The sequence below is a fragment of the Polypterus senegalus genome, chromosome 18, assembly GCF_016835505.1.
Source record: "Polypterus senegalus isolate Bchr_013 chromosome 18, ASM1683550v1, whole genome shotgun sequence".
NCBI lineage: Eukaryota > Metazoa > Chordata > Cladistia > Polypteriformes > Polypteridae > Polypterus > Polypterus senegalus.
Genome location: NC_053171.1, coordinates 74890168 through 75034346, shown reverse-complemented (window position 1 = coordinate 75034346; position 144179 = coordinate 74890168). Strand labels below are relative to the sequence as shown.

The window sequence follows — 144179 nt, the reverse complement described above, 5'->3', positions numbered from 1 at the left end:
TCAACTCACCTAAGGCTTCAGACTTAAAACAATAGGTTAATAAATGTATGTAATAGTATATTACACATACAATTATTTTGACGTTTGTGTTTCTGAAATAATTGCAAAGAAAAGCCAAGCAAAATGACACCTTTTATTGGCTAACTAAAAAGATTACAATATGCAAGCTTTTGAGGCAACTCAGGCCCCTTCTTCAGGCAAGATGAAATAATTGTAAAATGCATTTATACACAAGATGAAATGGTTCAATCTAATATTTAAGCTCATACAAACGTAATTGTTTACTGCATTCATTTTCCTGCCATTAGCAGTTGAGAGGTCTCTGCTTGTGACTGTTTTCAGATGGCAGCTCAGCTAGTAAACTGTTAAAATGTAGCAGCATTACCTGAGAGGGACTGCAATTCCCAGCATGCTGTAGGATGGATCACTGCAGCAGAAGACTGTTGGGTTTTTGAACTGAAGGTCCACCTCTCTACCTCAGTCATTGGTCAAGAATCCTCTCTTCAGCTCAAAACGTTAGTTCTGTGTGATTTGCATTTCCAGTTAATTATGCATTAATTATGCATTATTGATTTTCCCAGAAGCGTTTATTTAATAATTTTAGCAAAAATACATGTGCTTTGCATATTGTGAGCAATCAGGTTGATATCTGGCATGTGGATTATGCAACACAAAAAACTTAAATAATTTTTTTATATATTGTTTGTGGTTGGTCACTGTTGGCTTCTATTATAACATAAACTTTTTATCTTTGTTCTCCAAGAGTAGGTGAAATTAAAAACTACACTATTAAACATGTGGATAAGTAACATAAAGCATACACAATTTTTGGGTATTCGTTTTAGGTGCTCTATATAAAAGGATGCAGTTTTAAACTTAGAGGACAAAAACAACATTTATTTATATAGCGCATTTTTAAGCAAACAATGTAGCTCAAAGTGTTTTACCTAATGTCAAACAGATTATAAACAGATTGTAAAAGATGCAATAGGAGACAACAAAAAGGTTTGGGGTTTTCCGGCCCCTTATATTGTCGACACTCCAGACTTTTTCAACAAAATAATGCAGGGTCAAAACACAAATAAACAACATTCATGCACGACGCCATACTAGGCGCCGGCGGCCATTTTTATATGGGAGGAGCCAGAAGTGCAGGAATGCTGGGAAGGAGGCGTGATGGATGATGGGACTGCTGATGTCAGGGAAGACGGCGGAGGAAGGGCGGAAGTGAACGTATTCGCGGGCAAGGTCTTATGGCGGAGCCGCTTTGTCCTGGAAAACAAAGAAACAAGGTTAGTACCCCGCCATTCCCTGCCGGCGAACGTCCTTCGATGTGTTTTAAGATCCATCCGCGGTCTCCTAGTCGCGCATGCGTGACAAGATATATAACTAGTAGTAGAAGAGCAGTGTCCTTATATACAATATCATAATGCAAGATCACGATAAGGTCAGATGGCCACAGAGACAGAAAAAACAAAACAAAAAAAAGTCCAGTTAAGCTGGAGAAAAAAAAAATCTGTAGGGGTTCCATAGCCACTCATCCCGCACTGAGCATTCTGCTCAACTTAAACGTTCTTAGGTCAGTCCTCTCTGTTTCCAGTGTAAATGGTTGGACGGGCATCCTGGCCAGAGAAGGGGATAGTTCCCCAAGGCTGCGAGCAAACAAAAGGACATCCCGACCAAGAGAAAGGAAGGATCTAGACCTGGAAGTGATGGCCGGAGTAGATGAATGTCGTTGGGGACTCTTTATTCCCCCAGGATGCTAGATGGTAGTGGCCCTGGATAAACAGTTTAGTTTGTTTTTGATTATCAGCTCTGTAGTTATCATTCCATTCATCTTTATAGAATAACCTTATTAATACTCACAAGGATTACAGTTCTCTGCATTGGACTGGTGCCCTGCCTAGGGTTTGTTTCCTGCCTTGCACCCTGTGTTGGCTGGGATTGGCTCCTGCAGACCCCCGTGACCCTGTAGTTAGGATATAGAGGGTTGGATAATGGATGGATGGATGGACTGCAGTTCTTTCTTGAATGTTTGGTCTTTGTTCATCGCCCACTTGATTCATGTGATTTGTGCTTTTAGGGTTGTCATCACACATAGAGGGCTCCATCCATTACAGATCATCATTGCACATTCAAGATATGGTAGGATAAGGCTAACATTTTTCTGAATGTCTGTTTCACTTGGGCATATTTCCAGATGTCATCACCAACTCCATCTGGTAAATGGATTGCCTCTTTTGAACTGTGCTTGCATTGATTGGTTGTTTATTGCTTTTTAGTCACATACAGTAAGTTAATTAGGGTGGCTTTTGTGAACAGTTACACTCACCTAAAGGATTATTAGAAACACCACACTAATACGGTGTTTGACCCCCTTTCGCCTTCAGAACTGCCTTAATTCTACGTGGCATTGATTCAACAAGGTGCTGAAAGCATTCTTTAGAAATGTTGGCCCATATTGATAGGATAGCATCTTGCAGTTGATGGAGATTTGTGGGATGCACATCCAGGGCTCAAGCTCCGTTCCACCACATCCCAAAGATGCTCTATTGGGTTGAGATCTGGTGACTGTGGGGGCCATTTTAGTACAGTGAACTCATTGTCATATTCAAGAAACCAATTTGAAATGATTCAAGCTTTGTGACATGGTGCATTATCCTGCTGGAAGTAGCCATCAGAGGATGGGTACATGGTGGTCATGAAGGGATGGACATGGTCAGAAACAATGCTCAGGTAGCCCGTGGCATCTAAACGATGCCCAATTGGCACTAAGGGGCCTAAAGTGTGCCAAGAAAACATCCCCCACACCATTACACCACCACCACCAGCCTGCACAGTGGTAACAAGGCATGATGGATCCATGTTCTCATTCTGTTTACGCCAAATTCTGACTCTACCATTTGAATGTCTCAGCAGAAATCGAGACTCATCAGACCAGGCAACATTTTTCCAGTCTTCAACTGTCCAATTTTGGTGAGCTCGTGCAAATTGTAGCCTCGTTTTCCTATTTGTAGTGGAGATGAGTGGTACCTGATGGGGTCTTCTGCTGTTGTAGCCCATCCGCCTCAAGGTTGTGCGTGTTGTGGCTTCACAAATGCTTTGCTGCATACCTCGGTTGTAACGAGTGGTTATTTTAGTCAAAGTTGCTCTTCTATCAGCTTGAATCAGTCGGCCCATTCTCCTCTGACCTCTAGCATCAACAAGGCATTTTCGCCCACAGGACTGCCGCATACTGGATGTTTTTCCCTTTTCACACCATTCTTTGTAAACCCTAGAAATGGTTTTGTGTGAAAATCCCAGTAACCCGGCCCGTCTGGCACCAACAACCATGCCACGCTCAAAATTGCTTAAATCACCTTTCTTTGCCATTCTGACATTCAGTTTGGAGTTCAGGAGATTGTCTTGACCAGGACCACACCCCTAAATGCATTGAAGCAACTGCCATGTGATTGGTTGATTAGATAATTGCATTAATGACAAATTGAACAGGTGTTCCTAATAATCCTTTAGGTGAGCGTATACATTTGTGTTAGTAAACAGTTTCTGGATACACTTTTTGTACTATGACCTCAGCGTGATGTGTCTCTGTGGGAGTCTTGTGTATGTTGGGTGAGGCTGGGTGGTGGCCTGGCATTCCTAGTGAAAACAAACCAAGCACTGCTTAAAATATGAATCTTAGTACCCAAGCGCTGCTACAAAATTATGATCATTTTTTTTAGATTTTTCTTTATTTTGTTCTTTTCTTTTTTCTTGTCTTTACTTATACGTGAAAATGAGCCAAGCATACACAGATCTCTGACTGCTTATATTCCAAACTGTGCCTATAATGTCACACACATGCATGCTGTACGCATGGCAACAAGATCGTTTGTATGTTATATTTATGTTTTGTGCTTTTTAAGTAATTCTTCCAAGTTTTTCTTACTTGATACCTAATTCTGTTCATTGTTTCCTTATTTTTGCTACTTCATTAATTACTTCAGTCTGTTTTGCAAAGATGCTTTCACATTCTAGTGTCATCAGTTCATATGTGTCAGTTGAAGCAGTGTCTGAAGAGGAAATACTTAAGTGCTGGAACCTTCTGGTTGAGATTGATCGATCGCACCAATGAAGAGGTGAGCAGTGATCCACTTCACATGGACTGAAGGTGTAACAGGGGCCAAAACCCATAGAAGGCTTTCTGCACAATATGGGAGACAGTGTTTTACCACGGCAGAGTGTTTACAAATGGATTGACAAGTTCAAAAATGGTTGGACAAGAGTTCAGTACAGAGAGAGAGAGAGAGAGACAGAGACCCCCATCCAAGTGTACTACTGCCCACAACACTGAACAAGTCCATACATGATTCTAACAAACCAGCTTTACCACTCATCCCCATGTGTGGGGAAAGCTGTACATTCAGCCTAAACAAAACGATCATGAAAGTGCAGATAGTTTTTGACTTTCCTTTGTATGTTCAAAGGTTCAAGTGAAATCGTCATCCATGTGCAAAGCTACAGTTTTTAAATGGAGCAGTAATGCCACTGAAGGAAAGAAATAAGAAGAGATGGCTAACTTGAGGATGTAGTCCAGCATATCATCAGGTGAGCGCACACCAACTGAGCATTTCCTTGCTTGAAGTTAGACTGTTTGGTGCCAAAGGGGTATACGTCCAGAACAGGCTATCTTCAAATAATCTGTATAAAGAGGAAGACTGATCTCCACCTGGTGGTCTTTGTTCATGAGTTTTCCTCTTTAAAAGTTTATGGAGGAAACTCTTATTGGGCATACAGCTCTTGTCACACTGACCCTATAATATGTCATCTGTCATCTAGTAGTTCTGTGTAGAATGTAAATGTTTATATTTCCTTCACTTTGAAAATGTTGTTTTTGTGTGTAAATGATTATTGTTAAATGCCTGCTCCATATCCTTTATATAGAAACTGCTGCTGTTAACATCTAAGAGGACGTTTTTCCTTCCTATCTGAAACCATTGTTTTCCAGCTTTTTAAAGCAGAAAGATGAAGCAACAGCCTTCTGTCTACATTTTGTCATAAAGCTAAGCATTTTGGTTCCTTTGCTGTCTTTCTCTCTCTCCAACTATTTTTGCAGTCTCCACATCCTCCTCCTGCCCATTGAACTCTGTCATCATCAGACTGATACAAGCGGCCATGATCTCATCGCTCAATTCTGATTTTTTTGCTCAGGTCTAATTTGCCTTTTTTGATGGTTCACATTTATAAGTACAAGTGACTGGTATCTAATGCTGCATTCGACTAAAACTAGGAACTCATAATTTCTGACTCCAACACAGAAAATGAAAAGAAAACACACCCAAACTTAAAACTCATAGTTGCAAACTCGGGCCTGGTCTCTTAGGTCTGAGATTGTCCGACTTCATATTATGACGTTTTTGTGGCATGAAATTTTGAATACAAGTTGCTAAATATTTTGTATGTCTTTATTTGTAACTTAGACAAAGCAATGTAATTTTATTGTTATATCATTGATAAGAACAGTGATTGTTTGATGTTTAAGAACCCTACCCCAGTCTTTCTTTTTTATTTATCCTTTTTTCCATCCATTTTCCAACCCGTTGAATCCGAACACAGGGTCACGGGGGTCTGCTGGAACCAATCCCAGCCAACACAGGGCGCAAGGCAGGAACCAATCCAACCTATTGTTGTTTTTTTATTTCTGCCTGTTTCTTTAGTTATTTGTAGGTCATCACACATCTGTTTTGGAACAGGTTTATAGGACATTATTTGTTGTCGTGTGGCCTTTATGAGTGCATGTGATGTCCAATATAACTGACTTTTGACCGCCAGAGGTTTATTTTCTATAGGGATGCTGTCAACTGGCCATAGTTCAATTAACAATTAATTAATGGCAGTGGAGTGTTGTACCATGTTAGCCATAGATTGATACAGGAGAAAGTAGGGTGAAATGACACCCTTTATTGATACTTTCTCCTGCATCAATTAATTAATGGACAGACACTGCTGGGCACCATTTAGGTTAATCAGTTTTAAACCACTTTGTGTCCTGTGTGTTTAAACAAGTGTATGTCTTTACTAGCGACTGGGAGCCCGATCGAATAGGGCTACAAATTCTACGTTTGTGAAATCCATACTTTCTCTGCAAATAATTTTTTTTTAAGTCTATGAAATGATTTTGTTATCATGGCACTGATTTGTGCTTAAAATAGACCTTTTCGGCCGATGTAATGAAGATCTTCCTGTTTAAACGGGGCTGTGAGACGTGAACTCACCTCTTCGCTGCACCTCATTTGATTTTTTCCGGCAAACAAATTTTCAAAACAAACCGTATTTTACGACTCTAATCAGAGTCGGAATAATAATTATGTTGGCGTGGTCATTTTAGATCTGAGATCGGCTAAAATTTAAACAATGACAGTTGTTAATCCCAGCTGTCATTACTCAGTTTGCCAATAGATGTCAGAAGGACAGATGCTAAAACCAAACTTCCCAAAGATAGATTTCGACGTACCAAGCAAATGGTGATACGTTCTAAATTACTTACGGTTGCGGAGCTGTCGAAGGGTTTAAGTCAGTTGATGATGTTAGTCCTGGAAAGTACAAACCAGATTCCAAAAAATTTGGGACACTATACAAATCGTGAATAAAAACTGAATGCAATGATGTGGAGGTGCCAACTTCTAATATTTTATTCAGAATAGAACATAAATCACGGAACAAAAGTTTAAACTGAGAAAATGTATCATTTTAAGGGAAAAATATGTTGATTCAGAATTTCATGGTCAACAAATCCCAAAAAAGTTGGGACAAGGCCATTTTCACCACTGTGTGGCATCTCCCCTTCTTCTTACAACACTCAACAGACGTCTGGGGACCGAGGAGACCAGTTTCTCAAATTTAGAAATAGGAATGCTCTCCCATTCTTGTCTAATACAGGCCTCTAACTGTTCAATCGTCTTGGGCCTTCTTTGTCGCACCTTCCTCTTTATGATGCCAAATGTTCTCTGTAGGTGAAAGATCTGGACTGCAGACTGGCCATTTCAGTACCCAGATCCTTCTCCTACGCAGCCATGATGTTGTGATTGATGCAGAATGTGGTCTGGCATTATCTTGTTGAAAAATGCAGGGTCTTCCCTGAAAGAGATGACGTCTAGATGGGAGCATATGTTGTTCTAGAACCTGAATATATTTTTCTGCATTGATGGTGCCTTTCCAGACATGCAAGCTGCCCATGCCACACGCATTCATGCAACCCCATACCATCAGAGATGCAGGCTTCTGAACTGAGCGTTGATAACAACTTGGGTTGTCCTTGTCCTCTTTGGTCCGGATGACATGGCGTCCCAGATTTCCAAAAAGAACTTCGAATCGTGACTCGTCTGACCACAGAACAGTCTTCCATTTTGCCACACTCCATTTTAAATGATCCCTGGCCCAGTGACAACGCCTGAGCTTGTGGATCATGCTTAGAAATGGCTTCTTCTTTGCACTGTAGAGTTTCAGCTGGCAACGGCGGATGGCACGGTGGATTGTGTTCACTGACAATGGTTTCTGGAAGTATTCCTGAGCCCATTCTGTGATTTCCTTTACAGTAGCATTCCTGTTTGTGGTGCAGTGTCGTTTAAGGGCCCGGAGATCACGGGCATCCAGTATGGTTTTACGGCCTTGACCCTTACACACAGAGATTGTTCCAGATTCTCTGTGCATTGTGGGAATTGGTGATCCTCTACCCATCTTGGCTTCTGAGAGACACTGCCACTCTGAGAAGCTCTTTTTATACCCAATCATGTTGCCAATTGACCTAATTAGTGTTTATTGGTCTTCCAGCTCTTCGTTATGCTCAAATTTACTTTTTCCAGCCTCTTATTGCTACTTGTCCCAACTTTTTTGGGATTTGTTGACACCGTGAAATTTTAAATCAACATATTTTTCCTTTAAAATGATACATTTACTCAGATTAAACGTTTGATCTGTCATCTACGTTCTATTACAAATAAAATATTGACATTTGCCATCTCCACATCATTGCATTCAGTTTTTATTCACAATTTGTTTAGTGTCCCAACTTTTTTGGAATCTGGTTTGTACTCCCCACCAAACCAATGTTCCAAAAACCATCCGAACTTACTGTTATCTGCTCGAACCAACACTGACTTACTATACTCGGCCATCCAGCGGCGTCACGGAAGCATTCGAACATTCTTAGCCAATCATGTAATACTGTGTCGCTTTGCCACGCTATGTTCTAACTACAGAGGCAGAGTCCCATTGCATGGTTCTAACTTGTATTGAGTCGAGGTATTGACGCGAAAACCATACATACGGATAGTATCAAATTATATATAAGAATGTGTACTCAATTAGTAATTTGTAAAGTTTGTGTTTGTATCTTCGTGTAAACTTGTCACAGCGCACTATACCTCCATTCAGTGAAGAGCACTAAAGAAAAATAAACTGATTTAAATTAAACTAAATTGAATGTCACAGAGCACTCTCACATAGTCAAGGTTGGCATCTTCAAACAAGCAGAAAGTGTCTACCATCTGGAACTAAAGAAATATGCTTCTTTTTTGTTATGCCTGAGTAAATTCATTACACAAGGTGAGATCATCAGTCCAAAAAGTTTAGAAAAAGAGTGGCACTCATAAATATTTTTTAGCGAAAACAACAGAGAAAGTTAAGTCACTGCAGAGAATCATTACTGTTGGCAAAATCGGTCACCATAACCAAAAGGCCCAAAAAAAAAAATCAAAACAGAAAGCAGACTCAACCAAAAAAAGAAACTGAGCTAGAACTCTTCAACTAGGTTGCTCCTTTATTGAAAGACTTTGGCCTTATGAAGATGCCCACAATGATTCCTGCACATACTGCCATGCCTTCATGCATGTGGCAATGTCAGACTGGAAGCCTGCATGAAAAATGTTTTGAATAAAAGGATCAGGAGATAAAAAAATGCAAAAATCATTTTCATAAAATTTGAAACAGGTGTCAGAAATAAAACAGTAAATTCGATTAGAGGGGCAAAAGAGAATTGTTGTCAACACAGATGTTCCATAACCAAAATGCAAGCATGAGGTCATACAAAGAAGACTTGCTTTTGGAATCCTGAAGCTAGCAGTTGTTTTATTTTAACATTTTATTATACTTTTGAAAACCAGCATATTTACTACAGCATTATACTCAATCAGATATGTAAAACCGAATAAAAGATACAAACTAAGGAAAAATAAAAATGCAAAGCAAAAAAACAAAGCAAAACAAGATTTAACCCTCACCAAAAAGAAAGGACAAAGAAGTGAGACACAGGCAAAAAGAAAAAAAAATCTTTTTTATAATCATTAAATAATTAATAACATAAGATAGTCCATCACAGTCCTGGCATTCTTATTCTAAAATAGTATTAATAAAATTGTTTCCATATTTTAGAAGGTTTTAGACATATCCTGTAAGAGAGATTTTTTTTTCTAATTTAAGATAATGTTGCTTACCCACTGAGTTATCAAAGGTGTGCTGGGATTCTTCCACATGAGCAAAAGAAGGCTCTGGGCTAGTAGTGTGGTAAGGGCTATTACAGTGAACTCATCCCTAGGCACTTGAATGCCATCTGGGAGTATACCAAATGGATTAGTGATTGTGATTATGACATTAAGGCTGTCTAAGAAGTAAACTACCAGTCTGAAGTTTTAGAACACCTCTGTTTTTCCAGTTTTAGTTTAACCTAATCAGCTGAAATGCAATGAATGACTTAAAATGGTGAAAGGCCATCTGTAAACTGCCAGAGGTATCAATTTAAAGTTTAAGTTACCAAAAACTGAAAAAAAGAAAATTTCAGAATGTTACAAATGGGTCTTCGTCAGGGTACAACTAATAGGTTAAAACCTACAGATGTTCTGTTGCAATTAAAGGAAATTGAGCCTTGCAGGTTGCAGCAAACAATTTGTACAGGTGTTCCAATATCTGCTGATTACTTAAAACCCCTCTGTCTGTCCTAAAGCAGGTTTGGAACAGAAGGTGTTACTACATCCTCTACACCTTAGAAAGTCGCAAAATCCAGTGATAATGGCAAGAAACCCTTAATTTAATAAATGACATAAGACTAAGTGTTATTACCCTTTATAAATGTAGGCATTTAATTTAGAGAAATGAAAAATCCAAATGTCAGTGAGTACAGTGGTGTCCTACACAATCCAAAGGCAATTGGAAACTGGAAAGAACTTTGATAGGAAGAGATCTGGCAGACCCAATGTCACATCCCAATCAGAAGAGGAGTTTCTAAGGTTCACCAGCTTGCGTGATAAACACCTCACAGCACAGCAGATTCAAGCACTGCTTAACGGTTCAGGTCGAAAAAAGCAAGTCTCAGTTTCTACTGTGAAGAGGAGGCTTTGTGCTGAAGGTTTGACAGGGCAAGTGACAGTAAGAAACCCATTCCAAGTTGATTCCAGTTCCACCCATCCTCATTGACCACCTCACACAGAATTTGTTTGAGTGTCTCGCAAAACCATCAGTTTGAGGGCGGCGTACTGTGGTTTTTAAGTGCTGAATTTGAAGTAACTTGGCAACTTCCCTGGCTGAACGTCACTAAAGTGACAGGCATCCCTTGGTTTGTTAGGACATTTTTAGGGATGCTGACATGTGAAAAGACCCCTACCAGTTTCTCTGTGATGTTTTTGGAACTGACTTGTCTCAGAGGAATAGCCTCTGGATAGTGTATAACATAATCTACCATGACCAATATATACTTGACTACTATAACTATACTATACACTTAACTAAATACTCAACTATACTATACTATATCTATACTATACTCTATCTACCCCTATGCACTCAAATGGGATGTCATTGAGCAGGACGTGGACCAAAAGAGCATGGTACTTCCGAGGAATCTGTCATAATTAATACTCCATACAGGAAGCACAAAAGTGGCAGACCTCCTCATTAATGCCGGCCAGTAAAAGCAGAGTTTAATCCACTCCACAGTCTTCTTGGTACCCAAATGAGTGCCTAGGAAGTGGACCTGTGCTAATTCACAAGCCTTCCAGTAGGTTCGCTGAACTAGCAACAAAGACCTCAACTTACCCTCATGTTTGGCTACATAATTCAACAAGTCATTATTAAACACAAAGAGCGAGCCACTTGACATTGGATAAGTGATATGTTGTCTATCAATCAGAACAACTACATCCTTTGCAAATTTTAAGGAATCATTGTTCCACTGTTCTGTTTTAAAACAGGCCAGAGTTTCTCCTAAATTGAAAATGTAAATCTGAGAGTGGATCTCTGGTGACCTCAGGGGTTGGAGCGGCGGCATATGATGACTCACTGTCCATCTCCATGGAGACATCAGTGCAAGCCGGTGTAATGTCACCCATGTTATACTGGGTACCCACGGGTTTCTATTCAGCAGGCCGTATAGACAGGTTGAGTCTGGTGTTCACCATCTACAACAAGGCCCAGTCCTTTATGTGAGGTGGTTCATTCTTCTTGGTTTTAACTTCGTGATCAGTCCCACCTTTCTATCATTGGATAAGGTGGACTGTACATAACAGCCATGCTGATCCCTTGGTATATGACTGTACAGGAGGCAGACCTTTACCATTGAGTTTCCCGTAAATATAATTTAGACTGTTTGATCTGGATTCCCACTGTTGTTGAAGCAAGTAATGGTGTGCAACAATAGAAATGTTTCTGCTGGAGTCTATAAGTACTGTTGATTGCAACCACTCTAGTGTATGGGAGGCATAAGGGATTGTTGAGGTCGTGATAAGGCTGCTATACATTCCCTTTGAAAATAGGCAACACTATGCTCAAACACTAGAAAATAAGTGTCAGTATCTTTATCTGCATATAATGACAATAGTACCTGAGACGGGCCCATCAGTCTTTCCTTTTGGAGGGTGATAAGCACCTGATTATATACCTCCATGTCAGCAAGCTGCGTCCGTTGATCCCCAAATTGGACTTTGGGCGCTTGGATTTCCATCATCATGGCCTGAATGACTGCCGCCAACAGAAAATCCTGCAGACTATGCCACTTTAACAAAAGACAAGAGATAATAAAGAGTTGGGGCACCAAATGACGCACCCTGTATAATTGTTAACAAAATAACAAACATAAATTCAAAATAATCGTGAGAACATCTTCTCAAATGCAAATCCAGGTAAGAACTGATTCAAGATGGCAGATCTTCCAGTTTTAATTTCTTCCATCACAAATAGGCAAGGCCATGTGGATGGACACCAGAAGTGATGTCAGTGGTGTTAGAGTCGTCAGTCTTCCGGTCTGTAGAGAGTTTTTCCTTACACATTGCAACCTGCAAAGGCAACAAGAGCATTTTATATACCCAGACAATGATAAAAAAAGCTTTATCTCAACACCTGAGGTCAGTTACCTAATCAGTTTAACAGTTAACTCATCGCAGTGGGGAAGTACAAACAGTAACAAAAAGGAAATGACAGAAATACAAGTTACAAATACAAGTTAAAAAAACAATTCAGCATAAACAGGAAAAAAAAGTTCAATAAAAACAAAAAACAAATCCATAGGGAGATCCTCATAACATAAATAACTTTAAGAATGTCAAAACTTGCAAAAACAGATATGTCAAAACATCCCACTGGGGGACTGTTCTTTCCTGCTGCCAACAAGTAAGCCACACACCCCTTTTACTCTTGATGAAGTTAGAGCAGTAGTGGAAAGAGCTCGAGCATGATCTGCTTTGGTTCTATTGGGTACCACTTATAAGATCTATAGGAATTATCCAAAGCTATACTACACTAGCTGAGGGCTGCTTTGCTCCTAAAAAACTAAATTCATGAAGACTTGACCAGTTCTGTGAGATTTTCTTGTTGGATGTTGAAGGGAAAATATTCAGTGTATCTTTGCAAAAAGACTAACATCTTATCTTCCTGACCACGAGTATACAGGTATTGACCCAAGTGTCCAAAAAGAAGGAGTCCCAGTGTAGTCTGGGTATTTGGAGCATAGAGCAATGTTGAATCAGATCATCAAGGAAGCCAAGAGCAATAAGAGCACACTCTCCGTTATATGGTTAGATCTCGCCAAAGCTTACCCAAACGTTCCTCACTAGCTGATTCAGGTCATACTGAAGGACTACCAAGCACAGTCAGAAGTAGTTAGACTCGTGATGTCATGCATGGATTTGTTGAAAATGAGGTTCACTCTGGGTAACTTTATCACCTAATGGCTGATGCTTGAGAAAGGCATTATGACAGGATGCACAATATCGGTGATCCTATTTGTAGCTGTCATGTATTTATTATTGGAGGCAGGAGGAACACAATGTAGAGTGCCTAAAGCAGATGATGGTACAAGACATCCTGCCTGCAGAGCCTTCATGGATGATGTAATAGTGTTGATTCCATCTATTCAAGGAACGCGATGGATACTAAGCACACTGGAAAAAATGGCTGCATGGTCACAGATGCAATTAACCCAACAAAATCTAGGAGCCTATGCATTCTGAAAGGGATGCTGTTGAAGTGCATCGTCAGCATTCAAGGAGCTGAGATTCCAATAATTCAAGAACAAGGGATACAATGTTTAGGAAAGAACTATAACAGCACCTTGAGGGACAGTGACAATCTCAATGACACTATGGCCCAATTACACATTTGGCTCAAGGCAATTTATGACAACCAACTGCTAGGGAGGTTTAAGGTCTGGTGCTTTCAGTATGGCATCATACCCAGACTTCAATGGGCATTTCTGTAGCATGACATACCCATGTTTCAAGTGGAAGCAATGGAAAGACTGTGCAGTAAGTTTGTGTGGCAATGGATGGGTGTTCCCCCAACTTTAAGCTTGATGAACCTGTACAGTAAGACCTCTAAGATCTGCTTACCTGTCTCATTTGTGGTGGAGGAATTCAAAGCCACCAAGGCAAGGGCAGTCATCTCACTGCTTCCGTCAGAGGATGAGAAAGTCTGACATGCCAAAAAGACCATCAAGTGTGGCAGGAAGTGGAAACCTCAGAAAGCAGTAAGGGAAGCCAAAATATACTGGAAACATCAGGAGATTGTTGGGGTGGTTTGCCACTTGGTAATTATAACACTAAGAAATGGAGCATGGCTAGTGCCAAAGCCAAGAGAGAACTGTTGGTACAGAGGGTCAGCAGAAGAAAAAGTGGTTGAGCTTGCATGTCAGGTACAGTGGGATCAGGCACTTGAGCGATCGTTATCCTGGAAGGAACTATGGCGTACTGACTAGGGCAAGCTGGCTTTCTTTCTTTGTGCATTAGCTGACCTCTTGTTAACCCCAAGCAACCTAAAGATCTGGGGCAAAGAAGAAGACCCATCCTGCAAGCAGTATGGAGCAACTCTTTGTACCCTGAATTACACTTTGACTGCCACAAAGCAGTGGGAGAAGGCCAGGACAGGTGGAGGCATGACAGAGTTCTTACAGAGATCACTAAGTGGATGAATCTTCAATGGATCAAGCCCAATAAACAACAGGCAGCACCACCTGAATGTATCCATTTTCAAAGACAAGCACATAAGGTCCCAAAGACAAGGACAGCTGCAAACAGCCCACCCTCCCTCTTGCATCAAGCTTCAGACTGGGAAATGCAGGTCAACTTATTTTTCCAGATGAGGTGACAGTAACCTCACTCCGACCAGACATGGTTCTTCTATCCAGGAGTATGAAAACTATTGTGGTGGTTGATCTAACAGCACCCTGGGAGGACAGGCTAGCCATTTCTCCCACATTCAGGAAGGCCAAGTAACTGGGTTTCATCAAGAAGCTTTAGTTAAAAGATGGCATGCAATCTTATTCCCCAACAAAGTCAGCTGCCATGGCTTCCCAGCAACATCAGTGTGGTATTTCTTACAGAAGATCAATTTGGAACCTAAATCTATGAAGAAAGCCACAGAGGAGGCAGCCATTGCAGCTTAGACCATCTCAAAATTTTATGTGGCTGACAAGAGTTTGCAGTTGAAACCAGTTTTCAAGCATGGGCTAACTTAGCCATTGTTGCCCCACTCAGGCGAAGCGTACAGGTTAAGGGGTGAAACGCTTGCTGAGATACCTGCTGAAGATGCACAGGGTTTCCAACAATGCGTATGCTCTGATTAGCCACCAGGGAATACCATCAAGAAGATGAATGCGTGGTTCACGATTTCAAGTAGTTCCTGCAGTTTGTGCTTGTAGCAAAGCATCTTTGATGTTTACTTCACCCATTACAACAAAATAAGGTCAAACAAGTACATAAATATCAAACAAATTAAAGTAATAGGGGATCCTTATTGTCTCTCCAGGTCTTTTTGGACCCTAGTTAACATGTAGGTCAGCTCACCCACTTACCCACCTCTGAAGTCCTCCCTTTTTCTTATCTCTCTGTGTAAACTCTGCTTTATTTTTTTGCCTCATTTTGCACTCCTGATTAATTAAACCCTGGACTAAAGGCAACTTTTTAACTCATCCATGGGTCATTTCCAACCATCTAATTGAGTCACTTGAGGGATCATGACCGACTTCAATTTGCTATAGGAATGCTATTCTGACTAGTAGCTCCTGAAGTGTCTGCACTGGACCCTGACACATCATTAACACATAAAGGGTCATTTTGTCTTTTACTGGGTGGGGTGTTAGGCTTTACTGTACCCCCGGGAGGGGGGAGTATAACATTTTTCCCATTCTTCCTATCTGTCCATCATAGTGTGCCATCCTGAAGTCCTACCAAGATATCCTCAACACCCATAAAACAAATGAATCCATGATTACACTGGCCTCATAACTTGTTTTGTAATCACCATCAAATGCATTACTCAGGTCTTCTATGGCCCTTAACCTCTTAGTACAAATCGAAGGGCAGGTTTGAATTAAAACACTTATTTTGCATATATTATTGGGGTAGTTATCAGCATATGAAAAAAAAAAAAACGTGGTGAGTGACTGGCGCTAGGTTCATGGGAAACTGAAGTTGTCTCAGGAGCATGTAATGTTCCATTAATGCAGCCAGCATATGGCTCATTAACCCTTTACAGGCCTACTCACCCCCAGCTGGGTAATGCTGGGCTGGGTTAGACTTTAGGCTTCAATTGCACCTAATCCTCACCTAACGTATCAACCATTAGTGGGACTCTGCTAATGGCAGCTTGGGACATTCTACCTTCATGCACATTTCACTTGTGACAGTACTGTTACCAAAGCTTGGTGGCCAAATATGAATTCCACTAACAAACCTAATGGCTTCATTTCATTACTGCTACTTGCTTACTGCTGCCCCCCAGGATAATGGAAAAGTCAAGCAAGGCGGGACATAGTGGTCCTATTGTGTCCTTAGTGACTAAATGGGAAGGGGAGGTCAAATGATAACAGGAGTGAAGCTCCTGTTGCTATTTTGGATTTTGGGTGGCCCTAGTACAACAGTGCTCTAATCAAAGGCATCATTGTATTACTGTGCTTATTATTAAAACAATGACTGAAATAGGTGGAGCCCCAAACAATACATACATATCTGCCACTAAAAATAGCCAGTCTGAAAGATGTGAGGAAGACAGGGCGGTCCTCTCCCTAGACATAATTGGGATAATGGAAGATCATTGAAATGGGTATAAATGGGAGAGGGAGAACCAGAAGCGTGGAGTCACACCGACAAGAAACAAACAGTAGACTGGGAGACCGCAGTCGGAAATGAGTACAAGATGGGAGTATCCAGGAGGAGTGCATCAAATGTTTTAATATTCAAAAATGGATTGTAATACAGGCTAAGCAAGAATAATGAGTCACTAGAAAGGGTGGGCTCCAAAATGGGAGACCTGAGTCAGACATTCGACAAGGCAGGAGTCACTCCGGCTCCTTGAGTTGAAGTACTTCTTCTTCAATGGCCCCTGTGGTCCATTGATGTTTCAGTCCTGCTGTTCAGATTTGCACATTTTACTGTCTTAGGGGTTGTGAACTACTTCAATTTCTTTTCCCGCCTGATGGAGCTCATGCAGTTAGAGGGGTATACGTGTTAAAGCAGCAGGGTGGACATGGCCTGCTTACCTGCCCTGCCTCTCTGTACCGTCTCCCAGTTATCAGCAGGAAGCACCAAGGCCTGGGGAGGTTATCATAACAAACAGTGTGAAATGGCAGCTGTTGTCCAGTTGCTTTTGTACACAGTACTCAAATGAATATGACATAACTCATTCACTGCAATTACAAGTCCGTGCTGCCTGAAGCGGTGTATCCTGTTCCTGCCGCTTTTATCTGCCTCATTCATCTTTCATTCTTCTTTTTTCATCACCATCCCAGTGGACAGCTTTCTGAAAAGAAAAATAAATGCACGACTGCACACTAGTAATGCATTCATATACCACTAGGGAGTGTTACCAAAATGCAAGTTGTTTTTTTCAATAACTTCATTATGCTGAATAAAAATAATATTGTAAACTTAGAAACCCCTAATAAAAAACAGAATAATTAAGTCAATTTCCTTTATAGCATTATCTTCATGCAAGCAGAAACACCCAGAGCAATTGAACAGCTGTGGGAATAGTGGGCAGTGCTACTTGGACTGTACTACTGCAACTGGATCCTGAGTTTTCTGACAGAGAGACCCCAGGCACCATCTTCAGCATCAGGACTGTGCATTCAGCCCACTTTTGTACACTCTGCTGACTCACAACTGTACAGTTGTGTAGAGCTCTAATGCCATCATTAAGTTTGCAGATGCCACAAAGGTGGTGGATCTCATCAGCAATGGGGATGAGCCAGCTTACAGAATAAAAACACACTGATTGGCGGACTTGTACAAGTACAACAAACAGTACCTTAACATGAATACTATGAAGGAGATGATTGCCGACTTTAGGAAGGCCCATGTCGTCCACACACCACTGCATGTTGAGGGCTCAGCGGTGGTAGTGGTCAGGTTAGGTCAGGTCAGGTTGGGGAGCATGCACAGGCTTGGTGTGTTGCTGCATCTACCACATGACTAAACAGCTTGGTATCCTGGTTGGCAACCCCCCAGGCAGACACATGGTCCAGTCCCACCTTCCGAAAATGACTATCTATCTGCTGCAGCCAGGTGTTACATAGGCGTCCCCTTGGTCTGGTCCAGCCACTCAGGTCCTCAACAATGAGGATACTGAGAGCCCTCTGGGAATCGTGTTACATGGCCGTAGTGCCATAACTGACATCACCTCACAATGCAGGTAATGTGCCTCATTTGGGACTCCACGTCAAACCAGCGGTACCCAAGGATTCTCCGAAGAGACGCACAGTACCAAAGGAGTCCACTCTTCATCTCAGGTCACTGGATAGCATCCATGTCTCACAACCGTATAGCAAAAAGGAAGCACCAGGACTCTAAAGACTTGGAAATTCATCCTTTTGCAAAAATAGCACCACACACTCCTTTCCAGCGACCCCATGACCCCCATGTTCTCCTAGTCCTTCTACTGACTTCATAGGGAGAGTCACCAGAGACGAGAATGTCGCTGCTGAGGTAAGTAAACCTCTCAACAAGGTCAACAATCTCAGCAACCAACATTGCTGATGTCTGTGCCTCAGAGGACATTAAAGACCTGAATCTTGATTTTTATCCAGGACACTCGCAAGCCCAGACACTCAGACTCCTCACTGACTCTCTCGAGATCAGATCCTCCATTGTATCAAATGATCCATTAACTATCTTCCTCTTCTAACTTCTTTTCAACTGAAAAACAATCTCACAGCATGATGCTGCCACCACCACGCTTCACTGTTGCAATAGTATGGCACAGGTGGTGACTGGTGCCTAGTTTCCTCCAGACATGAAGATTAGAACTGAGACCCAACAGTTTAATCTTGATTTCATCAGCCCCTCAGGTGCCATTTTGTAAACTCCAAGCAGGCTTTCATGTGTTATCTATGTCACTCTGCCCTAACATCCACATTAGTGGAGTGTTACAGTAATGTTTTTGCTTCTAGATGTTTCTCCAGTCTTCACACATCTTCTCTGAAGCTCAGACAAAATGATCATCAGGTTCTTGGTCACCACTCTTATCATGGCTCTTTCTCTTATGATTGCTCAGTTTGGCCCAGTCATTAACTCTATGAAGAGTTGTGGTTATTACAAATTTCTTCCATTTAGGAATTATGGAGGTCACTGTGTTCTTGGGAACCTTTAATGCTGTAAACATTTTATGCAAGCTTGCCAAGAACGGTGTCTCAACCCAATCCTCTTTCTAAGCTCTGCAGGAAGCTCCTTCAATGTCATGGCTTGTTTTTTGTTCTGATACACATTGTGAAATGTGGGACATTGTGTAGAGAGGTGTGTGTCTTTCCTAATCATGTGCAATCAGTTGAACTGACCACAGGTGGACTCCAAAGAAGCTGTAGAAATATTTCAATGGTGATCAATAAAATGGGATGCACCCAAGCTAGATTTCAAGTGTCAGGAATACTGGCTTGATGGTGATAGTTCTGCTTTTTTAACTTTGAATAAATATGCAAAAATCCCTAAAATTCTGTTTTCGCTATGTCATTTTGAGGTATTGAGTGCTGTTTGGTGAGGGGAAAAAATTAATTTAAATGATTTAGCATAAGGCTGCAACATAAAAACACTTCTGAGAAAGTAAAGGTGCCTGAATGCTTTCTGACGGTGCTCCAAATTTGACTTTGTTTCTCTCAACAAGCAAATTTTCACTTTGTAGGTGGTAAAGGCAAATTCCTCTCTGTGAACCAAACGGCTGATCTGGGTTTAAGGGACTGTCATTTTTTTATCAAATTAAACTTTTTTCTTGTAATTCCTTTTCTGAACAGACGTAAAAGAATTGTAAATATAGTCCAAGGCACAATAAGTTAATGATGGGGAATGAAGTAGCATCCTTGAACTATGTCCCCTGAAAGCAAACTGTCTGGCGGTCTCAACCTGTAAGTTAGCTGGACTGTTCAAATTCTGCCATTTCTTTCCTTCTCTGTGTCTGTCTGCCAGCTCACAACTCAGATGTCTGTTTGTCAATTCTTGTCATTTTATATTGATAAGACCAGGGCCATCTTAACAGCATTATAGGCCCCCAGGTAAAGCAGTGCACTGAGGGCCCCTACCTACACAACCACTCAGAGGAGTAAAAATGTAAATGGTTAATACAATTAAACATATATTTATTGTATTAGTACTTCCAACAAAATCAGTGCTTAAACATCAAAAGAATAATCAACACAAACATTTGAGCAATATAACGTGAGCCTTGAAAAACACTCAAATCTCAACATATCATCCATAACCCACTATATCCTAACTACAGGGTCACGGGGGTCTGCTGGAGCCAATCCCAGCGTGCAAGGCAGGAAACAAACCCCGGGCAGGGTGCCAGCCCACCACAGGCTGCACACACACACCAAGCATACACTAGAGACAATTTAGAATCGCCCATGCAACCTGCATGTCTTTGGACTGTGGGAGGAAACTGGAGTACCGGGAGGAAACCCACGCAGACACGAGGATAACATACAAACTCCACGCAGGGAGGACCCGGGAAGCGAACCTGGGTCTCCTAACTGTGAGGCAGCAGCGCTACCCACTGTGCCACCCCTCTTAACATATCAATGATACCCAATTGGTATGTGGCCCCTATGCTCATGGGGCACCCGGGCAACTGCCCAGCATGCCCATACAATAAGAAGACAGCCCTGATTAAGACGGCTGTCTGTTGGTCCATTCCGGCTGTCTCATTTTTGTTTTTTACTTTAGGCTATTAAGACAGCAGAATTAAGGAAATAATAGCTGGCTTTCCAAATGTAAAAAATTAATTCAAACCCAAAGATGCAATACTGTAACATACCTGAACCGCACTTGTTGATTTATTTTTTGTGTAGAAATTGTAATTGCTAAAAATAAGAACTCGTTTTTTTCACTTCTGTCCTCCTGTGATTTCAGGCGTCCGCTTAAAGTGTGTAAGTGTGGGGCCATTTGAAGGTGGGGGGGCTGCTGAGCACATCCCTCAGGAGGCCTTTTCTGTCTTTTATACTCTTCTGACAGTCTCTTTTACAAGTTCCTGCCATAAACAATGAGTAGAAAAGGAGGCAATTAGAGTCTGAGATGAAATAGGGGGGGCTCTTGGCGTAATGAATTGTTGGCCATTTTAATAGCTGGAAGGAAATGGGGTCAAGTAGTGTGCCATTCCAGTTTCCTGCTTCCAGTTTGAAAAAAAATATTATGACAGAAGTGGACTGCTTCCAAGGAGATTGCCTCCATTCTAGACTTTTTTGTTTTATTATTTTTTTCTTGAATAAAATGAGTAAAATATTGTCAAGACCCCAAATCCATGTGCCTCCATAACATTGAATGACCCACCAGCTCGCACTATGCATGGGGTGTCTTCATTTAAATCTTGTCACTTATGTCAGTAAATCCTTTAATTAGATTATAAATGTTTACAACACTCAAGGATATTGAATAGGTAGGTTTACTGATAAAGACTATCATGTCCAAGGAAAGAGTCATCTTCTTAACTCTGACAGAAGTTTATGGCAATGACACCAAGCCTGACCAACATGGCATTCAGATTTGCCCTTTTCCTGCTAATAGAAGTCAGAGTGCATTTTTGTCCCATGCACAGCTTCAAGCTGTATGCGTGACTAACAACAATCTCATCTCTGGGCGAATTTCACCTGCTGCCCCCCTTAAATCAGTCACAGTTAAGGTGTTTATAATAAATCCTAATAATGAGAGATTGTTTTGAATATTCCTAATTGCCTAACACTTGGCAACTTAAATTACTGTTTGTTACGTCCACTGGACTCTAAACTTAAGTCTTGCTTGGGTGCGGAATATCCTCGTAATTTATCAATCTCAGTAACTTCACTGTTAGTAGGAAGGAAGCGGTTTGATGGAGGAAACTCACATCTGAATGTTCTCTCAAAGAAAATGACAAAGTTCTGTGGCTTCCCACTGCAAGGACACATGAGTTCACGTTGAAGCAACAGGTCAGCTTTTATTTACAGCTTTGCAAAGTGACTCTGCTCCATTGGACCCTTGAGCAAGGCCCTTAATCTTCAATTGCTTCATCTTGGGTATAACGTTAAACTGCTTCTAGTCTTGCAAGCAGGTCCTCTAACTTACAGGGAAAATTTAGGGGTTACATGCCAGGGTTGGCACTCCAGCCACCATAAAAAATCCCCACACTGTTCCAGGGTGGTGCTGAGGTGTCATCCGCTGGATTCCGGTTTGTCATGTGTTGTGTGCAGCTAACGTGCCAACGGCTATCAGTGCTCCAGACCAACCAACAAAAGTTTTCATTGTGTTCCACTTCTCAAAGTTGTCGCTAGGAGCAGGCCCTTAAGAGGTGTTTCATCTCCCAGCACTCCTTACACAGTGGTCCAGTTGTTTTCACCCCTCTCTAATTATAATAATGCCACTTTAAGTTCGATATATAGGGTGATTCAAAAAAGATTAATCCGATTTCAAAATACCGTATTTTTACCTCCGTCAGGCGCCTAGGAACCAATCACACACCAATTGAAAGAGGGGGTCATAGAGTTTCTGACTGTCACTGGCATTTCTCATCACTGGATTGACCATAAAGGAACCCACGATTTGGCACTCCACTTCTGGCCCCCAACATCGCCAGGGGCCCCATGTATAAACAGTGCGTACACACAAAAATGTTGCGTATGAACGCCTCCACGTTCAAATCGCGATGTATAAAACCTAAACCTGGCATAAAGCCATGCACATTTTCATGGTAGCTCCAATCCTGGCATACGCAAGTTCTCTGCTCGGTTTTGCAAACTGGCGGCACCCAGCATCAAAGCAGTGCTGCTGTTCCAGTGTGGTTTCCATTTCTTTTTTTGGATCCACAACCCTGACGCAGCTTTATAAATACGCTGAAACTAACCGCATATTGTTTATTAGTTTAATGCATATGATTGTAATTAACCTGTGTCAGGGATGCCAGGGGCCATGACCCAGCCGGGACGACATGAAGGACCGGATGTGGGTCTGCACCCACCCTGGATCACGTGGGGGTCACCTTCCTGGTTGCTCTGGGGGCCACGGGTACAGGGCATGGAAGCCCTACCCTGTAGGGGCCCGTGGTCACCGCCAGGAGGCGCCCCAATGCCTTGGGGACCTGTTACCCCAGTACTTCCGCCACACCAGGAAGTGCTGAGGGGAAGAGTTAGGACGGCGCCCGGAGAGCTGCCGGGAGGACAGCCGGCACTTCCACCACGCTGGGGCGTGGCCAGAGGAGGCATGCTGGGAACACTTGGAGCTCATCCGGGGACTGTTTAAAAGGGGCCGTCTCCATTCATTCAGGGCTAGAGTCAGGTGGAAGAAGGACAAGGCAGAAGAGAGTGGAGGCTGCCTGAAGAAAGGCATTTGAGTGGCCAGGACTATGTTGGGGTTTGTGCACTTATGGACTGTGGGTCTTAGTGACCATATTAGTTGTAAATATATTTTTAAATAAACGTGTGGTGGTGATTTACAACATGTCCGCCTGTCTGTCTCCAGGCCGGCTCCACACCTGTAACAATATAATGGTCCACAGAATGGTCAAACTATTCCAAATACCATAGCTGCTTTAGCGTTGTTACTCTCACTGCTGCTTCTTCTTCTTTCAGCTGCTCCCATTAGGGGTTGCCACAGCAGATCATCTCTTTCCATATTACTCTCACTGCACCACTCGGAGTATTTATATCACTGTATCTGAGTGGGGAATCACAGCTGTACAGTAGCTGATTGGAAAAAGAATCATCGGTATACAGCATCAAACACATGCTGCCTCAGCCATGCTGTCTATTGAACTGCTCTCATACGACAAACGCTTCAGAGCCTTTCCTGTACGGACCTCGCGGTTCAGAAACAGTTTCATCCCAAGAACTATAAACGCACTTAATCAGTCCATCAAGTGCTCCTTGTAGAACTGTTTGTACTTATAAGTACAATTACCTCACTGTAGAGTTGCACTACAGTTACGATATTGTACAACCTGCGCCACTTTATAAAGCGCGGATTTACATATGATGACGATATCATTTTTAAGATGAAATGCAGCAAAATATGTTTATTATATTATACAGATAAAACTTTAACTTCATTTAAATAATCTATATTGTTAATAGTTAAACATGTGAGGACATTGTGCCACAGCACTAGCGAGCAGCTGGCGCTTCGTTCACGGATTGTTCCTGCCTCGTGATGTGTTCTTGCTCGGGCTGGCGAGACAAGGGAAGGATAGATGGATGGAATAATTAAACACGTACTACGAAGATATTTCAATGTTCCTTAAACGTTTTGAAGGATTGGCGTTCTAAGCTTACAGATAGCTTAACGTCTATTACAGAGCTGATTGTGTGGTGATTGGGTATTTGACGAAAGAAAAGTAAGGACAGAAATTGGGGGTTATTACATTTGAAAGAGACAGTACTGCTGCAATAAATTATTTTATTGAAGGTCGCGCACGGCGCAGCAAACATCTTGCGTGAGGCATTAACAACCATTGCACCACCGTGTTCCCATGTTTAATAACATGCTTTAACTCCTATCATCATGAAAATGATATCACGTATACATCTCAGTATTTTAATTATTCAGACAGCTGTAATACAGTCGATTCCGGTTAATTGGACCATCGGTTAATCGGACCAGCCACTTATTCGGACCGAATCCTAAAGAACCGAAATAGATCATATTACATAAGCCTAATATTGTTCGCTTATTTGGACCAAAATTCCGTTTAATCGGACCAAAGAATGTGACAGAGAATAAGAAAAAGAAGCCACAAGTCGCCCGCGGAAAGCGGATGTAAAACGGGTCAGCGACATCAGGAGAATCCCTGGGCTCCCCAGGAGAATTTATGCTTTTATCAAAGGTCAGGAAGTCGGAAAATTTGTACCAAATGCAAACCAGTGGGAGTGAACATGCCTGTTCTTTCTTTCCTATAACGGACCACCCAGTAGCCTGCGGCATGAAGTCGAGCGTAAACAAGTGCAGTGCGTAAACAGAATGTGTCAGATCACACTAGACAAGTTCTTCAAACGTTGACTGGAATTTGGTAATGTAATCTTTTTTATTGTGCTTCGCATGCTGAGTGTCGTGTAGATCATTTCGAAGAATTTGTAGATTTCTTTTTCAATAAACAAAGTTGTAAGCAACCGTACATGTACATGTACGTAGTTCTTGTTTGTACGTTCACCATACGCGTGTGCAGAACAATAAAAGTCATAATGACATTTTAATATGTTACTTATAGCACGTCCCGTCTTGGTTGCACATGTATAGGGCATGTTCGTGTAATCGGACCAGCCAGTTATTAGGACCAAAATGATCGCGTCCCGATGTGGTCCGATTAACAGGAATCAACTGTATCATGAATGTAATGGATTCTGTGTCCTGTTAGAGGAAGAGAAAGCCCGTTTAAGAAGCACGTAGTGATTCACACCCATAGAGCACATAGAAGATCAAATACAAAACAAAGGATTTAACGTGCTACTTTAGTTATGATGGGATTTGAGAAATTAGTAAATTAAACGATTTTAAGATGAAGTTTATGATGTTCTACTTTAATGACAAAATACACTACGTGATTAAAGTGGAAATTTAGAGATTAAAGTTGACATTTTGTGCTTTTTTCCCCACTGTGTGCCTATTTCTATGGTTTATTAGAAATCATACCACTATTTGCAACCTAATTTATCTCACTGGGTGCGCATTCAAATTTTATTCTCTGACATTTTCTCACTTGTAAATGAAAAATAGTGAAAACAAATAAAAAGTAAAACAAAAAATTCCAAATCATTCACGGTACTATTATTTTTGTGAATTCCACAATAATTCAGGATATTTTCATTTAAACTAACTTTTTCAAGCTGTTTTGCTAACTGCAGGCTTTAAAATCTCCAACATCCTACAGTCCGATATGCGTGACCCACTTAGAAAATGGAGGGATACTCAGACAATAACTGTAGGTGAAGAACCAGAGAACAAATGCAAAGCCTTGTTTCCTTTCTTAAACAGTGTAGGACACGATATTGTAAATCGACTCATCTCACCATCTACAAGTTAAACGATTATAACTCATGTGCTCTCAAAGCATACATCATTTTCATATGTAGCTTTTACTCATGCTTTTCATCACATACTGTATTATTGTTTCTTCTGAAGTAATACATCTACTTGCGGTCAGTCATCAGTGTGGTACCAACTTTTTGGCTTTGATACTGAGAAACAGCTAGTAGCGCTACATTCTAAGCTTTTTTTGTCTGGAATTCACACCAAAATACCGCTTTTTGTGACATCCCTACTGACACACACACACACCTTATGGGAGTGTGTTGGAGGCTCTACAATGAAGGAAGAATGGGGGACAGGTTTTGGTAACCCTAACCTTAAACCTAAGCCTAACCCTCCTCTCTGCTATCTCCGCCACAGTGTCCGGTTTCACCCCAAGGACTGAACTGGCCTTCCTGATGATCTTGTTCAGTCTGGCTTTAATGATACTGCTGCCCCAACACACCACAGCATACAAGATGGCACTCAATACTACAGACTCACAGAACGTTCTCAGCAGCAGGCGTTTGACACCAAATGACGTCAGCCTACCCAAAAAATAGAGTTGTCTTTTGCCCTATTTGTACAAAAGGTCCACATTCTACTCCCATCCCGCCTTATCAAAATGGTAGCTGCTAGGTCCTGTTCCTCAATCTTTCTTCTTTGAAGACCGATTCATGATGTTTCCTAGCAAAAATATCATATAGTGTATGTTCTCTTGCCACAACTGTACCAGTTTTGTCCTCTTTCCCATGTCTCCAAAAATGTTTCACAGTCATGCTTGAAAAAGACAGAGTAGCATCTCGATTGGTCAATGGGAACGGAAACAAAAGACCCCTCACAATCGACTAATTCAAGCTGACAGTACACAATCTTTTTGAAGTGTCAAAAAACCACCAGGGGTCTGTAAGTCACTCGAATCGGATCAGAATATATTGAAGCTTGTAAGTAATGTAGGAAAAGGTGTATGGTCACTCAGTGAACTAATTACTTTCTAGTAATTAATTAAAAAGCCAGTAATTATTTTTTTAAAAATCAACAAGTTGCCCCCCAAGGGACAAGTGAGGGACCTCTGTATCACTTCCCTGTTAGGACACCCAAAATATACAACAACAACAACATTTTTATTTATATAGCACATTTTCATACAAACAGTAGCTCAAAGTGCTTTACATATTAAAGAATAGAAAAATGAAAGACACAATTATAAAACAAAATAAATCAACATTAACATCGAATAAGAGTAAGGTTCAATGGCCAGGGGGGACAGAAAAACAAAAAAACTCCAGACGGCTGGAGAAAAAATAAAATCTGTAGGGATTCCAGACCATGAGACCGCCCAGTCCCCTCTGGGCATTCTACCTAACATAAATGAAACAGTCCTCTTTGGATTTAGGGTTCTCACGGAAGGGCTTGATGATGATGATGGTCACGTAGACTTCTGCCTTTTAATCCGTCCATCATTGTTGGAGCATCATGAAGCTTTGAGTAGGTGGAGGTGGCGCAGGCCACCACCACAAAGAAACCGGAAAAAGAAACAGAAAAGAGAGTAGGGGTCAGTAACGATTTTAGAGCCACCATGAATAGTTATTATGATGAATTGAACATACAGAGTATCAGGATTAAGTTAAATTAAGATTAAAATGAAGTTATAAAAGGCCATGTTAAAGTAATGTGTTTTCAGCAGTGTTTTAAAGTGCTCTACTGTATCAGCCTGGCGAATTCCTATTGGCAGGCTATTCCAGATTTTAGGTGCATAGCAGCAGAAGGCCGCCTCACCACTTCTTTTAAGTTTTGTTCTTGGAATTCTAAGGAGACACTCATTTGAGGATCTGAGGTTACGATTTGGAATATAAGGTGTCAGACATTCCGATATATAAGATGGGGCGAGATTATTTAAGGCTTTATAAACCATAAGCAGAATTTTAAAGTCAATTCTGAATGACACAGGTAACCAGTGTAGTGACATCAAAACTGGAGAAATGTGTTCTGATTTTCTTTTCCTAGTTAGGATTCTAGCAGCTGCATTCTGCACTAGTTGCAAACGATTTATATCTTTTTTGGGTAGTCCTGAGAGGAGTGCGTTACAGTAATCTAGTCGACTGAAAACAAACCTTACGTGAACTAATTTCTCAGCATCTTTCAGTGATATAAGAGTCTAACTTTACTTATGTTTCTTAAGTGAAAAATGCTGTCCTAATGATCTGATTAATATGTGATTTAAAATTCAGATTACAGTCAACAATCACCCCTAAGCTTTTTACCTCCGTCTTGACTTTTAATCCTAATGTATCCAGTTTATTTCTAATAGCCTCATTGTATCCATTATTGCTGATCACTAAAATTTCAGTTTTCTCTTTATTTAACTTGAGAAAATTACTATTCATCCATTCTGAGATACAGTCAGACATTGTGTTAGTGAATCAATAGAATCGGGTCATCAGGTGCTATTGATAAGTACAGCTGTGTGTCATCAGCATAGCTGTGGTAGCTCACGTTGTGCCCTGAGATAATCTGACCTAACGGAAGCATGTAGATTGAGAATAACAGCGGACCCAGGATAGAGCCTTGTGGAACACCATATTGGATATCATGTGTCTTCGAGTTGTAATTCCCACAACTAACAAAATATTTTCTCCCTGTCAGGTAGGATTCAAACCAATTTAAGACACTGCCAGAGAGGCCCACCCATTGACTAAGGCGATTTCTAAGAATGTTGTGATCAATGGTGTCAAATGCAGCACTCAGATCTAAGAGGATGAGAACAGATAAATGGCCTCTGTCTGCATTTACCGCAAGTCATTTACTACTTTAACGAGTGCAGTTTCTGTGCTGTGATTTGTTCTAAAACCTGACTGACATTTATCAAGAATAGCATGTTTATTTAGGTGGTCATTTAACTGCATAATGACTGCCTTCTCTAGAACTTTACTTAAGAAGGCAGGTTAGAGATGGGTCTAAAATTTTCAAGAGCCCAGGGGTCAAGATTATGTTTCTTAAGTAGGGGTTTAACTACAGCAGTCTTAAGACAGTCTGGGAAGACCCCAGTATCTAGTGACGAATTTACTATGTCAAGAACATTATCAATTAGCACGCCTGATACTTCTTTGAAAAACCTTGTTGGTATCGGGTCAAGGACGAGGTGGAGGGTTTTAATTGAGATATTATTTTTTAAATCAGGTAAATCTATCCTAGTGAAAGAGTTTAATTTGTTTATAACAGGATGTTGGGGTTTAGGAGGATCCTTAGTGTTGGGGAGATATACTATGTTATTTCTAATATCATTAATTTTTGATTGAAAATACAGCGACAGCCTCACAGGTTTCACTGGAAGCACTTAGGAGGCATTCCTTTGAGCTACCTGGGTTTAGTAGGCGATCAATTGTTGAAAATAAGACTCTGGGATTACTAGCATTGTTATTTATAATCTTGAGAAATAGCAGCGCTCTCAAGACGGACAGTGTTATTGTATTCTGTTATTTTGACTTTTAATATTTCGTGGTGGATAGTAAGTTTAGTCTTCCTCCATTGACGCTCAGCTCTACGCATGTTCTCTTTAAATCAGACACTCTTTGGGTCTTCCATGGTATAACAATGCTAGAAGATTTTTTCACTGTCTTTTCAGGTGCAACTATGTCAACAGCAGCTCTCACTTTAGAATTAAATCTTTCCACCTTACTATTTACATTGTCCTCGCTATTATAGCTGGCACTATAAACGGACTGATTGCTTAAAATGTTTGTAAGTTTTAAAGCTGCTGCGAATCAAAGAAGCGTTTTTAACAATATGCTTCTCATGAGTGTTTTTATCATTATTTCTATATTAAAAGTAGAAGAAAATGGTCTGATAGACCAATATCAATGATCTGTTTTATATCAACTTTCAGTCCTTTAGTAATCACTAAGTCTAATGTATGACCTGCTTTATGTGTAGGCTGATTTATGAGTTGTCTCAAATCAAAAGAATCCAGGAGGTTCATAAATTCTTTTACTTTTAGATCACACTGATTATCTATATGAAAATTAAAGTCGCCAACTATTAGGAGTGTGTCATAGTTAGTAATTAAAATTGACATTAAGTCAGAGAATTCCTCAAAAACACGCGTTATATTTAGGAGGTCTATACACGGATAGTACTAGAACTTGAGAATCTCCATGAATAACAACGGCGAGATACTCAAAGGACTTGAACTTACCAAAACTGACATCTTTACATTTTAATCGCTCGAGTAAATGTTAGCCAATCCGCCCCTTTTCCCTGGCGGTTTGCATGAGTAAAACTGTAATCCGGAGGCAGATTCGATTAAAACTGCGCGCATCTGAATTAAGCCATGTTTCATTTAGTGCAATAAGATCTATTTTTTATCACTAATAAGATCGTTGATAAAAAACGTTTTGTTAGTTAAAGCTCTAACATTTAATAGTGCCATATTTAATGTTTCGGAGGTGCAGAGATGAGTACTATGTGCGTTATTGTTATTTGGAATAGGAACTAAATTATTATTATTAGCGCGCTCTGTGTATTTTTGTTTAATCTGTGATCTGTTTTATAGTTTTAATACATTGTTCCTCTAAAATAGTGATTTTAATTAGATTATTGGAGTTTATGCCGTATTTCCTAGGTTTTCTACGTGCATTGAGATTGCTTATTACAGTATTAATGGTGTGCACTTTAACGGAAGACTCTATTAAACATTCATCATGTCCTGGCACAGCAGTATTATTTCGGAAGGGGTTAAGAGCAGAGATAGATAGTCAAGAAAACGAATTACCTTCGATATGTTTTCGGAGAGGACCCGGGCGCCACAACTGTTCGGATGCAGGCCATCATGCTTGAAGAGACGCGCCTTTCCAAAAGAGATTCCAATTGTTGATGAAACCGACATCCTTCTTCTTGCAGAAACCCTGTAGCCAGTTGTTCAACCCTAGCAGACGACTGTAGTACTCGTTGGATCATTTGACGAGAGGTAGTGGACCCGAAACGAAGATCTTTGCCGATGGGGTCCTCTCCTTCGTGTCTTTAATCAAAGCTGCGAAGTCAGCCTTCAGGATTTCTGATTGTCGGTGCCTTATATCGTTTACGCCGGCATGCAAGACGATTGATCCAACTGCCCTCTCCTTGTGTTTCTCGTAGACTGCTGGCGCACGTTTCATTACATCTCGGACACGAGCACCGGGAAAACAAGAAACAAACGATTTTGCATTAGGGCATGCGACATTAAGGTTTCTAACGATAGAATCACCTACCACTAATACATCACCAGGTGCTGAAGGCGAAATGGGGACGCGGAGAGGGTCAAATATGAGGAGATTTGAACAGTTTATGAAAGAGGGTCACAAATCTGAAACAGTCTACATTAACACTTACAATTTTGTCGCTGAGGTTTGACGTGGCCATAGACTTACTTTCACAAATAATCTAGAAATGCTTGTTGCAAAAAGCACAATATTATGATGCATTTATAAAATAAGGACAATAAAAGATGGATATATGCAAGTGTATGTATAGATAAGTATGTATATATATATATATATATATATATATATATATATATATATATATATATATATATATATATATATATATATATATATATATATATATATATGCAAAAGATAATACCAAACTGCACAAATGATTAATTGAACTTTTTCTCTCTTCTAGAACATGGCACATAACATATGAATTCTGATTTTTCAATCCATGTGTTCAAGAGGAATAACTTCTTTAGCTAATTATTAAGCTTCTCATGCCGGCTTGCAACCCCTTCACAACAGTTTTTGAGTTTGAGATGCTGTTTTGCACTTTCTTACTGGATTATGGATGATAAATTCATAATCACTAGAACTTATCTTTCTCAAGGTTATTGCCTTTCTGTTACAATGACACCAATACCATAATACATTAGCTGTTTATTAAATGGCAATTAATAGTTCTTAGAGTCAAAGTAGGGGTACTTATGGTTCAGTGTAAGTGATGCTTTGTTCCTTTCCTGGTTGGCTTTCTCCAGACAGAATCTAGAGCTTGTCTCCTTCTTTACCTTGGTCGCACCTTTTGGTTGTGAGTGGTACTGCAGTTTCACTTTGAGGTTTTAACACACATGGTGTCTTCAGTTGCTAGCAAAATTATGCCTGCTGGGTCAGTTGGTAATTATTCAACTCTCATTTCAGTAAGACGAATATGTGGCTTTATGTATATGATCTCTCTCTCAGCTTGTTGTTCAGCAAGGTTTGGACTAGTGGCAACCTCATCTAATTCCATCATACACAGATCTTCTACCATTTCAGTTCAGCACAGTTGCCGTTTACAGTAAATGGATCGCTCCAACTTCTGTTATAGTCACACCCTATAAACACTGGGTCTAGCTAGGTAGAGAGCTTGACGAGAGAAGAGCCCAGAGCTGGGTTTAATAGAAGGAATTAAGGTCTTATCATTGGTTTCTTGGGTTCATATAAGCCCATCTTATTGGATCATAATCTGAGTCCAGTTTTGTTCATCAATGTTACTAATCCTTGAGCTACAGTCCTTTGTTCAAACTTGGGTATCCAGCTAGTGCCTCTAAGAACTAACTGTCTCTGAGAGTTACTTGGTCTGTGATCAATCATCTTATCAGATAATGCATGGTGCCTTCATGGAAACTGAGAATTTTAGCTGACTTAAGAGTGTTATGATTTCCAGCAGGACCCTCAGTGCCCCAACGGCAGACACGACTCAACCGCAATAATCAAATGGCACACCGATAGCTTCTGCCTCCTTCCTGTCCTCCTCCTTGTGGTATAGCGGGTCTGTGGCTCAGAAAGTAGGCAATTTTTAAAAATAAATAATGAATTGTCCATCTCATTCTCCGTGGGTGTGCACGCTCATGCAGCTGTGGGGAGTTGGTGGAGTAATTGGGGGCGAGATGCACCATCATGCAAAGGAGTGGATTTAGTCAGTTGTTTCATTGGCTCCCTTTGGTGCACCATTCAGACTCTGTGTCCAAAGAGCCTTATAAGAACAAGCTAGCACAAGAAAGGGAGGAATGAAAAAAAGAATAACAGCGTTCGGAAGAAAAGATGGAGGTTAGAGGAGGGAGAGCAGAAAGGCAGGAATGGGAGATAGCCACTGTGAGCAGACAAGAGAGAAGACAGACAGCCATTAGGAAGTCCCAAGCAGAGCATGTGAATGGCGCTTGGGGGCTGATGGCCACTATAGCTGAGTGACCTGGGAGTTGTAGTGGCTGAAATGCTTCTCAGTTGTAGTGACTCGCTGGAGAGAGGCAGTGTGGCTGTAAGGGAGTGAGAGGCTGAGAGAGATGTTCTACAGGTGGTGCCATGGACCACAGGGACTTAAGCCTGGCAGCATGAGTCCGAGACTCGATGGGGTGCCCTGCTTGGAGCCACAGAGATCTATAAGTGGCCTAGAAGTAGCACTGAAGGTGGGCTGAACTGCCGAACTGCAAGAGCCTGTATTGGGTTAAGCCAAAGAGACAGCAAGTATTAAAGGACTGCACCAGGGCTCATGTTTTAAGGGACAGTTTCCTGCCTGTTTTAACCTCGTTTTTGAGGGATTATTTATTGATTGATTTTAACCTCCACTTTCACTTTTATGGATTATTTATTTAATAAGCACTGCACGATTTGAACCCTGTTTGTTTGGATGTGTTGTAATAAAACCACTGAACACTTTACACCTCCCCTTGCTTTGTGTGAGTGTCCTTATTTGCTGGCTCATCCTCGGATTTATCGGCGGTGGCGAGTTCAAGAGGCTCTTGGTGGCATCCTGTAGCGTGGAGCAGATCTTCATTATTACACTCCTCTGAAGGCAGAGTGGCTTCTGTTTTGTGGGAACCACAAGTACTTCCAGTGCTATGGGATTGCACCCCAAATGCACTTCCGGGCCACATGGAAGCTGAATGAAGCAGCACCCCTGGCAGCATGCAAGGACCCCGACAGGGTCACCCTTCTGCAGTGCAATTCCCATATAAACCTGTGGGTGCCAAGGTTGGGAGCCAGCCAGAGGAATACTGCTACCTCTCATGCTGGGAGATGAATTGTTAATAATATTCAACGTTAGTTCATCCATTATTCACTCATCCTGACTGGGGTAGGAATTGACGTTCCTCCCAGGAGACTCCTGAATCTACTCTTGTGGCCTTCCCATTACAGCTTTCTGCCTGACTAGGGTATTATCCTCAGTCCCAATCAGGATGCCAGTCTATCCACACCAGTACTTACAGTGTCTATCACTGGCTTTTCATCCAGGACCTGTGTTCTAGCCATAGCAAAAATGGATAATGTCAGTCTGTCCTACATTAGCAACATTATGACCTTACATGAATTTCTTATCATTTTGTACTGATTTGAAAAATTAACTTGCTCTAAAATTACAAACTGAAAAACCAAAATATATTTTTGCTCATTGTGCTGACACTGACTTTATATGTCCTAGGCCCAGTGCAAGAATTTCTCCAGGCCAGGGTTTCCTTTCTGTTATCTCTACTCTCTAACTTCTTCTTCAATGGTTGATTCAAAGGGTGATTCAGTCAGTGGTGCTGTTGACACGTAACTCTTTTTAAGCGATATACTGTACAGTAGTGAGTTCTTGTCTATCCAATTTAGCTCTATCCTCTATATACCAGTTCCACTCAATTTTGTGCAGTTCAGCTCCTCTGAGTCACTGTGCCATCCCTCACCCACATAACTATTGCCAAATAACTTCCGACCATTACAAGTATTTCTGGTGTAATACACTCTGCATTATGCAAAGCCGAGTAAGTGGGCAACATTCGCTTTTCAAGCATGTTGTATTTGGTCTGTGCTTCATTCAGCTCACTAGACCAGTTAGAACACCTCTGCCTTGGACTCCAGCTTGCAACATTATTCTGTTCATGTTATGATATGGTTTTAAATTAAATGTATTGTAATCTTTCTAATATGTTTTGGGGAACATTTTGCTTCCTGTATTAGGCTTTGGAATGCTGGGATTTTGAATTACTCATCAGTTTCTTTATAGAAAAATGAATTAACTATAGCTAAATTATTTTTGCATTGTTTCGACAACATGTTTGTGTACTGCAGGCAAAGTCATTTTCTTGACTGGTTTCTACCACATGATTAAACAAATGTGTGTGGTTAGTAACGTCAAGATGTTTTAAAGGTAATGCAATGCCCTTCCTAATCCTTCAGGTTTATGGAGACAGAAAGAATTTCTGTGCCAGTGTATTTTGATAACATTTCTTGCAAAAGACTTGAACTTTGCTTTCTCTGGCAGATTTTCAGTTTTGTTTTAGGCTTTGTCAAAAAATTGGCTTGACCTCCAGTCAACAAACTTGGCTTGAATCTTGACTTACTCCTGATCCTTCCTCAAAAACATACTGTCTTTCTCCTTCGAGAGAGTTCAGTTCTGAAATTCAAAGTCTAGTTGTACTTTTACTGGGCAGAAGTCTTCAGAATGCTATAATGCTTGTTTAGTTCTTTAAAATACTTTTTGACAATATGAAGAATAAAATTCCACCAGTATTCTAAAAAGCTTACAATCTTCTTTTCTGTGGAACAGTCCGCTACTTTCTGAGGAGTCCTGTGGTTTGGAAATAATCCATCCATCCAGTATCCAACCCGCTGAATCCTAACACAGGGGGGTCTGCTGGAGCCAATCCCAGCCAACACAGGGCACAAGGCAGGGACCAATCCTGGGCAGGGAACCAACCCACCACAGGACACACACAAACACACCCAGCGGCAAATTTAGAGTTGCCAATCCACCTAACCTGTATGTCTTTGGATTGCGGGAGGAAACTGGAGCGCCCGGAGGAAACCCACACAGACACGGGGAGAACATGCAAACTCCATGCAGGGAGGACCCAGGAAGCGAACCCAGGTCTCCTAACTGCGAGGCAGCAGCGCTACCACTGCGCCACCATGCCGCTGTTTGGAAATAATAATAATAATAATAATAATAATAATAAATAATAATAATAATAATAATAATAATAGTAATAATAATGCATTTTATTTATTCATGAGGGTGGCATGGTGGCGCAGTGGTAGCACTGCTCCCTCACAGTTATGAGACCCGGGTTTGCTTCCCGGGTCCTCCCTGAGTCGAGTTTGCATGTTCTCCACGTGTCTGCGTGGATTTCTTCAGGGTCCTATGGTTTCCTTCCATAGACATGCAGGTTAGGTGCATTGGCAGTTCTAAAGTGTCCCGAGTGTGTGCTTGGTGTGTGGGTGTGTGTGTGTCTGTACATGCCCTGCAGTGGGCTGGCTCCCTGCCTGGGGTTTGTTTCCTGTTGGCTAGGATTGGCTCCAGGTGACCCCCGTGACCCTGTAGTTAGGATATAGCGGGTTGGATAATGGATGGATTTATTCATAAGGGCCTTTCTAAACATTCAAGGTCACCGAACAATAGATAAGAATCACATTATAAACAAAACTAAAAATACAAAGAAATATAACAAAAGCTAAAAGCTTGGACTGTACCCTGCACTTTTCCCTAGTTTAAGATCCATCCTCTGCTCTGCATTTAATACTTCACTTTTGGAAGTATTTTGGTCTTTTTACTATCAATAACTATAATATCAATACGTAATAAAAATACTTTTTATCTTTCAGTGCATTACAAGTAACCAAATCCCTGGCTGCTAGACTATGATAGAGAGCAGGGCCACTTCTGCTCCAACATCAATAAATCCCAACACTCATGGTAACCTATCCCAGTTCCAAACTATTGTTAATGGGATCTATAGCCATTAGTGTTAAGGTTGACATTGAAATGCTACCACAATTCATAGGATGAATATGAGAAGAGTTGTAAAACAACCAAGAAGAGGTTTGGGTCTCAAGGAGAGAAAGAGGGCAAATTATTTCATATTTATCCTTTTACTTCCACAGTTGTAAGTGCTAACACAGCAATAGGTTCTTTATCCATACTACCTGTCAATAACAACAACATTTATTTATATAGCATATTTTAATACAAACAATGTAGCTCAAAGTGCTTTACAAGATAAAATAACAAGGAATTTAATATATAAAACATAAACAAACAAGTTTAAGTAATAATATTATACAGTATGTAACAAAGAAAAGGGTAAGGTCGGATGGCCAGGAGAACGGAAAAAAAAAAAAACAGTCAGGCCGGAGAAAAACAATAAAATCTGCAGGACCTCCCAGAAAACACTGGACATTCTGCCTAACATTGATGTTCTAAATTAGTCTTTATGGTTTTCACGCTTCACATGGAAGAAACTGATGATGATGGTCATGTGGACATCTGGGACACCAGCCATTCAATCCATAAGCACAGGGGGCATCATGGTTCCTGATCAGGTGGTGGTTGGCACAGATAGCCAACACAAAACAACTGGAAAAGAGAGCAAAGAATAGTACAGATTACCAGGGAATTGCAGAGCCCCGCAGAAAATGATAATTCAGTGCCCATATAGTGTGATAGAAATACAACTAAAATGTAGCTATGAAAAGGCCATTTTAAAATAATGGGTTTTAGCAATTTTTTTAAATTTTCCTACGGTATTTGCCTGGTGAATTTCTATTGGTAAAGTAACCCACATTTTAGATGCATAACAGCAAAAAGCTGTCTCACCAATTCTTTTCAGGCTGGAATTATTAGCAGACCTTCATTTGAAGATCTGAGGTTACAACTTGGAGTGTAAGGGGACAAACATTCCAAAATATGGGATAGAGCAAGATTATTTAAGGCTTTGTAAACTATTAGTAGTATTTTAAAATCAATTCTAGATAACACGAGTAACCAGTTTAACAATGCTAAAACTGGTTAAATGTGTTCAGATTTTCTATTTGTACTTAACATTCTTGCTGCTGCATTCTGCACTAACTATAACTGATTGATGTATTTCTTATATAGTCTAGTAAGGTGTGCATTACAGTAATCTAGTCAACTGAAAACAAAGCGTGAACTAATTTTTCAGAGGTCTAACTTTAGCTATATTGCAGTTCTAGCAGTCTGATTAATATGTGATTGAATATTTAGGTCAGAGTCTATAGTTACCCCTAAATTCTTTACCTCCGACTTGACTTTTAAACCTAAAGGATCAGGTTTATTTCTAACACCCTCACTATATCAATTTTTGCCAATCACTAAGCTTCTGTTTCTCCTTATTTAATTTGTAAAAGTTACTGCTCCTCCATATAGAAATCCAAGTAAACACAAGATCGGAGAGCCAAGAGCATCAGGGTCATCAGGCGCCATCGATAAATACAGCTGTTTGTAATGTGAAATCAAGGTTAAAGCTAATTTATGAAACAATGAACTACCTTTACTTAAGATTACAAAGCATCCCTAAAAGTTCAGAAGCAGTTTCTCTTATGTGTGTTTGGATAGAGTTTTTTTTTTTTTGAGTCTCTGCAAAATTTTCTATCTATCTATGGCCAAACAGTGCTTTGTAAGCTGGAATGTCAAAGGTCTCAATCACGTTCTAAAGAGCAAAAAAGTATTTGCTTACCTATCAGACCTAAATGCTAAGGTAGTATATTTACAGGAATCTCACCTTATATATAAGGACCAGTTTCGATTGCAAAGAAATTGGATCAGCTAAATTTTTCACTCCAGCTATATAAAGAAAAGAGTGGTGTGGGAATCTTAATACATAAAACAATTTCATTTGTATCATCAGATGCAGTATATGATCCTGAAGGGTGTTTTGTCATTGTGATGGGTAATTTATTCAAGTCTAAAATAATTTTGGTAAATATTAATGCACATAATGTGTATGATACAGATTTCATCCAAACATAATTACATCAATTCCCAATATGAACACTCATAAAATTATAATGGTTGGAGACTTTAATTTTGTTTTAAATCCTGACCTGGACAGATCATCAACTAAAGAGGTAATAGCATCTCATAACGCAAAGACAATTACACAGTTTGTAATGGATCATAACTTATCAGACCTATGGAGATCCTTAAATCCAAACTCTTTTAACTAGTACATCATAGTTACACATTAATTGATTGTTTCTTTATCAATAATAATGTATTGCCCACTATCAAATCTTGTAAGTACAACATTATTGTTATCTCTGATCATGCCCTTCTGGACTTGGAGTTTGAAACATTATGCCCTACACACTCCTTTCATAACTGGCATCTTAACTCCCTGTTATTAACAGAATTCATCTCTGAGCAAATTGATTCTTTTTTAGAGACAAATGCACCTAAGAGGCCCCTGCCAGAACACTATTTGAAACTCTGATTGCTTTTTTACTCAGGAAGGTTGCAATGCAATAACAGAAATGGAAATAAAATCATTGAGCATAGAAATATAACACACACATCCAGGGAGTACTATAAATTCTTATATTCTACTCAGTTTAAAGAACACAAGACATAATCTAAGGAATTGGGTTGATGCAATACTAATACCATAGCTAGATACTGTTAGTGACATACAGATCAAGTTTACTTCTGAATAATGATGTTAAGATACTCTCCAAAGTTTGAGAAAGTGCTTCCTTCTGTAATATCACAAGACCAAACTGGATTTATTAAAGGCAGACACTTAACTTTAAACCTTCAGTGTCTGCTTAATGTAATATAATCACCCATACAATCTAACACACTAGAGATCTAATTATCTTTGGACACAGAAAAAGCCTTTGACAGATTTGAATGGGACTACCTATTCACCAAATTGCACACATTTGGATTTGGCCAAAATATAGTATGTGAATGGATGAAACTACTTTATACCAGTCCAAAAGCCTCTGTCTCAACAAGTGTGCCCTCTACCACCATTGTTTTTGTAATCACTATTGAGCCACTGGTCATTTACTTTTCCATTAGAGATAAAGGGGATTAAATAGAAAATATCACTATACCATCGCACTGATGACTTAATTCACAAAACTTTCAGGACTCTGCTTCGTGGCAACTACAGAAGCAAGACAGCTACTGCTTCACAAAATGTTGTCAAATGGAAGTATACAGAATTAACGAAGATTACCTGTGTGTAAGTAAGTCCCTCCATCAAGAAGCACAACACAGGAGGTATAGGCCTTAAAATCAATAGTCAGACCAGACGTTCAGCTTGGCCTGGGTCTCCAGATTCAGCCTCACCACTGTCAGCCAAGCTCCAAATGCGTCTCAGGTCAGAGTCAGGCTGGCCAAAATGTGGCAAAGGCATTTAACAATCACATAGCTAGTCCTCTAGCACTTTGACTGCAGTCTTGCCTTCTTTGTTGTGTATGTCAGGTCTGTTCTGTGCAGAACGTCTTCTCAATTAATCATTTGTGGCTAGGTTGTTGTTTCTTAGAAGAAGGCAATTCTATACAGGACACACAGATTTGAATGTTTTCTAAAGGAAAATTGCAATGTTCTCTGACCTTACACTGAAACACACTGTCACACACGTGCGCATGGGAGGCAGTTAAAGGGCTTGAGTAAGGGCAGTTCCGAGTCAGACCGGGATGTGGCAGAGTGCATTGACTCTTTTTCTTCCTTTCCTGCAGACCACTCACGGGAGATTCCACCTGGCCCTCTTGACGTCACTTCTGGGACCGAGCCTTGTGATGTCACGTCCGTGCTCGAACCTATGGCTGAAGACCTTCATGAGCCCAACCCCTTTGATCTCACTTCCTGTCTTTCCCTTTAAAAGCCTCCACTTCTTCCCTATTCCCTCAGTTCTGTTTTGAACTCGGTTTTGTGTACAGCAGTGCTATCATTTCAAACTTCAGTTTGGAGCCAGGAAACCAAATATACGGGCGGCTGCCCCAAACCTTGCTATGGCTTTTTGTGGCTTTTGTGACACACACACAAACACACAACCAAAAGGCCATGCTGAAATCAAAAAGCTGATCATGCTTCACAATTTTTTAACTCTCATTCCAGCATTAGACCTCCTTGAAAGCCTTTTGTTAAGATTTTGATATAAATTTCAATTCATTTCACAAAGATATAAAACAATGCATGTAAAAAGTACATAGGCAAAATAAACATATTATAAGAGCAGCGACATGAAAACAATAAAGAGTTGGGGTACCAGCCTGGTAAACCAATATAATTAAATTGCAAAATAAAGAAAAAACACTCAGTAATTGTGGAGACTTCTTTTTAGATGTGAGTTCAGGATTGAACTGCCAAAGATGGCAAACCTTCCAGTTGGGTCCCAGTGGACAGACACTGGCAGTGATGTCAGAGGTGTTATAGCCAACAATCATCCAGTCTGTACAGGGAGGAAGAGAGCTGGGCATTAGGAGACAGCACCAATGTCTGGTGCGGTGGTAGAATTACAGACACCAGTGCCCATCAATATATTCAGTATCTGTGGACTTCTGATATAGTTAGCTCCTTAATGTGCCTTAGAAGGGATAGAATACACCAAACCTCTGTGTAGGCCCTTGGCTAAATGGTCATCTAAATAGGTCTGATCTGGTTACGTCATAAGGATGGGCTGTATGTGTGCAAAAGCTGTCAACCAATATCCATACAATTCATATGATGCAGCTCTGAGGAGTAAGCAACACAGGTATTTTGGATAGAATGGAAAAAAAAGACTCACCCTACCAGTAAAACCTTCTCACCTGCACATGCTCTGTTAAGCAGAACATTATTGGCTGTCAGAAAAATGGGTAAGCTTGCTGGAAACTGTGCTGGAAAGTCATCAGAGAGGCACATAATCGGTCAATCCCACCAATATCTACACATGTAATCTGACTTACTCTAGCAACGAGATCAGCACCTGCACTCATCACGTTTGACATCCCATTCAACTAGAAGTTGTGTAATGTGATATAAGCTTTGGTAAATATTTTCAAGCTAAAACTGTAGAACGTCTTGTGGAAACTTTCAAACAGGCAGCACCCGTTCCAGTTCTCTGGAAGTCTCCAAGGGCATTAATCTGACATTTCTATATATACAGGAAGTACAGCTAAGGAGGTTATCTTGCATTTGCCACAGAATGCATTCTTACTAGATGGGAAAAAAATGGTCATTACACTATTTTTGAGAATATAAGGAAAAATTACAGGGGTTGGGCTAGGGATTCATACAGTATTCCTCCATTTATTATCTGAGTGTATCAAGAAAAACAAAGATATGCATTGCATCCTTCCTCCTGTTTTCCAACATTCCCTGTTCCATTATTTTGTTGTAGTTTCCATTCATTCATTCATTTATTTTTATTTTCTGCATTTTACTATGGGGAGCCAGAGCCACAGGACCCAAATACACATCACTACAGTCACTGACAGACCACCAACTGACCAAACAGCACTTTGGAATGTGGCACAAAACCCATGTGAACACGAGGAGAACATGCACACCAACTCCACACATGCCTGAACCCTAGGGCTGTGTAGATTGTGAGTCAGTAGAGCGAACCAGTGTACCACTATGGCGGAGGCCGTCAGACTCATACCAGCAATAAACTCAATTTTGCTTTTTGTGACTTAATCTTCCTTTAATGTTTCTTCCTCCGCTTTTCAATTTTGTTTCTGTTTTTAACTTTTAGCTGGCTTTCAACTCCATTATTTAACCACATGTTCCTATCTTCCTGTGTCCACATTTCAGATGGTGTCCATGTGCCCTTCGTCTTCATAAGTGGCTTCTAAGAGACCCCTAAGTTATGGTCCTGTGCAAAAAAAAAAGACACACAGTACAAGCAACACTTGAGGTGGCACAAATTTATGTGCAACTTAACCTACTAAAGTGAAAAGATGCTTTGACTCGGCAGTGTTTGGTCTTGATGATGTTTTAGTTCAAGTTCCTAACATCTTACTTTTTTGTTTGTTTACTGGTTTTATGACCCCACAGTTCACTTTTTTCCTTGAACATATATACTGTGACTTCAGCCTTAACCACACGCAACCATACTACCTTAATATGACATCATCTGCTGCCAACTCTTTTGTCCTTTAGACTCGCCTTTCATAGAAAGCTGTAGTAAGTTGCCTGGCAACATCCATTAAGATGTCAATCACGTGATGCCAAGGTGGCCTAGTAACAAGTCCTTTATCTTCTTTCATTCTCTTGCCTCTGAGGGCTACTTTTGTTGTCCCAACGCCTTGCTGTTTGACCATGTCTTGGTATTTTATAGCTACTGTACATTTCAAGTCTCATCTTTAGCTATGTTGTGGTCTAATTGGACAGAATTAGTAAGCCATTTTTGGCGGCACGGTGGCGCAGTGGTAGCGCTGCTGCCTCGCAGTTAGGAGACCTGGGTTCGCTTCCCGGGTCCTCCCTGCGTGGAGTTTGCATGTTCTCCCCGTGTCTGCGTGGGTTTCCTCCCACAATCCAAAGACATGCAGGTTAGGTGGATTGGCGATTCTAAATTGGCCCTATTGTGTGCTTGGTGTGTGGGTGTGTTCATGTGTGTCCTGCGGTGGGTTGGCACCCTGCCCGGGATTGGTTCCTGCCTTGTGCCCTGTGTTGGCTGGGATTGGCTCCAGCAGACCCCCGTGACCCTGTATTCGGATTCAGCGGGTTAGAAAATGGATGGATGGAATATCAAAGCAAGGCCTGAATCTTAATCTTTGGAAAATGTTCAGTTCAAGCTGTGATGATGTCGGTTCACCGACAAAATCGCCATAGACATATGTGCCCCGACAAAACTGCGATGGACAAATGAGCGCCGACAAACCCGCTAACTGGTTTTCGACAAATGCGCGCCAACAAAATCGCCACGACAAAATCGTGAGAGAGGCCAAGAGAGTGGGACATGTACGTGCACAATATGTACACATTATGTGCTAGGTTATAACTGTTATAACTGCTGATGGCATGCCGCGAACAAATAACTCAGTCGAGGGTTGGCATAACGCGTCATATACAAAGCGAAATTACCAGCAGTCAGGCAGCCAGCAAGTCTACATACGCTCAACTATTAAGACGTCTTGCTGCAATTCTTCCTACATATGCAGGGCGTGATCTTAAGAATATCTGCGTGTCTCATAATATTGACTTCTAAAATAAACATTATTATATATACTTTAATCTAGTAATTCACATTTAATTAAACTTTTGTGATTTTGTCTGCGCGATTTTGTCAGCGCTCATATGTCTATCGCGCAAATGGAGGATCACAGATGATGTCATGCAACCATGTAGCATCACAGAGACAAAACAAAAAAAAATGGCACCCCTGAAAAATAATCATATATCAACTCATGTCAAAATGACTGCACCAAATAATGACAACATATTTTTGAAACAAAAATAAAACTGGAATACATTGAAGACATGAAACAAAATGCATTAAGCAACTGTCACGTGTGTTCTTGACAGGATACAGATTTGGGTTCATCATCTCCTGCCTGAACTTCATTGACAGCTTCGCCCAATTTTTAACTGAGTCTACTTGTGTTTGACTCCTGCTTCTGGTCACAGCTACATCTCCTCATTCGTGTTATTGTCAGAGATGCTTATTGGTGTCCTAGGATCAATTGTAAGATATGTTGACCAGGTGGGATAAGTGCTAAGTAGGAAGAGCAGCAAAAGACAAAACTGAGAAGACAAACTAAATGAGGCAAACAGGATCAAAGGACAAGACAAGCACTCCTAGTCAGGGATGGAAGAAAGTCGCAACCAGGAAGGAGATTCTACCACTAGGGCTGACTGAAAAGCAGCTAACTAAAATTAAGAGTTGCAATTTGCATTTTTTATCCACCATGGGCTGAGAAGGGTAGGCTCATAGCCATATTTACAGTATATCATCAAGCCTAGATGTCACAGTCTCAAGACTGAAAAAGGTAAGGATTTGTCCTTAATACATAGAAATATTATGAGTAAAAAAATTACAGGAACTGATTCCTGAACATCCAAAATTTTACATAAAAACGACATAAATCATAATGGTTATGATTTTTCTTGTTTATGTCATTATTATGTTTTTTTTATTAATTTTTCAGAATTGTTTCATGGTGTGTTTCTATCTTCATAAGAACACAGGCAAAAAGATTCAATTCTCCTTCCACCTCCAAGAGAGCATTGCCCACTGCCTCCAGACTGATTTGTTTAAGTGTGGCGCTGGATTCTCTTTTAAAGTTGACCCGGGAACTGCTTGTGGTCTCCTGCCCAAGTTGCCCAGAGCAGTCCTTCCCCGGCAGCGTCCTCTGTGTTTCTGGACTCCAACTCCCATACAACCCTGTGGGTGTCCTAATCATGTTCAGCCCTGAGGGACACTGCCATCTGTCCATCCATTATGACATCCTGACCAGGCATGAATCCTTCTTTTATCCCAGCCAGGATGCCTGTCTTTCCTTCCTGTCACCTACAATATATAAGGTTTCAGAACTGGCATGCCTCCATATAATGAGGAACGTTCAGACACCAGCTTAAACTTCTGATTTTAAATGCTATTTTAATGTTAGACAAGTTCATCTGATATTGAAAGGCAGAAGGAGGACTGGAAATGAATGTGAATGAGCAATGCTAAAGAAGTGTCAAATTTCAGGGGGCAGAAACTCAGGAACAGCCACCAATGACAGCAAACCAGTCAGTCTGAGGTGCCAATATATTCAGTTCAAATTATATTTGTTACATCTGTACAATTAGGGCAAGAACATGCATTACAAATAAATGCCAATTCCACATATTCAGACTGATGAGAAGTGAAGTCTGACTCAGCAAGGCTGGAAATGGTGTCTCAAAATAAAAATGAATGGCCTTTTAGCTAATTTCCAGTCTGGCTGAGATGGGCTGAAAAAGGTTTTAGCTCAGAGAGATTTTCAGTATTACAGGATTCCAGACTCGACCCCACTGCAGATTTTCATTGTCTGCCATTATTAATTACTAACAGCACTTGTCTCTTGGCCTTGGGGCTCACTTTCTCACGACTTTGTGTCATTTTTAAATCCATATTTTAGGATGGAAGCCGATCATTGATCACTATTGTAGAACTTTCGGCAGATCCCTTGACTTAAAGCAATTTGATGGACTGGGAAGTGTTACAGTTACTGTTGTAAGAGGTTAGCCCGGCCACAGACAGACACGGCAATGCAGTGTCCACAACACACATGTTTATTTACACACTATTTACAACTATTATTTACAGTTCAGTCAGTCCTTGGTTCCTTTGGCTATCTCCATCTCGCAAGCTCCGTCCTTCTTCCACCCGACTCCGGCTTCCCGAATGGAATGAGATGGCCCCTTTTATCTTGTCCTGGAAGTGCTCCAGGTGCCTGACGATGAACTTCCAGCAGCACTCCCCAGTGTAGCGGAAGTGCTGACCTTGCACCCGGAAGCACTCCTGGCATAAACCATCCTTGGTTTGTCAGCACTTCCTGTTGACCTGGAAGCGATGTCCCCCAGGGATCAAGGACCGTCTGGGTACCCAGGGAAATGAAGTGCCACTCTCCCGGTTCCTCCTTCCTCCAGGCGTCCCGTCGGGGCAGGGTTCCTGGCCGTCTATCACACTGTATATACTCGCGTTTAAGTTCACCCGCAGATAAGTTGGGTCTTGATTTTACCGTATATTTTCTGGTATTTTATAATGTCGGATAAGTCGAACGCAGAAAACTCATGCTATTGGTCCAAGAGATTATGATATGCTAACACCCACCTGGGAGATTAACCACGGAGCACACTGCCTTTTCTTCTATGCATTGTGCCTACATGACCACATGGTAATACCCAAACTATTCTGAAGTGACATTTGCACTGTTTTGTGTATCTCACACCCTCATACACCTTTATCGTAAGAACATCCCTTATCTACAATGGAGCGTTTGATTGTCGTGGCGAAAAATTGTCACCAGAAGGCTTTTTACCTGAAAATGAAGGCTGTTAGGACTCAGGATAGACAAACAGAGTTTTAAAGCTTTGTTGCAATACAACAACACAAATAATAACACGGTGTGAACCCGGCCCAGACACAGACAGGCGGACATGTTATTAAAACACCACCACACGTTTATTTACACAGACTATTTACAATACTGGTCACAAAGACCCCAGTCCATTGGTCACTCAGACCCCAGTAACGTGCACAATTACCCCAACCACACACAGTCCTGGCCACAATGCCTTTTCTTCGGGCCGCCTCCACAGCTCTCCTGAGCTTCGTCCTTCCTCCTCCCGACTCCAGCCTCGAATGATGGCCCCTTTTATAGAGTCCCCGGATGAGCCCCAGGTGTTCCCGGCATTCCTCTTCTGAGCCCCGTGCGAGTGCTGTGTCCTCCCGGCAGCTCTCCGGGCGCCGTCCTAATTCTTCCCCCCAGCACTTCCTGGTGTGGTGGAAGTGCTGGGGTAACAGGTCCCCAAGGCATTCAGGCGCCTCCTGGCGGTGACCACGGCCCCTACAGGGTGGAGCTTCCATGCCCTGTACCCGTGGCCCCCAAAACAACCAGGAAGGCGACCCCCACATGATCCAGGGTGGGCACAGACCCACATCCGGTCCCTCATGACGTCCTGGCCGGGTCATGGCCCCTGGCATCCCTGACAACGGACTCAACCCAATACGGCCAAATTGAGCTGAGCCCGAACAATTCAAAACACAAAACTTATATATCATTTCTTATCACTTTAATCTCCTTCAATTAGCTCATTCTGCACCTGTTCTTACTGTCCATTGTTCATCTCTAGGTTCTTCTTTGCTTATTTCTGATTGGTCTTTGGCCGGGCAGATGTTTTCCTTTTTCCATCTTTGGACTTTTATGGTGTAATTTCCTTTTCTAAGCCTTTCAAACTATGTTATAATGGTGGCCTGAAGCTAAGCTTTAATTAAACAGATATATGGTATATGCTTTTATTTAATCATTTGCTTGGCATGCTTGATTTGCCTTAATTTCTACGCTAAAGTTAATTTCTAATATATTCTTCTATATTTATTTGCTAGTGCCTGAATATACTAATTTTACTTTTATGCATTACATCATTGTGACCTTGTTTATAGCAAAAGCCTTTTGCTGTCTTTTTGATGATTCACCAATCCAACTGGTTTCTTACGTGCCTACCAGAGCCATTTTTTATATATTAAGTCTGTGGTATCGTTCCTCAGCTTCCTAGCCTGGAACACAGGTCCTCGGGTAGATTGTATACGTCATTCTTGTCCTGTTCTATCTTTCCTTTCTAAATACTGGTAATTTTCCTTTTTTACTAGAAAATGCAATATGCCAGATTTTTTAGTTAACCATTTGCTTGACGTATCTTATTTGCTTAACATTCGAATTTATGCTTAACCCAGTGTTTTAGAAGCTTTTAATTACTTTTTATGGCTATTTATGTTAATATTATTTATGTTAATATGTTATTTATGCTAATATAGAAATTTTTCTCTTCTATAGGATCAGAAGAAATTACGAAGCTGGTTTTAAATTAAACATCATTCAAGTAGCCAAAGAAATTGGTAACTGCGCTGCTGCAACAAAATTCGATGTCTCTGAGAAACTGGTGCGAGATTGGAGGAAGCAAGAAGGTGTTGTGGTCCCCGGCTGGGGCTGGAGCCCGGCTGGGACGCCCAGGAGGACGAGAGGAGGGCTTGTGCCTCCTCCAGACCGCGAGGGGGCATCCGTCCTGGTTATACTAGAGGCCTCGGGTAAAGGGCTTGGAAGCCCAGCCCTGTAGGGGCCCCAGTGCCTTATTATCCCGGGAGCCCGGCACTTCCGCCACACTAGGAAGTGCCGGGGGAAAGACGACAGGGGACACCCGGACGGCTTCCAGGTGCGCAGCCGGCACTTCCGCCACACGGGGGTGTGTCCGCGGGAGATTGCCGGGAAGCAGCTGAAGCCCATCCGGGTTCCTATAAAAGGGGCCGCCTCCCTCCAGTCATTAGTGGAAGTTGGGTGGAAGAGGACGAAGCTGGAGTGAGGACTGGAGGCGGCCAGGAGAAAGAGAGGCACAGGACTGTGTGGCCTGGACTTGGGTGAATCGGTGCTGGAGGCACTGGGGTTGTGAGTGCACGTATTTATTGTAAATAACTTGTAAATAAACAGTGTGTTGGGTGGAACTATGTTGTCCATCTGTCTGAGTCCGGGTCCAAGTTCACAGTGTAAAAAAAAAAATTAAGTGTCGTATTTTTGAATAAGTGTATAAGTCGGGGTCTGATTTTATGATCGATTATTTGGGTTTCAAGACCCGACTTATACGTCAGGTATCTGCAAGTGTATTGTTGGCAAATGAAGCCCAGGCCGGTTAAATGAGTCATTTAGCAGGGTGTGTATAGCCTTAAAGTGTAGAGTCAGAGCCAGTGCCCCACATGGCTTGACTAAGGCAATATCACATCCTGAAACTGGCCAGGGAAAACCTGTTGCTGAGTTAGTATTGTGGACTAATCTACACAATGAAAACAAAAGAACACTCCAAGGAACTCCATGAAAATGCAAGTTAGGGGCTGGAGACAACAAAATATCCATGTTACTGAATATCCCTTGGAGTCCAGTTAAGAGATGTAAAGAGAGTGGCACAAAACACTGAGTGGTTATGCACGAAAAAACTAGGGAGGAAGGCCACCAAGGTCAAGGAGATACAGGCGTGTATGAATCTGAAATCCTGGCTAGTGTTTGCCAAAGGCACATGGGAGACTGAAGGTTCTATGATCAATTAACATTGAGCTTTCTGGGTGTTTAGACTAAATGCCACATTTCATGTAAGCCAAGCAGTGTCAATTATCTAAAACACAGAATCTCTTCAGTGAGGCATTGTGGGTGGTGGCATCATGCATGTTGGGAGGATGCTTCCCTGCAGCAGGTGGTGTCTGAAAAATGAATGCAGTAAAACACAGAGAAATCCTGAAGGAAAATGTGCACCTTGTTTTCCAGCAAAACAACAACCCCAAGCAAGCTTCAGAACAACAATATTAATGTCCTGGAGTGACCAAGTCAGAGTATATGCCTTGCATAGAATCCATCCATCCATTCATTATTCAACACACTGAATCTGAACACAGGGTCACCTGGAGCCAATCCCAGGGCACAAACCAATCCTGGGCAGGGTGCCAACCCACCACAGGACACGCACAAACACACCCAAGGGCCAATTTAGAATCACCAATCCACCTAACCTGCATGTCTTTGGACTGTGGGAGGAAACCCATGCAGACACAGGGAGAATATGCAAACTCCACACAGAGAGGATCTGGGAAGTGAACCTGGGTCTCCTAAATGTGAGGCAGCAGCGCTACCACTGTGCCACCGTGCCGCCCCTTGCATAGAATTCACACTAAAATATGGCATACGGACAAAACTAGAAATGCCTGTACACACAAAAAATTCAGATGCATAGAACTGTGTGTAAGCAAAGTTCAACGCACTTCCCCTTTATAATCCCAATCAGCATGAATTTTAATGCGCATGCCTGCAGCTCCTCCTGAGAATTTTGTTTAATTGAATATGCAAATGAATATAAATAGCCCCTCCTGTTCATTGTTTTGTTAAAAGATACTGGCAAAAGCACGTGTTAAAAAGAAGAATTTTAGTGAATCCGAAGTGGAGGTCCTACTCCGTGAAGTGGAGGCAAGGTGAAACAAACTATTTGGTGGCTAAAGCAGCGGTATAAACAGCAAAAGGAAATTGATGGAGTGACAGAGCATGGCAGAGCCACTCAAAAGTTCAAGTTCAGAAAGTTGCACATTGTCTGAAATAAAAAAGAAGTGGTCAAAGTGAAAAGATGAGTTACAGCCCACTGTCTGATTGTGCCATTGGAGGAGGTAGAGGAATTCTGGGGCTCACACTGTTTAAACAGCAAGCTGCTGCCATTATCGGCGAGACACTAATGTCCAGCATTTTTCGTTGCTCACTCAGTGTGTTGACGAGTGGGGTGAGAAGCCACGTTTTCAGCAGGTACCCGCTATCACCAAAGTAATCGTGTTATATGGTTACATCACACGGAAAACTTACAATTTTGACCAAAGGGATAATATTAAATGTCTTATCTTACCAAATTTGTAAATGATATGCAATTAATTTCAGTGTATTTGATTAATCCAGCATCATGAATGTGAATCTAAAAAATAAAAGGGAAAACACACAGAAACAGCAGCACTGCTTTAACGCTGGGTGCCACCCAGGCTGCCATGAAAATCTGTATCTGTAGAGTTTAATGTTTATACATCTCGATGCGAGAGTGGAAACGGTTGTATGCGACATTTTTCTGTCTATGCAGCGTTTACACATGAGGCCCCTGGTCTCAATGCAATTAAGAATTTGTGGATGAACATAAAAATGCTGTTCACTCACGATCATCATGACACCTGACTGAGCTGGAGGAGTTTTATAAAGAAGAATAGAGAAAAACTGCAGCGTCCAGATGTGCCAAGTCTGAAGGCTGTCATGGCTGCCTAAAGAGCTTTGACTAAAGACAGGGGCGAATACTTATATCAATTATTTTGTGTTTTATATATTTGTAATAAATTTAGACTATTGTGCAAAGCTTTCTCATTTTTCTTTTAAACAAGCTATATCTGTTGATCAGTGTCAGAAAAAGCAAATTAAATCTATTGTGTTTCAGTGTTGTACAATATAACAATAAATTGTAAAAACTTCCAAGGGAGTGATTTTTTTTATAGGCACTCAGTTTGGTCTTGTTGAACCTGCAGTAATGTAGCGCAGACTTTTTGTGCAAAAAATTACTAGAGATCTGTTTTGCAACTAAAATTCATTTTTACCTCTGAATGGCAGGCTGTCATTCCAGTTGTTTGGACTTTGATAAATAATAGGAAATCAAACAGAAAGCAAATAACATCAAACAGCTTCATAAATAAGGAATTCCTCTGATTAAATCATTAGCTCATTTTCCTGTTTCTTCAAGCCGAAAAAAAGAATAAAACAGGGTGGGCACTTGGGAATTGTGCCTAGGTGGGCAAAGGACATCCAGCAGAATTGGACAATATCCTGGGAGGAGCCTCAGAGTTGTGTGCAGTCAGTGCTCCCCTCACAGCCCTTGTGTTTTTGTGGGACTGGCCCAGAATTAGGCTGCATAGTGATCAGTGCTGGACGTCAGGAGGGGCGTGGGGCAGGAAAGAGTAAACACTGTGTGCCCAGGGGCGTGCAAGTGCACATCTGTGAGAGTCTTCAGTGGGGCGGGGACCCAAATGTTAAGAGCTCTGCGACTGAAATCTCCCAGCTTAGCACCACTACTGCGTCTTCCCATCAGCCAGATGAAGACAGCCAGGGTGTACTTCATCACCGGTAAGTGGCTTGCTTAGAAACTTTGAGATCAATTTCTTTTTCAATAACCAAATTGAACTTTATGTAAATATAAAGATAAACGGTATGAGTAAACAATGCATTAACGGAAGACGAGTTTGTATTGGGAAAGTAGTTGTGCACAATAGAATACTTCTGCTAAGAAATCTCTACTAATAATCACAATAAACAGAATAATGATATTTCTCATTAACAAATTATCAATCATCCATTACTGTAGCCATCAAAACTACAAAGTAGTAGACTACCAAGAGGTTAATTATTAATATTGCATTAAGAAATATCTTCTTTTGGATGAGTTATATTCTCACAATGCCCAACTGCATGATTCGGAAACTTATCAATATCAGAGTAAACGATTAGTAACCAAACATACCTATCATGGCATGTGTCAGTCAGCTTATTAGTGCCTCGCTAGTTGTCTGTCTTGTACTGTCATGTCTGGCTCCTTATCTAAACTGTTGCCCTACATTTTTAGATTAAGTCTTATACTTGGAATGGGAAAGCTGACATCTTTAATTAATCTGTGACACCTAATTGGTTCAGCATTAACCTTGTCCTCCACAGTGCCATCTGCATGTGCTCTTCTGGGGCCTCCTCTTATTCTGTTTATGGATTTCACTGTATTGCCTGATTCTCTGCGGTCTATAATATATTCAACCTTGTGCACAGATACGATCTAAAACTAAATTTGATTTGAGATCGATTAGTCCTTTAATATTAAAGGACAGTTTTGCTCATTAGTCTTGCACACACACACACACACACACACACACATATGAGTTGTATTCTCAGATTTAATATTACAAATGCAACTCTTTTCCCTTCTTTTTTTAAATATTGATTTTTCGAAATGGTCAGAATTTAAAAGAACAGTGATTAAGGAAATCTGGGTCTTATAACGGTGGCATACTTTATTGTTTTACTTTTCTCTTTAAGTTTAAAGTAATATCTTACTGACTAGACTGGCAAATATATATATATATATATATATATATATATATATATATATATATATAATGTGTGTGTGTGTCTGTCGCCAAGGCAACCACAGGTTTGCAGCCTCCCCGCCTAACACGTCCGTCACCCGATGGGTGATGCGGGGAACGTTCTAACCCGGCTACTGACCTGGCCCTGTCCCTGCTCGTGTGCCATGTCTCTGTGTATTGAAGTGGTAGCTCCCGTTTGAATAAACACCCTGACTGTTCTTGTTTTGATTGGTATAAAGATGGTTCTCTTGAAACCTTTAGACTCAGCATCTTCTCTCAGGGACTCATGCGTCACAAAATATATACAGTATAAGCAAAGATCTGTGATGCGGTTTTCATATCCACAAAGGAAGAAAATGAGTCACATATCTTTTATTCCAGAGCTTTCAACACTCATCAGGTGTCATCATCTGAGGAAAATGACAAGACATACAGGAATCAAAGGCAATATATAGCAAATGGGAATGGGGGGGGATAGGTGGGTGTAAGAGGGGTGATTAGTAACCCCAGTCCAGCTCAGGAATAAAAGACTGCTTTAAAATAAGTCACTGTGGATTTCTAGTTACATATACAGTATATATATATATATATATATATATATTGTGATAGACGCTGGGTATCAGTGAGCCCCAAACCCCAACACGATCACCAAAACACGGTCCTTTATCAAAAATAAATGAAGGTTTTATTTAAATACCTCCAAAATAACACCAATTCTCACAAAACACTGGTCTTTTTCTCTCACCACCATACTACCCTCCTCCAGTCAAGTGTTGCCTCCCTACCACCCAGCTCCAAGTCGTCTAAGTAAGGGAGTGCGGTCCCTTTTATTACAGACCCGGGAATAACTCCAGTGCCAGTGTGATTGCCCGATGGAAGTACTTCCGGGTCACACAGAAGTCCATCATTTGAGGGAGCTTGTTTCCCTGGAACTCCCTCTTGCGGCACCCTGTGACCCCAGCAGGGCAACCCTGTCAGACTACATTTCCCAGCATGCCCTACTGGCTTCCCACTGGGTGGGGATATCTGGGACTGCTGCCATCTAGCATGCTGGGGGGATTTAACAGTTTCCTAGCAATCTCTCTGCTTCTATAGGGGCTGTCTGTCCATTTTCATCCTTCCGGGTTTGCTTCCTTTCCTGGCCAGGATGTCCATCCAGCCCGTGTGGCATCTACAATATATATATATATACACACATGTACTGTAAATACCTAAAGTTCTGTCTGAATTGTATCCTATTTCCCACCCTAAATAGTCCGGTGGTATTTCAAACAGTTCCTGCTCCTTTCCCGACATTGGTTCATTTTTATTGTGCCTTATCTTTTCCTTTTTACTTTTTCAAGTCCTTAAGTCCTTACACTTTTCCTAAAGAGTTTTGTGAGTTTGCCTCAATATCAGACTGATGACAGACCTCTAAGATCACACAAATAAACGGAGTGTTTTGTGCAGAGAGCTGTGGTGCTCGTGAGAGAAGGCCTACTCTTAAAGTGACTGACCCGGCCTGAGCGGACTTTATCCATCTGACCTGCTCCTCTTGTGTTTTTCAGTGCTGGCCATGATGACCGCTCTTGAAACAGCATCAGGTAAGCTACCGAAACTTCATAAATCTGGTACACCCTGATGTCTCATTAGTTGATATATAAACATTTGTTCACAATAGCTGAGAGTGCTAAATGTATTATTACGATCAAAATGGAGAGCACAGCTTCCATTTAGGATAGAAACACAAGCCACGGTCAGTCGACTAGTCGCAAAGCCTCTTAGTTCAGTTAAGAGTTGCAGGGGGCCTGAGGCTATCGTGGCAGTGCTGGGTGTAAGGCAGGGAACAGTGTAGGACGGGATGCCAGCCCATTGCAGTGCCCAGGCACCTCTACAGAAACTCTGTGTTTTGAAAATAATTTTACTTTTTGCATAATATTTTTTTTAATACATGTTTAATTCAACTGAGGATTATTGAAGCCCACCCCAGCAGCACAGCCAAAGCCAGTCCAGGGCACATCCACAATCTCACTCATGCCAGGCCAGTTAATCTAACATGCATGTCTTAGAGGATGTGAGATACACCTGGAGAAAAACCCACAATGACAATGACCAGGCAAGACCCCAGTCAAGTCCGGTGACAATTTGAAGTCAGGGTCCATTTTGAACCATATCCATGACTGGTTTATCAGCTGCACAAATCTCATCTTTTAATTCTAACCATGGCAGGTTCCTGCCTTGCACCAAGTCTGGCAGCAGTAGGCTTCTCACCCCGGGTATCCTGAACTGAAATAAACAAGTTGCTGAAAATGGAAAGTTTCTCATTTGACATCTGCATTAGGCTGCAGATAGAATAAGGCTGGCCGAGGTGCTTCACTGAATTTAGAGGCGTAAACCTCAGAGCTACTTAATCCAATTCAGGGTCACAGAGGGCAGGAGCCTAACCCAGCAGCATTGGGCACCTGGCAAGAATCAACCCTTGGCGGGGCAGGGCACACACATGCACACATCCACAGTCAGTCATCTTAGACTGGCCAGATAACCACACATATTTGTCTTTGGAGCAGACCCTGGGACATCCACGTGGATGAATGAGGGAGTAGTGCCAACCCCTGTGCCAATCTAAGGAAATGTCCTACCTAAAAAACAGATTGGCTTCCACAGCATCTGTCCATCCATTCATTTGTTTTCTACCCTTGTAGTTCACTGGGTATTCTGATGTGAGCCTATTCATTTGTAAAATTGATTGATCTGAATTAAATCCATCCTTTTAACCGTCAGTCTGTCCATTATGCCAAATGGCCCTGAACTTTGGGGTGCTGTAATAAAACACATAAATAAACAATTGTACTACAGCTTGGCACTCGTGAAGAGTTGTGGGGCAGTGATCATTAGAGAAAGATGCTATATAAAGTGAAGATTGCTTGTGCTTTCTTATCCATATACTGTAACCCAACAGTGCTGGGCACTCTGAGCTTGTTAATGGACAATGTGCTGACAGATTGATTTGAACTCAATCCATTCATCCATCCTTTCATTTTCTCCTCAGTCAAATTCCATACATGTAAGCTTACTGCTCGGCCATCGCCTGCCTTTTCATTGTTTATAGTCATCATGCAGTCATGGTGCCTTCTTTCTCCTCTTCAACCAGTTTTTGGCACTGGGGCAGTTTTCTCAAATCCACCATTCGCCAGCCCAGAAAACATGGCAAATTGTTTTAGCATTGAATCTGTTCTTCCTTTTAAACAAATTTTGAAATTTGAATTGGACAGTTTTAGGATTTGACCTCGGCATGTAAAAAATGGATGTGAACTCATGCCCACGTGGAGTTTAATTTGGCTATGCTGGTTTTTCTCTCCATCACTAAAGCCTTGCAGGCCATGTATGCAAGAGTGGGCTCTATGGTGTGCTGGCATCCTGTCCGAGAGTGGCACCCGACTTGTACATGGTGTTTTCCATCAGCAGATAAACTGGGCTCCCTTAAACCTGAATGTGGATTTAGTGAATTTCCCCTTGGGATTAATAAAGTATCTATCTATCTATCTATCTATCTATCTATCTATCTATCTATCTATCTATCTATCTATCTATCTATCTATCTATCTATCATATAGTGCCTTTACATCTATCTATCTATCTATCTATCTATCTATCTATCTATCTATCATATAGTGCCTTTCATCTATCTATCTATCTATCTATCTATCTATCTATCTATCTATCATATGGTGCCTTTCATATCTATCTATCTATCTATCTATCTATCTATCTATCTATCTATCTATCTATCTATCTATCTATCATATAGTGCCTTTCATATCTATCTATCTATCTATCTATCTATCTATCTATCTATCTATCTATCTATCATATAGTGCCTTCTATCTATCTATCTATCTATCTATCTATCTATCTATCTATCTATCTATCTATCTATCTATCTAGTGGGGTTGAGAATGTTAATGTTAGGTTGTATAATATGGTGACCCTGGAGTGCAATGCGCAAAAACTAATTAAATCATGCAAAAACAAATCAGAAACCGCAAACACAAACTGAATATGCAAAAATAAATCAAAATATGCAAAAACAAATTGAATATGCAAAAGCAAATCAGAAAATCAAATACAAATTGAATGTGCAAAAACAAATTAAATATCCATCCATTATCCAACCTGCTATATCCTAACTACAGGGTCACGGGGGTCTGCTGGAGCCAATCCCAGCCAACACAGGGCGCAAGGCAGGAAACAAACCCCAGGCAGGGCGCCAGCCCACCGCAGCAAAACACAAACGCAAATCAGAAAACACAAACAAATCAAAATATACAAAAACAAATTAAATATGCAAAAGCAAATCAGAACACGTAAAAACATATTGGATGCACAAAAATAAAATGAGAAAACATAAAAACAAATTGGAAACGCAAAATCAAATCAGAACCCACAAAAAGAACAACTTGAATACGCAAACAAAAATCAAAAACAACAATCGTAAATGGAGCCGCGTACAAATAAAACAAAGAACGCAAAGTGGGAAGCACGAAAACAAAAAGAGCGGCACACAACACAAATCGAAGCAGAAAAAGCCGTGAAAGCTAAACGAACATCGCAAGTCAATCCCAGCTTTTCAACGAGTGGTGTAGTGGAAGTGAGAACACTGAAAAGTAAAACAGATCGCTTAGCTTTTTTTAGTACGTTGGCAGAAAATAACCCGTTTGTCAAAATGAATATACACAAAATAAACCTGTTTTATGTACTTAATAAGATTATGTCACATATTTCCATTTAATTGAGCTAAGCATTTCTAGCAAGAACAAGTGAAGATCTTACATTGAAAACTAGTTATTACAAGATGTTATCAAGTGCAATAAGCTGTTGGACATTATATTATGTATTATTATTATGTACTGTATATGAATATTATTATTATTATGCAGCATATTTCCATTTCATTTATTTAAGTAGTTCTAATAAACAACAAACGTTGCCATTTCTTGTTCTTACAAGTTTACTGAATAAAATAAGCGGTTGTTTCTTCTTAATCTTTTTTCTCTCCCACCAGCTTTTCCGCATTGTAAAACCTCCCCGAACACGCCATCCCATGAGTCTGTTAGATTTTATATCAGGTTCAACTAATGTATTAAAAAACAACCCCGTGTCTTCAAATTGAGAAGACCTCCATGCTCTGATGTTGTAGGGGGTGCAGTGTGTTTTTTCTGTGGCAGTTAAAACGCTGTTGTTATGTTCAGGGACTTTTATCTTTTCCCTGATACCGCAGACATGGATTCAAATCCCCAAAACTCTCTTTGCTATAATTTTTAAAAATGATGTAAATGAACTAATCTTAGGAACATGACACATTTTGCCAAATAAAATAAAATAAAAATTTCACAAGCACTCTCGAAAATATCCCAAAATACAGTACTCCGCTCGAGCCTTTTTTTATTCCTTTTTTGGAAATTGTTAAAACAAATCACCGGAGTAGTGGGAAGCGGTCCGCTTAGTCCCGGGCTGTGTAACGGAGACCTTATGGCAATGAGGTGAATTTGCTTTGCTTAAATAGAAATGAATCGGGGTATTATGGCCACCAACAAAATGATGCATTAGAAACACAAAGGTAAACCGTACGATGCTTATTTTCATTTGAATCAGCTTGAAGCGTAATGATAAATATTCCACAAATATTTTTAAAGCTTAAAAGTATACAAGTTTTGAGTTACGTCGACCTAACGTAATCGGGTAATGGCACTATATTATTTTTGTGATTAGTGCTGTTAATTAAAGCAATGAGATTAATTTACGTGGTATGCTTATAAATTATACAGCATGTCTAACTATGATACAAAAGTAAATTAATTCAGTTGTTTTAAAAATAATATGCAAAGCTCAAAACATGAACAATTTAAATAAATCCCAGTTAATTTAGCTGTATAATAGCTTCATATACCGATAAACATTTTTTGAATGTACAATACGTAATGAAATTATCAACATAAAAATGACGTAACAATTAAACGTCACGTATTACGTTAACTACCTTGTTCCCGTGTGTCCCGAAGACAATGCAGTTGTTCGGCTGCTTTCCATAACCTTAGCAGAATAATAAAGAAGACGTCTGTCATTTAACCAACTTCGACAAGACCGTCACGCGACGCCCTGCAGCGGAGCTGAGACTCGCCTGCATTTATCTGAGATCGCCGGCCAGGAGGTCCAAAAGCGGCCGCCTGCTCTTGTCTGTGGAGACGGTGGCGCGCCGTGTCCGGTTAGCCAAAGTCAGACAGGCCTGCGGTGTATCGGAGGATCGGCGCACTTTGGGATCGCAGCTGCTCCGCACGGCACATCGAGCCTCGGTCCTCCTCTCAGCACGGACACTAGTGTCCGAGTGCGCTCTTTCAGGTGTCCACTTTTCTTTAGAATTGGAATGGACTTTGTTGTTCTAGTTTTAAAGTACCGGGGCTGGCAGTCTAAAGGTTGCTTTGTATTCCGACCAGGCACGACTTTGACAGTTGGCGATCAATGTATATCACATTGAGTCTTGCAAATATGATAAAATTACAAATAAATTAAGGCGAGCACACCCAGTTCACAAAACGGAGACTCCTTCTGCCACGGACCAAGGTCGATGGTCCACTGAGCCTCTTCATTACTTCACTGACCTTTGCGTCTCCTTCTCTTCCTCCTCCTTCACTCTCTCTGTTCACAGAGGCCTCCCAAATCATGCTGACCCAGGATCCGAGGCGGAATCTCTTCACAGTGGGTGAAACCATCAAATTTATTTGTCAAGTAAATTCTTCAGATGCATCCTGGCAGTATTCCTGGTCCAAAGTCATCAACAGCAAGAAGATTTCCCTGAAGACTGAAGAAGCGCAAAACAGCAGTGTCTACACCATCACACTGGTGACGTTGGCTGATGCGGGACAGTATGTCTGTGAAGCAGCTCAAAGTAATGAGATCCATTCAGCTAATGTCACAGTCCACGTCGCAGGTAAGTGTGGTGCCTGGAGGGGGCGCAATTAATAGTGTTAGGTGGTTAGGCCCATGGTGGCGCAGTGGTAGCGCTGCTGCCTCACAGTTAGGAGACCCAGGTTTACTTCCCAGGTCCTCCCTGTGTGGAGTCTGCATGTTCTCCCCGTGTCTGCGTGGGTTTCCTCCCACAGTCCAAAGACATACAAGTTAGGTGCATTGGTGATCCTAAATTGTCCCTAGTGTGTGTGCCCTGCGGTGGGCTGGCTCCCTGCCCGGGGTTTGTTTCCTGCCTTGCGCCCTGTGTTGGCTGGGATTTGCTACCAGAAGACCCCCATGATCCTGTAGTTGGGTTATATCAGGTTGGATAATGGATGGATTTATGGTTAGACCCCAAAGCCTAAGTGCAGAAGTTTTGCACAGTCCATAATGATGATGCCTGAATGAATCAGAGTGGCATTGTGGTAAGTATGGTAGCCCTTGTGTTTCCCCCATGTCTCCTTGAGTTTATTCTTTTACATCCTTAAAGCTTACTGGTATTCCTAAACTGGCCCAGTGTGAGTAAATACGACTGAGACTGTCCTTCAATGCACTGGAGCGTCATGTTATTATGCCTAGGTAGGCTCCATCTCCCTGCCATCCCATACATGGATGGAATCCCCCCCAACTGTCACGCACACGTGTGTACAAAGAGAAAGGATGAGCAGCACGTGAAGAGCTTCTTATTTCATGGAGACATTTTCCCAAGACCTTTCAGCCTGGATGTAGGTGGTCTCAGAGGTTCTTCAGTCCACTGGCAGACATTTCCAGCCAAGCCCGGTTTCGTAGCATAAAGAAACATTTAGCACCCCCTGCTGGTTGTTGCCAGGGTCTATTACTTTGCAGTGTGTCTCTTTCTATATGCATTTCATAAACGGTATATTCTCACGTTTAAGATCTCCAGCAGATAAGTCTTGACTTGAATTTACCGTATAATTTCCATTATTTTATAATGTTGGTCATATAAGTCGAATGTGGGAAACTCACGCTATTGGTACAAGAGATTATGATATGCTAACACCCACCTGAGAGAGTAACCATGGAGCACACGGCGTTTTTTTTCTGTGGGTGCGAGCAATGCGTCCCTTTCATGAAATACAAATGTGTGTTACAATGTGATTGGCATCAGTTGCAATTCCAAAGCAGTTAATGCCATTTAACGACTTTACTATTTCCGTAACAGTGTCAGGACCAATGCCATTGTTTAGAATTGCCTCCATTTGTGTCCCGGCACATATAATGTTTTTAGCAGTTTCGAAGTCACCAAACGGCCTACATATTACACCAGCAGTGCAATCCTTCAATTTATATGACTAATGATGAGCGACAGACAGTGTGAAATGCTAATGTTGCTTCAGCAGTACGTGTCTTCAAAGATTCTGCCGAATATTTCGGTTGAAAAAATGACGTGACTTTTGCAGACAAAGCAGACGTCTTTACCATGTTTCTGTGTATCTCACTGGTAACATGTCGTCCTAAATCAGTGGTACCCTTATTTTTCAACGGACACATAAGAATCACAAGCGAAATGGTAAGCTTCATTTTCAGGCCATCCTTCACCAAAGCACGGATAATTTGTTTTCATGTGGTCTGAGAATTTGCATTTCCTCTTGTTAGTGTTACTGCTGGACGACATTTTTAGACAAAAGACTACTGCATATTCGTATAACAAGTACGGGCAACACAAAATGGCGAAGTGGGTGTAGGTGCCGGTATTGTTTTCAATAAAACAGATGATTTGTGTAAAACCTAGAGATGATATTAGGAGATTTCGGCCAATAACACGGTCAAGTCAGTGACTGATGAAAGCTGGACATTTTCACCTTTTTAGGCAAAGCCTGCCGGACAGAAGACACAATGCCGAAGACATGTCCTCCTTTTTGCCAGACGTCTGGTAACTCTAATTGGTGACCAGTCAATACTGTTAATGGAGCAGACATATTTTGCTTTAATTGCATTTGTCTTGTGTCACACACGTGCGCATGGGAAACAGCTGAAGGGCCTAAACAATAGTAATTCTACGCCAGGCCGGGGGGCGGCGGAGTGTACAGATTGTCTCTCTCAGTCCCTTGCAGACCTTTCCCGGGAAATCCTGCCTGTTGTCGGTCCCGATGATGACGTCACTTCCGGCATGAAGACGCCGCCACGCCCAATTTCTGCACTGATGACATCATTTCCTCTCTTTAAACCTGCCATCTTGCCTCAGTACAGGTCGTTCTGTTTTAGACTCTGTTGTAGGCACATCATGCTACCATGAAAAGTGACTTTTGCAGCCGAGCAAAAGCCCAACTCTTTATGATGTCTCCGACTCATTCTTGTGACACTTGCTTTTCAAGATTTAGAGCCCTCTTCATGACGGGCTGACTCCGAGGTCTCACCATCAGTTCTTGCTTTGTCTCTCTTACTTGTTTTTTTTAATGGCAAGCTAGTTGTTGCTGTTAATGAAACACGTAATTCAACTCTGTGGCTTCTTAGTGCCGTCGTTCTGCCACACCACACATTTCCATAACTGTTGAATTTCTTTTTTTTTCTGCCATCAAACATTTTGTGCAGTAAAGTAGATCAATATTTCTCAGACATTCACTTTTTTTATGCTCATATAAGCAGGTATTACAGTGCTTTTTTAAATCTTTTCATGGTGGCATGTTAACATGGCTGCTCAACACTCCAGCATAGCAGACCTTTTCATTTGGATACATAGCTAGATTTGAGAAGGGAAGTAGAGGAAAAAAAAAATAAACACGTTCACATCTCGTACAAACACATTTTTAATAACACTGACTCACGTGCAGAACCGGTTCTAGGATTTTAGCTGCCCTAGGTGAAGTTATAAATGCGCCTTTGCTTTGAATCATCACCGCCATTGAGACCTGAAGACAGGACGGGGGGTCAGGGAAGAATTTAGAGCCTTGAATTCACGACTTGAGAATGCCGAGTTATACCAACGTCTGTTCACAACAATACGTTCTTGAGGAGTGCCATTTCAGAAATTAGGTAAGAAATCGGGTTGTAGTGATCTTTTTTTTTGTTGCTTTTAACGTTCCTCTAAAGAAAACTAAGTTAAGTTATTCCTATAACTATGGTTTATTTTTCTATAGTTATCTATCTGAACTACCAGCTAAACATGTGCCTTTTGATGGTGGTGACATTCTGCATTTTTTTTTTGTGTTGACACGGAGAGACCCTGCAGACGCTATGCAAACCTTTGGGCCCAGAGTCTTAGAGCTGTGAAGCAGCAGTGCTACCCAGACAGCCACTGTGCTGCCCTAAGGTTTCACATTAGCAGTATTTTTTAAATTTTATTAACCTTAAACAGGCAGTCTTTATTTGATCTTGTCTAGGTCATGGGATTGATGTTCGTTCCACTTCTGTAGATAACACTGGTGGGTTTCTTTCAACAGAAGCATTTAAAACAACTTTGAGCCGAGATGTCGACGGCCCAGTTCTGAGTGGAGAAGATGTTACCTTACAGTGTCTGGTCCATGCAGATGATTCCTCTGGAACCTATTTGTTTTACTATGGCCAGGACGGGCTAGAACACTTGATTCATAGCAGCAAAAGCTCAAACTACACCATCAAGTGTGCTGAGAAGGTTAATGAAGGCAAATACCAGTGCCGCTCCCAAAGACAAGACTATCCTTACTATTCAGGCATCAGCAATTACACTATGCTGAAAGTCGACGGTAAGTTAACACCCATGGTGGTTCAAACTCAAATACTTGAGTAGACCTAATATGTGTGATGTGTTGAGCCTGGATAACCCGAGATTTAATAGATAATGTGTTTCTAGCCGAGAAGGCCCCCTGTCTACATAACTGCTCCCACTGATCTGATTGTAGCCAGTAAAAAAAACAAGGGTGTGTGTGCAGAGGAGAAGCAGGGCAGCCGCAAAAAACAGCATGGCATCTGATCATCCAAGAAGGGTGACAGTCCTAGGGGTGTCCAGGGAGCCATCCTGGATTTGTTTGCTCTGTAAATGATAATTGGTGCTCCTCGGAGCCAGCAAAGAGAGTTTAGTATCAGAGACAGCAATTGTATAGTCTGAACCACACCAACTTGTGTAACATAAAGGATATACAGAAATAATATTAGTTGAAACATAGTGTAGTAGCCATTACAGATCAGGGTATAATCAAGGAAAGTATTGTGAATTTTGGAGTGCAAAGAGCTATAGGCGTAGTGATGTGTGCCCAGCAGGGGGTGCCAGATGGCAAAAAAAGGAACCTCCTGTATATCTGCTGAATGAGTCCTGCTTAGTAGTAGAGCAGCGCCAAAAACCTGGCATGCATGTCCGAGGGCCTTCCCTTAGCATGAGATAACTTTTTTATTGCATTAATCTGTCATTAAACCAACTTAATTCATCATCGCATCCTCTCTCAGCTGTACTGGGTTAAAGTTAAGAGTCTGGGAGAGGCTCAGGTCTTCAATGGCCCTGAGCTGGTCTGAGTGGATTTAAGAATATTATATATTTGCTGATGATGATGATGATGATGTTATCGTCAGTATAAGGAAGGAAATTCAACTTCCCAAGTTTTCAAAGAATATATGCTTTAACAGATAAAGACAGAGATGCTGGCTAATGATGGGTTGGGTAACACTTTATAATAACTGCACACTATTGGCGCTTTTCCACTGCATAGTACGGCACGACACGGTTCAGTTCAGCTCACTTTTGGGGGGTTTTCCACTGGGAACAGTACCTGGTACCTGGTACCAAAACGTGACGTGTAAACTCTGCTGGTCACTGATTGGCCGGAGAAAATCGTCATTACTGCGTCACTGAACTTGCGACACGAGACACAACAGACCCGCTAGATTTTTAGCACAGCCAGCGAAGGTTCGGATGCACCATTTTGTTTTAACCAAAAATGGCTGTTTCGTGGTCTATTGAGGAAGTACAGATGTTCCTCTCGTTGGTAGCCGAGGAGCGGATCCAGTGAGAGCTGGATGGGGCGACGCGGAATGAAAAAGTTTTTCAGGAGGTCGCTAAGCTATAACGACACGTGAATAATCCCGCCCACTCTAAAGCGGTACTAAACTGCAGTCGAAACGCAAACCGAGCCGAACTGAGCCGAACCAAGGTGAGCTGTACTGAACCGTGCTGTGCCGTACTATGCAGTGGAAAAGTGCCATTGGAAGCATTAGTTAAGCATGACTAAATACTTTGTTCATCATTTAGAAAGCATCGCTTCCACATTAATTGGCATTAGCAACCACTTTATAAATGCGGTAACACTTTATAATAACTGCACACTATGAAAAAGTGGTTGCTAATGCCAATTAATGTGGAAGCAATGCTTTCTAAATGATGAACAAAGTATTTAGTCATGCTTAACTAATGCTTCATAGTGTGCAGTTATTATAAAGTGTTACCGATGGGTTGTAAGCAAAACAAGTATAGCGTTAAGTTGCTTGTTACTTTAAAAAGTAATTTGACTACATAATGCACATTACCTTTAACGTGTTACCCCCCTGCACTGATGAGAGACTAGCACAGCAACTGAGAATGTAAATGGGACCACTGTAGTTCAAAAGTGTGCACAAGGTGGGTGTGCCTGTGAGCGTGAGAGCCTGCCAGGCTGAGAGCAGTTAACTGGAAGGCAATAGCCGCTCAGGGTGGGATGCCCAGTGTTGGCTTAGCAGTGATCTGAAAGATTTCAATGTCATTTGGTGACTGCATAGCTTCCAATATTGGACAGCTTTACCTCAAACTCCATTAGGACTGCATTCTTGAATTCACCCTATTGCTTGTATTCATGTGCTGTGGCACTTTTCAAAGCTGTGCCATCCACCTTTTCCTGTTTACATGAATTGCTGGGTTATGGCTAATTTGCTGCTCAGTGCGATCATTTACATTCACTTATTTGGCTGACGCCTTTACCCAAGGCGACTTACAACATTTATGTTACAATTGGCTCTGTTTTGTTTTTTTTTTGTTGGTTTTCCAATTGAAGCAGAGGCAGGTCAGGTGACTTGCTCAGGGACACAGAGTTTCAGCAGTGGGACAACCTCAGGGTTTGACGTCCAAAGCCTTAACGACTACACCACACTGCACTGACAAGTTTAGATGCTTTAAATGCACATAAAAGCAAATGGAGTGGATACAGCGTCACAAGATACGCATTGTGACCAGCAAGTACAATTCTCAGTCAGTTCTCTTATTTTATATAATGAAACATTGTGAGAGGTCTGTGCCTCCTAATTGTTCTAGAGCTGTCCTGTTTATATAATGAAGTATTGGTGAGATGTCAGTGATATGTCACAACTCTGCACCTCCCAGTAGTCCTATAGGGAGATTCTGCTTGGTAGGACGTTCACGTGAAATTTCCTACTAAGGAGGTCATATTTCCTCTGACACTTGGACTCAGCACTACGTTTAAAATTGCTCCTTCCTCCGGAAATCTGTTCAGGTCAAGCACAGGTCTCACTTTAAAAAGAGCAGAGTACTTGGGCACACTCCTCCTGAACCCTTTATCACACTAAGTCTGTGGCTTATTGGTAGTGAGGCTCAGTAGAAAATTAAAGACTAAACATAACAGCTCATCAGTGAGCGTGAAAGGCCATGCAGAAGGCGCCAAAAATTAATAACACATGTTAGCATGGACCAGTTTTAAATGACTGCTTACCTTGCAGAATAAAGTCAGTCTGTTAAACAGATGCAGGCAGCAATTCAAAACTGAGGTACACCAGTGAAATGGCAAGCTGAGCACCTCTTCAGATATCACAGTGATGTCAGCTTCAGATGTCTTTTAGTTTCCTTGTCTGCTCACTAGGTCTATGGAGTTTGCCTGTTTTGTCCTACGCGTTCTTCCCCAGTTGTACTGATTGGCAGATGACGGAGCCCTGTGATTGCTAGGCATCTTATCATGGCTACTTTTTGTCTTCTGTACTATCGAGATGGCGTCGTATCCTGTAACTAGCAGACACCTAAAGTGCAAGTAATGACCCAAAGTGGAAGAAATTGAATGAATTTGCCGGGTCTTACGAGATCCGAGAGCATGGGGACCTGGGCTGTCTCTGATCTAAGAGCCGGCTCTGCTGGAGCGAGAGGAGCCGTCTCATTGTTTTCCTGTCTGTCCGCACCCTGGCAGATCAGCAGTGGAGCCGAAATTACTGGGTGGAGGCGTAAAAAGCACAGGGCTGAGACAATGAGAATTCTCTAGGGATTCTGAGAGTTGGAGCTGGAGCTGTTGTACTTTTGCACTCCTTGCTTACTCTGTCCCTCGTAGATAGAGGTTACATTTCCCTTTCATTTCTTTTGAATAATTATTTCACATTTTATTTCCTTGAAAATGATTTTCTGTGCTGTTTTGTGACTTTGTTTTTGATGCCGCTTTGTTTTACATTTGTTTAGCTGTTGTACTGTGTTTGCTACACATGCATCAATTGATGACTTTAGGGCTGCAGAAACCAAATGTCTGCAACTCATGTGAAAAATAAAGGAAGGACTCCCTCTGTCTGAAAGAATAATACTTAATTATTTTGGCAAACTTTTATTTGTTTGCATCTTTGACTACAGTTGCTGGTTTCCCTGTCTTATGATTGGGAACACATAAAACCTCCATTGACACGCTTTGTTTTCATGGACATGGGTTCTCCCTGATCTCAAAATCCAAATGAATAACTAGATTTTAGCTGTAAATCGGGCTCCTTGTGACTCGTACATGCATAGGCTGCATCATTCATGTTTCAGATCCTTTTTATAAAAACATTAATGTGACAGACGTTGTCCAGCCAGTAACACTTTTCAGTTTGTCCAGACACCTCAACATAGACAAGCATGAGAGAGGGTGACACACACACATATGGCTCTGGAGCCCAAGGTTCTGATCTCAGCCTGGTCTCTCTGTTGGGTTTGCACTTGATGTTTTACGTGGATTTGGAGCAGCTACACGGGTCACTCCCATCCACATTTCTTATGGCTTCTCCTCCAGAGTGTAAATTCACATTGTATCCTTTGCACAGGTGATAAGCAGCCATGATAGCCATTTGTGGCCACTGTCTGAAGTGGTTATTTGGCTTTTTGTGTCACTTCACTTTAGCCCTTTCATAAACTCTCCCTGGTATAATCGATAATATTTAGTTTTCATTTTTGAGCTTTTTGCGTATTTGTGTTTGGTATGTGTCATTTACTTGTATTAGAAACTTTGCAAAGTCTTTTGGAATATGCATACAAAGGCCTCAAATGTACATTATACATACTGTATATTACATAGGACTAGGGTGTTGTACCGTGTTAGCCATCATGGATGCAAATGGCCGCTTTTATTGGCTAACTAAAAGATTACAATATGTAAGCTTTCAAGGCAGCCCAACTTACCTGAAGGGGCCTGAGTTGCCTCGAAAGCTTGCACATTGTAATCTGTTCAGTTAGCCAATAAAGGTGTCATTTTGCTTGACTTCTCATCACTTGTTACATAGAATGTTTCTGGTTTTGTTAAATTTAAGTATATAAGCAGTTGTATAAAGTGCTTGCCAGTGAGAAGTGTGCCATACAACATTCATCTGAAGTGAGTGTGTTCAGAGTCATTTAGGCCCTGAAGCCAGTTACTCATCCTTGGTCGAGACCAGCGTTTCTCAACCTTAAAGTATTTGTGACCCGAGTTTTCCCTAACCCTAACCCCCCTAACGGTTTTTTGAAAGGAGCCCACTAATACCAATTTGTTCTTTTTTAATTAATGATATATCATAGATGCATATTTTATTATACCTGCTTAACTTTTATCGACATTTATCTAACTCTATATTTATTTTTCTACTATCAGAATGTAGTTTAAGTTAATTTGTTTTGCTTTCAATAGATGTATTTTTCATATTTTCGATTCTTGTTTTTTTTTTTCACATCTTCCCGCCCCCCCTTTTTGTTACTTCGCGGCCCCCTAGGGGCCCACCCCACAGTTTGAGAACCACTGGTCTAGTGTGTGTTTCCAAATTATGCACAGTATGGTCAGCTTAGTATTTATGAATTTTAAAACTATAATGATTGTGTCCTGAGTTACCCTTTTTATCGCTGCAGAAAGACCACTTGTTACTTTCAATGTGACTACGACTGAAACTGGAAAGATCTATGAAACAGAAGATGTGACAATGAAATGCCAAATTGGACTAGAATATCCAAAACATAACTGGACGTACCGCATCTATAGAGCTGAGAAGGAACTCTACACTATTTCTACTTTGGACAATTTTGCGATGTACCGATTCCTAGCCAATGTGTCTAAATCTGGACATTATACATGTACAGTGGAGAGAACTAATCACAACACATGTGTTAAAGCTAACGCCCTACTGGACTTAGAAATACTCCGTAAGTATATTATTCATTTATTAAACAAAAGAATACTAACAGTAGGAATTATGAGCCATAAAGCAACATCTTTCTGGCCAACTCTTAAGGCCATTTCAGTCTTATTTATCAATCCATCTCTTTACCTGTGTATTGGCAGGATTTTTTAAGGCTTTCAATATTTCCTTTCATTTCCTATGTATAAAGTGCCCAGGGACTTTAATTTTAACTCTGTCTCCTCTATTGTAAGCCCCAAAGAGATTCTTCCCTGTAATCGGTCATATTCATATTCCATTCTAGAGTTCAATGTGCTAAAGTACCTTACAGTTGCGAGCGCTCATATTTTGTGAGCTGCACTGCCTCAGTGTGAATATTTTCACGTGAAGATGACATAATATATATACAGTATATATACTAAAGTAAGACCAGACAAAAAAAATAAACATATTTTCATAGAGAACGGAAAGAACAAACTTCCTGATATTATGGGCATTCATGGTGACCAACGCTGGGCCAGAGTAAACAGTTAAAAAAAAAATAAATAAACATTAAAAATTCTCTGGTTGCTTGTGTCATATAATCCATGCATCAAGCCATCCAGTCCTAAGAACACAACTGTCAAAACGCAGGCATTATTTTGAGAAATGTAATTCAAAGCATTTGTACTGAAGACAGGACTCTTGACCAATGAATGAGGGGAAATTCAAAAGTCTTTACAACACCTTTTCCACCTCTTGCACTGCTCTGATTTTCCCAAAGTATTTACGTAATAATATTTTCTCAAAAAAAATATTTTGGAATGATCCATCCAGTGTGTCCACTTCAGCGACACTGTAGGATATCACTCAACGGAAGATTTCACAATGCAGTACAATCGATTGCACTCTGCAATAATTTAAAATCAAGTACATTAACTTACGTAACATTTATTATGTACACAAAGATACTATGACCACCAAGGGGCACGCCAGCTCCCCAACACCTGACACAACGGACACCAGGCACAAGTGCGGCAAAACGCACGTTTTATTTACAGGTGGGAAACACTTTCCAAAACATTCCCATAAGCAGCACAGTACAACAAGTGCAGCACAATAAACATAGAACACAGCATTTCTTCCATCTATCCTTCCACCTCCACTTCTCCTCAGGCCAGCATTGTCGTCCTCTCCCTCCCAACTCTGGCTCCTGGAATGAAGGTAGTCATCTCCTTATATTCAAGACCGTGGGAATACTTCTGGTGTCACATAATTGTGTAAGGCAGGTTAAGGCGGAAGCCCTATATAAAAGGGCTCAGCAGTTCTTGCAACACCCCCTGGCAGGCCCCCCCAGAACCCTACAGGGCTGAGCTGACAAATACCAATTCCCATGCAGCCCTGTGGGAATCTGAGGCTCCCTTTGCACCCCAGAGGGGCCTGCCGTATAGCAGCTTGGGGGAGATAGCGCTCATTATAAGCCATCTCCCCCTGTCCTTGCATTAAAAAAGTATCCCGGCCAGGTAATGATCCCAGCCGTCCCTCACATTATGTAAAATAAAATAAAAAGGAAATGGAATCATGTGAACAAGTAATAACAAATAATATTTTATTAGAAACTAAACACAAGTAACGTGAGGTTTCTTTCATGGGAGTGATTATATTGTTTGCTGTGGTGCAGTTGGTCACCACAGATACCCAGTCTACCAGAAATTTTTTTATCTCCATTCATGAAAACATGAAATAACATTTTTTTCCCGTACAATTCTACACATTACACGAGGTATGTAGCAGATACAAAATATATCATTTCAGGGTGAAGTATTCATTTAATCAGTTTTTTACTGGTATAAACTCCTTCATAATGTTGTTTTTTTGTTTTGCTTTTTTTTGAAAAGAAGTACTTCATTTATGTGTTTCAAATTACAATTTGTTATGCTTATCGCTACATAATTTTTTTAACTAGTAGGGTTCAGATCTATTTGATGGCCACTGGTTTACTTTTGTGGCTCTTACCCAGCCGGGACGCTCTGACTGTGAAAGGACCGAGGGAGAAACTGTCCTGGAAATACTCTCCCCCGGTCCTTCCATAGTCAGGGAGTCCTGGCTGAGTAAGAGCCCTTATATATATATGTTGTGTCTAGTAGCGGGTGTTTGCTCCCTTGGAATGTATTCTTTTATAGAAATGCAGGACTTACTTCCACCTATATACCCCTTCAGTAACTGTGACGGAAATATTAAGACAAGAGAAATATGGTACAAAAGGATATATAAATGTAACTTGCTGTAAAATGCAGCTTTCATTTCCAATATATATTATAGTACAGTATAATCATTTAGACATACAAGTCTAGGCTGAAGAGAAGCTATCAGAAGAGTACAATCATTGTCCAGTTCTTCAGTGGGAATATGTTGATGACTGTAATGCTGATAACTGTTGTTCCAGTTTGGCAGAGCGCAGGAGGCATTCTTCTGGTTTCTGACTAGATGTTCACTGACACGTGATAAATACCCACACATTTTGCATATTTGGTGAGCTATTTGTGACCAATGCCATATGTGATTAGCTTCTCGAAGGCCCTAATAATAGCAGCACTTTCCTTATGTGCACACAGTGAACCAGTTCTGATCACTCATGGCCTGTGCCTGCTTTAATGACCTAAGGTCCCTGCCCCAATGAACTGCCCTTTCTTAAAAGGGAGCAGTGGAATCATTGGGTAGAAGGGTCCTTTCATCAGATTGGCTGGCCCAGCACTGACCGAGCTGTAGAGGGGAGGCTGTGTCTGGCTTGTCTGACAGTCTGGCAGTGGCTCTACAATTAGCTGATGGACAGATGTTGTTGTTTTTCATTTAAGCTAATTAGTTTCTACTTTGTTTTTATATATTTGAACAAATCTAAATCCTCTTATGTGATAGATTATACCACTCACTAAATACAGAACTATTCTTGCATTTTGCCTCGCAGCTTGTACTATAGTATTTCTGAGGTGGCAATGATAGATTGGCCATCTACCTCTGTGAAAAGAATTACTTGTGTTCTGTTTTGTTTGTTGTATTTATCCATTTTTGACACCCATATCACACCCAACCTCTTACTTAATTGCCTTTCCCAAGATTTCTTCCATTTTCTTTCCCTACAAGGAGTTTTTTTTTTTTTTGTCTTCTTAGGGAGTCAAGGCTGGGGGGCTGTCAAAAGTCAGGGTCTTTTAAAGCCCATTGAGGCACTCCTTGTGTGATTTGGGGCTGTACAAGTAAGATATTGTTGTTGCTGTTGCTTCACAATTCACAATATCAGATAGTTATTTCACAATTCTGGTTACATACACTCACCTAAAGGATTATTAGGAACACCTGTTCATTTTCTCATTAATGCAATTATCTAATCAACCAATCACATGGCAGTTGCTTCAATGCATTTAGGGGTGTGGTCCTGGTCAAGACAATCTCCTGAACTCCAAACTGAATGTCAGAATGGGAAAGAAAGGTGATTTAAGCAATTTTGAGCGTGGCATGGTTGTTGGTGCCAGACGGGCCGGTCTGAGTATTTCACAATCTGCTCAGTTACTGGGATTTTCACGCACAACCATTTCTAGGGTTTACAAAGAATGGTGTGAAAAGGGAAAAACATCCAGTATGCGGCAGTCCTGTGGGCGAAAATGCCTTGTTGATGCTAGAGGTCAGAGGAGAATGGGCTGACTGATTCAAGCTGATAGAAGAGCAACTTTGACTGAAATAACCACTCGTTACAACCAAGGTATGCAGCAAAGCATTTGTGAAGCCACAACACGCACAACCTTGAGGCGGATGGGCTACAACAGCAGAAGACCCACCGGGTACCACTCATCTCCACTACAAATAGGAAAAAGAGGCTACAATTTGCACGAGCTCACCAAAATTGGACAGTTGAAGACTGGAAAAATGTTGCCTGGTCTGATGAGTCTCGATTTCTGTTGAGACATTCAAATGGTAGAGTCAGAATTTGGCGTAAACAGAATGAGAACATGGATCCATCATGCCTTGTTACCACTGTGCAGGCTGGTGGTGGTGGTGTAATGGTGTGGGGGATGTTTTCTTGGCACACTTTAGGCCCCTTAGTGCCAATTGGGCATCGTTTAAATGCCACGGGCTACCTGAGCATTGTTTTTTACCATGACCACCATGTACCCATCCTCTGATGGCTACTTCCAGCAGGATAATGCACTATGTCACAAAGCTCGAATCATTTCAAATTGGTTTCTTGAACATGACAATGAGTTCACAGTACTAAAATGGCCCCCACAGTCACCAGATCTCAACCCAATAGAGCATCTTTGGGATGTGGTGGAACGGGAGCTTCATGCCCTGGATGTGCATCCCACAAATCTCCATCAACTGCAAGATGCTATCCTATCAATATGGGCCAACATTTCTAAAGAATGCTTTCAGCACCTTGTTGAATCAATGCCACGTAGAATTAAGGCAGTTCTGAAGGCGAAAGGGGGTCAAACACCGAATTAGTATGGTGTTCCTAATAATCCTTTAGGTGAGTGTATGTAAATGACTCTGATCTGAGAAGGTAATTAAGATTTCTCAGCCGAAACATGTAGTCATTCAAATGTGCCTGCAGACCCATCGCCCAAACTAAATCTTAAAGCAGGCACTTGCTACTCTGTGGGTAGGCACTTGTCAATATGACTTTCCTATGTAAAATCTAAATAATTCTTAATGAAGGATACAAAATTAAATCATGGATTAGCTATTAATAAGGCATTGATTTCAAATGAATTTATATTTAACAAACAGAAGTACCACTGATGCTGTAATCAATGTCATCCCAGACTGAAGAGATGGTTTGCAACAAGACGTCAATGCCACTAAGGACAGACACCCTACACGGACATCAGTGAAATAGATCTTTTATTCAGACGCCAAACTAGAGTTAACCCAGGATCAGCACACATCACAACCAGACAATAAATGTGTCAAATGTGTTTAACACATAGCAGGAGCTGCAAGCATAATATAAAAATAGATTAATCAAATAATATCGTAATCAAATACTATACTCTATAACGATCATGAACACCAGAATGGAGCATCACCAAGGCAGACGAAGCACAAACATAGTGAGTACTGAACATGCAGAGCAGAGAGAGATGAACATGAGAACTCGCCGCTCGAGGGGCTTCCTGTGTGTTTAGTACAACTTCCTGAGGATTGTCTGGGTCTTGTGATTTGGTCTGTCTCTGCTTGGTGCCCCCTTTGTGCCCCATTCCTAATAACTTGTTAACAGCATTCTGTCTCCAATCGACACCAATGGGGGAGTCGTCTGCAGTAATAATTGATTTGGGGTCAGAGTCCTTTCAAATCTTGCCTGTAATCAGAGCTGTGAGAATGATTTTATGCATTGTCTGATATCCATGCTGCAAATGTTGAAAAATGATGCTCTCTGTAATTATCATCAGTCAACATTAGCGCACAAGCACCCGCCTAACTTAACACTTAGTTACCACCAATCGTGGCTGCTATAAAGGCACCTTTCCTGCTTAAATTCTGTTGTGAATTCAATTTATACATTTTTACAGTACATATTAAATACAAAACAATTATTTTTTCCATATAAAAAAAAAAAATCATTACTGGATTTTCCTTGAATTTTGACAAGACACACACGATCCCCCTGAAGCCCACCCAGAACAGTAGGTCTGTACGTTTGAATTCAGATTGTAGATACATGAAAATTTCTGTGAGAGATCCATGACTAATACTAAGAAAGGGGACCGTTAACGTGCTGTGTTCACAATAAACTATACTGTATATATATACGCATGTAGTACTGTGAACACAGCTCCTTGGTAATGGTAGCATGTCATATTAGTTTAACCAACTGGGAAAAAAACATTTTCAAGATGATCTGCAACACCACCCTTTAAAAAGGGTCTTCCTAGCTTTTTTGTGTTTTGCTGCTTTTTTGCTGTTTAGACGCTACTTCACTTATCCTTTACAGCTGAGGTGTCAAACTCCAGTCCTGGAGGGCCGCAGTGGCTGCAGGTTTTTATTCTAACCATCACTAGTGGACAGTTTTGGCTGCTAATTAACTTCTTTTTATTTAGTTTTAATTAACTTGACTCAGGCCCCTTTGTTGTTTTTTCCCTTAATTAGCAGCCAAATAATAATGAGACACAAAACAAGCCGCTACATGATCAGCTCACCTGTGCCCGTCACACAACATCTGAACATAAAGAAAGGTGAAGGTCTCGGTAAGGGTGATCTCTCAAGTCACCAATACATTTTGATGGTGTTCTTATTAAAAACAGAAAATCAACAGTTTTGGAAATGTCTGCTGTGGCAGAATGAGAGCAGCAACAAGCCATTGAATTAAATAATGGGCTTAATTAACGGCAAAAATCAGCTTCTCATTCAGAAATTGGTTGTGGTGAAATTGATTGGAGTTTGAAATCCCAGTTTAGCTGGTCATCTGTTGTCTCGTTTCACATCCCATTTCTGTTTGGCTGTCATTTAAAGAAGAAAAGAATCAATTCAGAGGACAGAACTATTAAAATGAAGGGAAAAAAAGTTAATTAGCAGTGAAAACTACTCGCTGATTAGGAAAAGGGTTAGAATGAAAACCTGCACCACTGCGGCCCACCAAGCCTGGAGTTTGACACCCTACAGCCCTACAGGATCAAGAGTAGAAAGCCTCGAGTCTTACCTCGCTAGCCCATTCCTCCTCCTGTGAAATTTTGTCAAGGGCTGGAAACAATTAGGCTCTGCCATTTCCTTTTTACTAAAACAAAGTAGAAATTCTGTCAATAGTAAATGGATCCAAATAAGCCTCAAAGTCAGATGCTTTTGCTCCCAGGAGTCATTTACTTGAGTTTCTGGATTTACACAGCTAGGAATTCTAATTTCCGAAATGCTGAAATCAAACCCAATGTTAATTTTATTTTTAGCATTAACAGTATCTACTCCGGATATAAACTGTTACCATGGGCACTAAATGGGGGTCTACATTTTTCACTTCTTAGACTTCCATCTGACACTAAGCTCGGACTGGTCCTGCTAATTTTAGCCTGGAGATAGTAAACCCAAATCACTTTAGCTGAATTATTTAAATTAGCAAGTTTTCACTTTTCCTAATGACTATTAGGTAACTGCGTCTCTCAGCTTTTGAAATCGGGATAATTGAAACATTTTTCTCTTTATTGACTGTCTGGTTAAGAAACATTTACCTGAAAAAAATGCTCGAACCTGGATTAAGTTAGTTGTGTTATATTTGCTGTTAAAATAAGCAATTTGTGAATATTGGAAGTGACTGGGAGAAGAAACAACATAACATCCAAGCAAGAAGACTGCATCTGATAATCTCTTTTGTCTGTCATCAGACCCTAATCTTAAATCAAAAATCAAAGTTTAAGCCAAAAAGAGATCTACTAATACTAATACACAGCAAAACAACAACCACACAGAGATTTCTGTTGAATTATCCGCAAACTCTGAGGAAGAAAGGTCATCACAAGCAAAACATTAACTCATTGTATCAATGACATCAGGCGCCGCACCCCTGCCAACTGGGAGTGCATCTTAATAACTAGACTACTAAAAATGGGGCATGGATGAAAATCAAGATGGTGTCAAAATAGGATACGAAAAAATCATAACTATATGAAAACATTTTATTAAGTGAATTAAGTCAGAAATTAATTGTGTGACCCAATAAGCATACACCTGCAAATAAGGATCAGCCATAAGGATTCAGAAAAACTTCTAAAAATTAATAAAAAGGCCAATCATAATAAATTCAGGAATGGTGATGGATATCAATTGTTGAGGTTTACCATCCTGTTAAATAATAATAACAATAATAATAATAATAATTCTTTACATTTATATAGCACTTTTCTCACTACTTAAAGGACTTCAGTGAGTGTGGAGCCACGTCAACCACCACTAATGTGTAGTGACCACCTGGATGAGGCAACGGCAGCCATTTTTGCGCCAGTATGCTCACCACACATTAGCTGTTAGGTGGTGAAAGTGTGACAGTGAGAGAGCCAATTAGAGACAGGGTATGATTAGGGGGCCAGCATAACTAGGCCTTGGTGGGCAATTTAGCGTGGACATCAGTATTTACCCTACTCTTTATGAAGAATGCCCAGGGATCTTTTAAAATCACAGAGAGTCGATGTTTTATGTCTCATCTAAATGTCGGTGCCATTTTTACAGGACAGTGTCCCCTCGTCATGCCCTAGGTCACTCAGACCACAGGGTAAGTTCCCCCTGCTGGCCAGCAACCCAATATTTCCTAGATGGTCTCTCATCCAAGCTCTGGTCAGGCCCAAGCAGGCTTAGCTTCAGGTGGATGACCTCTTCTGAAGCGCATGTGGTATGGCTGAATGATATCAGTGTTTGCCACTTTTTAGAACATTAGAATGTTAGAACAGTAGAAAACTTTAGATAAGAACAGTCCCTACAAAGCACTTCAATCCTCACCATCTAAATCCCTCAAAATAGCATCAAGCAAATTTTTAAGGTTCCTAAACTCCTACTGTCGACCTCACTACTTGCTAACGTGTTCTATGTGTCTGTAGCTTTCTTTGTAATAAAAAGCTTCCTAATGTTTGTGTGAAATTTACCCTGAACAAGTTTCCAGCTGTGTCTCCGTGTTGTTGATGAACTCATTTTAAAGTAACAGTCTCAATCCACAGGATTAATTCCCTTCATAATTTTACAAACTTCAGTCATGTCGCCTCTTAATCTCTTTTGCTTAAACTGAAAAGGCTCAGCTCTTTAAAACTTTCCTCATAATTGATATCCTGTAGCCCTGGAATGAGCCTAGTCACTCTTCTCGGGACTTTATCTAGAGCTGCTATATCCATTTTGCAGGCTGGAGACCAAAACTTCACACAGTACTCCAGATGAGGCATCACCAGTGCAGGAGAAGAACCTCCTGTGACTTGTACTCCACACATCAAGGCGCTATATAACCTAACATTCTGTTAGCCTTCTTAATGACTTCTGAACACTATCTGGAAGTCAATAGCTTAGAGTCCACTATGACTCCTAAATCCTTCTCATAAGGTGTACTCTCAGAACTCGCATTCTGTATTCAACTTTCAATTCTTACTTCCTACGTGTAATGATTTACATTTGATGATATTAAATTTCATCTCCCAGAAATCTGCCCAAGCCCCTATGTAGTGATTCAGTAGAATCTCGATTATCTGTCATTGCACCTACCTTGGTATCATATGCATACTTAACCAGCTAGTTATTTATATTCCTATTCAAATCATTTATATGTATAGTAAAGACCTAGCACTGACCCCTGAGGGACACCACTCTTAACATCAGCCAATTCTGATGAGGTTCCTGCACAATAACCCTCTGCTTCCTGTGTCTGAGCCAACTCTGTACCCATCTACAAACTTCACCCTGAACTCCCACTTCTTTTAATTTGATGCCTAAAGTCTCATCTGGCACCTTATCAAATGCTTCTTGAGAATATAATTTGCTCCACTTTGCTCATATTATTTCGTCGCTTCCTCACAGAATTCCAGCATGTTGGTGAAACACGACCTCCCTCTTCTAAACCGATGCTGACTGTTCAGTAAAACTCCTGTTCTTGCCATGTATTGCTTATCCTTAATAATTCCTTCCATTAATTTACCAGTAATCCACATTAAGCTTACTGACCTAAAGTTGCTTGGATGTGCCCGATCCCCCTTTTAAATAACAAGATAAGCTAATGTTGGCCATTTCCCAGTCCTTTTGAATTTCCGCAATGCACAGTGACTTCCTAAACAGATGCTTCAAGGGTTTTATATGTGTACTCACAAATTCCTGAAGCCTTCTAGGATAAATATTATCTGGTCCTGTTGACTTGTTCGATATCTGCCTTCATTTATTAGATATCAGACCACGTCTATAGGAATGGGTCAGTACTCACTCTTGGTAGGTTAGAAGGTTTATTAGCAATTTGATGAGTCTTCAAATATTTACATTCATTGCAGCCATTTAAAAATTTACCTCTTGTGACAGTCTCCTCTCCGTTTGTCCCACATGGTTGTGATTTTCATGCCCACAAATGGAAGAAAACAGCAAATTCCCACCCACCCATTTTCTAACCCGCTGAATCCGAATACAGGGTCACGGGGTCTGCTGGAGCCAACACAGGGCACAAGGCAGGAACCAATCCAGGGCAGGGTGCCAACCCACCGCAGAGAAAACAGCACCTTCTTCTTCTTATTTCCGCTGCTTCCGTTAGGGGTTGTCACAGTGGATCATCTCTTTCCATATCTTCATCTCCCTCTGTTACACCTATCACCTGCCTGTCCTCTCTCTCCACATCCATACACCTTCTCTTCGGCCTTCCTCTTTTCTTCTTGCCTGGCAGTTCTAATCTACCTTTATTCTTCCTTATCAATGCCATGCATCTGACTCAAGCTCTTCAAATGTATTGGGCAAGGAGAAGAAAGCCTCCCACTTAACACTCTTCTTTTGTATTCCAGCACTGCCTAAACCTGAATTGTTCTATCAGCAAAATGAAAACTTCCTTCATCTGAGCTGCTCCATTAAGGGAGATGGTTGGCACTATTTCTGGTACAAAAGCAAGCAGAACATATCTCGTACTCTTTGGCAAAGTACTGTTGTTGGGAATATAACTGTACCTGTGAAAAGTGTGGACAATGAGACTTACCTTTGGTGTCAGGGTCAAATGAAGACCAAGCAGTCACTTTACTCAGAATACATTCAGCATTTTCAGCCTTTTGTAAATGGTAAGTGGCCTTGACGAGTGAAAGTGGCACTTGGCCTTTCTTGGGTCACATCTGTTTTTCCAATAAGTAGTTAGGAGAGTTTGTTCTCCTCCTCCTCCTGGTTAAATAGACCTCCCCACAAGGTGGTACACAAATAGATTGTTTGGTTCTGGATCTGGTTCGGGAAACACAGTAAATTTTCTACCAGAGCGACAGAATGACTAAGGTACAATAGATTGAGAATAATATCCATTTAGACAATTTGATTTTTGACTCCTAATTTAGAGACTAGTATCAGTAGATACACCTTGTATCTTTATTTTCTTTTCTTATTTTTAATGCTTGATTAAAGTGTATTAAAAGTAAACCTTCCTTGTCTATTGTGCTTCTCTTTTCTGGTAATCTGACAGAAGAAGAGATCCAGATCTCATCTACATTTCACTGTAAGTATCTAAAAATGGATTTATTATACCAAATGTGTTTGTAAAGCCTGTGTCTAGTGTGAATAATTCAGGGAATGGCAAAAAGAATGCATCTGGGGCTGGTGTAGTAGCAGTTTAACGTTCATTCTGTTAGCAAACTGTAGTGGGCACTGCAGTCCACTCTTTCCTCTTGAGCATTTCCTACAATTTAATGGTAAAATAAATTCATAAAGAATACTCTGCTTTGCATAAAATTATGAAAGACAGTAACAAGGAAGAACTAAAAAAGTTATATTTGTTTAAACATCCACTAATGTGTAGCATATGACATGCAACAGGGCAGAATAATGGCACAGCGGGTAGCTCTGCCACTTCATGGATCCAACATAATGGATTTAAATCCCACTCCCAGTTGTCACCTACAGTATGTAGTGGTTGTTTCTCTACCTCCTTCCTGTTTTGACTGGCCATTATCCTGTGCACAGTATTAGTGCCAATGCACATACAGTAAGCGTGAGTCCTATGATGGACTGTTGATTACTCCCTTGTGCCCAGTTCTGCTGAAGAAGGCTTCAATCACTTATGACCCTGAATTGGATTAAGTGGATTAGAGAATTTAATAATACCCTATCAAATGTAATGACTATTTGTTGAGCAATCTAAGCCGTCTGAGTCTATTTTTCTTCTTATTATTATTAAAGTGAGAAGGTCAAAAATGATTTTACAGAAATGAAGGAAAATGTACAACACGATTTGACACTTTATACTGTAGCTTCAAGAACACCAGAGAGGTTTGAATGGCAAAGATCTCCAAGGAACTGACTAGTATAGGTCTGGACTGTCATATCTCTCTATTTATAAAAAAAATCCTGGAATGGAAAAGCAAGGCGATAATACGTGATCTTCTCGGAAGTTCTCGAAAGTCATTTTAAAGACCGGAGAGACAAAAAAGACTGGCCACGGAGCGTCTCGCGGGGTCCGTAAATATGAGACTTGGTGCCAAGAGACTGTCACGGGGACGTGGAACATAAGATTCTTGCAAGACACGCCCTTCTTATCCAATAAGTGCACGGACAGCCAGCAAAACATTCAGTCATGTAAAGTCACGTGGCACACACAGATCCTGTGCCTTTAGCAAAGAAGAAGGAGCAGCGCGGAGAAAAGAGACCCACGGCGTGATACTTATGCAGAGAAAGGTACAGAATATGAAAGCAGTAACAGTCGAAAGTATTGTGGCGTCCCAGCCAAGCTGAAGCTTTTTTTGTTTTAAGTGACTGTTAGGTCCGATCGAGGAAGGGCATAGTACAGCACAGAAGACTGATAGCTGGGTGCTGATTGATGCTGTAAGGAGGAGGCGAGACCTATGGGACGAGGGGTTGGAGAGGGTGCTAGAAAGTTGTGTTTGGGGTTACGCAGTCGCCGATTGTTAAAGTAGAACTTTTGTGACACTTTATTACGTCAGTTGCTACAGTATCAAAAAAAAGATAGTACAGATCGCATTGACGCAAACAAAAGGAAATTAGTTTAAGTCAGAGAATTTCAAAAACGGGGTTTAACTCACATGCATTTATTGGTTACTTTGCAAAAAAAAATTATTAACTGCTGATGATGTGGATCGTTTTGTCTGTGCTGAAATTCCAAACAGAGAAACCTATCCTGAATTATGGTACAAAGTCATTAAACACAAGTCTCACAGACCTCATTTAAAAGATTCAGCATATTGGGACACGAAAGATTCCAAATATTGTTTTTACAGAAGTTCTGAAATAAAACTGAAACTAATAAAATACCAACAATTTAAAAAAAAAAAAATCTTATAAGTGTGTATCCTGAAAACCAAACATGGGGGTTGGTGAGCGAAGCGGGCAGGGGGCGAAGCCCCCTAGTTAGGAATAAATTTAAACAAAAAAAGTAAAAATGCAGCCCCAGCAAGGAATAGGAAGGCTGAAAAGGAGTAATAGTGAAAGGTGTATGATATGCTCATTTGGGCAAAGGCAGCTCCCTTAGCTAAACTGAGGACAACGGTGCTTTTGTGAATGCCATCCAGTGGACGTCAGTACATAAGGATTTATTTTAAAGTATCTATATTGCAGTGAACCCTGAAATTGGAGGACTTGGAAGTTTGTCACAAGAGTCAGTATTTTGAAGAAATGCCTCTAGTAGTAGGATGTCTGGCCTGATGGTGGTCTGTAAGATGCTTTCTGGGAAGTGAAACTGCTTCCCTAGGTCTATCCTTTTTTCCAGTCATGTGCTTTTCCAAGGAGTCCTACTCTTGCTATTGGCTGAGGTTTAGATGCCTGGATAAATGAGATCAATCTGCAAACTGTTCTTTAAAAAATACTTCACAAAAAGATGTGTACAGTGTTGAATCCCAACAATTCCACAAAGTAGCTGAGAGCTGAGACATTACATCTTGTATCTCGGCAATTGCTAAAAAACAGCAGTACTCGATAACAAGAAAAGGTGATGATATGAAATGTGAAACTGGTGCAAGACATTTGTATGGCAGTATTCATTTGACTACAGTCTTTATTTCTGAGCACGTCAGTACTGTTTTCCGTAACCCTGCATGTGTTTTTATTTGGCAGCACAGTTTTCACACGTACATGTGTTCTGTTTAATGTAGAATGCGTATCTCCTGGTCATTTTAATGAGTATATCTTGCCATACAGCTCCTCCAGCAGACAGCTCTGAGTATATCCAACATCCACTCCCAACGTCCACTTCCCCCAAGACTTCAGACCGCATAAAGAGTGAAACTGAGGAGAAATCCCAACAGGCATCCCATTGGGGGAAAGGAAACCCTACAGAGAAGAAAACTGATCAGGACAAGAATCCAACAAGTAGGCCTTTTCTTCTTTCATAATATGAGCACACTGCTAAGTACTGAATTGGATCAAAATGGTTTCATGATAATAGGCTGATCATTCCAGTGGAAAATGGAGATCCCCTTTATAATGCTTATATCTTCTCACCACATGTATACACACTTCTGAGTAAATGTTTGATACTTTCTATATTCCAAGAATGTTTTCTGTAGATGTTCATTTCAGTTATTCATGTTCTGTGATGGCCCAAAAGCACAGTGTCAGTACAGCCTTTTCATGGATCCAACATCCTGTGCTTGATTGTTGTCTATGCAGAGTCTGTGTGGGTTTTCTTCTCACAGAAATGTTAGATTAGTTGGAAACTCTAAAGTAGCAGTATGTGTGAGTGGGTCCTGTCTCCTCTCTAGGCCTGTTTCCAGTCTAGTGCTGCTGATGTCATCCTGAACTAAATTAAGCAGGATTAATGTCATTATGTTATAATCCATTTATTGCAGTTTAATGTTTGTAGGCACAGAGCACTCTATAGATATAAATTTCACTAATCACTAATACATAAAGTCATTTGAAACCGATTAGCATAAATGTAGCCTAGCACTATCTGTCCATTCATTTTAGTGTTGAACTATGGGCAGTTGGCAACAGAGGAGAGGAAAACAAAACACCAGTCAGCATCATCCCCTGGAAAAAAACAAACCTCTGCAGGGTCCAAGGTCAATTATAAGAGAAAACGTCAAAAACAAAGTGAGACACAGTCATAGTTCTGGAGCTCTCAGCCCTGGCTGGAATTCAAATGCCGTATTTACGTCTGTTTTGCACATTTTTGTCTTCTTTGGTTATGTGACATTCATCGATCATTTAGTTTCGATGTATCTCTGTATCTTGTCATATGTACCTTGGGTTTTGTGGGTGGTTCCCCAAGATGCGGGACCGCCTGCCCAACACCGCAAGGGACTACAGTCATCCCTATAAAGGTGGGGTCAACCCACAGTCCCTTGCAGTTCATTTGAATGCACTCGGGAGCTGGTGAGTGCTACTAGAAACCCACTCCCAGGCAATAAATTGATGAACTATCGCCAGATGACAATGGAGGAGAAGAGAACAGAAGTTCCTGTTCTGTATTCCCTGTTTGGCAGATGTGGTGGCCTTTAAATGTTGTTTTTTCTTTTCTTTTTTAAAGTCTTTCTTATTTATTGGCCTTCGTGCTCTGCTTTTCGGCTCTGTTTCAGGTATGTGGCTCTGGATTGCTGTGGGTGTTGGTTCAGCGTTGATCATTGTGGCTCTGGTATCCGTAGCTCTGCTGATCCCAAACAAGAGATACTCAGGTAACAGACAAAAGACAAGAGGTGGAGCTGGAAGAGCAGCTACTGTAAGTCTTGTTGATGTACTTATAAGTAACTGTCGCTCTCTGTCTGTCATCCTCCCCTATAGTAACCAAGTCCATCCACTTTCGGAGGCGAGGTGTGCAACTGATCCGCTATGAACAGCAGATGGATACTGGAAGTTCCAGGTCAATTAACAAAACTTCTGTGTAACTTTACCCAAAATGAACATAAGTAACCTTTAAGGACAAACAGAGCGTTTGTGGCAGAGAAAAGGTGTGGAAGATGACTTGGTGGCACGATGAGACGGCTGGTACACTGTCTGTTTCAGAGGCTGAGTCTCTTCTACATTTCGTAATTCAAGGCCTTGCTTCTTAAAACCAGACTGAACAGCTACTGTATGAACACTACAGGTATATAGTACTGTATGCGTGAGAATAAGTGTATAGGATAGTGATAGGATATGATATGCTGGGGCGCCACAAGAGTGAGCCTCCTAAAGTTCACTCTCACATGGATGATGTCCTTCTCTTCTGTCTCCTGTTAACGTAAAGCCTTCATTAATATCCTTCACGAATCCATGAAACGTATACAAGGCACCAGTCCAATCTCCTTTTTAATATGTTTTTTTTTAAATAGAAGGAGCCTTATTTTATTAAAATTAACTAGTGAAATAAAAATTATAAAATTTTCCCACATGTTGTGACCTCGGGAGCTGCCGTCTTTTCTCACACTTAACAATTCATTTGTACTGATAGCTGATTGGAGGCAGGCAAACATTCTGCAATTTTACAGGCACATGAAAGGCTGGAGGTCTTTTGAACAATCGAACACAGGATTGCTTGGCAAGATCACCGAACAAGACTCCCAAAACCCACACAATCATTTAGTTTTGATGTATCTGTAAATGTTGTTGTATGTACCATGTGTTTTGTTGATGGTTCCCCAAGAAGTGGGACCACCTGCCCAGCACTGCAAGGGACTGCACTCATTCCTATAAAGGTGGGGTCAACCCACAGTCCCTTGCGGTTCATTCAAATGCAATTGGGAGTTAGAGAGTTCTACTAGTGATTTCTTCTGTGCTTTGGTGTATACTGGATATTTTGTACATGTGTTCTGTTTTTGGCCATTCTTTGGATTTGTGATTTGGACTTGTTTGCCTTGGATTGCCTTTGTCTTTTCACACAATTCCTTTTGCCTTTTGTGCTCCGTGAAGCTTACTTACTTAAAGCTTACTTTTGAAGATGATGTATAAAGACCCTACATGGCCCTCTTATTACTAGCTGGGACTCTCATGGTGATCTTATCCCTCTAGTAGGCATTCAGAGTATTTTCAGGACTTTCACTGATATTCACTGTGTGCAAATGTAACTAGGCTTGCTATCAATATCTGATTGATTAGCTTGTGCCTTATGACAGGCAGACTACTTTATGCTAACTGTTAAAAGCACAATAATAATAATTCATTTGGTTTTTTCTTGCTACTCAAAGCACTTTGCACTCTGAGTGGGGAGCCACTAATGTGTAACATCCACCTGGATGATGAGAAGGCAGCCATTTTTGCTCGCCACACATTAGCTGTTAGGTGGTGAAGGGTTGAGAGATAGTTAGCCAATCAGAGACAGGGGATGATTATGGGGCCAGAATGTAGTGGTTAATTTAGCCAGGACATCAGGATACACCCTACTCTTTATGAAGGGATCTTTTATGACCACAGAGCCAGGACCTAGGTTTAACATCTTGTATTTTGGACGGTGCCATAATTACAGCACAGTGATACCCTAATCACCAACCAGGATCCAAATTTAATCCACAGGGTAAGCAACCCCTGCTGGTCTCACCAACACCTCTTCCAGCAGCAACCCAAACTTTTTCTGGTTGGTCTCCCATCCAAGTACTGGCTGGGCCCAAACATGCTTAGCTTCAGGTGGATGACCTTGTTCTGAAGTGCTGCTGAATCAGTTCCTTAGTATTTCTTCTTTAAAGATGCAATGGTGATATTTCCCAAAAGAAGTAGTAGATGGTTTTCTTACCACTACTCGACCCATGTGTCCTCCTTCTCAAGCTCCCACAAATATCTGCAGCTGTGCTCATTAAACCATAAACTTGTAGTCACTTCCTGATTGGTTAATTTAAGATTAGAAAGCAGAATTGGCTCACATGTTGTCTCACACTAGATGAACTCAAAGCTGCCATTGCCCACTTTTTTGACATGCTAAGTCAGTGGTTCACAACCTGTGGGGCGGGCCCCCCTAGGGGGGCACTAAGTAACATAAAGGGGGGGCGCAAAGATGTGAAAAAAAGAAAACAAGAATCAAAAATATGAAAAAAACATCTGTTGAAACCAAAAAAAATGAACTTAAACTACATTCTGATACTAGAACAATAAATATGGAGTTAGAAAAATGTCAATAAAAGATAAGTAGGTATAATAAAATATGCATCTACATTTCAAAAAAATGTTAGTGGGGGCGCGATTAAAACTGTTATGAAAACTCGGGTCGCAAATACTTAAAGGTTCAGAAACACTGTGCTAAGGAGCTATTAAAGTATTCAAGTCGCAATGTGCCTGACACCTTGTGAGTTCTGACATTACAACATTCTATGTCATTCTTGTGATTTTGTGCCAATTTGAAAAGCCACTTGGGACTTTGCAACTCATGTGATTTATTCCCACCCTTACTTTATTGTCCGATGTTGCAAAGACAATGGAATTCTTCTGTCATAGTTCCTCTCAGTAAAGCAAGAAAACACATCATATACATTTAATAGGACCTACAACATACTCGTAAGTACAACTCAAAAAAAATGTTATAAATGACTCTGTACATAAGCTGACAGATTATACATTATTCAGCTCAGTTGTTGGAACATTTTGTTGTTTCCATCTTGAATGAACTCCCCCTTTGATTCCAGTAGGTGTCATATAAAGTAACTAACAAACTACAGTATTTACTTGTAAGAAATATACTGGAATATATCGGGAGTTGCTTACAGGCATCTTAAGAACAGGAGAGAAAGGAAAAGCAGGACTAGCTGCAGAAAACATAAAATGTCAATTTGTCCATGTCCAGCAGACCACCCCTCCTCCTGAGTGGATATGGATCACACCTCAAGCATTCTAATGTAAATGTCATATAGCTACACTCCACTCATGGCATAAACTTCTCAAGCCGTCTTAATCCATTTCAAGATAATGACGGTAAGAGACTATCCTGACAGCAGCAGTGGTCTATTGCAGACAAATCCCACAAAAAACATTTGCTTTTTAAGATCATAGAGGCTTAACTTAAAAGTGTCCTTTTCAAAGGCTAAAGTGACAGCTAGCTTTGCTATGTTCCTAAAGTTTGGTCTGCATGAACGCAGTTACATCTACAAGAAACAGACTTTTTAATAATCCTATAAAAAGAGGCATAACAGCTCATAAAATGCCTAAGGCTTAACATCGCAGAAAGGGAGAGTAAAACCAAAAATAATCCTTGTCTTAAATTATCAAAAATATGAATATTTAATTTATTAAATTAAATAAAGAAAATACAACAAAGCAAGACAAAGAATCAAAATTCTAAAAGATACCAAAAACCTAAAAAAAACAATTAAAAAGGCACTAAATACAAAATAAAACTAAATATAAAAATATCGGAAAGGAATCCAAAATCCAACATAAAACTGTTAGGAAATTAGCCAGGGTGTCAAAACCTTGGCTCAAATGTGTTTCTTTTTATTTAATTTTGTTTATTTTCCTTTAAATGTTACTTTGTCAATGAATATGTTTTTCTTTTGTTTTTATTTGTATTTTATTTTTATTCTACAAACGTTGTTTTGTTGCATTGTGTTAATAATTATGTACTGTATTTATTAGTCTTTTATATTATGCCACTCGTCCTCTTTTTTTGAGCCTTAGGGGGCAGTGCCACCTGACACTCTACCTGTAAGGCTGCCTCTAGGCCTCTAAAAGTCGGAGTTAAACTGTTGTTGTAAAAGTCATCTTTGGATTTTGGATTTCACTTTTTAAATATTTTTTTTATATTTATTTATTTTTAATGATTTTTGTGTATGGTTACTGTTAAGGTTTGTCTTTTGGTATACAGTACGTTATTTTTATTTCTGTTTTGCTTTTGTCTTTATCATTGTTCTTTACTTTTAACGTTTTGTTTAATAAAACTTTAAACATAAAGAAACTCTCATTTTTTCTTCTTTGGGCTTTTACAGTTCCCATCTCTCTTTCTGATTTTTATAAAGCTGTACTTGTACTGCTGGCACACGGTGACAGCAGTTCAGAGAGAAAACAGAATCAGGAGATGACACAGAGAAGTTAGAATGCAAGTGGGGCTGAAACCGAGAACACACGGGTTAAATAGCAAAGCTCAGTATGCATAGCCAGAATCTTAATCAGAAAACAGAGCAGTGCATCACAAGCTAAAAAGAATAAATGTAACTTTACCCAAGAAACATCAGATATAAACCACAATCAGAGGCCGAACAGAATGTTGTAACAAGTAGAATCAAAAACTAACAATACAAAATAACATATTTTTCTTTCAGGTATCTAATCTTGGATGAATTAGGTACTTGTGATGCTGACTTTTAAAAAATTCACACTAGCGATGTCATTATGTGCCACCTCCATGAACTGTCTCCCAGCACTGCGGTCACCAACATGGTGCCATTCATGGAGAAAACAAGACATCATTACACAAGAATATGGTAGAACATTAGAACTTTAGAACAATTTGGACAAGAATAGGCCATCCAACGAAAATAGCATCAAGTCCAGTTTTGAAGGTCCTAAATGTTCTGTTGTCTACCACACTACTTAGCAGTTTATTCTGAGTATCTATGGGTTTCTGTATGAAGAAAAACTTCTGATTATTGTTACAAAATCTAACCTTAAAAAGTTTCCAACTGTGACCTATGTTCTTGCTGAAATCATTTTAAAGTAACAGTCTCAATCCACTGGACTAATTCCCCTCATAGTTTTAAGCACTATAAATCATGTCTCCTGTTAATCATCTTTTGTTTAAGCAATTTTAATCTTTCTTCATAATTCATCCCCTGTAGCCCTGGAATCAGCCTAGTTGCTCTTCTCTGGACCTTCTCCAGCGCTGCTATGTCCTTTTTGTAGCCTGGAGACCAAAACTGCACACAGTACTCAAGATGAGGCCTCACCAGTGCGTTATAAAGGTTGAGCAGAACTTCCTGTGACTTATACTCCACACATCAAGGCGCTATATAACCTGACATTCTGTTAGTCTTCTTAATAGCCTCTGAACAGTGTGTGGCAGTTGGGAGTGTCGAGTCCACTGCGACTCCAAAATCCTTCTCATAAGGTGTACTTTCGATTTTAAGAATGGCCATTGTGTACTCAAACCTAACATTTTTTAAAACACCTACATGTAATACTTTACATTTACTTTGTGACACCCCATGTAGTGGGAAAGATGGAACCAGACTACACACTGGGCATCTTGTAGTTCAAGACCGATCAGGATCAGAAATGAGAGGTGTTAGATAGGGAGACGCAGACACAAAAATCTTGTATTGCAAAAATCTGTGAGTTTTTAGTTCCAGGTGCGCAGAAAATAGTAAAAGGCAGGCTTTCTTACACAGTCCTCACCGCACAAAACATAAAGAAACAGTGTCTCAAAATATAGTGAAACTGTACGGTATTTACAGTGAGTATTGCAAGTCCCCAAATGAAAAAGAAACAAAAACAATAAATGTATTAACACAAAAAACGTGGCAGTCTTCCAAAATAAAAAAGAAATTAGGAAGATACAACACAAAAAACACAGTCCTTCCAATAATACGATCAACAAAATTATTTACAAAAAGAAAAATCAGTGTATTGTAATGGGCAGCCGGGACACCTCCATAAGGGGAAGGAGCTTGCTCCAGAGGCCAGTCCTCCTGGCTTGCTACACTGCGAACAGAGCAGGGAAGCTCAACCCTGCTGTGGCTCATGGACACCACCAGGGGGCGTGTGGAGAACGGCTGTGCCCTCCTGTGCAGCGCTGCCGTCTCACCTGGATGATCACAGAACTGCTGGAGCACTTCCGGGTCCTCTATAAAAGGAAACAGCTGCCACAACCCAGCGAGCCGGAATCGGGTGGAAGGAAGACTGAGCTTGCTGGGAGAAGGAGTGAAACCAGTTAGGGAAAAGGAAGAAGGGAGTGAGTACTGTGGTGATTGGTGCACTGTGTACTGCTGCAGAAAAGGAAATAAAGGTTGTGTTTGTGTAACAAAGGTGTGGTGTCTGTCTGTGCTCGGGGCTGGTCTGTTACAGTATATACAAAAAGGATAAAAAGTGCACCATAAACTCAATTCATATAAATACAAAATAAAATTCATATAAATTCAAAAATAGAAAATATATGCAAAATAAGGCACAAGCCACTACACTTGATGTACTTCTTAAATATAGCTACACCAAACTCTCACCACCTCGACATTTTTATACCCGGCTCTGTTTTGCCGACCAATCATCAAGCACTGTGTCACCCTCTAAACCAATCGGGGTGACGCAAGTACATTCTTACATCACATCGCATTCGTCCCTGCAAGACTATTACAGACTGGCACATATGCAGACACGCACGGAAATGAAGCTTGAGAACTTTAACTCCATATCCAAGGTCATTAATGCCTTTCCTTCTAATACTGCTATTAAAATCACCTCACTTTCTGCAGTAAACTAAAAATGTAGCACCCTGCGAAGTAAGAAAGTCTTCTTGATGCAGGCAAAACACTACTGAACTTTATTAAATGTGACTAAAACTATATACTGTACACAACTGTCTCGATGCATGCTCAGTAATCCAGGAAAGGAAATTCTAGAAAGTTGACTCTGTTCATCTGGACATAGTGTTTTTCCCCGATACGTTTCATCACTCATCCAAGTGACTTCCTCAGTCTCAGTTGACTGCACGTTTCTCCAACCTTATAAACAGTACCTTGGCCTAATGACCAAACTAGCACCATTGACTAACAATGGGCTATGTGATCAATGATATGCAAATTGTCCATTGATCAATGGCCATGAGTAGCATTCACAGAGAGTTGTGGAATGGCTGCAATCACCGCATTGTAAGATGGTGAAAGATGTACCCTTAGGCGCCCTCCTCGGTTCAGAGATGGTCGTTCCTTTTTCATGTAAATGGCCTCTTTGACTCCTCGCTCAAACCAGCATTCCTCCCAGTCCAGGATGTTCACATCTTCATCACTGAAAGAGTGGCCACTGTCCTGTAGATGTAAATAGACTGCAGAGTCCTGGCCTGGTAGCTACTGTATATACACAACTGTTACCCCTCCACTCATTACCCGGCCACACTGCAGTGCGTATGAATTATGTCCTTACAGTGGCGCAGCACCTCCAGACACTACATATGTTTCGCTACTCATTAATTTTACTTCAGCAGGGGGTGGTAATGAGCCACTGGCAAGGAATCGAGTTATGCATGGAGTCATGTAGGCCTCCGCGCGATCATGCAGCCAGGACTGCCAGCATGGTGTAGCATTTCTATCTTCCTTCCCTTGAAACGTGCAAATACTTAAAAAAGAATAATTTTTTTTTCTTTTTGGTAATGCCTGGGTAAGCACGTTACCACATATTTACATTCAATTTTATCTATCATAAATCTGTCCATGCCTGTATGCTCTCCAAATCTCTTTGTAACGATTAAACAGATTCTAGATTATCTGCCAGTCCTCCTAGCTTGGTATCATCTGCAAAATTAACCAGCTTGTTACAAATCATATAAATATAAATCAAATAATACAGAGTACATGACACCTTATTGGGATTCGTCAGGTGTACGCACTTTTTGCATCCCCTTAAGGGAATCGAACCTCGGATGGCGGTGCCAGAGGTGAAGCCTCTGACGTTGCACCATGATGGCTGGTTCACTTATCTGACAGGGTGACAGCCTTATTTGACCGGCGCTGACATCCGAGTTTCGATCCATGTAAGGGTGTAACAATTCAGCCCGCCACGCTGAAATGAGACGATTGTTATTGCTAATCTGTCCTAATTTGATAAAAAGGCCAATATAACACCCTGTAGATCCCACAGTACACACCTTATTTTAAAATGTTCAGTCACCCCTGATGCCGGAGCATTTATAGTTCGAGACAACAAAAAAACTTGTGGTCAATATCCATAAACACATGAGGAATATAATATATTACATCACAGAAAAGACAGGAAAAAAAACAATCCCTTCCATATGCACCCCCTCAACCCAAAATAACCCTTATATACTCAGCAAAAAAAGAAACGTCCCTTTTTCAGGACTGTGTATTTCAACAATAATGTTTTAAAAATCCAAATAACTTTCCAGATCTTCATTGTAAAGGGTTTAAACAATGTTTTTCCTGCATGTTCAATTAACCATAATCAATTAATTAACATGCACCTGTGGAATGGTCGTTAAGACCTTAACAGCTTACAGAAAGTAGGCATTTAATTTAAGGTCACAGTTCTAAAACGCAGGACACTAAAGAGACTTGTCTACCGACTGTGAAAAACACCCAAAGAAAGATGCCCAGGGTCCCTGCTCATCTGCGTGAACGTGCATTAGGCATGCTGCAGGGAGGCATGAGGATGGCTGATGTTGCTAGGGCAAAAAATTGCCATGTCCGCACTGTGAGACGCCTAAGATAGCGCTACAGGGAGACAGGAAGGACAGCTGATCATCCTCGCAGTGGAAGACCACGTGTAACAACACCTGCACAGGATCGGTACATTCGAATATCACACCTGCGTGACAGGTACAGGATGGCCACAACAACTGCCCGAGTCACACCAGGAACACACAATCCCTCCATCAGTGCTCAGACTGTCCGCAATAGGCTGAGAGAGGCTGGACTGAGGGCTTGTAGGCCTGTTGTAAGGCAGGTCCTTACCAGACATCACCAGCAACAACGCCGCCTATGGGCACAAACCCACCTTCACTGGACCAGACAGGAGTGGCAAAAAGTGCTCTTCACTGATGAGTCACGGTTTTGTCTCACCAGGGGTGATGGACGGATTCGTGTTTATCGTCGAAGGAATTGAGCACGTCTGGGACCTGTTGGATCGCAGGGTGAGGGCTAGGGCCATTCCCCCCAGAAATGTCCAGGATCTTGCAGGTGCCTTGGTGGAAGAGTGGGGTAACATCTCACAGCAAGAACTGACAAATCTGGTCCAGTCCATGAGGAGGAGATGCACTGCAGTACTTCAAGCAGCTGGTGGCCACACCAGATACTGACTGGTACTTTTGATTTTGAGCCTCCCTTCATTCAGGGACACATTGTGAAACATTTTTAGTTTATGTCTTATGGTGTTGACTCTTTTAGTGTTCATACAAATATTTACACATTAAGTTTACTGACAGTAAAAACAGTTGAAAGTCAGAGGACGTTTCTTTTTTTGCTGAGTATATGCGATGATACAAAAAATATATCTATATACAATAAGAATATCCCTGTCCCAGTTCCCCTTCCAGAGCTTATAAGTAAGTCCACAGTTCCAGCACCAGTGGGCAGCAGGTGAAATGAAGAGTACTAATAGATGCTGACTCCTAGCAGCAAAAAATCTTCACAGCAAAAGTTATACAGTCAGTCTGCGCCATGATACAGAAGCGTAAGGTCTTTGACAAGCTCACCCGAGTCTGTGGGAAACAGCGGAACGGCCAATTCACCAGTCAACAAAGAATTACTTCCACCTAAACGTCACGACTTTAGAAACTCCAGGACTTCGTCTCAAGGCCCAGGCAGATGCTGATCTGCTTCATTCGATTTTACCCCCCGTCTTCTTCTTTGCTGTCTTCTCTCCCTTGAAACAGCGCACTTTATGCAAATTACTCCCTGAATATGAAAAAAAGGAAACTGGAAGTCCCACCTCTGGGGCACCGCCACTGTCAATCTCAGTCTGTAAGTATAATCCCCACAAAACTAGATCGATAGCAGAAAAAGATATTATTTTTATTTATGTGGCAGCGCTACAAGGGGATGCAAAAAGTACCCCAAAAAGAGCAAAACGAGTGTTGTGTACTCTTTGCATTATTTGGCAGATACTGTATAACATAACTGTGAGCTGCTTCTCACAACTGAGAGGACATCGCAGATGTTTGCTGGCTGTCTAACCAACCACAAGCATTACCTGGTAGGTAAGGTAACCACCCAGATAATCAGATTGTTTTTCGGATCTAAAAATGTAATACTCCGATCTTCACCCTGACAAATAAGCAAAACAGCCGCCTCAGACACTGACGTCCAAGGTCCAATTAATCAGACTGTGTTTCAGACCTAATAATATATATATATATATATATATATATATATATATATATATATATATATATATAATAGCAGTGGTCCTAGCACTGACCCCTCTGGACACCACTCTTAACTTCGGCCAATTCTGATGAAGTTCCTCGCACCATCACCCTCTGCTTCCTGCGTCTGACCCAGTTTTTCACTCATCTACACACATCACCCCGTACTCCCACTTCTTTTAATTTGATGCTCAACCTCTCCTGTGGCACCTTATCAAATGCTCTCTGAAAGTCAAGATAAATAATATAATCTGCTCCACTTTGATTGTATCTTTTTGTTGCCTTCTAATAGAATTCCAGCATGTTAATAAAACACAACCTGTATATAAAAATGTCGGACATTCCTAAATGACTTATATGATCTTTTTGGTAAACCCCTTAACTTAAAGCTGAAAGTCTACACTTCAGTCACATAAAGATTACTTCATTTCAAATGGATTGTGGTGGCATATAAAGCCAAAATTCTGAAAATCGTGTCACTGTCCAAATACTTATGTATGTATTGTACTGTTAGAAGAACTCTCTTTCTCTGGAAATGAGGACATGGCTTGAAAAATGAGGATTTTAGAGGACACCTTTCCATTTGATAGGCCTTTATACTGTAATATGGTTTTTTAAAATGATAAAAACCTTTGTCACTATAATTATGATATGATGGCCACAATCACAGTCTAATCAACTAATAAGTCATTAAATATTGTGAATATGTCAAGCCTCTTAAATGTAGAGACTTCATTCGTTCCATTCTTATTTAGATAGCTTAACTATCGTAAACCTGTAAAAAATGATACACATGGTAAATTCACTGCTAGTAAAATAAAAATAATTGTACTCTTTTCAATTTAGTTTATTTGCATTTATCTACATTCTTGAATATTTTTCCACTGAAGCTATTTTTCTCAGAAAATCTGATAAATCTGATAAAACAAAGATATTTGTTTTTCAAGTAGTCTGTGAACATAATGGGTATTCCTGAATTTATGTAAATAAAAGATTTATGAAAATATTAAATTACTTGAACAACTTATTACTTGATCAACTGATAACAAAAAAGATATTGCATTTATATGACAGAATAAATGTGTGATTTTTTTTAATTAACTGAAACTTTAATAGTTGACTCATTCATTTATAATTATAAATCCATTTTGGTGCAACGGGTGGTAATAACAATATTTTCCATTAAAATATTACAAAGCGTCCTGCGGTGGGTTGGCACCCTGCCCGGGATTGGTTCCTGCCTTGCGCCCTGTGTTGGCTGGGATTGGCTCCAGCAGACCCCCGTGACCCTGTGTTTGGATTCAGCGGGTTAGAAAATGAATAGATGGATGGATATTACAAAGTAGTACTTACTTGCACTTAAATACGACGGACTGTACCTGGATGTACGAAATTTCTTGTTTAACCAAGCTGCTGAAAAAAGAATCACAAATAAGATCTCACATCGAAAACGTGAAATTGTAATTTTGATTTTGAATAAATTCACTTGGTTACAGTAAATTAGGATATATATATATAATTCACTAAGGCAAGACAACCATGAAAAGCACGCCGGAAAAGGAGTGGATTCACTAAGCCGCCGACAAGTGAGACACCTATGGCGCAGGAAGGAGCCACGCCCACCAACTCCAAGACCATTGGATACGACGACAACTCGCAGGGCCACGCCCACCAACTCGGACGCGACGACACAGAAAAATGGTGTCATTTATGTTCGTCTGTCGTAGATGCCACATGCAGTGCAGGTCAGGTTAATGTCATGTACCTCTGAGCTACGTTGACTGTTCATAGAGGCATGTTTCTCGCGGAGGTGAATCGCCATATGCAGCGTGTGAAACGGTTTGCGAGGGGTATCCCATGGGATTCTTAAAACATTCCTTTAAAACTGAGGTTAAAACACAATGAAGGAATCAGCCTTTAAAAACCAATAAGCCCTGTGCCTCTGTTTCATTACCATCTCACCTGCTTCACCAATGCAGGCCCTGCAACAGTCGAGACGCTCTGTCAGCAGCTGACCTTCTCTGTGCCTGACCGGTTCACACAGAGGCAGCGCAAGAGAAAGCCGCGCCAGAGACAGACAGAGGCACACACACAGGCAGCTGGTGGGCGACTCTCCGTGAGTTTCTCTTGCAAGCGGACACATGAGCAGGCAGTCTGTATGCTTCAAGAATGAGGGTGGACGCGACAGGACCATCTAGGAAAAATCATGTCTCGGATGTGATTCGCTGTATGCAGTGTGTAAAACAGTTTGTTTGTCGCAGATGTGAATCGCTGTATGCGGCGTGTAGAACAGTTTGCGAGGGGTGTCCCTGTGTCTTTCCAGAAGTGTTCAACCATCAATAAATAATTATGCGGCGTTTGTTATGCCGCGGGTTCACTATTGTGTTGTATTTTGCTCTCTTCAGAGTTCCATCTTTTCATTCACTTACTGTTGTATTCTCACACTAACCTGTTTTAGACAACCGTGTCTTTCCAGAAGTGTTTACCATTCAATAAATAATTATGCATGAGATTGAGCGTGTGTCTAGGCGTGGGTAAGCCGTTGAACCCCATTCGGGCTGCAAACCGTGGAATTGCCACTAAGTGCGACTCATACGCCCCACTGTTTTCGTCCCTACCCTTTGTACACCCCCACGTTGACTGTTCATAGAGGCATGTTTCTCGCAGAGGTGAATCGCCATATGCAGCATGTAAAACTGTTTGCGAGGGGTGTCCCATGGGATCATTAAAACATTCCTTTACAACTGAGGTTAAAACACAATGAAGTGAGTAGTCTTTAAAAAACGAGTTTTCGGTTACGACGCACGACCACGTGCAGCATAGTAAAGTGTTGTACACGCTACATGCAGCAATTCGCATCCACGACAAACATGCTTCTTCTTAGATGCTCCTGCACTTTGTACACACCCCCCTCCCACCTCGCTACGCCGCACGGACGATTGTGTGTTGGTTCGTTCCGTGCATTGTTACAATGTTGCTTTTCTTGCTGATTTATTACATTACCGATTTTGCAAATGTTAAATTTTCTCCCTGTGCTTAAAAATGATTAAAAAACGGCCTGATTATGCGATGTATGGTACGCCGCAGGTTGGCTAGTTACAAATAATTAAGGAAAGGAACAACATTTAAAATGAACTGTCTAATCTCCAAGAAGATAAAAATGAATTCAAAAGATGAAGCGAAAAAACCAAGTTGGACAGACTTTGACTATTCTTGCTGTTTACTACTAGAATGGAAGAGAAGATTAGGGAAAAAGTGAGTGCACTACTTCCACAAATGGTGACTGCTGCACAGCTTTCAATTTTTACCAATGATAAGGATATGGAGAGTTTCAAATATTAGGAGCCAAAATTCCAGAAATTTTCAAAATTTCATTAGTTCCTCCCGGACATGTCCTCATTTTTATGGACTGAAAACGAGGACGGTTGGCAGCCCTAACTGTAAGTAAATATTGCAAACTCACAGTGAAATCTACATTTCTGTTTGTCTTTTCTTTTAAAGTACGTACTCTGCATACCTTATCTTTTTTGTATTATTCTAATTTGTTGTAAGATATTACACACAACTTCCATTTTGTTCATTAATTATCCAGCAATAGCCCAAGAATTTTAGATTTTTACTTCTTACCTTGTCACTAATGTGTTAGGCCTTTGTCTTGGAGTTGAAGGCCCAGAATTCTGTAAAGCTGCTGTGTGACATTACTCATTTTAAAATGTGCTATTTAAATAAAATTTGATTGAGTGAATGAATTAAAGTCGTTAAAAGACGTCAGTTTCTAAAATATATAAAACATTTGCTTTCACTATTTTTTGTGTGTCGTTTACCACTAGATATTGATTTTCTGTAAAATATAAAACATAATGTACTATATGCAGTACCCCAAACATTGCTAGCTGTGATAGGCTCCAGTCCCCCATAACTGCTCAGGATTAGGTGGGCTTAGAAAATGGTATTGTATGGTATGGGTATTTTTTGACATATGTCTGTTTGATTCATCTATATATACAATCGACCAAGTCGCCCTAACATAGGGTATGCACGACAGAGCCCCGCCCACCAACTCTAACCCTCCTCCCGCACCCACCCTCGCTCTCGAGGCATGCGCACTGCCTGCTCATGTGCCCGCCCCCAACACCTCACCAAACACATCCTCAGTCGCTTTGGTCTCTGCTACAGTCCACATGCACCTCTGAGCCACGTTGACTTTTCATTGTTCTTCTTCGTTCCGGCTGCTTTGCTTTGCTAACAGGTCCCTCTCATTGCTGCTGTCTTTGTTTGTCCCCGCAAGCTTCTGTTCTCCCTGTGGTTTCTGTGCCCCTTCTTCTTTTACTTTGTTAGACCGACACCAAACCCGGAGTGATGCCCGCTGCCCTATCTCGATGCTGAATAGGGGATTGCTGAACTGTGTCTTTCAGGAAGTGTTCACCCATCAATGAATAAATTATGCGGCGTATGCTACGCCGCCGGTCGGCTAGTTGGTTTATAATATGCCGGTTCAGCCTAATTCAGTCTAATATGAATGAGCACCTTCAACGTTAACAAAGCACCCACGACTAGGCCTTTTTACCGATATTTCTGTTATCTTTTTAACAATTGCCATATTAGCTTGATCCAACAAAAAGTTGAAAAATAAATGTTCTTTTTTATTTTTGTTAGAGACAGAAATAAATATAAAAATAAGTTCAGTGAAAGCAGTTGTGTTTGTCTGGTACAATACAGAAACAAAGGACTAAATGTTTTATTTGAACCCCAATCAGTAAGGCTGGAGCCAATAGATTTTTAAAAGAGTTGGAAGTGAAAGCTACGTGCAAATTGTTTCAGAAACTGTGAGTGTGTCAGGCCTGGATTTGATGCTGTTGATATTCCTTATTTTTTTTAATGCTTGGTGGCCATTTTAGTTCTTGTACTTACACAGCCTCACACTACAAGGCTTACATTAGAGATGAGCACTCTATTGATTATTCTTTCCATTGTCATAGGACTTTCAGGTTGCTCCATGATGAGTAAATGAATGTTAGGAAGTATTTCTAACTCAGAGCAAATAGACACTGTAATTGAAAAGAGTCGGAGCCAGAAAAAGGTTTGGGGATGGCCACCCTGTACAATGAAAAAAAACAGGTTAAAATGAACAAACATGTCTTTACAGAACAGAGTTCAACAATGGAAACAGTTAACAATTAGGTTCTTGGGGTGTATATACTGCACAAGCAGGAAGAGGAGGAGTTTTGGGAGGCCGGAAGAGGAAGTGATGTCTGCACCGGATTGGATGTCACCAGAGAGGAGAAACAGAGGCGGTGCTACGGAGGGACAAAGGAGAGAGTATTAGAAGGCAGCGCCAACCCCTGGTCTGGCTGAGAAATGACACTATTTGAGCCGGTAAACCATCTCTCATGTGGGACAACACATAGAATAAGATACTACAAAGTGTGGCTGATTGTAATACTTTGGAAATCTTCAAATCTCTACTCGGCGATGATTGTTAGATAAACGAAGAGCCATACTGAGCTACATGCCCCGTTCTCGTCAAAATTTCTTACATTCTTGTGCTGTAAATCCCTCCAACAGGCAATTTCTTTTAGAAACGTAAGACTAACAGTTGCATTTCATGTGAAAAGTAAATAGTTTTGTAAATGTTCTCTTTCATTCATGAGCACAAAATGTTTAAATATCTGATTTCATTTCATTTATTTACTGTTTAGCAGATGGTGCTTTGAAAGTGCTGGCTCACATCTGCTTCGTTAGAGGCCTTATTCCCAGTTTCCTAGCTTAAAAAATGGACCATCCTAAAATGACAATGTACTTTATTCAGAGCAGAGAAACTGGGAAATCAGGCTTGCTTAATTAAGTTAGAAATCCAATTAGGAGAAGAAATGACAAAAACCTGCAGCCACAAGGGGGCACCAGGACTGAACTTGAGAGCAAAGAGAAGGGCTTGAGCATGGCAGAAAGAAGTTCTTCATCCCTCAGCCGTCTTTAAAACTTTTAAGAGGTGTTTTACTCCTTCCAAGAAGTGGCCAGAAAGTAATTACTTAGAAGTCCTTAAAAAGCATTCATTCACAGTCCAGTTCATACTTCACCCCGAAGAGCAGAGATTACAATGCGCAGTGCTTTAGTGTCTAGACGTTCATTTGGCACAGAAATGTAATAAAACCCTAAAACAGGCAGAGCTTCAAAAAGACAGAGACACCACAAAGAAATCGCCGGGCAGATGGACAGGCTGGGCATTACATGGTGTTTGAAAAGTAGATTACACTCATCTGACTTTTAAATACTGTTTTAACAAGTAATCCGCTCCCTCCGCACACTACCAAAATCTCCTCAAGCAGGACACAAGGCAGAATTAACACAGATAGATAGATAGATAGATAGATAGATAGATAGATAGATAGATAGATAGATAGATAGATAGATAGATAGATAGATAGATAGATAAGGCACTATATAATAGATAATAGATAGATAAGGCACTAGATACTAGATAGATAGATAGATAGATAGATAGATAGATAGATAGATAGATAGATAGATAGATAGATATAGGCACTATATGATAGATAGATAGATAGATAGATAGATAGATAGATAGATAGATAGATAGATAGATAGATAGATAGATAGATAGATAGATAGATAGATAGATAGATAGATAAGGCATTATATGATAGATAGATAGATAGATAGATAGATAGATAGATAGATAGAAAGGCACTATATAATAAATAGATTGATAAGGCACTATATGATAGATAGATAGATAGATAGATAGATAGATAGATAGATAGATAGATAGATAGATAGATGTGAAAGACACTATATAATAAATAGATTGATAGGGCACTATATGATAGATAGATAGCTCCCAGTTAAATTCCTGTAATTCTGGTTCTTCTTGAACCTCGTGACTGTTAAGTCAGCGTCTGTTTCTTCTTGTTACTCATTCGGTTGTCAGGTCTTCTCCCTCACAGGTCATGAGCTGCTCTAATAGTCGTTACAGTTCTCTGCTCTTTTGGACACTTTTCTTTTTGCTCATGAATGAAGCAGTCCTTGAGTCCATTATAACTATTGCAAGGAAAGCACATTTTATAACATGCTTAATGAATTACATTGTGTTTATTTAAGTGACTTGACGTAACTCATATTAATGCGGATTATTTGTGGTTTGCTAACCTTGCATTTTATCCGTTGATTCCTGTACTTGAGGCTATGTGGGTTCAACTTTAGTTATATACAGTACCCTGCTCTCTATAAAAATAAAAGGATGTTGACTCATGTTACTCTAATAAAGATCTTCCTATCTTTTCCATTTTATTCATTGCCGTCTGAAATACGCTTATTGCCTTACAGGGTCATGGAAGGCCAGTGCCTATCTGGTACTGTGCACAGCACACTGCAAATTTATCAGCTCATCACAGAACACACCTTCTCTATAGAAACAATTTAAAAATTTCAGTCAACCTACCCAGAACATTTTGGGATGTGAGAGATGTATAAATGATGGTAAGGAGCAGGTCAACCGAGTCCAACATGATGAAGGTGTCATTTTATTTGCTTTAGACACCCTGGGTGGTTTGAGGGCATCACTGGCTTGTAGCTTCATTATCTAATCCATCCAGCATGCACATATTTTTTGTGCTGGGTCTCCCTTATTCCTTTGGTGGAAAACACAGGTAAATGAACAAAATAAAGGCATCGTGAACTGGAATACATTTCAATTTTGGAGGAGGATGAAGTGTGGCACAGCAGGTAACTCTGCCACTCCACAGTATTAGGGTGTAACAATGAAACTAATTTATGGGGCCTCCAGTTTCCACCAACAGTTCAAGGATTTGCTGTTAGGCCAACTGACCACTTTATGGGGGTACTTGACAATAGATAGATAGATAGATAGATAGATAGATAGATAGATAGATAGATAGATAGATAGATAGATAGATAGATAGATAGATAGATAGATAGATAGATAGCTCCACGACTATGTAATGGATAGATGGCTGTGATAGACATTGATGATTTTTATTTGATTAAAGCCACTGAGAAAACAGAACGAGGGATGAGATTACAGAATTTTTAACATTGATATTTCTGAAAATTCTACACTAATAATTAACATTCAGCTTTGTTTCAACTTTTATTCTCTCCCCCAACTTGCCGATTTCTTGCTCCAACTATCACATCTCCAGAGAGTCACTCCAGCAGCTTATCTGTGTTATCACATCAAGAGAGGTTAATCTGCGCTCAGCCTCTTAACGCGCTGGAGCTGCCCAGAGAGGGACACGCTGCCAGATTAGCAGGCTCTTTGTAAAAGTCGGAGTACACTTCCTGACTAGGAGGAATATTCTTTAAGAGATCTAATTTGCGGGAGGGGGGTCACGGAGGTGACAGTAGCACAGTGTTGAAGCTGCTGTCCTCCATTTGCTTCGTCTTCCAGTGTGCCCATTTTCCTCTTACATCCCCAAGGCAGGCATGTTAGGTTGAGTGGTACCTCCAATTGAACGTGTACAAGAAAAAATGGCTGTGTGCTTAAGCGTACCTTGTGACAGACTCAGACCCCATCCACAGTTGTTTCTTGCTGCTGCTAACATGAGCTACGTGCACTCATGACCTGAAAATAGAGGGTCTGTAAATTCATGGACAGGAGAATTTGAGTTAGAACTATCAGCGGCCATGCATACAGTTTACAGCTGTATGAACAAACAAGTGGATGTTTCTGCAGTTATTAATTCAGAATGACCAAATGAGGACGCTGCTACAGTTTTAGACTAGAGAGATCCAAAAAGGTTTGACTAGGGGGCTTGTGTTTCACAAAGCAGCAGTCAAGAAATTACATAAAACACAACATGGATGAAGGTTCAAAAAAAAATTAGTTAATTTAAATTTTATATTTGTGTACAACACAAAAAAAGCCAAGCGGCTTGCGAGAAAGTGGCGCCATAAACATTCGGTGCCTTCTGTGATCCTGGGAAATGTGAACTCACTACCAAATAAGATCGATGAACTAGCCGCGCTGGTGAAAAATGTCAGAACCTACAGAGAATGCAGCTTGCTGTGTTTTAGTGAAACTTGGCTAACAACTACCATCCCAGATGCTAACGTGGAGCTACCCGGGTTCAGCACAGTTAGAGCGGACAGAAACGTAAATACCAGCAGGAAGAAGAAAGGAGGAGGACTCGCTCTCTATGTCAATACAAAGTGGTGCAACTCAGGACATGTAAACGTTGAAATCTCCACTTGCTGCAGTGACATCGAACTGTTGGCCATAAGTCTGCGTCCCTATTACTTGCCCAAAGAGTTTGGACAAGTCATTGTTGTCACTGTTTACATCCCCCCTTGAGAGAACGCAGAGATAGCGAGTGACGTCATCTATTCCGCAGTTGCTAAATTACAAACGCAGCACCCTGAAGCACTTGTGCTAATCACTGGAGACTTTAACTGAATGACACTGGACAAAACATTACCTGCCTTCTCCCAGTATGTGGACTGGACATGTGAATTTCCCCTTGGAATTAATAAAGTATCTATCTATCTATCTATCTATCTATCTATCTATCTATCTATCTATCTATCTATCTATCTATCTATCTATCTAGCTATTTGTCATCCAGCCCCAGAACCAGAAGTGGCGTCATCGAGCCTGGAGCCAGAGGTGACGTCATTGAACCTGGAGCCTGAGGTGATGTCATCAAGTCCAGGTGGAATTTCTGGTGATTGGTCTACTGAGGAAAAAAAGATCAGTGCATACTGCCACCCACTGGTCCGGCATGGAATTATCCTCTTTCAATCCCTTTAGCTGCCTCCCATGCTCACGTGTGTGACACTGTACATTCAGCTACAAATGTCATTAAATGATAATTCCTAAATTGGTAGCCACAGGTCCGCCATGCCCTCGACCCTCTGCAGTTTGCATACCAGGAGAAGGTAGGAGCGGAGGATGCCATCATCTATATGCTACATTGATCCCACTCCCACTTGGACAGAGGCAGTGGTGCTGTAAGAATTATGTTTCTGGACTTCTCTAGCGCCTTCAATACCATCCAACCTCTGCTCCTTAGGGACAAGCTGACTGAGATGGGAGTAGACTCATACCTGCTGGCATGGAGTGCCGCAGGGGACTGTACTTTCTCCAGTCCTGTTCAGCCTATATACATCAGACTTCCAATACGACTCGGAGTCCTGCCACGTGCAAAAGTTCACTGATGACACTGCTATAGTGGGCTGCATCAGGAGTGGGCAGGAGGAGGATAGGAACCTAATCAAGGACTTTGTTAAATGGTGCAACTCAAACCACTTACACCTGAACACCAGCAAAACCATGGAGCTGGTGGTGGATTTTAGGAGGCCCAGGCCCCTCCTGGACCCCGTGATCATCAAAGGTGACTGTGCAGAGGGTGCAGACCTATAAATACCTGGGAGTGCAGCTGGATGATAAATTGGACTGGACTGCCAATACTGATGCTCTGTGAAAGAGAGGACAGAGCAGACTATACTTAGTGAGAAGGCTGGCGTGTTTCAACATCTGCAATAAGATGCTGAAGATGTTCTACCAGAAGGTTGTGGCGAATGCACTCTTCTACACGGTGGTGTGCTGGGGAGGCAGCATAAAGAAGAAGGACGCCTCACGCCTGGACAAACTGGTGAGGAAGGCAGGCTCTATTGTAGGCATAGAGCTGGACAGTTTGACATCCGTGGCAGAGTGACGGGTGCTGAGCAGGCTCCTGTCAATCATGGAGAATCCAAAGCATCAACTGAACAGGATCATCTCCAGACAGAGGAGCAGCTTCAGCGACAGACTGCTGTCATTGTCCTGCTCCACTGACAGACTGAGGAGACCCCACACTATGCGACTCTTCAATTCCACCCGAGGGGGTAAACGTTAACATTACTCAAAGTTATTGTCTGTTATATCTTCATTGTTATCACTCTTTAATTTAATATTGTTCTTTATCAGTATGCTGCTGCTGGAGTATATGAATTTCCCCTTGGGATTAATAAAGTATCTATCTATCTATCTATCTATCTATCTATCTATCTATCTATCTATCTATCTATCTATCTATCTATCTATCTATCTATCTATCTATCTCTGCAATAATTTCCATGAATAAGTCATTAATCAACGTGGCATTGTACTGACTTTGAACAAGACAATAGAGATATCAAATGAACAGGAACAGGAGATGAGATGTGGTTGAACAAACTCAAAGAGTCCAGCTGCAGACCTCCGCTGCATTGAGGAGGTTGTCACTTTACATTAGACATTGGTGATGTTGTGCGATACTTCTGGTTACATGAGAGTTAAGACTGATTATCTGACTCAAACAATGATGACAGTTGAATAAACCAACTGACGTAAACATGCAATCCAATTGGTTTTTGAACTGAGTCCTTGAATCACACAGCTGCAGAGGTCTGTAGTTGGACCCTTTACGAAAAAAATTTCCATGGTTTGTAACTGGAAAAGAAAGACGCTCAAATGTGATGTAGTCGACGCAAACCAAAAATCAAAGTCCTGAAAAGTCTGAAAATGTTTACTCATAACCAGGAAAAATAAAGAGAAATCAAAATAAAGCATCGCAGACCACACAAGAATCCTAACATCGAATACTCCAGAATAGAAGGTCGCGACCTTTCAGTGGGCACTCTGGATGACATCACATCATTAAAAATGATTCTGGGAAGGATCGCCATGGCAATGTTCAAAGCAATCATTTAAAAATTGCTAACGCTCAAATGTTATTCAAGTTCCACTTTTGAAATAATGCGTAAGGCAAGAAATAGATGCAAGAATCACATTCCATGAGGTCCAAAACGCCAAATTCCATGTACAATATTTACTCAATTATCACAGGAAAGACTAAAACAGTTGGAATGCTTTTTTACCTTTGTAGATCTTGTGACAAGAATAGAAAAGAATCCCCCCTTTCAAAAATGTTCACATTTTGTTGCTTTAAACCCTAAAATGAAAACACACACACAAAATATTTTTTTCAGCTGTATTTGTCAAAGATCTAATAGCAACAGTTCAGAAAAATAATAATAAATAAAAAACTGATAAAGTTTGAAGTGATCAAGGATCACCCCCCACCCCCATTTCAGTACTTTGTGGAGCCCCCTATTGGGATTCTTCTGTACCAATTTTGCACATGCAGACTGAGCCATAGTCTTTACAGAATTGTGCAAGCTCAGTCAAATTGGATGGTTGACTATTGGTGGGCTAAAAACGTTAAACCATTCCACAGATTTTCAACAGGGTTTAAGTCTGGGCTCTGACTAGGCCACACAAGGACATTCACTTTTTTCTCCTTGAGCCACTTCTTCTTCTTCTTTCAGCTACTCCTGTTAAGGGTTGCCACAGCGGATCATCTTGTTCCATATCTTTCTGTCCTCTGCATCTTATTCTGTTACACCCATCACCTGCATGTCCTCTCTCACCATATCCATAAATCTTCTCTTAGGCCTTCCTCTTTTCCTCTTGCCTGGCAGCTCTATCCTTAGCATCCTTCTCCCAATATACCCAGCATCTCTCCTCTGCACATGTCCTAACCAACATAATCTCACCATCCCTGACTTTGTCTCCAAGGCATCCAACCTGACCTTCTAATGTCCTCATTTCTAATCCTATCCATCCTCATCACACCCAATGCAAATCTTAGCATCTTTAGCTGTGACACCTCCAGCTCCTGTTTTTGATCAGTGTTTCTCCTTCAGCCACTTCTTCTTCTTCTTCTTGTCCTCAACATCTTGCCTTGTCACCCCCCATAACCTGCATGTCCTCTCTCACCACATCCATAAACATCTTTAACTCTGCCACCTCCAGCTCTGCCTCTGTTTTTTGGTCAGTTTCTCCTCCAGCCAATTTTGGTGAATTGGTCAATTTTGCTGTATACTTCACGTCATTGTCATGTTGAAAGGTGAACCTTCTTCTTCCCATCTTCACCTTTCTAGTAGGTTTTCCTTGGGAATTTTTTTCCTTCTACCCTGACAAGTGCCCCAGTCCCTGCTTCAGAGAAACACCCCAAACACCACCCCCCAACAACACGATGCTACCACCTCCATGCTTTACAGTAGGTATGGTGTGTTTTGCTGTATTGGCTCTATCTGCCAGGTGCATCATTTGGCCAAATAGTTCAATTTTGGTCTCATCTGACCATAACACTTTTTTGTACTTGGCCTCAGAATTTTCATTGCTCTTCCATCCACTTTGGAGGGATGGCTTGATCCAGGGAGGGTCCTAGTGGTACCATACACTTTCTATGTCTTAAGTATGGAGTGTACTGTGCTCTTGGTAAAGCTTTTGAAATCTTCTTGTATGCATCTCTTGACGTGTGCCTCTCCACAACTTTGTCCCTGAGATCATTAGAAAGTGCATTACCAGCCATAGTCAATTATTTGGTTTCAATTGTAATACCAAGCTCTGGAACGCGCCAGGCACGGCTGTTTTTATGGTAAACTAATCACAGTGATTACAACTGATCACACGTGAAAGCCAATTACCTTGGTGTGCAATGGAGAAGGTGATCGCTTCCACCAAATTGAGTTTACAAGTATTGTTTGGGAGTGAGATGATCTTTTATCAATCTCAGTGATTCTTGTCTTTATTTATTATTATTTTTCCAAACTGTTGCCATTAGAACTTTTACTTGGATATTATAAGTTTCATCAAGTAATTAAAGCTGAAAAAATATTTTTATGTGTGTTTTCATTTTAGACTGTAAAGCGATAAAATGTGAATATTTTTAATGGGGGAATTCTTTTCTATACTCATGACAGCACCTATTCTAAAGTTGTAAAGATTTCTCAATGAAAAGAATGTTATTGTAAAGCAAAATATTTTTAAAAATGACTCTCTGCATGAAACACTGGTTGCTGGATATGCAGACTTGAAAAACAGGAAGCCAGTATACGGGTTCTGAGAACAGATCTCAAAAATAAAGAAGACCACTTTGAGAATTTGAATAGCCGACAACGGATTTCAGTCAACTAGCTAGTTTGAAAGTGAGACAGGAAGACATAAAAAGCAATGTGACAAAAATGCACATTATGATCAGATATTAGGAGACCCAGTGCATGCCTTGAATGAACGCCCACCGCATTACCACACCACCGCTAACCGTCAGTACCGTTCATACCTGACGGGACGACTCTTGGGGCTTTTCCGAATATTCTGGTCCTCCCATCATAATATCATAACACTGCTCTTGGTGCCAGGTAAGGTCCTTGTTAAGGTCGTCCTCAATAGGATCTGTGATCACTTGCTCACCTACCAATGACCGGGGCAGTCTGGTTTTATGCATAATAAGTCTACCATTGACCACATCCTGGCACTGAGAGTTCTCATCGAGCACAAACATGAATATCGGAAGAGCTTCTTTGCAGCCATTGCCAATTTTCATAAAGTGTTTGACTCAGTTAATCGAGTTGCCCTGTGTGACATCCTGAGACTTCATGGAACCTCCCCAAAGTTGCTGGATATCATGGCCAACTTCTACACTGGTACTGTGAGTGCTGTGCAGAGTGGAGGCAGGACCTCTGTGTTATTTCCCAGTTGATTGTGGGGTTTGTCAGGGGTGTGTTCTTACTCCTACTCTGTTCAATGCTTGTATGGACGGGGTGTTGAGCAAGGTTGTGGGATCCAGCAGTTGTGGGGCATCTGTTGGTGAAGAAAGATTCACAGATCTTGACTTTGCTGACAAGGGTGTGATCTTTGCGGAGTTAATGGAGGCTCTGATCGGGGCGCTCAAGAGACTGAGCGAGGAGTCTAAGTGTCTGGGCTTGAGAGTGTCCTGATAAAAACCAAGATCCAGGGCTTTAACTCTTTTAGGGCGGATGTCGACTTTTGTCGACAGGAGGGGTTGAGGGCGAATGTCGACTAAAGTCGACATCCAGGGATAGAGGGCGATAATCAGCTGTTAATGGCGACAAATCTCACTGTCACGTCACAGGCATTCCCTCTGTGCTTGGAAGAATGATAGACTCGTTGACTCGGCAACTAATCCTAGCGTGTGCGTGAGTTGCGAAATGTAAACAATGGCAAGATGGTATCGACATGTGACAATGGAGCGAGGCGAGTGCAGAAAAGAAAACACTCGGCAGACAATGACAATGTTTTGCGCATTATCGCGGAGTCGGACTCTGATTTTTCAGAATCGGATTTTATTGACAGTGATCAGGAGATTGAGCAAGAGAGTGAGGCACAGCCATCAGCAGTGTGTCTGTCTGCGGAGAGTGTGTTGACCTCATCGAGAGGTTTACTTACCTCAGCAGCAACAGTCGTGTCTCTGGTGACTCTACCTATGAAGTCAGTAGATGGATTAGAAGGGCATGGGGGCTCATGAGGTCACTGGAAAGGGGTGTGTGGCGCTCCTAATATCTATGCAAAAGGATGAAGGTCCAAGTCTTTAGGGGCCTCATGTATAAATGGTGCGTACGCACAGAAATGTTGCGTAAGAACGTTTCCATGTTCAAATCGCAATGTATAAAACCTAAACTTGGCGTAAAGCCACGCACTTTTCCACGGTACCTCATACCTTGTCGTACGCAAGTTTTCCGCTCGGTTTTGCAGCAATGCTACTGTTCCTGTGTGGTTATCCTTTCTTTTCCTGACACGGCTTTATAAATACACTGAAATTAATTGCATATTGTTTATTAGTGTAACGCATCTGATTGTAAATTACCTGTAACAATATAATGGTCCAGGGAATAGCCATAGTATTCCAAATACCATAACTGCTTTGGCGTTGTTACTCTCACTGCACCATCTTCTTCTTCTTCTTTCAGCTGCTCCCTTTAAGGGTTGCCACAGTGGATCATCTTTTTCGATATTACTCTCACTGCACCACTCGGAGTATTTATATCACTGTATCTGAGAGGGGAATCACAGCAGCAGCTGATCAGAAAGAGAATTATCGGTATTACAGCATCAAGCCCCACACTGTCTCAGCCACGGCAAAAAGCTTCAGAGCCTTTCCTGTGCGGACTTCGCGATTCAGAAACAGTTTCATTCCAAGAACTATAAACGCACTCAATCAATTGCTCCTTGTAGAACTGTTTCTACTTATAAGTACAATCACCTCACTGTAAACTTGGACTACAGTTATAATATCTCACAACCTGGGCCACTTTATAAAGCGAGTATTTACATATGATGACGATATCATTTTTAAGATGAAATGCAGCAAAATATGTTTATTATATTATACAGATAAAACTTTAACTTAATTAAAAAAATCTGTATTGTTAATAATTAAACATGTGAGGACACGGTGGCACAGCTCTAGCAAGTTCATATATTGTCCCTGCCTTGCGCTGTATATTTGCTGAGGCTGGCGAGACACTGGAAGGATAGATGGATAGAATAATTAAACACGTACTATGAAGATATTTCAATGCTCCTTAAAAGTTTTGAAGAATCGTTGTTGTAAACTTACAGATGGCTTAACGTCTATTACAGAGCTGATTGTGTGGCGATTGGGTATTTGGAGAAAGAAAAGGAAGGACAGGAATTGGAGGTTAGTATTTTTGAATGAGACAGGACTGCTAAAATAAATTATTTCATCGAAGGTCGCGCATGGCGCAGCAAGCATCTTATGTGAGACATGAACAAACACTGCGCCATCGTGTTCTTAATAACATGCTTTCATTCCAATCATCATGAAAATGATATCACGTATACATCTCAGTATTTCAATTATTCAGAGAGCTGTAATATCACGAATGTAATGGATTCTGTGTCCTGCCGGAGAAAGAGAAAGAACGGAAGCACGTAGTGATTCACATACATAGAGCACATTGAAGATCAAATACAAAACAAAGCATTTAACATGTTACTTTAGTTACGATGGGATTTGAGAAACTAGTAAATTAAACGATTTTAAGATGAAGTTTATGATGTTCTATTTTAATGACAAAATAAACTACGTGATTAAAGTGGAAATTTCAAGATTAAAGTTGACATTTTGTGCCTTTTTCCCACTGTGTGCCATTTTTTTTTCTCTGTACTCTAATAAGCTTTCATATGACACTTAGACAGTTGGCTACAACTCGCTTTTTCACGTTGACTTTGATATGTGACTTCTTTCTTATTTCCGGCACTGTGCGATTTTGTGAACATGAGCTTTCAAGTTTCTCCAACACGCTATGTCACTCGATCAACTTCATTTTGTTGATTATACCACGGTTTATTTGAACAAATAGTATGTTTTTCCTTTGCCTCCACTTGGTATTTGCTTAAATTCTTATATTTTTCCCCGTGCTTTTCCCATTGTCTTTTCACAGAACGCTAAGCTTAAGGGCGATTTATATTGATTTGCATATTCAAAGAGGCGTAATTCTGGGAGGAGTTGGGGTGTTACATAATGCGCGTGCACGAGCGTTACTTTTCACGCTGACCGAGATTTATGTAGCGGAAGAACGTGGAAGTTGGAGTACGCACAGATTCCTGCATCTGGATTTTTCTGTGCGTAAGCACTTTTCGGCTTTTGTGCTTATGTCATGTTATCGTGCGAATTCTACGCACGGCGTTATGCATGAGACCCCTGGTGCTTCCTGCTTTGCTGTATGTTTGTGAGACATGGACGCTATCCAGTGACCAGAGACAAAGACTGGACTCCTTTGGTACTTCGGAGAATCCTTGGGTACTGCTGGTTTGATTTTGAGTTGAATGAGCAATTGCTCAAGGTGTCCCGAATGAAGCACATCACCTGTATTGTGAGGCATGATTCACCGAGGGTGATCCGGTTCACACAATTCTCATTGTTGAGGACTCGAGAGGCTGGTCCAGGCCAAGGGGACGCCCACATAACATTTGGCTATGGTAGATAGATGGTCATTTCTGGGGGGGTGGGACTGGCAATGCTTTTCCAAGTCAAAATTGCCCAGTGTTTGATGTTCGTTCTCCCACTGAAGGTGCATATTTTTCCTTGTTACCAGCGTGAGTAAAATTAGATGGGTCCTTAATTGCCATGTTCTACCCATAAGCATATCTGACAGCGTGGGCATTCTAATATCCCTCTTTTGTCTGTACTCAGCTGCAGACTAACTGACTGTAGCACATCCATTACTCAGACGTCTGTTACATCAGCTGTCTTGTTCCTTCTATTGGTTTGACGTTTTTCAGGGCTGTGTGACCCTGTCATGAGTGAAAGCTCCAGCAGGAGAGCTGATACATCTACGCCTGTGCGCCTGGTGCCAGGTAGTATTTTCAATTTGAACAACAGTCTAATGTATGGTCTGGCCCATTCTCCCTTGAAACACACACACGTACAGCATGATTCACCTACCCCCATTAAACAGCACTGCCAGCAGCCATGATGGCACCACTGACACAGCAGTCAATTGCAAGAATAAACATAATCTATCACAGGAAATCTTTGTCAAAAGCTTTATTTACAAATATTTCTGGCAAATTAAGTAACAGATTACATGTTTAAAATATTTACATATAAACATTTTCCATTAAGAACACTGAAGATAGTTTTTAAAACATAAAAAGTCCTTTAATGTGACATAAATGATTTCAAACACGTGCGTACAACGATGTGCAGTATGCCCGGCTCAAGTTGTGCACAGTATTATGTGTTATTATACTGGAACATAAACAAATGAACAGGTGATTATTCTAGACATATAGGCGTTAAGAAACGTTCATTTTGAAAGCAAACTTAGCACAGTATTTTCCATTCATTTTCAACAACAGCTGCATATTCATATTCATGTGACACATCTGAGCTCTTGTATCTTCTTCCATTTTATCACACAATCAAAATCAAGTGTATTGAATTTTTTTGACCAGTCATCAGCTACTGAAATTCACATTTAACCCTAAAACCTACTTCAAGTATTGATTACGCCATTTTCCGGTTAGCCAAAATAGCCCTTTCACTATAAAACCTAAGCTAGGCACCATTAAAGTGATAGTCAGTGGCAATTACATACAATGAGAAAAAGAAGAGTGTGATGTCACTTTTTACAATGCATTACAAAATTATAAAGGTATGATTGTAATTTGGCCAGATCTACAGGAAGCCATAAACCTTTACCTCCACCAATGGTATGGTCCTTTCACACCTTTGACAGTCGAATGATGAAACACACGTGGCTAATGCATGATCTTTTGATTTAAGCAGATTCAGAGAGTTTACGAAAGCTTGTTTAAATCATTTTTGATCATGCCTTATCTCCCTTCTGCTATAATCTGGCCTTTATGTTTGTGATAACTCTCTGCCTTTTTCAAATTAATATTCAATCAGTTTGATAAAGCTTAATCAGATATTTATGTCCTCTTTGAAGGACATTCTCCTAAGGCTAATTTGTGCTTTGGTGCAATTAAGCAGCTTGGCAGTAATGTAAGTCTCTTTGTTAGTCAGAAACCCATGAACAATGCATGTTACATATTAGCACTGTGGAGTAATTGCATATGACTCATAAAACCTGATGAAATCCAATATAAAGCAATTCCATAACGGTATTCTGAAACAGTTCTGCCTTTAAGCCATCTTACCCTTACATGAAATGGTCAACTGGAAACAGAGGCACCATTTTTAGGTACAGAGAGAGTGCTCTGCCGGTGGGCATGAAAGAAGGTTCCAGAGAGGGTGAAGGTGTGGCTGCCCCTGCAATTACCAACTTAACAGCACTCCACAGAGGATGCCATAGCATCACAAAGCCGTGTTCAGTTTTCCATCTTTTAATGGCAGGGATCAAAGGGGTACTTTGTCACACCCCCGTGAAGTTCAATAACTGATTCTGTCCAAGCGATGATATCACCAGTTGCATGGCTTCCACATGTGGCCAGACTGTAGATCTCACTTGGTGTAAGGACATGTGACCACATATTAAGATCTGACATTTCCCCAACAAAGGCTTGCGTGGCATCAAAACGACCACCCAAAGTGTCCTGCATGAAAACGAATACAAACAATAGTAGGGCGACAGCTTACCCGTAGGCCAAACAACCCAGCTCACTAAGAAATAAACTCAAGTTTTACAGATTTAGATAAAAGTTCTAGGTTACTTGATTATAAAGCATTTAGGATGAATGTTGTTCTGTTCAAGACACAGATATTTAAAACAGATTATGTATATTCAGGAATCAGTTACTAGTAAAGAATCAAAAACATTGTGAATTATAACACTTAGGACAGCATCTCACCTGTTCCTGCCCCAGGATAAAAATGCCTCCTGGTTTGATGGGATGCCAAGCTGCTAGGTTTTCTCCTGTGCCACGTTTGGTGCCATCCTGGTATGATTCCCACAAACCATCACGTGTAGACCACGTCACACAAATATGGTGCCACTTGGCATCATTGATAGAAAGCGGAAGTGTGACAGCCTAGAAGAGGGCAACACAAATATTTCACAGCTTGCATTGATTTCCAAATAAGATGTAAGATATGGAAAACAGTCAAAAAATATATATTTTTTAAAAATAGTGTGACATGCCAAGGGGAGAGAACTGAACCACTCTAGGAAGAACAAATTGTCGAGGTGACCTCACCTTGTCATTAACCAGCAGCTCCATGGGATTGTTGCCCCATTCAATGAGGACAAGCTCATTGGCCTGGCCCGGAACTGAATAGGAGAATGGGGTGCCCACTCCAGGAGATGAGCTGGACTTCAGCCACAAGCAAAGAGTCATGGCAAATAGTTCATGGAGCAGTGTCCGTTTCACACGACCATACATGTAGTTGGTACGCATTGGGAATCCAATCTGAAAATCATCTGGACCTTTTGTCTTCTTGTGTGTCAGTGCAGCTGAAAGAAATAGAAATGATGAGATTATCTATTTATCTATCTTTCATAGAGCACAGTTCTTCCCATAGCTGTAGACATTTTCTAATTATCCTACCTTTTTCGGCACTTCTGTGGTGCAGATGGTTCATAACTGTATCAAGGTTATGATGGTGGCTTCCATGAATATTGGCTGATGTGCGGTGATAGTCATGAGGTGTATGGTCCTCATGGCCTTTTGAGGTACTCCGATGAGGAGCATATCTAGGTGCATGAGTATCATGGTTGTTGTGAGCATCTTGGCTGTCATGGTGATCTGCTGTATTGTTGTCGTGGTGATGTTCACTGTGATGTTCCCTGCCTTCCTCGCCTTCTTCATCCTCTTCATGTTCATCTCCTTCCTCATCTTCATCCTCATGGCCATGTTCCCCTCCTTCTCCATCATCCCTTTCAGAATGTAGTCGCTGCTGAATCTGGTGCTCCAGGGTGCTGATCTTCCTTTGAAGAAGGTCCCTTAAAGAGTTGGAGTAAGTGGTTGATGTATTTTTTGTGTGCTACAAGAGAGCAGGAGTTACAGAAATAAGTTTTCATTGCAAGAAGACGGAATATACAATTTTGTAAGGCTTCTTTAGTAACAATTTGTTGTTTTTGATTGTAAAGACAACTGTCACCCTTTTCCCCCAACCTACCATTAAAGGTGAGGGTTTGGTATTGCTCCCTCTGAGGACTATAATTAACTTTACTTTGCAGATTAAAAAGATTGGCCACAAGACTTCAAATACACAGAAGGGCAGAGCTTAGAGGAAACCCACACATTCTAAACAGTGCAATCTAAACAAACATCAGACGGGGAAGACAAAAAAAATGCAAAATAATGAAATGTATTTAGAATCTCTGTGCCACACAATTTCTACGGGCCAACTATGTAGTTTCAAGTAACTTTCAGACAATCTAAAATATTAACTACAATATTGTTGATAGATAGATAGATAGATAGATAGATAGATAGATAGATAGATAGATAGATAGATAGATAGATAGATAGATAGATAGATAGATAGATAGATAGATAGATAGATAGATAGATGATACGAGAAGTTAAGACCACTGGTCCGACATCATTTAATGCTTTTCCATTATGTACGTATGTATGTATGTATGTACAAGTGAAAAGCAGATAAAGTATACAGATAGATAGATAAAAGACACTTTATAATAGATAGATAGATGAAAGGCACTATACAATAAATAGATAGATAGATAGATAGATAGATAGATAGATAGATAGATAGATAGATAGATAGATAGATAGATAGACAAAGGAGCAGCAGCACCGCATGAGATGTTCATTATACCTGCAGATTCTCGAGTCTCTCTTTCAGTGACTGCAACATTCTTCCCATTTGATCGACTGATTCCTTGTGTTTAGGGGGGTCTCCCATGGTGTTCTTATTTGGAACATGGACCCCATGAGACATGTAAGGTTCTGAGAGATGATGGGCTCCCGAGTGCCCTTCAGAATGGTGTCCAGAAGAATGGCCAAGCTGGTTCAGGTGGTGTAGTGCAGCCCGACCATGAAAACCCTCTTCAGGTTCCAGAGGATGTGCCCCTAGGCTTGGGCCCTCATGAGTTCCCCCAAATCCTTCGCAAAGAGTGAGCTTGGCCGTGAGCTCGCGGATTGTCTCCCTCTGGTCAAGGATGGTTTCTTTCTGCTGAACGATGGTCTCCCGCAGGTGCAAGATGGTTGTTTTGGCATCATCTGTTAGTCCTCCCCAAGAGCCTGCCCCAGATGGTGATGCATGTCTGCTTCCAGAGCACCCAGGATCTGAATCAACTGGTATGGGTGAGCACACAAATTTCGGCAGAAGTCCGTAGTCGGGAGAAGTTGTCTGTTTGGTCAGTGAAATCAAAAAAGACCAGACAAATAATAGCCACAAGGCAGACATATTCAAAGTTTACTCGATGGTGAAAACAGAAAAATAGTGAAGCTGTGCCACCAGCTCAAGCAGACAAATTCACTTTTGTAGACTAAAGTGTAACTGAGAGTTTGACCTTTTCAGGCCGCTTTGATCCCTCTTCTTTTCAGGTATTCCTGAACTCAGTCTAATTTTGCCTTGTTCAAAGCTGTCTTTAGGCAGATGGGTGTATCAGCATTTTGTTATTCTTTTTTAAAGGATGTAAATCCAAAAAAAAAAAACCAAACACTAAGGAGTGAAGCTTTCCTTGAAACTGAAACAGTCCAGGTCCAAAATGAGGTCGGTCTCATTAGTGGGCCCCTCCTCCTTGTATTATTTCCAAGGACCTTATGAAAACAGACTCAGCACACAAGTACTATTTTCAATCAATGCAAACCCAAATCTTATCTCCTGATGCTGCTTCTAAAACTTTTAGTTAGATGAAGGAATGTTACCAGTCATCATAAACTAGTCCACCCACGTCCTAAAGAAGAAACAAAAGTTCAGAAGAAAGAAGACGAACGTGGCAGGCCGGAGAGATGCATGTGATGAGCAGAGGCTCTGAGAAGTGCAGATGGCTGGCAGTGTTACATCGTCAAGAGTGACTTTCAAGAAGATTTCGACTGCTTAGTGGCTACTTAGGGACGCTAATTCTCATTTTCTTTGTCCTTCCCTGCAGGCACCTCCTACTCAACCCCCGCCCCCCCTTGGAGTGTCTAAGGCCACAAGCTGTCAAGTGAGTCGGGATGTCTGCCAGGTTACATGAAGCATCTTTTAATGTCTGGTGCCATTTCCTTTGGGTTTTCTGTTCCTCTTTGCCTTTGCCTTCTGTGTTATCAAGCTGCCCAGGTACCCTTGCCTGACCTGTCCCAATTTCTTTATTTTCTATGTCTGGGTATCTCTCAGGCTGAATTAAGGATTATAATGTCTGTCTGTATGTATGTAAGGCCTAAGAGAAGATTTATGGATGTGGTAAGAGAGGACATGCAGGTGATTGGTGTGACAGATGAAGATGTAGAGGACAGGAAGATATGGAACAAGATGATCCACTGTGGCAGCTGAATGAAGAAGAACAATGTCTGTCTGTATGTTTGAGCATCCTCTGGCCAGGGAGTCTAACAGTGCTATACTCCCCAGTATTCCATAAACTCAATTAGACCACATAGGAACTCAAAAGGGGAGTGAAGACTTTTCAGTTTATATTTCTGCAAAGATACAGGTTGCATCCGATGCTTCATGAGCGTTGCCTCAGTATGAACCTGAGCCCTGAGAGCAGCCAGTCACATCATCACATCCTACAGTGCCTTACATTTCTAGGAAATCTTCTAATGGAGGTTGCACCAACCTAAGCCAGATTAAGAAATTCTGAAAGATCCAAGTGTGCCTAACATGAACATCTGTTCAAAAAGAAATGAGTCCATCAATGTTTCTATTTATTTCGGAGTGGTTGAAATAAAAACAAAAATGTCTAGCAGAGTTCAAATGATCAGGCAAAATGTAGTATTGTGGCAAAACAAGAATTGTAGTCAAGACAAAGCTTTAGATGGGAACTTAAAATTCCTAATCAATTAATTTTTTTTATTCCTGAGGCAGTTTTTTTTCCATTTTTTTAAGAAATGAAATGTCCATAATGTATTTTGGAGAAACTGGCTGACTAGGATTGGTGATCTTGTTGGACAGAATGGCTTGTTCCTGTCAATAATGTTCTAATCTTCTAAAGATTCACACAAACATATTAGACCTTCAGACTATTTTGAAAAGAACAGGCCATTCAGCCCAAAGGGGTCACCTGATTTCTGAAAAATGACATCACGTCTAGATTTGAAAGTCCCTAAAGTCCTATCACTACTTATTTAATTTATTAATAAGGTAATTTATTCTATGTGTCCATGAAGAAAACCTCACAATTGCATTGATAAATCTGAACAGAACACCCAAGTATATAAAATAGTGGTTTTACTAATCCTTTAGTGACAGTTGAAACAGCGTGATTATCTTTCCACAAACTGGGATAGGTACACTTTATCATTCCAGAGGGAAGTTTGTTTGCAGTAGAATAGAACATAAGCCATTGTTTACACAGATGCAAAAAAAATAAATAAATAAATAAATAAATAAATAAATAAATAAATAAGTCCTGCGGTGGGTTGGCACCCTGCCCAGGATTGGTTCCTGCCTTGTGCCCTGTGTTGGCTGGGATTGGATCCAGCAGACCCCCGTGACCCTGTATTCGGATTCAGCGGGTTAGAAAATGGATGGATGGATGGATAAATAAATAAGCAACGACACACCAACTGAAAACCAGTGTTACACACACTCAAGATTAGTATAAAGATGAATAATTACCTTTAACAGTACGCACAATTATAATTCAGCAGCATCCCTACAAGTAACAGAATTGAAAATGTTTATAGCTCTGGGAATAAAAGATTTTTTAAATCTGTTGCAGTTAACCCTTTGGGACCCAGTGACGCAGCTTGATGACAACAGCTGAAATTTAGGAAAGAGAGGATGGCTACCGTCTGTCAGAAGTGACATGGCCTCCTTTCTAACCTGCTTATGGTAGAGTTCAGTGGAGCAGGTCTGCTGCAAACCAATAATTTTACAATACATGTATTATATTCTTAATACTGAGGTTGCCAAACCACCTACAAACTATGTTTTAAATGAAAATGATCTCCATCTACACTGGAGTTTTCATATTGACTACAAAAGTATCGCCGTTTAAACACTAAAACAAGCAAAAACGGATATGATGTAGACCTTCGTATACACGAGGCACTCGCACATCGGCGGAACATCCTTGAAAGTACAGAGTAGTGAAAAAATCAGAGCCACTTGAAAATCAGTTTCCCTTGCGTTTTATGCACTTTAAAGGCTCACAGCACAGAAATAGAAATGATTAGATTAGCTGCAGTGAATTGCTTTTGTGTCACGCCAATGCACTGATCAGTGATGAAAGTAACAGTCTTCAGAACTGGCAATGGTTGTCTTGGCATTAAATAAAAACACTGCAGATGTTAAAGCGACACTTAAAAAAGGGAATTGGCTCTATGCTCATTTGTGTGAGAACCGATTATAAGCAGTCCACAGTGATCAGACTGCATCCTGTATTAAAAAAAAATGTAAAACTAACTCAGCAGAGAAAATACACGGTGTACGGGTGTCTATATCTTTGCTTTCCTGCATTGTGCTCTCCTGTCTTTGCCCTGTAATTTTGCGAGCTTGGTTTCACTCTCTTGCTTATTGAATAGACTAAGTTTAAATAGTAAATGTTAATAAGGGGCTGTCAACTGGGTTATTTATAATCTAATTTTCTCACTGCACTGAATTTTACACTACAATGGTAATGGCACCGGCAACAGGATTTATCGCAAAACTGTAGCAACCAGTAAATAATTTAACTTTTGCACACATATACAGCATTCAAACCATACAAAATACAAATTAAATGCTTACATGTAAGCAGCACAACCAGCATCATGAAAAGCAACTCTTCTACGCCAGTTATGTTTTTCTTCCATGACAGGTGCCCAATCGTTGAAAGAGACGTTGTAATGTGCAGAGTCCAATCAGGGAAAGGCCACGAATTAAACACGAACCAATGGGAGCACGATTAGAGTATCGTTTTCAGAAAACTCCATTTTCGCCCGTCCACACCACAACACTGATGCTGTGTTTACAAAAGCTTCCTGCCCCGAGAGTGTTTTTAAAAGTCTGTGTTTTCAGGGGTAAGGAATGATGGGGTAGCATGAATGAATGGCAGAAATGGACAAATGTCTGCATTTTAAAATAAAAATGTGGTAGTGTGAACTGGGCCTTGGGAGATATTTAGAGATCATCAACAACAGGGCCATTGCTGTCCTTATCTTGGAGAAGACTCACAATGGCAGGATTATCAGCGAATTTCAGGATATGTCTGTCCTTGGGTGAACTCCTGCAGTCATTTGTGTACAAGATGAACAGAAGTTGAGGCAGAAAGTAGCCTTGAGATGATCCCGTAGAAAAGTTAAGACTATCAGAGAACGGCCATTAACACTCACTCTTTGTGTTCTGTTAGTTAAACAGTCCAGTATCCACCTTGCCAAGTTAGGGTCCAAACAGAATTGATCAATCAGTTTGTCAACTAAAATGTGGGTCTGGATTATATCAAAACCTGTTGAGAAAACTATTAATCTCAATCTTTTGTGTTTATTTATTTTTGGTCGTTCATAGTGCTAATTCAGTAAATTCACTGTGGCATCCTCCAGCCTCCATCTGTTGGGTCACTAGTGTGGATCCAGATAAGCCTGTGTTTTATTTAGCAGCTCTGTCACAATTAACTTGTCAAAGTATTTCATGATAGGAGAAGTTAAGACCACTGGTCTGACGTCATTTAATGCTTTGCCAGTGTGTAGTTTAAATGTCTGCTGAGATTTTCATTATTTACACTCCAGCATCTGCAAGTGGAGTGGCTTTATTGTCATACTGTACTTACACAGTAGTGCAGCATACAGAGGTGTGAAATAACAGCCTTGTATGTACAAGTGAAAAACAGATAAAGAAGTATACAGATAGATAGACAGAAAGAAAGGAATCAGTCTCAACACACATAAAAAGGTTTGGGGCAGCCACCCATATACTGTTCCTGGCTGCAAAAGGGTATTTTGAAAGAGCACTGATGTGCATGGTTCGAATTCCAAAATGAAACGATTTGGTTAGAGAAATATGGCAGGCTTTAAAGGTCACCCATAAGTGGAAATGGAAGTGACATCATCTCTTGGTGCCAGAACCGGAAGCGACATTCTTCTTAGTGCTGGGACCCACTTGACATTGGTCTTGGCGCCAGAACCAGAAGTGATGTCATCAATGTCGAATCTGGTGGGTATGCACATATTTGGTCTGCAGAGACAACAGAAGCAGGTTTAGTTCACCCCGCCACCCCCTGGCCTGGCGGGTAATTATCTTCACTTGGTCCATTCAGCTTCCTCCTAATCACGTGTGTGTGACGATCGATCGATCGATCAATAGATACTTTATTAATCCCAAGGGGAAATTCACATACTCCAGCAGCAGCATACTGATAAAAAATATATTAAATTAAAGAGTGATAAAAATGCAGTTTCCTCCCACAATCCAAAGACATGCAGGTTAGGTGGATTGGCGATTCTACATTGGCCCTAGTGTGTGCTTGGTGTGTTTGTGTGTGTCCTGCGGTGGGTTGGCACCCTGCCCAGGATTGGTTCCTGCCTTGTGCCCTGTGTTGGCTGGGATTGGCTCCAGCAGACCCCCGTGACCCTGTATTCGGATTCAGCGGGTTAGAAAATGGATGGATGGATAAAAATGCAGATAAAACAGACAATAACTTTGTATAATGTTAATGTTTACCCCCCGGGGTGGAACTGATGAGTCGCATAGTGTGGGGTCTCCTCAGTCTGTCAGTGGAGCAGGACGGTGACAGCAGTCTGTTGCTGAAGCTGCTCCTCTGTCTGGAGATGATCCTGTTGAGTGAATGCAGTGGATTCTCCATGATTGACAGAAGCCTGCTCAGTGCCCGTCGCTCTGCCACAGATGTCAAACTGTCCAGCTCCGTGCCTACAATACAGCCTGCCTTCCTCACCAGTTTGTCCAGGCGTGAGTCATCCCTCTTCTTTATACTGCCTCCCCAGCACACCACCATGTAGAAGAGGGCGCTCACCACAACCGTCTGATAGAACATCTGCAGCATCTTATTGCAGATGTTGAAACACGCCAGCCTTCTAAGGAAATTATAGTCGGCTCTGTCCTCTCTTGCACAGAGCATCAGTATTGGCAGTCCAGTCCAATTTATCATCCAGCTGCACTCCCAGGTATTTATAGGTCTGTACCCTCTGCACACAGTCACCTCTGATGATCATGGGTCCATGAGGGGCCTGGTTCTCCTAAAATCCACCACCATCTCCTTGGTCTTGCTGGTGTTCAGATGTAAGTGGTTTGAGTTGCACCATTTAACAAAGTCCTTGATTAGGTTCCTGTACTCCTCCTCTTGCCCACTCCTGATGCAGCCCACGATAGCAGTGTTTGTCAGCGAACTTTTGCATGTGGCAGGACTCCGAGTTGTATTGGAAGTCCGATGTATTTAGGTTGAACAGGACCGGAGAAAGTACAGTCCCCTGCGGTGCTCCTGTGTTGCTGACCACAATGTCAGACCTGCAGTTCCCAAGACGCACATACTGAGGTCTGTCTGTAAGATAGTCCACGATCCATGCCACCAGGTGTGAGTCTATTCCCATCTCTGTCAGCTTGTCCCTAAGGAGCAGAGGTTGGATGGTATTGAAGGCGCTAGAGAAGTCCAGAAACATAATTCTTACAGCACTACTGCCTCTGTCCAAGTGGGAGTGGGATCAATGTAGCATATAGATGATGGCATCCTCTGCTCCTACCTTCTCCTGGTATGCAAACTTCAGAGGGTCGAGGGCATGGCAGACATGTGGCCTCAGGTGGTGAAGCAGCTGGTCTTTCATCACATGTGACATCAGAGTGACAGACCGAAAGTCATTCAGCTCACTAAGACGTAATACCTTTGGGACTGGGGTGAAACCAAACTCGCAAGGTCAGCAAAAGTCTTCTCACTAAGGGAACTAAGATTGTGGACTGGATTGTGTTCTGTGGGGCACCTGGAGGTATGCAATTTCATTTTCAGTCAATGTGCATATGGAAAGTCCTGGATGGATCCTGTATTCTTTCAGTATCTTTGTATTAAATGTACAGCATAACAGGAGAGAACACCATTGTTTGACATGAACACACAAGAGACTACAAGTGACAAATGAGGTGCATTTCCTAAAACTAAAACAAACAAAGAAGGAAAAGGCCATGGAAAACTCAAAATCCATCCTTTATCAGTTTCATAATCCACTTAGTTTCGAGTCTCAGGAATTCTGTGCTTCTCTCTGGCAGCATTGAGCTCAGGCTGAAATGACCTCTCGACAAAGCACCAGTCTATCACAGGACAGAGCTTGAACTCGCAATGGAGGAGATAAGCACATCCAACTCTTGCTCCATGCATCTGATAAGGCAGACTTAAACACACTCACCCACAACTCACTCTATCAATCAATCAATCAATCATATGGTGCCTTTCATGTTTATCTGTCTATCACTCAGTCTGTCTACCTATCTACTATGCACATAGGCCAGGTTTCTCCTCCTTCTACCCAGAATCCTTTGCTTTTAACTCTCCTTCCAGCTGCAAATTTTAGCCCTCCTCAGATGGACTTTCACTGGACACTCTGAGCACTAAAACATGTTTAATAAATGCAAAGTGCTCTGTCATTGTTCTCTTTGTGATTGAATGAATTTGATGGTTGAATAACAGCAGATAAACAATTCTCACTCAGGAAGACAAGAAAGAGAGACCCCCCTGGACCATGCTGACTCAGCAGACGTGAATGGCAGGGCAGTCGAATTGACTCTTGGCTCAGAGGACGTCTGTCTTATTGGCCAAGCCTTTCTCCATTGACTTGCTGTCGCCATGGATTTAATGTCTTCTCCTTGTCTTAAATCTGTGATGAATTTCTGCCCAAGCCAATTTGAAGGCAGCCATCCTATTTGCTGCCAGCCACAGAGTACTCACGTCAAAGTTGTGTAGGCTTGTTTGTACTAATCAATCTGATTAGCCGTTCAGCGTAAATTGACAGTCACGGCTGCAGCTCAGCACTCTTCCCTGGAACCCTTAATCACGGAAGTTTGAGAGAGTCAGCAACTCAGGAAGCAGGGATTAATAAGAAAGAGGACAAGTGGGGGAAGGGGAAGAGTAAAGCAGATAATGAGAGAAAAGCGACACAATGTGGGGATGAAAAGACAAATGCTCCAGCGCACTCCTCCAGTCACAATGCCAGCTGTATTGTATCTTGTTTTAATTCTTGCCAAGTACTGTCCGTTACCTTAAAGGTTCAGGCTGCACGTTTGTTTGCTTTGACCCCTCCATGAATGAGGCGGCCGAAATGATAGTCTGATGGATATACAGTAAATTGCACATTTAATACTGATATACTGATATCCATATCATGCCTCATGTTAACTTTTAATACTTCTGAAATGACCAAACCCAGCCTGTGTCCTTCCTCATGTGTAGGCTGACTGACATGCCATCTAAAATCAAAGGAGTGCAACAAGTTAATAAATTCTCCTGCTTTAGGGTCATGCTAAACATCCATGCGAAAATTTAAATGCCCTACAATTAAGTACATGTCTTAGTTAGTTATTAGTATGGATATGAAGTCTGAGAAATCCTCGATAAAGAACACATTATATTCAGAGGATCTATAAACGGTCAATACGTGAGATTGCGTCTCTCTTTGAATAACTATGGCAAAATACTCAATAGATGTGAAAGTACCCTAACTGGCATCTTTCAGTTTAATTAGCTTGAGAAAATACTCCTTAAACAGCCACCCTTTATACCTTTGTGAACCAAATGAACAAAACTGTAATTCGGAGGTGCACCTTCAATTAACACTGCAGCAACATCACTACTGAGCCAGGTTGTACACAATGCAAGAAAGTCTGTTTATGTATCTATACTAATAAACGGTAAAGCCCTCACTGACTCACTCACTCACTCACTCACTGACTCACTTGACTCACTGACTCATCACTAATTCTCCAACTTCCTGTGTAGGTAGAAGGCTGAAATTTGGCAGGCTCATTCATTACAGCTTACTTACAAAAGTTGGGCAGGTTTCATTTCGAAATTCTACGTGTAATGGTCATAACTGGAAGCTATTTTTTCATCCATATACTATAATAGACTTCTGTTCGATGCCCGTGGGAGGCAGAGTTACACCTCCCACGTAATTTAGTGCCTGCCCATATAAGGCCTTCCGTCAGTGGCAATCCAATAGAAACACTGCCGCTAAATATTCACCGGTGAAGGACTGTGCTTATGGAGAGGAAGATGAGATGGTCAGGGTGGTGTTTGGCACAAACTCAGCGAAACTGCCAGAGAAACTTTTAAGTGCCGGGTCTTAGCTAACATTAAATACAGCTGTGGACATCGCACGAGATGGCACCAGCACAGCTGGGAACCTTCGATGCAAGTACACCGAGCGGCTCACGTGAACTGACGCAGTGCACAGCCAAAAAGCAACAGTTCCAAAGAGTGCTGTGCTTATGTAGAGGAAGATGAGATGGTCAGGGTGGTGTTTGGCACATACTCGGCGAAACTGCGAGAGAAACTTTTAAGTGCCGGGTGCGGCAGAAACAAAGCACATGGTGGAAAAAGTCAATGTCCCGCTAAAGGAAGACAGTTTAAACAAAAACCCGTGCATGCAGTGTGTCACGTCTCAGATAAAGAGGAAGACGAGCTGTTTATTGATGCAATAAGAAACGAATCGATGAATGAAACCTGTCATCTTTACAACGATTGACACACACGGAATGTAACTTGAACACAACACATCCTACAAATACGAACCTGATTGAAAAAAATAATGATAATCAAATCCTTGATGACAGCAACACTCATAACACTCACAAAACAATTACTGTATATTGACAATCATGTTATGTTATTTTTAAAATGTTCCCTTTTCTTTTTCATAACTTCTTTAAAACACTACTTCTCCGCTGCGAAGCGCGGGTATATAAATATATGTATATACTTTGTATATACCCCGATCTACATACTCTCAAATAGACAAACCACACGCCGTGGCGCAATCGCCTCTAGCGCCGACATCCGAGGTTCGATTCCCGAGAGGGGGTGCACTGAGTATGTACGCGCGCTTCCCGATTCATTTTACCCTCGCATCCCCTTGGTTTGAGACGTATGAAAAAATATGCGGTTAACGCAGAAAGACAGATCACCAATTGAAGCTTTATGAATAATGGATATTATTCGCCATCAATGATTGTTTTGGTAAAGCCATACTCAGTGTATTCATTAGATGAACGGTAAAAAAAGTAAGAGCGAGGGGAGGATGACTTATTGAGGCACGCAGGCGAAACCACAATAGCATGCGGGCTTGATGTAGTGTGTGTCAACTCGATCTAAATTGCGCGATCACATTCGAAAAATATATCTTTTCAAGTTCTATTTAGTCGACACAAATATCTTTGGTTGGAATGTAAGGCGAATTTACTCTTTACATTTGTATGGTGAAGAAAAATTTATGCAATGATGCCTATATTTAACTTACATTCCTACCAAAGATATTTCTGTCGACTAAATAAAAATTCCTTCCATTTAAAATTTAAATAGAACTTAAACAGATACGATAGTTCATAATATCCACGCAGACTTGCACGTAAGAGTGGTAGTCATCCGTTTTAACAAACAGCGTATTGCACTGATACGAAATAGCCTGCCCATTTAATTATTTAGGAATGGATAAATAAATTAAGATATTGTACAAATAATGTTTTTCATTTTTCTTCCTTGATGGATTCTGGCACCCCCAGCAACAGGTGCTCGCACCCCAAAGAGTGTATATATACAGTGGATACGGAAAGTATTCAGACCCCCTTCAATTTTTCACTCTTTGTTATATTGCAGCCATTTGCTAAAATCATTTAAATTATTTTTTTTCCTCATTAATGTACACACAGCACCCCATATTGACAGACAAAAAAATAATTTTTGAAATTGTTGCAGATTTATTAAAAAAGAAAAATTGAAATATCACATGGTCCTAAGTATTTAGACCCTTTGCTGTGACACTCATATATTTAACTCCGGTGCTTCCATTTCTTCTGATCATCCTTGAGATCACCTTCATTTGAGTCCAGCTGTGTTTGATTATACTGATTGGACTTGATTAGGAAAGCCACACACCTGTCTATATAAGACCTTACAGCTCACAATGCATGTCAGAGCAAATGAGAATCATGAGGTCAAAGGAACTGCCTAAAGAGCTCAGAGACAGAATTGTGGCAAGGCACAGATCTGGCCAAGGTTACAAAACAATTTCTGCTGCCCTTAAGATTCCCAAGAGCACAGTGGCCTCCATAATCCTTAAATGGAAGACGTTTGGGACGACCAGAACCCTTCCTAGAGCTGGCTGTCCGGCCAAGCTGAGCTACCGGGGGAGAAGAGCCTTGGTGAGAGAGGTAAAGAAGAACCCAAAGATCACTTTGGCCGAGCTCCAGAGATGCAGTCAGGAGATGGGAGAAAGTTGTAGAAAGTCAACCATTACTGCAGCCCTCCACCAGTCAGGGCTTTATGGCAGAGTGGCCTGTCGGAAGCCTCTCCTCAGTGCAAGAAACATGACAGCCCGCATGGAGTTTGCTAAAAGACACCTGAAGATTCTCTGGTCTGATGAGACCAAGATAGAACTTTTTGGCTTTAATTCTAAGCAGTATGTGTGAAGACAACCAGGCACTGCTCATCACTTGTCCAATACAGTCCCCACAGTGAAGCATTGCGGTGGCAGCATCATGCTGTGGGGGTGTTTTTCAGCTGCAGGGACAGGACGACTGGTTGCAGTCGAGGGAAAGATGAATGCAGCCAAGTACAGGGATATCCTGGTCAAAAATCTTCTCCAGAGTGCAAAGGACCTCAGAGTGGGCCGAAGGTTTACCTTCCAACAAGACAATGACCCTAAGCACACAGCTAAAATAACGAAGGAGTGGCTTCACAACAACTCTGTGACTGTTCTGGAATGGCCCAGCCAGAGCCCTGACTTAAACCCAATTGAGCATCTCTGGAGAGACCTAAATATGGCTGTCCACCAACATTTACCATCCAACCTGACAGAACTGGAGAGGATCTGCAAGGAGGAATGGCAGAGGATCCCCAAATCCAGGTGTGAAAACCTTGTTGCATCTTTCCCAAGAAGACTCATGGCTGTATTAGCTCAAAAGGGTGCTTCTACTAAATACTGAGAAAAGGGTCTGAATACTTAGGACCATGTGATATTTCAGTTTTTCTTTTTTAATAAATCTGCAACAATTTCAAAAATAATTTTTTTTTTGTCTGTCAATATGGGGTGCTGTGTGTACATTAATGATATTAACTTCCTGTTTGTGGCACATTAGTATATGTGAGGGGGAAAACTTTTCAAGATGGGTGGTGACCATGGTGGCCATTTTGAAGTCGGTCATTTTGGATCCAACTTTTGTTTTTTCAATAGGAAGAGGGTCATGTGACACATCAAACTTATTGGGAATTTCACAAGAAAAACAATGGTGTGCTTGGTTTTAACGTAACTTTATTTTTTCATGAGTTATTTACAAGATTCTCTTTGTTTACAGCCATTGACATGTCACAGAGGTTAACACGTGAGGAGCGGATAGAAATTGTGTTGATGTCTGGTGAACGCAGTAACCGGGTCATTGCAGTAGATTTCAATGCAAGACACCCTACGAGACCCATCTCCCATGCTACAGTTAGCAAACTGCTTGCTAAGTTTCGTGAAACTGGTTCAGTGTTGGATTTGCCAAAATGTGGACGCATGAAAACTGTCACTAATAAAGAAACATCAGTGGCTGTCCTAGCTTCATTCAGCAAGAGCCCACAGCGTAGCACTCGCCGCATGTCACTGGAGAGTGGCATTAGTCGAACATCCCTTCGGCGGATATTAGCTACTCACAAATGGCACCCTTACAAACTCCATCTACTGCAGCATCTCAACGAGGATGACCCAGATCGGCGCACTGAATTTGCAGAATGGGCAAAACAAAAATTGGAACAGGACCCTCAGTTTACGTAGAAGATTTTGTTCAGTGATGAGGCAAACTTTTATGTGAATGGTGAAGTTAACAAACAAAACCACCACTATTGGTCTGACACTAACCCACATTGGATAGATCCCTCCAAGACTGTTGGAACAAAAAAATTGATGGTATGGTGTGGTATATGGGGTACAAAGATAGTGGGGCCATTCTTCATCAATGGAAACCTCAAGGCCACTGGATATGCGAAATTGCTACATGATGATGTGTTTCCCTCTTTATGCACTGAAGCTGGCACGTTCCCTGAGTTTTTCCAGCAAGATGGTGCACCACCACATTATGGGTGTCAGGTCTGAGCATTCCTAGATGAACAGTTTCCTGGAAAGTGGATTGGTCGTTGTGGGCCAGTTGAATGGCCCCCGAGATCTCCCGATCTGACCCCCTTAGACTTTTATCTTTGGGGTCATCTGAAGGCAATTGTCTATGCTGTGAAGATACGAGATGTGCAGCATCTGAAACTATGGATACTGGAAGCCTGTGCTAGCATTTCTCCTGCGGTGTTGTTATCAGTGTGTGAAGAGTGGGAGAAGAGGGTTGCATTGACAATCCAACACAATGGGCAGCACATTGAACACATTTTATAAGTGGTCAGAAACTTGTAAATAACTCATGAAAGAATAAAAAGTTACGTTAAAACCAAGCACACCATTGTTTTTCTTGTGAAATTCCCAATAAGTTTGATGTGTCACATTACCCTCTTCCTCTTGAAAAAACAAAAGTTGGATCCAAAATGGTCGACTTCAAAATGGCCACCATGGTCACCACCCATCTTGAAAAGTTTTCCCCCTCACATATACTAATGTGCCACAAAAAGGAAGTTAATATCACCAACCATTCCCATATTATAGAAGTGTATCCATATAAATGGCCCACCCTATATATATATATATATATATATATATATATATATATATATATATATATATATATGTGTGTGTGTATGTATATGTATGTGTGTATATGTAGATGTATGTGTATATATATATATATATATATATATATATATATATATATATACACATACATACTAGCAGAATACCCGCGCTTCGCAGCAGAGAAGTAGTGTGTTAAAGAAGTTATGAAAAAGAAAAAGGAAACATTTTGAAAATAACGTAACATGATTGTCAATGTAATTGTTTTGTCACTGTTGTGTGTGATGAGTGTTGCTGTCATATATATATATATATATATATATATATATATATATATATATATAATATATATATACTAATAAAAGGCAAAGCCCTCACTCACTCACTCACTCACTCATCACTAATTCTCCAACTTCCCGTAGGTAGAAGGCTGAAATTTGGCAGGCTTATTCCTTACAGCTTACTTACAAAAGTTGGGCAGGTTTCATTTCGAAATTCTACGCATAAGGGTCATAACTGGAAGCTATTTTTCCCCATATAATGTAATGGAGTCTTGAGTTGGAGATGGCGTGGGGGGAGTTTCGTGTGACATCATCACGCCTCCTACGTAAGTACGTAGAGAACAAGGAAGAACTCCAAACAGCGATGAGCACAAAACGCCATTTCACAATTGAGAAGGCAGAAAAACATTATGAAGCAAATGATGCATACAAGCATATTCATAAGTACAGCTACTGCGGAAACAAAGCACGGCGTGAACCGTAAGTTTATATTAAATTAAGTTCATAGACAGGCTGCCACTAGCGTTTGTAATTTAGTGCCTGCCCATATAAGGCCGTCCATCAGCGGCAATCCAATACAAACACTGCCGGTAAATGTTCACGGGTGAAGGACTGTGCTTATGCAGAGGAAGATGAGATGGTCAGGGTGGTGTTTGGCACAAACTCATTGAAACTGCGAGAGAAACTTTTAAGTGCGGGTCTTAGCTGACATTACGAGATGGCACCAGTACAGCTGGGAACCTTCGATGCAAGAACACCAAGCGGCTCCGTGAACTGGCGCAATGCGCAGACAAAAGCAACAGTTCCAAAGAGTGCTGAACAAAACCGAATTACACAATTGAGAAGGCAGCAAAAAAATATGAAGCGTCTTATACATAGAATCATATTCATAAGTGCAGCTACTGCGGAAACAAAGCACACGGTGGAAAAAGTGAATGTCCTGCTAAAGGAAGACAGTGTAAAAAAACCCGTGCATGCAGTTTGTCACATCACAGATAAAAGGAAGGCGAGCTGTTTATTGATGCAGTAAGGAACTAATCGATGAATGAAACCTCTTATCTTTACAGCGATTGACAAACACGGAATGTAACTTGAACACATCCTACAAATACGAGCCTGATTGAAAGAAATAATGATAATCAAATCCTTGATGACAGCAACATTCAATAACACTCACAAAACAATTACTGTATATTGACAATCATGTTACGTTATTTTTAAAATGTTCCCTTTTCTTTTCATAACTTCTACTTCTCCACTGCGTACACGGGTATATATATAAATGTATATATATACCCGATCTACAATACATACTTTAGCATAGACAAGCCACGCTGTGGCAATTGTAGAGTCTTCCTCTAACGCCGACATTGAGGTTGATTCGAGAGGGTGTACTGACTATGTACGCGCTACCGATTCATTTTACCTTGCATCTCCTTGGTTTGGGACGTATGAAAAATATTAGGTTAGCAGAATCATGTTACGTTATTTTTAAAATTTTCCCTTTCTTAGCACAAGCACAGCTGAGAAGCTTCGATGCATGTACTCCATAGCGCGTTAAAAATAACGCATTTAATCACACTTTCAATTCCAAGCAAGCGGGAACTTTTGTCAATGCATGATTTCCTGGTACATCCATTACACTGATGCACACATCACAGCTACAAAAATGTTAGAGTCGGAATAAAGCGCGTTCCTCGACTGATCATTTCGACTACCCGGCGAAGCCTTGATAAAAGCATGGTTTTGTGCACACTGAAAAGCAAGCAAAATTAGATGCATTACAGAAAGCGGACTTTGTGGCTCTTACTGGGGATCATTGGACTTCCGTGACCGTTAGTAATTCTAAATACATCTAATTACAAAATGTTCAATGATCACACTGTTTTAGCCTAATGTACAAAATAATTTTGGCTAATGTTACTCAGAGTTTAAAGAGTAAGCTGGTCAAATTACCTTTTATGTTTCTGACTTATTTTTTTAAGAAGAAAAACTGCACTTTATGTTGAAATTTTGGTTATTATTATTTAAAGACAATACTATTCTGAAAATGTACTTAAAGTACTTAAACTACCACTTTATTTTTAAGTCTGCCCAATTTTAACCAGGGATGATATTTTTGTTTCTGTTTTGAATTCAAATGCAGTTTAAAGCTTTTTTTCAGAAATTAAAACAGCTTCAGTTTACAATATTCATGTCCATGTCTATTATTTGATTCTGTAAGCCCACTAAAACCGTTTTAAATTAAAAAAAAAACATTTGCGATTTGGGGCAAATTTACGTGTGATTACATACGATTAATCAAGATTAATTCTTACACAGCCTCTAATTAATTGGATTAATTTTTTAATCGAGTCCCACCTAATATATATATATGTAGATATATATGTAGATTTGTATATATATGTGTATATACAGTATATATGTAGATATGTATATGTTGTATATACAGTATGTATATATGTGTGTGTGTATATATACAGTATGTGTATATATGTATGTGTGTATATGTATATATATAACTGTATATATATGTGTATAGATGTGTATATATGTGTCTGTGTGTGTGTCTATATATATATATATATGTCAGCAACACTCATGACAATGACAAAACAATTACATTGTCAATCATGTTACGTTATTATTAAAATGTTTTCTTTTCTTTTTACTTCTCCGCTGCCAATCGCAGGTATTTTGCTATATATATATATAATATAAATAGATAGATAGATATGACAACAACACTCATATCAATGACAAAACAATTACATTAACAATCATCTTACGTTTTTTTTTAAATGTTTGCTTTTCTTTTTCATAACTTCTTTAACACACTACTTCTCCACTGCAAAGCGCAGGTATTCTGCTAGTATATATATATATATATATATATATATATATATATATATATATATATATATATACATATACACACACATATATATATATATACACACACATATCTACATATACACACACATATCTACATATACACACATACATATATACACACAAATACATTATATATATATATATATATATATATATATATATACAGTGGTGTGAAAAACTATTTGCCCCCTTCCTGATTTCTTATTCTTTTACATGTTTATCACACAAAATGTTTCTGATAATCAAACACATTTAACCATTAGTCAAATATAACACAAGTAAACACAAAATGCAGTTTTTAAATGATGGTTTTTATTATTTAGGGAGAAAAAAAATCCAAACCTACATGGCCCTGTGTGAAAAAGTAATTGCCCCCTTGATAAAAAATAACCTAACTGTGGTGTATCATTTCCGTAGCCACCCCCAGGCCTGATTACTGCCTACTGCCACACCAGTTTCAATCAAGAAATCCCTTAAATAGGAGCTGCCTGACACAGAGAAGTAGACCAAAAGCACCTCAAAAGCTAGACATCATGCCAAGATCCAAAGAAATTCAGGAACAAATGAGAACAGAAGTAATTGAGATCTATCAGTCTGGTAAAGGTTATAAAGCCATTTCTAAAGCTTTGGGACTCCAGCGAACCACAGTGAGAGCCATTATCCACAAATGGCAAAAACATGGAACAGTGGTGAACCTTCCCAGGAGTGGCGGTCGACCAAAATTACCTCAAGAGCGCAGAGACGACTCATCCGAGAGGTCACAAAGACCCCAGGACAACGTCTAAAGAACTGCAGGCCTCACTTGCCTCAATTAAGGTCAGTGTTCACGACTCCACCATAAGAAAGAGACTGGGCAAAACGGCCTGCATGGCAGATTTCCAAGACGCAAACCACTGTTAAGCAAAAAGAACATTAGGGCTCGTCTCAATTTTGCTAAGAAACATCTCAATGATTGCCAAGACTTTTGGGAAAATACCTTGTGGACTGATGAGACAAAAGTTGAACTTTTTGGAAGGCAAATGTCCCGTTACATCTGGCGTAAAAGGAACACAGCATTTCAGAAAACGAACATCATACCAACAGTAAAATATGGTGGTGGTAGTGGGATGGTCTGGGGTTGTTTTGCTGCTTCAGGACCTGGAAGGCTTGCTGTGATAGGTGGAACCATGAATTCTACTGTCTACCAAAAAATCCTGAAGGAGAATGTCTGGCCATCTGTTCGTCAACTCAAGCTGAAGCGATCTTGGGTGCTGCAACAGGACAATGACCCAAAACACACAAGCAAATCCACCTCTGAATGGCTGAAGAAAAACAAAATGAAGACTTTGGAGTGGCCTAGTCAAAGTCCTGACCTGAATCCAATTGAGATGCTATGGCATGACCTTAAAAGGCGGTTCATGCTAGAAAACCCTCAAATAAAGCTGAATTACAACAATTCTGCAAAGATGAGTGGGCCAAAATTCCTCCAGAGCGCTGTAAAAGACTCATTGCAAGTTATCGCAAACGCTTGATTGCAGTTATTGCTGCTAAGGGTGGCCCAACCAGTTATTAGGTTCAGGGGCAATTACTTTTTCACACAGGGCCATGTAGGTTTGGATTTTTTCTCCTTAAATAATAAAAACATCATTTAAAAACTGCATTTTGTGTTTACTTGTGTTATATTTGACTAATGGTTAAATGTGTTTGATGATCAGAAACATTTTGTGTGACAAACATGCAAAAGAATAAGAAATCAGGAAGGTGGCAAATAGTTTTCACACCACTGTATATATATATATATATATATATATATATATATATATAAACATATATATACATACAGATCTACATATATACATACACACACACAACTATCGTTTCTGTTCAAGTTATATTTAAATTTTAAATAGAAGGAATTTTAATTTAGTTGACAGAATATTATTCCGGAATAAATCAACTCAAACCTTAAATAACTATATAACTATAATATTTTGCTCTCCATAAAAATATATTCTGTCTAAATTATACAAGTTAGAAATAAAGTAAAAGTTAAAAGAACAAACATTCAAATTTCTTTACTCTTATGTAATTTTATATAAAAAATAAAGTAAAATTTTAAAGATCCCAAAAGATTTTGCTCTCCATAAAAATATATCCTGTCAAAATTATACAAATTCAAATATGAACATGGTGCATAACAAAACCTGGAAATATAAATAAAATGTGTTCCTTTCAGCAATAACAAATCAAATCATTCAGTTGTCTTTGCTCATATGTCATTTTAGAGCTGGACGCCTGGCATCTTTTTTTGGCCACAGGTTCGTTTCTGTTTGCTGTGAGGTTCTGTGTTGTGGAGATTCTCAGGATGGACTGCAGGTGCTCATCAGTGAGGCGACTCCTGTGTGCTGTTTTGTTAGTCTTCATCACTGAGAAGAGCTTCTCACACAGATATGTGCTACCAAACATGCACAAGGTTCGAGCCTGTAGAGCATGTAGACGGAGCTGAGCATTTTTGCGGGAATGGAGTGAATAAACTGTGCGGGCCCTGCAGTATCGTACTTTGCCTTCAGTGTGCCATTACACTGCAGCTCAATCACCTCCATCTGAATCTGCACAGCTGCAGTTTCCACATCGACAGCAAATGGGTTGCGAAACAACTCAAAATTCTTTTTTTGTTCTTCAAAGTCACCAAAGCGCTGTGTGAACTCAGTGCGCAGTGCGCTCAGTTTATCAGCAAAGTGCATATTTGGGAATACCGTTGTGCCGATTTGGTTTGACATTACTTGGCAACAGGGAAAGTGGGGCAAGTTGAACTGGTGCATTTGTGTCTCTCATAAAAGTAGCTTCACTTGAAATCACTTTGTGATTTTGCACGGGTGAAAACATCTGCTGAAGTGTCAGATTCTTCTTTAACTCTTCTGCTTTCTGTATCTTGTGCATTGCATTCAGGTCTTTCAGGTTATCTTGATGTTTTGTCTCATAGTGCCATCTTAGATTAAATTCTGTAATTACAGCCACATTAGCTCCACAAATGAGACACACGGGTTTACCCGCTATGTCAGTAACCATTTACTCAGCCTCCCATCGGTTTTTAAAGGCTCCATGTTCAGAATCACCTTTTCTCTTCGGCATCATGTGGGCTAGCTTCGCAATAACTTGCAGCATCATAAGCTAGACTTGATTGACGTGGTAAGTGTTCGGCAAGGCAGTTGAAGCGCTGCATTATGGGATCTGTAGTTTTTTGTATTACCAGCGCTTCATATCCCCAGGCCATTAATAACAATAATATATAAAATGATCTCGCGGGCCGGATATATACAATATGTATATATACAATACAATACAATACAGTTTATTTTTGTATAGCCCAAAATCACACAGGAAGTGCCGCAATGGGCTTTAACAGGCCCTGCCTTTTGACAGCCCCCCAGCCTTGACTCTCTGAGAAGACAAGGAAAAACTCCCAATACAAACCTTGTAGGGAAAAATGGAAGAAACCTCGGGAAAGGCAGTTCAAAGAGAGACCCCTTTCCAGGTAGGTTGGGCGTGCAGTGGGTATCAAAAGTAAGGGGTTAATACAATACAATACACAGAACAGAACAATTCCTTAATACAGCATAATAATAAAAATTTTAGAAGTACGGTTTAACAGTAGATGATATGACATAATTAGGTTTGGATATTTTTTAGAGTCCTGGAGACCTCATCCATCTAGCTGTCTCTCCATTTGGCCATGCCACGGCTGAAACGTTGCTCTGATGAAAGGACCCCTCTTTCCCATGATTCCTGTAATCCTCCATCAGGGATGACTTTACCATAGGCAGGCAAACAACTTGGCAGGTGGGCCGTGGCATCAATTGCCACATTTGGGTACCGAGAAAAGAAACAGAATAGGTGAGGGTTAGTATTCAAATATAATTATCATGTTACTTATGTTTTAGTGCTAATTTACTAACGCTAATTACACGCCGGGCCGGATGTGGCCTGCGGGCCTTGTGTTTGACACATATGGACTAAATAGAACTTGAAAAGATATATTTTTTCAAATGTGATCGCGCAATTCAGATCGAGTTGACGCGCACTTCAGTACATCGAGCCCACGTGCTATTGTGGTTTTGCCTGCGTGCCTCAATAAGTCATCCTCCCCTCGCTCTTACTTTTTTACCGTTCATCTAATGAATACACTGAGTATGGCTTTACCAAAACAATCATTGATCGCGAATAAAGTATCCATTATTCATAAAGCTTCAATTGGTGATCTGTCTTTCTGCGTTAGCCGCATATTTTTTCATACGTCTCAAACCAAGGGGATGCAAGGCTAAAATGTATCGGGAGGCGCGCGTACATACTCAGTGCATCCCCTCTTGGGAATCGAACCTCGGAAGCCGGCGCTAGAGGCAAAGCCTCTACTATTGCGCCACGGCGTGTGGTTTGTCTATTTAAGCATAGCAGTATAATTCAGTTTTTGTTCAGTACTCTTTGGAACTGTTGCTTTTTGTCTGCGCATTGTGTCAGTTCACGTGGGCCGCTGAATATGGTTTTATATGTCACTCGCTTGCTTCTAATTGTTTTGCTGCCTTCTTAATTATATAATGTATGTTTTCTTCAGCGGTTTTTGGAGCTGTACCTGGTTTTCTACGTACTGCGTGATTACGTGGGAGGCGGGATGATGTCACACGAAACTCCGCCCCCCACGACTTTCGAGCTCAACTCCATTACAGTAGATGGAGAAAAATACCTTCCAGTTATGACCATTACGCGTAGAATTTAGAAATGAAACCTGCCCAACTTTTGTAAGTAAGCTGTAAGGAATGAGCCTGCCAAATTTCAGCCTTCTACCTACACGGGAAGTTGGAGAATTAGTGATGAGTCAGTGAGTCAGTCAGTAAGTGAGTGAGTCAGTGAGGGCTTTGCCTTTTATTAGTATAAATATATATATATATATATATATATATATATATATATATATATATATATATACACATACATGTGTACATACATACACACACACATATACTATGGGGTGCCAAACAGGCAAATACATTGATTTTCTGAATATATAAAGTCGCCGTCAGAATATATAAAGTCAAAACTTGAATATATAAAGTCAGTGCTGGAATATACAAAGTCAAAACCTGATCATGTAAAGTCAACATCGGAGTATATAAACTCACTCCTGAATATATAAAGTGAAAGTCAAAATCTATTGATTGAAACTACTCTGAACTGAACTAAGGTAACAAAAACATATTCAGAAAAATAAATTAAAAAAACACTGTTCATTTAATGTTTTGAAAATGATGCATGTGCCCTGCCCAGGATTGGTTCCTGCCTTGCGCCCAGTGTTGGCTGGGATTGGCTCCAGCAGATCCCCGTGACCCTGTGGTCGGATTCAACGGGTTGGGAAATGGATGGATATTCCAGCGCTGACTTTGTATATTCCGACGCGGACTTTATATATTGAAGTTTTGACTTTATATATTGCAGCGCTTACTTTATATATTCCGACGCTGACTTTATATATTCAAGTTTTGACTTTATATATTCCAGCGCTGACTTTATATATTCAAGTTTTGACTTTATTTATTCCGACAGTGACTTTATATAATCAAGGTTTGACTTTATATATTTGGGAATGACTTTATATATAAAAGTTTTGACTTTGTATAGTTAAATTTAGTCATCATTGCATAACTTTTTATTTACCATAGAAATTTAAAGACTAAATTCAACTTCCATTCCTAACAGTGATATTTCTGGCGACTAAATAGAACCTATTTATATCCAAATTCGAGCTATTGAGCTGTCGCCTGCCTGCCTGAATAAGTCACCCTCGCTTCGCTCTTACTTTTTTACTGTTCATTTAATCAAGGCTTGTGGCGGAAAAATTATAAAATGGAAGGAAGATTACACGGAGTATGGCTTTACCAAAACAATTATTGATGGTGAATCGATTATTCATAAAGCTTCAATTGGTGATCTGTTTTTCTGTGTTAACCTCATATTTTTTCATACTTCTTCTCAAACCAAGGGGGTGCGAGGGTAAAATGCTTGGTTTGAGGGTAAAATGAATCAGGAAGCGCTGATCAATGTAATCGGTGTACTAGGAAATCATGCATTGCCAGAAGTTCCCCTTTGCTTGGAATGCAAAGTGTGATTAAATGCGTTATTTTTTTAAGCGTTATGGAGCACATGCATCAAAGCTTCTCAGTTGTGCTTGTGCTAAGAAAAGGAAACATTTTAAAAATAACGTAACACGATTGTCAATGTAACCTTTTGTAAGTAGTGCCTGGAGGATTCAGAGTGTGGGGAAACTGTAGAAGACAGCGTGTGTATTAACTTGTGGATTTTTCTGTGAGTATTTGGTGGCAGCGTCACAAAGTCGCTTCCGTAACACTGCGTTATAGTGATGGGTCGTTCTTGAACGATTCATTCATTTTGAACGAATCTTTAATGCGACTTGGGAAGAACGAGTCATCTCGTGGGAGTGATTCGTTCATGCGCATGCGCATTTGCACAACTTCCTATAGTTTCTGTATTGGAATTGATTCACCTGTTTCGAGTCTTTGGGTTTTTCGAGTCGTTCATTCATGTGACAGCCCCATAAGCTTAACCAACTCAGTCTGAGCCGGAAAAAGAATTGATTAGTTCATCGCTTGAGTCTTCAGGTTTGAGTCGTTCGATCATTACGCGACAGCCCCATAAGCTTAACCTATGCAGTCTGAGCCGGAAAGAGAATTGAACGAATTGACTCGAAAAAAGATTTGTTCATTTTGCTGAACGAGACTCAAAGGTCCGAGTCGGTAAAATGATCCGAACTTCCCATCACTACTGCGTTAGCTGCGGAGCTCAGCTCAGAGCGAAATGAGGTGAATGGGAGGGGAGATGATGACGTGACTCCCCCAACCGCCTTAACTGTCAATCCCCCACAAACACAGTCTCTCGGAATTTGCATAAGCACACCCCTTCACGTGCAATTTTAACTTAGTTACAAAGTGATCAAAACTCTGGTTTATATCCTACGTCTTCTCATTAAACTTGTATCCCGCATGACCCGTGGGCATGACAAACACCAGCGGCAGCCTGTCTATGAACTTAATTTAAACTTTAGGTTTACACCGTGCTTTGTTTCCAAAGTAGCAACACTCATGAATATGCCTTCTCAATTATATAAAGCATGTTTTCTTCAGCGCTTTTTGGAGCTCTTCCTGGTTTTCTATGCACTGCGTTGACAGTCAGTTCACGTGATTACATGGGAGGCGTGATGATGTCACAAGAAACTCCACCCCTCACGGCTTTCGAGCTCAACTCCATTACAGTAAATGGAGAAAAATAGCTTCCAATTATGATCATTACGTGTAGAATTTCGAAATGAAACCTGCCCAACTTTTGTAAGGAAGCTGTAAAAAAGTCTTACTGGTTAATACTTTAATATTTAGCAAAGGCATAGTTAATTTCTTGGAAGGGCACAGCAGTATCGAAGTGTTGGGGCAGCTTGAAAGTTATTTACGTTTTTCCCACTTTGTCTGGATCTTACAGTGAGCCTATAGTGCTGTTATAGTGCACATCTATAGGTGAAGCCACTATGGAGTTATCATACCCTAATACAGTACGGGTTTATAGCTAGCCAGACAAAAATTGCACAAATAGTTCATATCCTGATGCTATGAAAGGTTGCTTTATAAGTCATGGGTTAGCATAATTTCACCAAACAATTAATGACTAGGATATTTATAAAATTTTGGACATTAATCCCTCATCATTTACTGCTGTAAATGTATGTATTACTGGTTACATGCAGCTTAATATAACACACATTTTTAGACAACTCCGCTACCAGCTTTACTATATTTGTAATATAACATACATTAGCATTGTGACTGATTTTGAATAGTCATAGCTGATTGATTACTTTAGCTGAGAGGACCTGGGCCTTCATACGATATTCTACCATTTATACTTATGCTCTCAGGAAACAGGACAGAGCAATAGAACAAACAGGAGAGAGGGTTACACTTCTTATTAATTAGGTATTATAGATACCTATTTTTTTTTTCATTTTTATTACTATTTAATTTAATATTGTTTCTTTGTATCAGTATACTGCTGCTGGATTATGTGAATTTCCCCTTGGGATTAATAAAGTATCTATCTATCTAATATGTCCAAATTATAAAGAAACAGAGCACTACAAGTGTTGGTTAAATAACTAGACAAAGAGAGAGAGAGAGAGAGAGAGAGAGAGAGGGAGGTTGGGAGCATGTGCCGATTACAGCACATTGCCACACCCACAACACAGCAGATCAGCTGGATTGAGATCCGCCTGCTTCAATTGGGCTTCTGAGACAGAATTGTCTTCTCTTTATGGAGGAATGGCAAGAGAGAGGGGTGGTCTTCTCTTTGTGGCATGACGACGAGAGAGAGAGATCAAGCATGCCTTTGCAGGTGTCCCTCTGGAGCTTCTGACAAACACACTTCCTGAAGCCATTCACCAATGAAACAGCTCATGCACAACACCCTTCCCAGTTCAGTTACTTTACAATATGGGGGTGTAACATTTACTAAAGAAACAGCAAATGCAACCTCAGCCTCCTGATCTAGTATTTACTCTAGTGTCAAATAAACAAGCAATAAAGGAAACAAATAAGCCATTAAACATGGCTCAGATGATACTTTCCTTATCAATGAAACTCTGGGGGTAGAATACTGGTTTGTCCAGCTTCCAGATTCTTTAACATTACAAATGAAGATATACAAAACATTTATCAACTTACATGCTAGACAGCACTCATTTTACACTCCACTACAGATGCCAATAAAGCATTGCTATTTGCAGCAATTTTAAATCAGTTTTAAAGTATTACTGAATACCACTGCTGGTACCATCCCCTGTAAAACAGAGTCCTGCAGGAATCTCTGAGTAAAATCTGCCCACCTAATACCCGGGGCTCCTGGTCCACGTGATGAACAATGTCTTTTTCTCTTTGTACAGTTTTGTGTATCCAGTCCTGGCTTTATGATGACTGAGGCTACTTTTAGACCACCTGGGATGAAAGTGAATGACTGTCCCAGAGTGACAAAAACAACAATGATTTTAGATGAAGTTTGGGTGCAAGGAAATCAGTCCCAGTATTTTTAGGTTCTTAGCAAGTAAAATGTAGCAATTGCGCCTGTTCCCTGCGTAGGCAATTAGGGGCTGGAAATGTCAGAGCCAGATCCTTTTAGTTAATGTTAATGGTAAATTTTCTTTAGTCGGTCTGGCTTGAACTTGAATGAAAACAGAGCTTAACAAAGAAAATTAAAGACTCAGTTTTACCCCCTATAAGTTATAGAAAATGGAATGTTCATAATCTTAACTTAGCTAGACACAGTTAGACAGATAGGCATTAAGGTCATATAAATTTCGGACTGTTGCATAGAACGATGCATAGAATGATATATAGAAACCATCAGAAATGTAACCTAGATATTTAAAGCAGAATATCATGTTTCCCTTTTTTTTTCTCTATTTTTGTGTGAACTGTTTGCTCTGAATTTCACATCAAAACAAAGACACTTGGATTGTGAAATTAAGTTTTCTATTTTGTATGGCGAGTAATACTAGTGTCAGAATGCTTATCTGGTAGCTGTGTTTGAACTATTCTGAACCCTTTGGAAACCCTCGCCAAAAGCAGCAACAAGTATAGTAGAAGTACTTTTAAATGAAAGACATTTTTATGTACTCATTTTTGGAGTTTAGGTTTGTTTTATTTTCTGTGATGCTTACTTTTTATGTGGCTGAAGAAAAAGCAGCCCCACATGTTTGCAGTGTTTTACACAACTTGGAAACTTCAATCCACAGTGAAGCACAGCAAAGATA

General features: G+C 40.7%; 2 protein-coding genes across 3 annotated transcripts; one reads left to right on the top strand and one right to left on the bottom strand.

The window, feature by feature from the left end:
- The first annotated feature begins 51871 nt into the window (after positions 1–51871).
- On the top strand, positions 51872–86126 carry LOC120518832. Of its 2 annotated transcripts, none has more exons than XM_039741824.1 (10): positions 51872–52051; positions 54606–54641; positions 59741–60022; positions 63441–63722; positions 69056–69346; positions 79791–80057; positions 80450–80479; positions 83131–83301; positions 84513–84608; positions 84715–86126. In XM_039741824.1, the coding sequence occupies exons 1-10, from the start codon at positions 51955–51957 to the stop codon at positions 84816–84818; spliced, it is 1656 nt and encodes a 551-aa protein (XP_039597758.1). In that variant the 5' UTR covers positions 51872–51954; the 3' UTR covers positions 84819–86126. The 2 variants fall into 2 exon arrangements, with proteins under 2 accessions (XP_039597758.1, XP_039597757.1); XM_039741823.1 differs by having other exon boundaries at positions 51878–52051; positions 80447–80479.
- A 28476-nt stretch (positions 86127–114602) lies between these two features.
- LOC120518415 (neuronal pentraxin-1) lies at positions 114603–117591 on the bottom strand. The gene is made up of 5 exons (XM_039741198.1): positions 117001–117591; positions 115764–116199; positions 115413–115669; positions 115068–115247; positions 114603–114812 (listed from the first exon to the last, which is right to left on the bottom strand). Exons 1-5 carry the CDS (start codon positions 117589–117591, stop codon positions 114603–114605), a joined length of 1674 nt encoding a protein of 557 aa, XP_039597132.1.
- Positions 117592–144179: the final 26588 nt, after the last annotated feature.

Coding starts and splice junctions, on each gene's coding strand:
- LOC120518832 (XM_039741823.1), top strand. CDS start 51,955: ATGTTAAGAGCTCTGCGACTGAAATCTCCCAGCTTAGCACCACTACTG. Junction 63,723..69,055: donor CACTATGCTGAAAGTCGACG/GTAAGTTAACAC, acceptor TTATCGCTGCAG/AAAGACCACTTGTTACTTTC. Junction 80,058..80,446: donor TTTTCAGCCTTTTGTAAATG/GTAAGTGGCCTT, acceptor GTAATCTGACAG/AAGAAGAGATCCAGATCTCA.
- LOC120518415 (XM_039741198.1), bottom strand. CDS start 117,591: ATGTCTGCCTTGTGGCTATTATTTGTCTGGTCTTTTTTGATTTCACTG. Junction 116,200..117,000: donor AGAGACTCGAGAATCTGCAG/GTATAATGAACA, acceptor GCTCTCTTGTAG/CACACAAAAAATACATCAAC. Junction 115,248..115,412: donor AGCTGCTGGTTAATGACAAG/GTGAGGTCACCT, acceptor GCCCTCTTCTAG/GCTGTCACACTTCCGCTTTC.